The following is a 144,179-nucleotide window of genomic DNA, read 5'->3' on the forward strand; positions in this document are numbered from 1 at the left end:
TTAACGTGTTACAAATTTTTCACTCAATCGAAATTAATAGTTCTTCCCCTTTCAGAAGTCATGAAGGGTTCTACTGTTTCACAGCTCTTATTTCTAAGCTCATTTGTTTTCTTTCCTTTTTGTATTTAATATTTCTCAATGCAGCATCTCTTGTAGTTTTATGAATTGAAAGAATTTTTCTCACTTCTCATTTTTTATATATATAATATGAACTGCCTTTTTTAAATTTTTTTTGTCAGTTTTAGTAGATATTATGCTTTTGGTAATTAATTTCTGTCCATTCTGTTTAAATATTCAAACGGCCTCCCAGCAGGATGCCAAAATCAGATTTTACTTAAGTTGGGAAAATGGCGGAAGTTGCAGTGACCCAGTTAGATTATTTCTCCCTTGCCCGTTCATTCCTTCAGCAGTTACCGACGTTTCTTCAGGGTTTTTTTTTTCCCCCATTTCACTGTTCAAAAATCTTCAGTGCCCCATTCTCCTCTCATCAACCCCTCGTCGCCTCCTGTTGACCTCGAACGACCTCGATGTGTCGACGAAGACTGTCGGCCCCTGGTTCATCCGCTTGGAGATTTTAGCTACGATGTCTGAACTGAACTGTCTGCCAGTTTTAGGTTTGTAACCATTTACACAGTTCTTATAACACTTAGGTGAAACTTTCCTCTGCATCTCTTTTTGATGAGTTACGTCGTAGCTCTCAATACACGGCATTTGTTGGGAGTAGTTCAGTGAGTGGAGCGGAAGACGCATGGTATTGAAAATTTTGTGACCATGATCTTGGATGGCGCGGAAAGAAGTTCGCAAAGCCAAAGGGAAATTTTTATAGTATAACTGTTTGGTGAATTTTATCAATATTGGCAGTATTTTAGTAAAATTCCTTGTCGAAAATCAGGTGCAAAACCAGGGTTTATCTTTTTATAAAGTTTTTTTTTTTTTTTTCGCTTTCATCGGAGACACTTTTAAATAAAATTATTTACCATTTATTTTGTTTTCATGATAAATATGAATTGAATAAGAAACCCGGGATATAAATTTGTTTTCTACTGTTTTAAAAATTTAAGTTACAGGATTAGAAACATCTTGCAACCTGCGTGCTTTATATTGCGTGTTGTGTTCTTTGCATATTTTACAAACTCGGATAAGGAAGTTTCATGCTGATCATAATTAAATAGTTAATATCAGTTCTTCTGGATAATTCGTCGGTATAAGTACGTTCAGATCAAACTGAAAGTTGCTTTGATGTGCAGGAACAAACACTGCCTTTCGCTCTGCCCAATGGAATGATTCACAAGTCGACGTAGCTACTCCGGCAATGAAGTCTAGCGGCGGGTGCGGAAACTATGTGTGTGTCGCGTCAAGAAATGTATTTGAAAAAAAAATTTCGTATATTTATCATTCTCGGAATTATTTTAAAGAATTCTACGTTAAATTTCGTGTCCGAGTTCCGTGTTGTAAGTGCCCTTGCAACATGAGAACACACGAATTTTCTCGTTATATGTCACACATCTCTGGCAAGTACTAAACGACTCGCTCGCGGTTTTATTTTTTAGTTTTCTTAAGAGCACTAAAGACTAAAGGAGACCTCGCTCATCTCTTCTAAGTGCGAAATTCACTTACTAAAAAAAAAAGGGACGAATGCATCCGTCTACTGTCTTCATCCTCTGGGGGTTTTTTTGTTTGTTTTTTTATGCGGCGTTATCGTGGTCATCTCCGATGCTCCGGCGGGGCGAGAGGGGTAAAGGGGGGGTGAGGGGGAGTTCATCCCACGGACTTTTAGATACGGTCATTTCGCGAACTGTCCCCTCAGTAAGAAAAAGGTCCATCTTGGTTGATGACCTCCCAGGCAGAGCAGCGTTTTGCCTCGGAGACTTCTCTTAACCTGATTGAAATCGTGGAAGGACACTCGGACACCCGTCTATGGCGTCGCTTGTTTTTTTTTTTTTCATTTACCGTGGTTCAATTTTTTTTTTTGCCCCGGCGGCCTTATCCCTTCTCCCTCCTTCGCGACGCGTTTTTCTTTCTTTATTTCCCCCCTTTCTGACCCCTTGCACACGCGATTTACCGCCCAATGAACTAGGTAGGAACCAGCCCGTGTATAGTACGGGGGACGGAGGTTCCCCCCTTCCACTATTAAAAGTCATAGCACATGGGCTGATACTGAAGACCGGCCGCCATTATCATCGCGGGCCATCAAACCAGCCGTGGCCGGCACGCTCTCTCTCTCTCTCTCTCTCTCTCTCTCTCTCTCTCTCTCTCTCTGCCGCGATGCTCTTCTGTTTCCCGAACCATCCCCTCCCTTGGGAAATCCATCCCGTGATGAGGATGACCGGTTCTCCGGCCAGCGCTGATGCTGGTTCTCTCCTCCTCTCTCGCGTTTGTTTCGTCGGCCATTGTGTGCGTTTCATCTCTGTTCCCCCCGTCCCTCCTTTCACCCCCCCACCAACTCCATCCACGAACCAGCAGGAAGGTCCTGTCAGGCCGGATCATTTCCTTTAACGAAGTCCATTCGCCAACGCTCCTGGACCGGACAGGATGCTGTGGAGAGGGGCGTGGGAGGCTCTTAACGCACCGGGATTGCTTATTCCATCACCGCCGATAACGCGAGACGCAATATCTCTCTCTCCCTCCCTCGCTCTCGGTCACGTGAAAAAAAATATATATATACCGCGAGCGAGTCTTTAAGCACTCGCCGGTGATGCACAACATCTCTACCTCGTTGACGAGCAAACAACACACATGTGTGTGTTCTCGTGTTGCAAGTAACTCGGGCCTTGGAATTCTTCAAAATGATGCCGAGCGTGATAAATATACGCAAATTGTGTTGTTTTTTTGTTTTTTTTCAACTACATCTCTAGACGCGAATCCCACTTAGTCTCCAAAACCCACCGCTAGAATTCGCTGCCTGGAGAAGCTACGTCGACTATTGAATCATTCGATTAGCAGAATCGAAATGTTAAACTCCATAATAAAACGGCTCAGATAAAAGAGAAAAAGAATTTTTAAAAACCTAAAGTTTCCCTTTTGCTTTGTGAACTATATATATTACAGTTGGAATATCATTTATTTTATATCATGAAATTGATATTGAAATTGCATTTGCAAATTTTACTGCAAATCGTCTATTTGTAAGATAATTAAAACATATATATATATATATATATATATATATATATATATATATATATATATATATATATATATACACACACACATAATACTGTGTGTGTTAAAGACGATCTTGCTGATTGAAAACTACGTGGTTTTTCAGAAAGAAACGTCTAAATAGTTTTGTGGTCAATAGTTTGTGACTAAAATTTAAATGTCAAAAATACTTCAAGAAAATATATACCGATAAATGATTGAACACACAACATCGGTATACAACAACTCACTGACTGATACACACTTAATTCAAATATTTTATGTACAAAAGCAAAGTTTTTTTAAATGTTTGTTTGAGCTTTATTTATAACATGTTGGAATGATAATGCTACAGTTACTAAAAACTAAAACGCTACAAAACTAAAAAAAAAATATTTTTGCAAAACTCCGTTCCCCCGGAGAAACCCTCGGAATGGCCACCGCATGGGGAGCCCGTTGCTTTTCTTGGGCTCCCCATTTGGAAGACACCTGGAAGGTTTTTTTCTGTTCCACCCACCGTTTCTTTGGTAGCCTGACTTATTACAAGGGATTGTATTCCTACCAGAGAAAATGCCACCATTTTGTCTGGGCAATCCGCCTTGGAGGAGCCGGGGCGCGAACCCGGGTCCTATGTCACAAGGCAGGCGCTCTACCCCAGAACCAGAGTGGTAGAGCGGATACTTGAAGTCTTCTTAACACTGACATGATGTTATTCCACGAGTTTACTGTAGTTTCGTGTATCATTAACACGTGCAGTACGTGCAGTAACATCTAACCTCGGTAACGAACAAACTTATGCGTGGTCTTATGTTCTTCGTTCAGCATTAATTATGTAATTTCATAACAGTGAAATATAATTTGTATAACTAGTCTGGCAATTTTTAGTTGATTTTCTGCAAACAAACTTACTGTCCCGCTGTACAATAATTGTATAGAAATATAGACTAGTAAAAACATATGTAAGAGCTTGCACTGTCTATGGTAAAGTTATTTTTAAATAAATGTTAGATATTAAAAGAGCGTGTTCAGTTAAAATATGTATGAAGTTATTGTATTATATTTTATTTATTTGGTTTTAAAGCTACGGAAAAGTAAACTTTTTTATATTACTTTTGGCTTTCTTTTGTTTTACCGTGCTTAACATGCGCAGCTAATACTGGAAAGCTATTCAAACAACTGTTTGCAAATAGGCATTTTCAAAATCTTAAAATAAGTACTAAATCAATGATAGTGTTGGTGATGTCAAATTAAAAGATACATTTCATACTGACATCGCCGGAATTTTCGGTAATTATACTACTGACCTTAAATCGATCAGTTTCTGAAGACTTAGAATTTAGATGACACTAGTTTTGTGAGATTTGCTTACTTATTGAGAAATATTCACATTATTTGAATACAACTTTATTTTATTGGAACTTACAGTACTCCTGAGTACAAAATTCTTGGTAATAGCTTACATCAAAGTTAAGCAGGAGCATAAATGTTTTATTTCATACAATGAAACCCTCAGAAACTTAATTAAATCATCGGGGTTTTTAAACATGAACTTCTTTGAGTACACAATTACAGAAAGTTTTTAATTAATATTTGTGCACATCGCAGTGTGTAATTTTAATTGTTTTTATTTTGGATGGGTAATATTTCTACGTGTAATAGTATAAAACATGTATTATGTTTTAACTGTTACAGTATCAACAGTTCATTTATTTTCGTCAAAAAATTGTGTACAAAAAATATACTACAACAAGAGATTTCACTATTCTTATAATTTTGTTGTTTTAAATTAAGTATTATGTTCGAACCTTTCCTTCAGTTCAACAACTAAAGTAGATATAATAATTTCGTTATGAAATTAAATTCTCCATACATAGCTACTACACCTGATATCTTGAGATTATTAAAAAATAATATATAATTTTATTTTAAATACATTTTTTTTTAACTTACGGGTTTCAAATACCAAATAAATACTTTATTTTTCTTTTTTTAATGGTTCTTGCAATTGGGGATATTTATTATAGGTATCTATAATTTAGAACATACACCATTGTTGATTATAATATAATGTATGTCATAAGAAACCCAAATAACAGACAATAAATATAAATGTGCAAAAATGTGCAAACATACAGAAAACAAACGAAACTCAGGGAAAATCAAAACATTTAAAACATAGACAGAAAATTACATAGCAAGAATTGGTAAAAAAATTATGTCAGCCCAGACGGACACAGTGAGCTAACAGCGATGAGACATTAGCAACAAGAACAGGAAATAAAGACGAAAAATACTTTGGACAACTCACAGAATTGATTTTTCAGTACTTTTACAAAAGATTCTATTGGAAAACAGTTGACAAGGAAAAGTTTACAATACTAAAAGAAATATATTATAACTTTGTACACCACACCACATAGCTTTGGCTATTTTTGCACATCTGAAATACAGTTTATCGAGGTATAACTGATTATTTCTTACAAAAATTGGCTAATACTTTTATACTTCAATTGATGTGCACAATCGGCATTTTTTTTTAAACCATGGAAAATATAATTGATCAAATATTCAACAATTTGGATTTTTTGTTTTACCGTGCTTAATATGCGCATTTAATACTGGAAAGCTATTCAAACAAGAGTTTACAAATAAATTTTAAATATTGTAGGTACTTGGGTAACACAAAACATAATTGGTAACACCATTTTGTAGTGATACAGTTATTTTCATGTAAATGTACAACTTAACAAATATCTAAGTTTATATGATTATTTCTGTTCCATTTACAAAGAAAATTTACGGTGCACAACGGCAAACAGAATAACCCAACAATGAAACTTAACAGATAAAAAATTAAAAAAAAAACGGATAAGTATACAGAGATGCCAGGTGAACCCAGCGATGTTACAAAACAGCGACGACATCACAGACGAACACCGAAAGCAACAGTTGAGCGACAAAACAGATATTTTAACCACAACGATGGTACCACAGAATAACAAAGTATGTTTTTCCCAAGACAACAGTTGCGACGTTTCGGGAGAGAGATGAGAGATCTATTCCCTTCTTAAGGCACAAACAGACTGAGGTTTCTCATGGCATACAGTTTAATGAGTAATAGTGTATGTCCGAAACTATATCCTGAATTCATTTACCTATTATTTAAAATTTTGTTTGTCTATTGAAATTTTATTCAATCAACTATGCTGTTTTTCAAATTTACTTAGATACTGACTTTCTTTAAACAGATTTGTATTTTGATTTGTTTTATGTGTATATTTGGTTACACTTCTATTAACAAGGCACAGGTATAAGTGCAGCGAAGAACCTAGTAAAAAAAGAGAAGGGGGTGTAGGATGGCCAGATTTGTTTAGACAGAAAAAAATATTTTACAAAATTTACAATGGCAGGAGTTTCAAAAGCACTTAAGGGATCGTCAAATAGCCTAAAAATGTATTTTAAAGCATAATCTTTGTAAAAGAGTTTCCGGAGGAGTGACTGGTTTCTGTCCTCCCCTTCCACATACTGTTTACATCCATGGTAAATGTGTAAACAAAATCACATGTAGTTACACACACTACTATACGATATACTCAAAAGACGTGAATTAAAAATTTCGTGACTGCAATTTATGATAGTTGTACTTATAATATTAGATGTCAATAATTTTTCAAGACATGTGATGATAGCCTACATGAAGTAGGTACTATAGTCTGAAACTATGTATTTGTAATGTTATGCAATAATTATCGTACACTCACGCCTGTAGCATGAGGCATCACTACAAGGCAATCTGAAGATGAGAGAAGATACATTATCGAAGTTTATGGACCGAGTCGTAAGACACTAGATTAGTATCCCCGGCTGGCCATTATCATATCGTTTTGACGTGAAGCGTCTTAAAAATCACAGCGAAACATATGGGTAACAGAACAGACGAAAAGGTCTGTATCATCTTTCTTTAACATTTTCCTAACTATATAGGCTTCGGCCTAAGACGCATTTAAGAGTCTTCTCTACCTAGACCTACCAAATAGGTACCGTACACTTAGTTTTAATTTGGGTTAGGAAAAAAATTCTGTTCAGTGTAGCTCACGACTCAGACGTGATAGCGCGGTGATTCGTGCCCATACAGCACACAATGTTTCAGTAACATGTCTGTAATATTGCAGTAACATTACTATGTTTCGAATAGATTACATTTCATCTGTCATGTTTCTGGAATATTTCATAAACATTTCATTGGACACATAGTACTCATGTCTATAAATGAAGTTTCAGATACATTTCAGCAAGATTCCTTTGGCAATATTACATTGTGGTTGATTCTGAAATGTATCTGAGACATTATGTTGAAACTTCCCATCATGCTTGTTGGCACTGAAGTTTAGAAATCTTTGTCTTTGTGTATCATTTTTTGTTTTGGCGCAGTATTTTGGTACTTGGTTTTTTATATGTGGTGAATAAATTGTAAGTTTGTACATTATTTATTTCATGTTAGTTTACTATTTTTTGTTTTTACTTTCGCACTTAAGCAAGTACCGGTATAGAAACAATCTTTTATGCGTCTTCGAAATGTGTAAAGCTGTAGGTTAAGGAATGTCGGTATGCTTATTATGCTCAAATATTCCCGTGCCATATTTATATGTGCGCTGTTTTCAGTCTGATTTTTAATTTATGTGATGCATTAACAGGATATTCGCGATTTAATAAAATTGCTAAAGCATCTAACAAGTTTTCTACTTACTGTAGCTATGCCGCTATATGGTCGTTGACTGTAGAACACGAATGCTAATGTATGGGTTAGTCCCTTTAATGTTATCTTTAGTTAAAAATCACAAATATAGGCTTATAGGTTCCTAAATATTTTGGTTTTAATAGCATTTGATTAAACCAATTTATTTTATTCAGTTATCACCTTCGGGCTTTTATAATATACTTAAGTAAATATATTTCATAACCTATATGTAGTTAAGGGTAATTTATGTTTATTTACTGTGCACAACACATAAATTAATTATGTTGTGTTTATTTTAATATAAATATTGAAGTGTTTAATTTGAAATAATTTACAATTTATTCTACTGGTTAAGTAATTATTTTTATTATGTTCCGCACTCTGTAGTACTTACATCGTATGTTGTAGGCCTACGTATTACTATTAACGGAAATTTAATAAAGCCTGCAATTATATCTGGCTTGTCATAAATGTAATCTATTGTAAGTGAATGCACTAGGCCTACACATATAATTAGACAGCGGTTTCATTAATTGCCATTTCGCTTAACAAAGTTATTTCTGCAATCTTGGCCTTCATTTTATTGGTGGGCTGGAATTGCAGCGCAAAATAATTGAAATAAATTTTGTCCTTTACCGCAGAGAAGTTACAAGTCTTCGAGTTGTGTTGTACTAAGCATAAGCATCATTGGTATTTCTATTTAAATTAGTTTTTCTTATGCTAAATTATGGTAGTAACCAAGTATGTTTGATTTGGAGAGTTTGACAAAACTTAATTCCATCCATTATATGACAATAAAGGAAACACATTTAATGATGATTTATTAGATTATGTACATGTGTATAGTTATGTAGTGGTAGCAATTTAAATAATGAAAATAAACATTAAATGTGCACTACAAAGGATAATATTGAGAATCTGCTCAAAAAATTACTAGAAATTTTAGAGTATTATTGCACAAAAATATGGGCTGAATTGTAATGATGTAACATCACAGGCACTGTTCACACAGACACTTATTAGGAAATCATTAGGATTTAAATTTAAGTTTTCTTTTAAAACTTTGCTTAAAATGTGTTATTATATAATGTCATGGGCCTCTTTGCATTAACCAGACACCATTAAATTGATTATTAGGAATGTAAATAGCATGTTAAGAAATTCCCAGTGAAGAAGTATTCCTGCTTAATAAGTTTGAAAAAAAATGCATAGGTTGCAATACCAATTTGTCCCTTTTAAGATGCTTTCAGTTTTGAAATTTATCATTGGCATCAGAAACTTTTTTTCTTCTGTTTGCATGGTAATTTAAAAATAATGTAACAACTTAGTGTCTACATGTTTAAAAATCTCACATACATGTCATAATTGACCTGAAACAAGTTAAAAATAATTTTTTTTTCTTCTCTTTTTTTTCAGCAAAAATCTCCAAGAACATCTGCATAGAGAGTCAGTTAAAAATTTCATGTATTGTATATATAATATATATATAGTTTTTTTTATTAAAGTCTACTTCTCAGACTACGTTGTTATTTGTTATTGAAAATACCCCTTTTCATCTTTGCCTCTATTGTTAAGTATTCAAATGGAAAGAACCTGGTTTGACCTGGTGTGGCTTTCTGATTATGGTTATACATGGTTCTTAACTTACTTCAGGTGCATTCTTGGCTGGTTTCATAACATAGATCATAGAAGTTACAATCCAAAACCCTATTGTCTGTTTGAATAAGTTTCTCTATCTCTAATGACTTCATTGTTGACGAGTTAGGCCAAACTAGCTACCTTCTATTTTGTACAAAGTATAACTCGCCATGCATATTATTTTAAAATTTTGTACTGCATATTACAAAATTATTTATATTATTTGTTTACAATAAATTTGTGATCTAATTTGAATATAGTTTGTGTGGAAGTACTGTTGTGTTAATATTATTTCGTGTATTTACTTTGAAAATTTGGATTTTAGAGATCCTCTATATACTATTGCCATATTGTATTTTTTTTTATCCTTAGGCTATTTAGTCAATTTGGTAGTATTAAAATACAAATATAAAACCTAGCTTAATCCACGAACTTTAGGTAGATTAACATGCTTTCTATAGAAAACATTAAGGAAACCAGATTTTTTATGGACTGCCACTATTGTATCTTCAGCAAGTCACTGGCCACTCAATGTTAGGGAAGTTGGATCAATTTGAGCTCTTGTCTGATACAATAAGTCTTTCAATTAGGGAAAGTGACATTGCAATGTTAAAGAGTATTTCTCATTGCACATTTGTTTCATTCCCATTTATATTCCACTACTACACCACCATCTCACTTCATTTAGGTTGGTCAGACAAGTTTTTCGTTTAGTGAGGACAGCCGATTCCAGTCCAGTCTCATTTATGTTGAGCTTGTGTGAAATGGAAAACAATATGTCGATTATAAAGCTATATGATGAATTTGTATTAAGACTGCATTGTTTCATATTTAGACCCTCTGTAAATTAGTATATGTGTGTTTAAGAAGAAAAAGACATTAATTATTACATAAAATTGTTACATGTCTTTTGAGGGTTTTCAAGCACACATTTTTTTCTTGCAAATGTCCAAATCACAAGCACCAGCCATATATACTTACTATAGCATTAAATAAGGAGAAAAGTACATCACAATACGAGCACAGGTCAAGTCTCATGGCTGTTCATTATGTTAATACCGGTTTCCTGTGCAACATACAAGTAGGAATTTTCTATTATAATATGTTAGTGTATTGTATATAGGTATATTAGTGATGTAGATGCATGTCTGCCTGCCACTATATCACATTCAAATTCCCCATTAAAATAAAATGCAATGGACAGGAACCATGGACACCAGTGCTGGGCTTCCTATGACATTCATGTAAGTTTCATTCACTTTGCAAGCATACTGAAGACTTATTTAAATTTTACTTTCATGACCATAATTTGTTTTTAGAATAATAAAATAGTTTATAAAATTAATGTTAGGCAAGTCTGGTACGCTGACCTGGGAACACATCTGATGTCTAATTAGATTAATTAAATTATTTCTTTAACTTGGTTCATATATATATATCAATTTAGCTCAGTAGGGTGGAGAATATGGTTTCATTAATTTACATAAATTGTTGGATTTTGTCGGCAGGCCTTTTTAATCTTACATTAGAAATTATAAGTAGATTTTTAATTGGTTTTTTAGCAATTGTACAAGCCAAATTATTAAGTAATATAATCAATTATCATTACATTAAACACGACAAAAATTTACATTCTATGCCCTACCAGAGCACATCTTTAAAATAATTTCAAACAAAATAATATTACAATATCTATTTTTTTATATAATCAAAAAATGACACATTACTAAGGACAAGCAAAACTTGACGAAAACAAGATACGAACAAGATCATATCAATCCACCGATTAACACTTTCTAAGGGAGTGGTAAAGGGGCATTATGCAAAAAGTGATCAAGAGGAAGTGTACGAGGGCATGCAGTGATGAATTGGAACACAGTCACTGCACTTCACTGCAACTAGCTGACCAATGCAGCTGTAACATTATGGTATCTGTTAAAGTGCAATACTCTTTTAAATTATAAATATACCCTCAGTCGTCCTAATTTCCAGAGGTATTTTAGGTCACATGATACATTTTATACCGTACGTATTTCAGAACATTTATGGAAATATTTCGGTTAAATGTTTCAGAAATATTGATGGGACATTAGTGGAAACATTTCAGAAACATTACCATTTGATGTTGCAGGGAGGTTTCATTGAAATATTTCACAGGGCGGACATTTTGACGTTTCTGAAATAGTTCCGAGATGTTTCAGGTAGGTTGCGAAATGTTTCAAACATGTTACAATGTTTCAAAAGTTATATTTCTGAAACATATCTGTAACATTTTGTGCTGTATGGGTGTGTTTGTGTATAGAGAACCGACAACACTGGGCAATACTTACAGATTGTACGTTCACCAAAAAACATTAACTTTGATATTATGCCTTCGGTATCTCATATTTATCATATCACAGGCCAATATTAAAAATTTTCGTTGAATATTAATTGAAATGAATAGTAAGCTACCATTTAGTGTATGTTATGAATTAATTTTTTTAGTACGTAGTCAATTTCTCATTTTTATTGTTTTTATTTTAAACTATTACACTCAAAACGACTCGCTGACATAGAATTTTCACGTGAAACCAACGGCCGTGAGTCTCGATACAGCCCCACCGATTTTTTCTAGAAAATTGGTAGGATGGTTCCTTACTGTAGGTCATGGCTAATTCCTTTCAAATTGTCGCTCTACTGTGGCGTTGTGTTTTGTCGTCTGCATTGACCTCGCTATTAATATGTTTACAGACATATTCTCCTGGTAAACAAATATTTAATTTATTGATTTCAAGGCTTTCATAAATTAATATTCTGAAATGATTTCGTTGTCATTGACGCAGTTAAAATATAGGCCTAATGTCACAACTACTTAATCAATAAAACTTAAACAGCAAACATGAATCGCTCTCACTATTCCGTATTCACATTTGTGATTGTTTTGATCTATTCTTAATGGCAATTGTTTTTCTCTGCATTTATAGGTATATTAAAATACTTTTTTAATGGTTTTCACAGCACATGCTAAAAACATAATGCTGGAATCACAATACCCTGTAACAGCACCGAGATGACAAAAACAACACCACAGCCATCAAGAAGTAAGGTCGTAGTGAAGTCAGCCCACGAAAAGTGAACCCCAACAGCCCATCAGAAACATAATTTGGGTATTATTAAAGATGTAGTAACGTAAACATTTTTTTGTGAAATATTTCATGCTTAAGTTTAGTTTATTGTTCTTTTGATAGATGTGACGTAAAATAAACTCAATTGAATTGCCACCTCAGTACTAAAGATGACTATATAGGTACACCTGATGATGATAATCTGTCGTGCCATTTCAAACATATGATATAAATCATGCAATATTTTACTTACTTAACTGTCGGTTGTCAGGTAATTGTGATTTTCGGTCACTAGATTGCATTTAATTTCAACTAATGACCTGGAATTAAAACATTAATTATAATCACAACACTTTGTATGCTACTTTTACAAATTATTTCTAAGATAATGGACATAATTTTTTTAAATCATGTCGTTCGAGTGTTAGGACTGTATGGTCGCGTTTTAACTTATGATAGTTTTACATTATGGCACTTTTCCGTCGCCCCCCGGCGGAATTCCTAGATTATGGTAGTCTTCCAGTATGGCAGTCTTCCAGTCTTCCTTTATGACAGTCTTCCGTCGACCCCCGTCAAAACAGAATGAAATGTGCCATAATGGAAAACTACCATATTTTTATTTTTTACAGATCGTAGTTATAAGTATACTATAACCCATTTTTGGAAACATTTGTTTTTATTAGTGTGCGATCTGTTGAGTTAATTTATGGCTGGATCTACAGAAAGTCACCATCAGAAGCGCTATCTGTAACCTTTTAAGTTAACCTAAGAAACAACTAGGGGGTTAACAGCGCTACCTAGCGATGTATTCTTCACACTACTTCGAGAGAGCAGCTGTATAAGCTGTATAAGAAAATATGGCAGAATTCCGCCTCATCCTTTAAAATTATGGCAGTTTTCCGTTATGGTATTTTCCCGCCTTTTTCGAAGAGGCCAGGCGGAATACTTTTATTATGGTAGTTTTCCCGTATGGTAGTTTTCCGTCGCCCCTTAGCGTCATACTGGCGAAGGAATGAAATGTGGGAAGGTCCTTTGCAGCGTGGTGAGGGGTGTGTGGTTCCTCAAATCTAAACGTTCCTACAAAAAAGAGCTATTCGTATAATGACACATGACAAAATGTCAGCTCACTGTAAACAAAAATTCAGAAAACTTAAAATCTTAACAGTCATAAACGAGTATATACTAAGAATACTATTATTCATACATAAGGAGAAACGCTATTTACAAAAAAAATCTAGATATTCATTTATACAACACAAGAAACTCCAATAAATTGAGAATAACAGGTCATAATACCAGTCAGTATGAAAGGGGCACAAATTACATAGGCATAAAAATTTACAACTTATTACCACAAAATGTCACAAATATAACCGATTTAACTATATTCAAAAGAACAATCAAACAAGTTCTGTTAGAACATCCTTCCTACTCTCTGATAGAATTCTTTGACCTAATAACAGATAAGAAAACTAAACTCTGGTAAATTTTATTTAAAAACATCAGAAAACGAGAAAAATATTGAGTTTTGTAAACTAGGTAACTCTTCACTCTGAGGTTTAGACTTCAGTTTATACAATTTCTTGTGTACCCATGTTCTTTTTTATGTATCCATGTTTTTTTTTGTTTTTTTTTAAATCTCTTTCTTACGTTTGAAATGTAAAAAGTACTGTGTAATATTTAATTTTTTGTGGTTGTACAGTTTGTTTGTATATATGTATATATTTGTATTAATTGACTTGTTCTATATCCCGGAGTCCTTACCTCCATATGGGATCTACAGAACAAAAATTGAATAAATAAATAAATAAAATAAATACTTTTAGAACGACGCTCGTAAAATAAGCCAACATGGGGAAGTTAACAGCACAACAGATGGCGTAACTATAACTACACCGTTGATGTCCGTGGCGAATTCGATCAGATGGGGGCCCTCCTTTCAATGCAAATAAATCCCGACCAATGTTGCAGTTTCTTTTTAATAAACCACTACGTGAAGTACAAACTCTATCATAATTATTGTGTTCATTTGTTGTTGATTTCCTAGTAATTTTCAATTTAAAGAGCGTATTGGATTGAAATAGCATTTTTATTTTTTAGACAAATTTTTAATTATTAAAATTCTTTTCTTTTTTTTCTCGGTATTCTGTTCAGCAAAAGTGGTGACAACAAAAAAATTCAAATTTCGGGCCACGGAATGTTTGATGGATGGAATGGCTAATATAATAGGTATAATAAGGGGCGGCTCATGGATTAATTTAAGGGTAGGCCCAGACTGTACCACAGGGGCGTATGCATAGTTATGGGAGCCCGGACTCTATGGGGGAAGTGGGGAGGGAGGGAGAGTTTGGCCCCCATATCAGAAGGTGGTCCGGGGAATTTTTAAAATTCAGATGCCAAATGGGAAGTTTTGTGGCTTTCTGGGGAAATTTATTTCTGTCTTAAGTCCAAGATATATAATATTTTAATAAAAAGAATTATTATAAACGTATAACTGCATGTCAAAAACACAATTTAATACCTACAAAAATCACAAAATTAATTGTTGGGATTAAACTTGTGTTAGTATAAGGCGAATGTATGGTTTCATTTCATAGCAAACTGGCCTCCTCAGAAGGGCAGGTGATTACTTACAGATTCTTATCAAAGTAAGATTTACTTTTCTTATAGTTATCAAATTAAATTTAATGTTTAATATGAATAGCGTATTTTTATAAAAGTACTATTTACAAATTTAAATTTTTGAAAATGTTGGGTAGGCCCGGGCCTACCTGCTAGAGCCACCTCCAATAAAAAAAAATCCCAGTTCTTGCCTGGACTGATTTTGAAAAACCATATAAAATGAAATCAGGATTGCTGGTGTGGTATTTTTAACCCAGGTTCTCAGAAATAAGAGTCCAGTGTCTTACGGCTATGCCACCTAGTTCCCTAGTAGGAATCCATCCGTAAGGCGCAAGGGCCCACACAGAATCAGACAAGACGCAACACAACACCATATGATGCCTCGCGACAGATTCACACTGTATTTTCATTACCCGATACGGTGTAAACAAGTGCAGGAAATGGCATTTCTAGATGATGATGGTAATGGTGTGCTTTTGTGGAGTGTTTTTTTCTATTGTGGAAGATGAGAAAAACTAACAACATTTTTTGATATATCAACTGGAATTAAAAATGTTTTGTAAGTAGGCTCATGAAATAATAATAAATGTTTAGAGAATTTACTGAATGGCAATTAATACTTTTGATTATCTTCTCCGGTACTTTCCTGTACTAAACATACTAAAAAAAACTTCATCCAGCTCCATACTGAGAAAAAGTCAACAAAAATAATTTATAAAAGTGGATATTAACTAAAAAAAAAAAATGAAAAAGACTTTTAATTAGTCTGTTTTAAACATACTACAGCATGCTATGGTTTACGTGTGCTAAGAACATTGCAGTCATCAGACCGTCTGCTTGCTACTATGTTGTCGGTTTGTGTCTCAACTAAACAGTTTTTAGCATGATCCTGTGTGTATTGCTTTTGTATAAATACACTGAAGTCAACAACTATAAAATAAAATGTTGTGTCATGTTGTGCCCCATTCTGTGTGTGCCCGGCCTAAAACTTCATTAACTGGACATTGTAGGTACGTTTGGATAAATAAAATGAAAATCACTTTTTTTTTTTAAATATTACAATATTATAAAATCTATACATTTAGCTGTTGATGGTACAAAATATCTGTTTGCAGTACATACAATAATTTAATAACACAATAATTTTTTTTTTAATTATCACATTACAATCTCACAATGCAAACACTACCATAATGTATGTACATACCTATATTTATTCAGTCTGGTATTTACGCAACACAGAATCGCATGTGTGCTGAGAAATGAAGGATTAATACTGAGAACTTATTTTCTCTTAACTTTACATCATGCATCCAACATCATACAATCACTTTTCTTGTGGCTCAAAGTACACACTCAAGTGAAATTATTCCATCATATATTTAAACATGATCACAAGCACTGAAACAAAATACTAGCAAATTTAAGATCAACCAATCAACCGTTCATAAAATACATTCCACTAAGAATCATAAAAAAATTAGAAGAAAAGTTCTTTGAGCTGCTAAAATAATATGTGCTGGACATCACAAAATAACAATTGCCATATTACCACGGCTCACATAAATTCATATTACTAAGACATAATCATAGGTTCTATATTTTCAAGTTACAGCCGATTTCATATTATGAACAAAGGACTTATCTAGACTGGTGGAACTACTAGAGGGAGACAAGAACGTAATCAGGGCACATGAAGGGCCGTGCCAGCTGGGCAACTGCCCATGGCCGTGCACTTGGCACGGCCTCATATCATTTTATTTTATTATCTATGCACCTGTAGTAACATGTCTTAGGACATAGCAGCAGAACTAAGGTTGAAATTTAAGTTTCAATTTTGCCTAAAAATGTTTTTTTTAAAGAGTTTAATTTTCAAAAATTTTTTGAGGGAGGACGGGTGGGTGGGGGAGCCAAACTCCAAGGGCTATTCCATAAACCCTACCCCACCCATCCCTCAGCCCCCAGTAAGGCCTCTCAGCAAAATTAAAAAGGACCTTGCAAAAAAAGTAAACAGCCCAAGGCACAGCAAATTTCAAGGGCCACCACTAAACGTACGTAATATCTAGGCTAGAAAAAAAAATGTTAAACTCCAATTTGAGAGGTCACAGTTTTTCTAAACCTATTACTGGGTGTGATGGGTCAGCAGCAGATTAGTTCTTGGAAGAATTTTAAAGTTGCCTTGTAATAAATGTTATTTTTTTCAAGTCAATTCCTTCAATTTTATTTTTTTTAACTCCGGTTGGTAAAAATGTTGAAAAAAAATATATTAAATTCAGTTACAGTTTAAGACGAAATTCTTCATCTTCACCATCAAATGTTTAATCCCCACCTTCTGAAAAATTCATCAATGAACAAATCTATGAAAGGAAGAAAGAATGGACAATAAAAAAAATGAATGATGAATAGACATATGCAAAATTCGCGGATTCATTTCGCGATAGGCTAGCATCAAAACAACTATACCTTCGTACAACTTCTGCGATTGGCCCACATTTTATCCGGGGAACTGTGAGCCAATGGGAAACACTAAACCAAGAAAGTGCCGAATTACGGACAGCCTAGTTGAGACGTCTCACACGTCAGTAGCCAATGAACAGGTGTCATTTCCGCGAGTATTTAAAGGACTGTGGAGTCTATTTTAGAGGTCAATGAATCCGCAAATTTTGCAGGTCTCTAATGATGAAGAATAAATGAATGTATGTACTGACCTTAACATCTCGTCGACACTAAAGACATTGGAGATGATGAGTTGAGAAGTGATGACATGAGAATGGAACACTGACAATGCTTGGGTGGGGGGAACGGACAGTACCCTGAGAAAACCCACCCCGTTCACGGCAACGTATGTCATATTTTCCACTTGCAAAATATTACGGATTCGACCTCACCGGGAACCTATCTCAGATCGCCTCGGTCTTATGCGAGAGAAATTACCACTTGTCAAAAATTAATTAAAACTTTGCTTAACCTACCACAATATTAATTAAATACAGTGAACAGTTGGTAACATGGATGAAAACAAGTGATGAAAATATTACATTTAATTACTTACTAGTAGATTTTTTTTAGAAGTTATACTTCTTTAGGCGTGTTATGAAAAAAAATGGAGAGTGAATTTTTACAATGTGCGCACGCCATGAAATGAAATTTTCACAGGATGGAAAATTATATATGTACAGTACTTTTAAATTTAATCCTTTAGTGATTGATATTGAATACTGGTTCATATCATTTAAAACATTTATTTATTGTGAATATTAGTGATTAGAAATTGTGTTTATGTACCTTTTCAAGGATATGTTCGAGTGTATTTATATAAATGAAGTTAGGTTATACTTCTTTGGACAAGTTATGAAAAAAATTATGAGAATTACTTTCTTCGATGCATGCTACGCATGCAACAAAAATAGACAGGATGTAAAAGGCTATGTAAAAATTTTAATGTGCTTTTAAAACATATATGTATATACTATACTTTATTGATTAATATTGAATACACATCCATATAATTAAAAACATTTATTTATTGTAAATATAAGTGATAGAAATTGTGTTTATAAACTGTTTCAAATGTATTTATACATGTAAAGTTAGGTTTCAGTATGTATAGTTTATTTGCATTATAAATTATCATATCTTTTAATTACTTAACAAATACATAAAATTTATTATTTTAAAAATTTTTCCACCATATTTATTGATTTTCATTATTAATTAAAATTAATCTTGATTATTTTACTAAATTAAATAATTAATTTTGTACACATGTTTATATTTATATTGAATATTGAGTATTTATTTATATGTATTTTTTAATTATATAGAATTTATACTTTACCAACTGTATTTATTATATCACTTAAATCCTTACATTATTTTATTTTTATTAATTATTTGCATGCAAAATTTAATTAGTTTTTTTTTTATTATGACAAGTAAGTATAACTTCTAACGTGTGTACGTAAGTACATGCATACATTTTATTTTTACTTACTTTGTTGCTAGAAATCTACAGTAGGAACCCAAAGCAATGTATTGACAACTATATGTAGCTTTCAGATAAATGACAAGCTTATGGCAGCTAACTTATTAGGTTTTCTCTCTTAGTAAAGAGTTGCAATGTAACCTGCATAATCAGCAACGAGATTTAATAAAACATAATACTTGGAAAAAGAAATATACAAAATTTTATAAAAGAACAGATTTTAAATTTTGAAAGAAAAAAATAATAATAATAATTTAAGTATTGCAATTGTTTGGATAAGAATGTTTTCAAATATGTACTTATTAATTATATTTCTCTCACAAGCTAGCTAAATTGTTTTTGTCTAATACACAAGGATAATGTCTCATTATGTTCTAAGAATATCAAAATATTACAGAAGTACGTACCTATTTTCTTCTATCATTTACCATAATATCTCATTGTCATTATTTAGAAGCTACAACAATAATAACAGTTTTTTTAAGTTTTTTTTTATTTAAAACTTCACAAATACGTAGAGAACTATAATGTCATTTAGAATGATATTATAAAGCTTATTTTTACTCTCATCCTACATACAGCACACATTTAAAGGCAATTTGAAACAAATATAGCTTGTAGCTTTAATACTTTCGGACTTTTAAGCAGCAAACTTTATAATAGTAAAAGAAAATAATATTTGCAGGTTGTTTTGTGGAAATGTACTTTTATCTTAGCTATTACTTGCTAGGCCTAATAGAAATACTAAACCTTAAATGTTTTGGAAAATATTTCATACTATCAGTAAAAACCTTTAACGTGTGCTGCACAAGTTTAAATTGAAGTAAAGTTGTTTTAACTGATGAAAGCATTAAATCTCTCTTAAATAATATGCAATCAAATGATATTAGATGCATCAAAACCAGGGAAACATCTTAAAGGAGTTCAATTATATGTAATTATATGTAATGCACAAAATTATTCATGCTTATTAACTGTTGGAACGTAACACCAAACTTCTAAAGAGTGTATTGCTGTACCATACTAAAAAATACTGTACTCAAGGATCATTTTAAAATTTAATTAATTTTGTGTACCTCCAAGCATTTAAATGCCATCGCTGCGCGTGAATACGTTTTAAGCCAGTCCCGACGAATCACCCGCTCTTCTCTTGCAGAAGCTCTTCCCTGTCCATCGGCATGGAGAGTAGGGACTGCACGGGAATGGCGAGTTCCGAGCCCGCGGTTTCCTGCACCGCCATCGTCGCGGCGGGGACGAACGAAGACCCGCCCCCCACCACGCCCTCCAGCACGTACTGCGCGCCGGACTGCAAGTGCTCCAGGGAGGAGTCCTGGGTGGTCACCGTCGCCAGGTACTGCCCGCAGTGGCTGGCCAGCAGGATGGACCCGGCCTGGTGCAGCGACGCCAGGACCTCCGCGCTGCCCCGCAGGCTCTCGCCGTCCTCGTCGTTCGCCGCGCCCGGGTTCTGAACGTACAGCAGCACCGGCTGGAACTGGGGCAGGCTCGACGACAGGCCCAGCACCATCTCCCCCGCCTCCGGGGGCTTCCCCTCGTCGCCGCCGCCGGTCGCCTCCCGGTCCCCCCCCTGTCCCGCGTCGCCGCCCCGCTCGGACACGTCGCCGCCGACCGTCACCACGAACGAGTCCGAAGGAACGTCGACTCCCTCCTCCTCCTCGCAATCGATCTTCGAGTCCGCGGCGGCCCGGTTCAAGATGTCGACGGCCCCGCAGTCGGCGGCGCACGCCCTGTTCTCGGCGTCGTGCTGGCGAACGTGACTCCGCAGCGAGTCCTCCCGCACGAACGACGCGTCGCAGGTCGCGCAGCGGTGGGACTTGACCAGGAACGGCTTCGAGTACGGCTCGGACTTCATCGCAGCGCAGTTGCGGGGCTGCGAGGCCGAGGAAGACACCGGAACTGCGCCGCATGCCGGGTCTTTGGAACAGCTTCTCACCTTCCTGCCGATTTTCACATCGGGGTGTTTCTTTTTCACGTGAACTTTCATGTAGCCTGAAATCACATATCATCATCATTAACTCTGCACTGCAATGCCACAACTGAAACAAGTGACCCTGAAAATTATGTACAGCTTTGTACAGCTTTGTACAGCTTTTTTCCAACCTTACACGGATCACAGCATCCTGAACCACAAATGTAATAAGGAAATTAGCAGCACTCAAATATATTTTACGCCATTTATTTCACACATTACAATGTATTTAGTAAAAGTTCTATATGATGTATCCAATTTTTTTCCCTGGATTCAGATGACTAGATCATGTATACATTGATCCTGTGGTAGATTATGCTTCCTGTTTCAAATTCAGTACATCAAATGATCCTGGACGCAACAAAAACTTGTGATATGACAATGTTTTATGATCATAAGTTGAATACGAAAGAAAAAAATTTCACATGACCTGACATAATTTGTTTGTGCTGTGATATATTAAAGTTTTTGCTTAGCCAGGATACTTCGACGAACATACTAAGTTAAAACAGCTAGTATCATGTACCACATGATCAATATACACATCATGCTATCAGGATCAAGGGATGTACATACTTGGATACATGAAAAAAAGCAATTACCTAATTTTCTCATTTTTATATATATGGTATTCACTAAAATCTTGCAGCACACCAACAGTAGTGTTACAGCACACATGCATTCAGTGGCAAAGTGGTTGGAGAAAAACTTTTAGTAAGTGAGTTGATACTACAATCATTGAATCAGGTTTCAGTAAGACAAATTATGTCATATTGAATGTTTATTAGATTCAAAATATTCTGTAGATTTGGTTATTGTTCTCACCTGATTCTCACCTGATCACAAAAAATTACCATAAGTAAATTTCTTAAGAACTGAATTACAGTACTACTTACCGTGTCTCCGGCACGTATAAGGGCAGTATTTACACACAAGCGGTTTTTCCTGAGGATGCACTTTCAATATATGATTTTTCATACTTCCTGAGGTTATACATGTATAGGAACAAATGCCACACTTCAAAATTTCATCTGCAACAAAAATGTATAGAATGCATACTTGTAAATAATATAACATTCCTTGCCTTCTTTGTGGTGACTTAAAACACAATAAGATTTTTAAAAAAAATCATTTTACTCCTGATTTTTAAAATATTTAGTTACACTTTTGAGATTAACATTATTTCAATCAGCTAATTTAATGAAACTATAATACAATTTTACAGTTTAGAAAAAAAATGGAAGAAAGAAATCAAATAATTATCAAGATATCGCAGACATGGTTTAAGTAGCTTAACTGTTTCAAAGGAATAAAATTTGTACATAATTCTATGGAAAAAAAACCTTATAAGGAAAAATAGGCTTCCTGAACAATTAAATGTTGCCAAATTTCATGAGTTTCTTTGTATAAATCCTGAAAACTATGCTAATAACACAAAATGCTAGACAGATAAAACAAAATGTAGCTGCTGATAATCTGATAAATAATTATTTATATTGATTTAAAATCAGCAAGTAAAAAAATGTGAATTCCTGAAGAAGAAAAAATGTTTTGCAAAATCAAAACAATAACTGATGAGAAAAATTTTTTTAATTAAAAAAAAATGTAGTAGTTAATTCTTTATTGCAGTATTTTGAATTTCACCATAGTATTGAATGAAAGCTCAAAATGATGTTTTATTGTTATTTTTTGTCCCAACATCTGTACAACTTAATATTTATGGTAATACACACTAATACAAGGTCATCACTAGGCCATATTTTGTATTTTGTCGAAAATTATTATTTTACCGATTGCCCTAGGTAGGAATAATAAAATTTAAAAAAAAATTCATATTCAAATCGGTTACTTCTAAGTCAAGGACAGGCAAGAATCATCTGCGAAGCTCACTAGAAACCCGATAAAACAAATCTTTTGATCCAAAAAGGTTGTTTCACACATACCTGCATGAATTTTCTCATGCTCTTTGGCTTCTCGTTTTGAAGATGCAGCAAAATCACAAGACGAACATAAAATTGTTTTACTCTCCGAGTGGTTTAAACGTATGTGAACTCGAAGATTCGCTACAAAAGACAAAAACAAAATTCACAGCATAGAACACAGATTACGTTTACAAGACTATAATTTTCCACAAATGTAACATATTAAAAACCTTTTGTGAATATAATGTCAAAAATTGATCTTGGTAAATATAAATACCATTGTGAATTTATACATTACATATAATTATTTACCACCTTCCAAATTTTAACCAAAAATATTTTCATGTTTTAACATACTCTTAAATTCACAAAGCAAGTATGTACTGGTGAATAAGTTCTTAAAAACAAAGTATCTTCAAACTCAGTTACAAATATAATTTTTGAAGTTCATGATGCAAACTAACACTTACCAACTACATATGCACTAGGTTTGCAGATTTTTCATCTTGAATCACAGCATAAAATGATCCGTCATGTCAATAAATCACAAAACATTAAAAAAAACAATGAACGTCAAAAATTATTTTCATGTTTGTGGTTTATGGAAGTAAAAAATGGCACGGTTATCCATAAACCGGATAATCGGGAGTCTATTGTAAAAGATAGTTGATGCTATTTTAGTATTTAAGGATTTTATTTATCAAATCATACTAATTTTGCATTTTACCTTTAATGACACATTCCCGTCAAGACTTACATTTTATGGCACAGTGGTAACTGCAAAATTCACAGGAAAATGGCTTTTCTCCAGTGTGCATGCGAATGTGCCTCTTAAGATCCGAGCTTGTTTTGAACGCTGACGGGCAGTTCTCGTAACTACAGACAAAAGGGTTGTCTCCTGCAAAAAAAAAATTTAATATAATATAAAAATTAACCAAATTTTCAAGGCTTATTATATGCAATTCACACACTGCTCACAAACAACAAAAGCATAAAGGTTCATATTTGACATTAGCAAAAATAAATACGGGCATATTCTGTGCTGGTAACAAAGTCATATTTCATTAAGTATACAAAAAAGAATGTAAATTTTCATAGTATCAACTGTAAGTATTATAAAGTGTTGGTTCAATGTCAAAATTAAAGAGCAACTCAAACAGTTTTAAATAAGCGCATGCATGAGTACTGCTTTGTTGTTTTCTCGCTTGCAGCGCCACCTACGCAAAATGGCAACTCCTGAGAGTAAAATGTTTTGTGTTCTGCAATTTGCTAAGAGTAAATCTGTAATTTTGGTTCAATATGCATTCCCCATTGGATTCTCTTTGTAAGAGAGTGGTTGAACGTCGAAATCCCTGGCCGTTGGATTGGTCGTAATGGACGAGACAGAGCTCTTTATCGTTTGCCTCCATGTTCACCTGACATGACGCCATGCAATTTTTTTCCTTTGAGGCTTTATAAAATATTGTGTCTATGTTCCGCCGCTACCTAATGATGTGCCAGAGTTGAAACACAGAACTGAAGAGGACATTGCTTCCATTGCTCTGGATTTGTTAACCAAAAAGTGGGAAGAATTTGACTTTAGGTTAACAAAAACTAGGTTAGTTTACCTTCAATTTGATTTATGATTTGTGGTAAATAGTCTAAACTTAAATGTTACACTATAAAATTGAAACTGGAACATTATTTTATGGAGACACTTTATTATAGACATATCCTAAGGTACAGTACAGTAAAAGAAATACAATTGAAGTATACACTGAATGTCTGTCAGAATGGAAAATTACATTGCAGTCATAAGACCTTACTGGACTTGCATTAGAGAATCCAAGTTCAAATCCCAGTCCTACCAACCTGATTTTGGTTTTTCATTGTTGCTCGAAATCTCTCTGGCCAAATACAGGTATGGTTCCCTACAATATGAAATGGGCTGGCAGATTCCTTAAAATTCCTGAATTGAGTCGAATGCTACCATTCCTAACAACCTCGCTGTCTACAAGATTATAAGCACAAATTAAAATTAAAAAAAATTAAAAATTTAGTACATATGTACCATATTTACCCAAACATAATGTGACTCTGAATACATATAATGTGACCCCAAATGTTTTGATTATGAGTTTTTGAAAAAGACTTTATGGATTGGAAATCACAATTCAAGTACATAGCACTTGAAAATTATTTTAATTATTAAATTTATTCCATATTTACTAGACCCTTTTTGGTGCCATTTTTGTCAGTAGAGTGATTTACATTGTGATTTATGACTGTAGTTCAAAAATAGCACGACTGTTCAGAAAGCAAAGAATGATGAATGTGGTGATATACGATGGACATCTCGGAAAGTGAAAGAGGTGGTGGTGGTGATTGGAGGGGTGGGGTGGGGGTGGGGGGGGGGGGCATCCCAGCAGCCACAGTGAAGAAAATCAGAAACAATCCTGTGACAAACTCCATCGGCATCCATCTCCTTCATCCTGCATTTCTCATTTGCCATGCCTGTACAAAGGTTCAGAAAGCACCAGACTACAATTGCTTTAAGTGATGCAGTTTACAGGCAGTGTGTGTAGTTTTTCAACTAAGTGGAGGTTCCGGAAGGTGATATTTAACAGCGGTAGTGACAAATATAGCTGTTCCCAATGGCAAGATACAAGTTTGTGATCATAATAGAACCCCCAAATTTTATTTTTTTCCCATAGTTTTGATCAAAATCATATCATTATATTAATGTAAATATGTTAATATAACAAATTCACTTTGCCACTAATCATTTTAAATAAATAACACTTACCAGGCATTCATCAAAATCTTAAAACTCAGTTTTACTTTCTTTACACAGCCCTTGTGCTTAGCCGCACAAACATATAACAGCAGGTTAAAACAAAATTATAAGCACAATGCCACTATTCTCAACATTTTGTAATCTATTCTTGTCAAGTCACCTCCAGGGGTTGGGTTGGAACCACTAAGTACTGCCTTTCCACGCGAGAGTGACTTCTACAGAGGACCCTCATGGTGAAGAAGATCAAACAAGCTGCCGAGACAAATATTGTGTTTACTGAAATAAGCAGCACACAATTTATCGTGAAATGTGTGCTGATAAACCTCTGTGCTCGGCTTATCTGAGACATGGTCGGATAACTTTTAGCTGCGCCGACCTGATTCGTTACAAAATAACTGGCAGACAGCAGCAGTACCAACAATGCTATAAGTTTCACAGAAGAAAAAAAAAGTTTATAATTTTCTATAATTTATTCCAGAATATATGCTTAGTAGAAACTTTAAAATATTGTTAAAGTTCTGTTTTGAGACTTATTCTAAACAACAAATATTTTTTGCTTATGATCTGAATGTAAAAGGTGCAAGGCTTGTTTTATAGTGCAACTCATTTGAGAAAATACCGAAGCCATGCTGTATTTATTACCTGTGTGCGTTCTCAGATGAACTGTGAGCTGGGACGAGTCCCTGGAACGATATGGACATATCTGACACCTGCGACAAGGAACATCGAGTCAAACTATGATTCCCAGCCGAAGATCAAACACTTGTATATAGCATATTTGTACGAATGTCAACATCTCCACAAGGAACGTTTACTTCTACATCGGAAAAACTCCTTTACGACATAAACTCTAAACTTAAGATTTTTTAATGTTAATTAAAGAGTTTTATTTATGTAGAATCTCATCCAAATCAAATGCATTACCAATTTACTTACATATACAAACAGTAAAAGTTAAAATAAAAAGATCATTATTAAATTATGATAAAATTTACACTGTTATCCTTAATGACAATGTGCATCAATATGTACTTTGTCCTCAAAGTTTTTATTTCCACTCTTAGCCAAAATTCCAAAAAAATGCAGAAGCAAATTAATTTGCAACTCACTTGTAAGGCCTCTCGTCGCTATGTATTCGCATGTGCTTCCGCAGACTCCCGCTGTCATTGGTCGCATACTCGCACAGCTTGCAGCGATGCGGCTTCTCGCCAGAGTGGATGCGCATGTGCACTTGCAACTTGTCCCCCCGGCTGTAGGAACGGCTGCAGATGGCGCAGTGGAATGGACGCTCACCTTAAAACATTAAGATACACAATATAAAAGTAACACAATGATACCTTAAAACATTAAGGTACACAATATAAAAGTAACACAATGATACCTTAAAACATTAAGGTACACAATATAAAAGTAACACAATGATTAACATCATTATGAAATACTTCCTAATGCTATCATCACGAAACAGTATTTCTTTTTAAGTGAGATATAAGCTGCATTTTTTAAAGTAAAATATTTATTATATAAATTTCTAAGACAAAATTAGTAAAAAAAATTTATCAGCAAGCACTTGTAATGTGGAAAGAAGGTAATATGTACAATGTGTATTATCAATCTAGAAACATGATTAATTTTCAAAATCCATTTGGTACTACCTTTCTGTTACAAACAACATATTAAAAACAATGGCAGCATATTAAAAATGGTTTAAAATAAATACGATTATACTTATATTAAATGTTCACTGGGAAAATTAGATTGATATTCAATAATCCAATAAAATCACTAATACAGCCAGGCAGTGGTCCATAATGAGGTGGACCAAAGAGACTTTACTGCCGAGTCGTATAAGTCTCGTCACCTTAAGACTCTTTGCATAATTGTGTGATATATTACGGGGCACACCAGGACGTGGCTGTTTCTGCATTAGCGAGGAGGGGTGATAACTGCGATGCTAGCTGGTGCTTCTAGCGCAGTATCACCTCTTCCCGTCATGCACAGGACAACTATGATACTTGAGGCGTAACCGTAACATTGTATGGCAGAGAAATGAAGATAAACATGTCATGCAAGGTCCTGGAGTGCTTTCAAGAATCTGCAGTGGGTTTTTTCATGTCCAAAAAAAAAAATGTTCTGAAAGCATTTTTCACTTTTCTAAAATATATAGTTAGAAAATGAAATAAGAAACCCGAACTACTCATCCGCCCTCAGCATATTCTTAAATGTTTTTTTCATAAAAAGACACCATTCGGATTTCTCTAGCAGTTACTTTTTTTTTCCAAGTTACGTGGCTTTATCTGAAGCTCTGCTCTCTGTACACACGGAGCAACACTCACCGGCAGTAGCGGATCCCGAGGGGGGGCTAAGGGGATCAAGCCCCCTCCAAAAGCATCTGGGTCCACTATTGTTTTAGTGTTTGCCCTGATAAAGCCTTGCCTCAGCTGGGTCAAGCCCCTCCCAAACCAAAATCCTGGATCCACCACTGCTCACCGGTGTGTTTCCTCATGTGGCGTATCAGGTCCTTGTAGTACAGGCTGGTGAAGTCGCAGTCGTCGACGGCGCAGTTGTGCCGCCTCTTGGGGCGCCCGGCCTGGGGCAGGAAGACGATCCCCGCGTCGCCGGGGGACACGCAGCCCCCGCCCGCCCCCGGGTCCCGCTCCTGCTTCCCGGGCCAGCCGTCGCCCTCCCCCTCCCCCGGGTCCCTCTTGACCTCGCCCTGCTCGGCCAAGACCATGTCCTCCGGCGCGTGGCTCAGCTCCAGCAACGCTGCGTCACAAGCCACGCTCAATCAACCAGCAATCACAGTCTCAAACATTCATCACATAGATAACAACCAAACAGTACGGATGTGCCAAATAAAATCCTCCAATACAATCAAATCTTCAGTATTCCAAATATTTGAAATAGAAGGAAACAAATAAAAAAAAAAAATATATTGGTGAAAATGTGGTAAATTTAAAAATTTTCCCAAGTATTACCAAGTCCTATTTCCATCACCCAATATATTTTATACTTTTGGTATGCAACCGTAAATAATATTACACTATATTTTGATTCTGGAAAATTAGTTTGTAAAATGAACATTAACTTATTTTTTTTTTTTGCCTTAAGGGTCCGGCCTAGTCAAGCCTGTATCGGTGTCAGTGAGGCCAGATTATAAGTGAGAACTCGCTGGTGCTTCTAGCGCGGTCTCTCCTCTAAGCACAAGACTCTGAGCTGGTGCGCATTCTTCTCATAGTGCATAGGACAACTGTGAGAGTTGAGTGGAAAACATAAAATTATATGGCTGAGAAATGTGGATAAATGTGTCTTGCAAGTCCCTTGAGTGTTTTCAAAAAAATTCTCTACAAGACTTTTCATGTCTCAAAATTATCCGGAAAACAGACGTTTTAGCCCTTTTCACTGTAATAAAATTACAGTTCAAAAACAAAATAGAGAAACAGTAGTACTCATTCACCCTCAACGCATTTATAATATATATATATTTTTTTAAATTGACAAAATTCTTATTTGGGCAGTTTTCAAATCGTGTGGGGTCCTTAAAGACCTAGATTCAGAGTCAAGGGAGAGATTCAAGGCACAATTTGTAATATGAATTCAAGATTTGGAGGAGACAAAAATTGAATTTGATCCATTTATATAAAATTGTGAATCACAATAATTATAAATAGTAAAAATCTAAAATAAAATAACTCCTTGAATCTAGATAGGTTAACCAATTACAAATCATATCAGAGTTTTAACTATTTTACTCAAATGTTCCTGATTGCTGCAAAGTTCTTTAATTCTAAAAAATTCTAAGTTAAGTTATAAATGACTTATGTAATCTGAATACTAAGAAATAAAAACTCTTTCCCCCCCTTCCCCTTTCCAACCCTATTGATCAAAACCTTGCAGATAAAATTTTACACTTACCTAGGCCTACATCACGGCTGCATACATTAGCAACATTTTTTTTCCTTCCTTTTTTAATATTACTTTTCAGAGTAACTAAGTAGTGATTTTATTTCATTTTCTTATAAAGATTACAAATTTAAGAAATTGAATTTGGTTCCTCATTGTATAACTGTGTCTATCTAATATTCCAAGTTTTAATTTAAACAGAACAATGGAAACTAATGCAGAGTAACTATTTATAAAATTATGTATATATCTGTATAAAGAAACAAGTTGTTGGCTAATTAATTATTTGTAAAATAAAATAAGAACATGAAAAATTACACATAAGCCCCATACAAAATGAACCAGCACTAAAATACAGGCAAATATTAACACTTCAAACAATTGATAAAAAATATCTTTAGATACCACAGTAGAATGGTATGAAATGAAAGAAAATATAAACTCTATATACCTAAAAATAAATATTTGTTTGTTTGTCCCATATGCATTCTTAAACCATTCATCCGATTGCAATGAAACTTTGCACACTGGACCTTCGAAAAATGAGGACCGTCACTACTCACTGTCTAGTTAAGGTTTCGATAAATCACCTTTATCCCTCGTTTCCACCCCTTACAAAAGAGCTTTCACACTACTTGATGAAATTTTGTTAACTTGGTATTCAAAATAAGGGGAAAATTACTGTCTATAATTGATTTCTAAAGAGGAGGCGGGTCACTGTCTACATGATATTAAAAAAAACACCCCCAATACCCTTTCCCAGTCCCTAAAACAGAGTTTTTGTTTTGTAATTTGTTATGAAGTTTAGTACACTTTGCATTCATAAAAAATAGGTGGAGAATGTCAAAAAACTACCCCCATCCCCATTTCCCAACCTTGGTATGTACTGCTAGATAAAAATGTGCTCACATTACATTCCAAATAAGAATAAAATTACTGTTCAACATATACTTAATTTAGAAAAAAATTGTAGAATTGTATCTCCCCATTTCTCTCTCTTCCCCCTCCATGAAAGTATTAGACAGTAACAGAAACGTTAAACGCGAGAACCTTGTATAAGAAGTGTAACTTCAAAAAAGTATAGTTATTCAAACAAAGAATAGTAAAATAGAAAAACGAAAACCTACCCAACAACAAAAGAAAAGAAAGTTGACCACTAAAGCAAAGAATTGAAAATGTAAAGAACTCAAGAGTCTGTTTGACAGCTGTAAGCTCCTTGGAAAACAATTTTATTTTAAAACATGGTAGTAACTTGGGAAACTTCGTCATATACCTGTATTATTCCTTAAATGTGGGCTGACATCCAGCTGCCTGATACACAAAAAATAAATCTATCAGTATTAGTAGACCTAAGCATGCTAAATAGTCTAACTCAAACCTCTAGATGGTGATGAACAAGATTGATGTGCCAGGTTATCATCTTCATTTGACAAATGGTTAGCTAACAACGTTGCAACATCTTCTTCATCCGATTGGAACTCTCTTCTCGATTGTTCCTCTCGGGCGTCACCACCACCATGAGGTTCCAGGATGATTTCTTCTGACGGGCCTATAGTTACCTGCGACACAGAGTTAGTGCCAAGCAGTCTCGTCCTCAGAATACTTTTCACGCTGCTGCCTTCGTACCGTATGCTGTCGCAAATCTGTTCGGTGCTGGCGGACGTCCTGTTGATGATCACGCCGTAAACCGGTGAACTGACGGAGGACAGCTGGGCGACTGCGGCAGCGGACGAGTTGACGACATATTGGACCGGCAGTTGCGACACGGCGTTCGACAGCTGTGTTATCTGTTTGTACGAACTGGAACACTGCGATATTTTGTGCTGAACGAACAACTCGATGTCTGAGAATGTTTCCTTGCAGCTACCGCAGATGTGCACATCTGCGGTGTTGGCCGGCAAACAGGTTTCTTGGGTACCATCAGACGGGACAGCTAAAAAAATATATATACATGTATAGGCCCAGTTATAACTGGCTGAAGTAAAGTATAATTAATAAAATTTAAAATAATTAATTAGTAAATGTTATCAACTACATACTACCTGAAATTATTTGGCAAAGTAATTTTCCTGCAAACAGTCATGCTACAATATAACAGTAATATAACTCTGAAGTCCAATGAAACAAGTTCAATACACACGTCTGACAGATCTGTGTAGTTCGTAATTTCAAAATGCACATTGCGTGTGTAAACATGAATGGGAGGCCCTAACTACGCACAAGATGGAAATGTCTCGCTAAAATCCTTCCTTAAAGACAATTTAAAAGCCAAACGATACCAAATTATTGATTTACCATATTCTGATGAATCTCTCAAGGGATCCACACCACTCATAGCTCATATATTTAACAGCAATAATTAAGAAACGACATTATTTTATACGTATGCCTACTTCTCCTCGCTCAGCTGATCACGAAAGCAATTATTTCTTTCAAAACAAAAGCAAAGCGTATAATAAATGCGGTTTCAAAATGGCTGTGGTCGGTTGTTTGAGCCGCTTGTTTCAAGCCGTACCACATAACTATGGACATTTTAAACAAAGGTATAATGTAGACGTATAATATGTTTAATATATCTTTAAGAAATATTTAAGATAAATTACTTTTTTTTAGGGTAATCATAAAGTCATGAAATTCTAACCTCAATTTGCCATTCTAACCTTAATACTGCTTTGTTCATTAAGTACACCGTAAATTTTAGTTAAAGGTAACAGAAAGTCAGTCCACTACCAGGCCGTGGTAACGTGACATATGTGGGTGAGTGCCCGATGTATGTCTGCAGAAAAAAAAAGCATGATAACTTAAACAAAGGCTAGATGGAGTGGTCGTTTGGAATGAGCTTGAACTTGAACTTGCAATCGGGCTTCCACCCGGTAACAAGGAGTCTTCCCCGTAATTTCCTCACCCTTTCTTTACAGCCTTCCCTTAAGATACTTTGAATCTTTTGCAAAATTTTTATTTCAAGCCCATTCCACTCCCTCCTTGTTCCTCATCAGGAATGAGTGTCTCCCCTCTTTATTTTCGCTGCCGTTCCCTCCTGAGTTTCCTCTCCTGATCTCTCTTTCTTATGTACCCGCCTCTGTGCACTCTAGTTCCCAGCTGTCCCCTGCCCCACCCCCTCTCTTTTACCAACCTTTCCACCCTCCTCATCCCCAGTAACTTTTCTCACCCTGGTTCCCTTATCATCTCAGATGGTCTATCCATCTCACCCTCTTGCCCCTTCCTTCTCCTCCATGGGGGTGACCTTACAGAAACCCTGGGATGGGGAAGCAGGTACAGTGGGCGGGAGGGGGCTGGGGCTGATTGCCAGGACATTGAAGGGAACAGAAAGAAAGGTAACAGCTCCGTGTGGGTGAGGCCGATGATGGTAGTATGCGGAGGCAATTGGGGACCCGTACCCCTGGTGACAGAGATGCGAGAGCTGGAGAAGGTACAGCCCAAAGATATGAGAGGGAATGAGTGTGTGGTGGAGAAGGGGAAGGGGGGGAGAGAGACACTCAGAGGATAAGTAATATTCAAGGAGCTGAGGTGAGAAACTTTACAGGGGAGTAGGTGGGTAGGAAGGCTGTTCAAAGTGATCAAGGTGGTGGGAGGGGGGGGGGGGAAGCTGAGAGCTGAGTTGCACAGAGAAAGAGGGAAGCACTAATTCCGGGTGAGGAAAGAGTGGGAGTGGAATGGACTTGAGGGAGAAGTATCAGAAGTGGGGGGTGTGAAGGACCTACGGAGAAAGATGTAAGGAATGGGAGAGTTTAGTAGGGGAAGGACCCCGTTTAAATGGATGAAAGCCCAATTGCAGGTGTATATTTTATCTTAAACTTAGCTGGACACTTTTTTGATTGCAGGCCGTTTGCAAGAGAAGCCATTGCAATTTTTTGGCTGGGCCATTCAGAACACGATTGCTTCTGCACTGGATGTAAATGACTGTGGAGTACTGACAGTAGAGGTGTGCCTGAAATAAACCCAACCAACCACAAAGCTGGTCTGTAAACCTTTTCATGAAAAATATATTGCCCTATTGAGTGATATACCCTTCAGCATTTGTTTGACTCCCCGATACTAGTTATCAGACTCACGTGAGATTGATACGCCCCTCTCTTAGACAGTTAACTTAGACAATAAAGGTTGTTGGTGGAGGGAATTGCAGTTACAACATTTGGGGGGGAGGGGGTGATTTCGAGGAAACCATGCAAAAAAAAAAAGAGTGACTGGACCAAGTTTAGAACTCTGGTGTGCCAATATAAAATGCTCATGTTTTATCACAGTCATCATGCTCTTGTTAAAACTAAGATGTTGCATAGCTAGTAACCTGTGAACCAATACCAAACTGTTTTTTTTTTTTTTCCTCCAGTGTCACAGGCAACTTCACACAGACCAGATGGAAGAAACAGCAGAACAGGCCACGACTTCGCCAACCATCTTGGTTTCTGAAGAAAGAGCGTGTTGTGAGTACTACTTCAAAACATGGCCAAAATTATTTCTATTCCCGCTTTTTTTAGTAAGTTAAGCGCTGTTGTAGCTGTTGCAAAAAAAATATTCTGTATCTGCTGTTTGCCCTTGCATTAAAACTAAAATGTTTGATAGTGTATTGACGTGCAATTATTTTTAACATTAATATGTACCATTAATGTAACATTAATGTGTATTGTTATCTCATTCATTTCAGCTTTCTTTTATTGATAGCAAATAGTTATTTTTCATTGTCTCTCCTTAGTTGTTCACGTTTTGCTAGTTGTAGGCTATCATTAGACAAAAATAAATAAAACATCTTAATATTGTTTTTTTATAGCTTTAATTGTTATTAAGGGGCCCGCCTACCTGGGCACACATACGGTTTGCAGAGCTTCAGGAAAAACAACGCGATTTCAAAACTACTCAAGATATCCGAGTGGAGCCTATTTACGAATAGCATTTAAGAGTTCGCTGAGGACCGAAAAGTACTTTTAATTTCGGATTAAGTTTTTAGACTGTATTTTTAGAAGCGTTAAAATGCCTAAAACGCGTGTTTTCAGAGTAATTTTTAGGCATAAAACTATCAGTACAGATTCTTGAAAGCACTTAAGAGGCTTGCATAACACCTTTATCTTCATTTCTCCGCCATATAATGTTACGGTCACCGCTCAAATTTCACAGTTATCCTGTGACGACGAGACGAATGCGCGCCAGTTCAGAGACTTGCACTTAGAGGTGATACCGTGCTGGAAGCACCAGCGAGCGTCACGCTTATCATCCCGCCTTACTAACACACATACACCCCTGACGAGGCGGGCCCCTTAACAGTATAGTATTTGTGTTAAAGGTAGGATTTTTCTAACAGATACAAATCAGTTTATGGTACATTCACCGTAATAACCTGTGTTTTAATCACATGTGTATGCCATAGATTTATATTTTTGCAAGTTAAAGTTAATTCATTAAGGGAGGGGGGAAAAGTCAGTAAGTTTAGAGCTTCCATTACCTAATAAATATGTCTCAAAATGTTTGAGTTAATGAAGATGAGATATTTGCTCTGCCATCAAAGGAAGTTTTTGTAACTTCTCTTGAAGTTTGATTTTAATTAGGTAATTTTTTAGACTAGATGTATAATTGCAGTATTTAGATTTTTTTTTTTTTTTCATAGTGCACTCAGTATTTTGTTGGTTTGCTGAAAAAAGTTTGTAACTAACAGAAATAGGTAAATGTATTTTGCAGTTGAGACAAAACTATAACCTACATACCAAAAATAAATAAATAAATGTTTTTAAGTCAGAAACACTAAATGGTGATAAGCTCCACACATCCTTGCAGCTTCCAAAATCAGAAACCGTTCACTAAACTTTAGATAGGCTCGTAGATTTTGTACCTGGCTCTTGAACTTTAAAAGATTTTGTGGGTACCTGGTGTACGCGTATATGTACCTACATACTAACATTTTCTGTCTCCCGGAGCACTCGACTCCATATGTGATACACAGAAAGAAAGAAAAAATGAATAATTTTTTTTTTTTAAATTATACATTAAGGAGTGTTTGAAAAAATGATGAGAGTGAATTTTTACAATGCAACAAAATTTTCATAGGTTGAAAAAAAAAAAAAAAAAAAAAAAGGCTACGTACAAAAAAAATTATATATGTGCAATGAGTGCAAATAAAAGTAAATTTATCAATTAAATTGTAGATTTCATTTCACTCCTTCTTTGTGTCCATACAAAATAGTGATAATTCAATAAAAATGATTCAATTTTATTCATACAAGTATGCAATCATTTCATCAATGTTTTGTTATGACGTCACATTAAAACTATCGTCCGTAAACCGACTTCACAGACAACCAATTTTTTTTCCCCCAGCAATACAACGAGAACCTGACGCCGGAGAACAAGCTGTTCGTGAAGGAGATAGTGGAGGAGAGGTTCGGGCCGGCGGCGGTGGTCGGCGGGGTGAGCACCTACCAGCAGAGCCCGCTGAGGAACCCGCCCCTGGGGAGGGGCACGTGGGCCCCGGGGCTCCGGAGGACGGGCGTCATCGCCCGCAAGATCGGCGTCTACCCCATGTGGACGAGCAACGGCTCCAAGATCCTCTCCACCCTGCTGCAGGTGCGCAGTTCTTGTGGTCCGGGTTTCACGCAGCGGCAGTCTGATAGGACTCCTCTCAGTAACCCTCCAGAACTATAAAAAAATAATTTTTTTGATGAAAATAAATTACACCAGGCTTGTTTGAAAATTAATTTTTTTTTGTAAAGATATGCGTTATCTTATAGTGGAAGTTCTTCGATCCGGCCGTCTATGGTTCGACACTTCATGTAATCTCAAAACCACCGCTTGTGTTTAGTTTTTTTCTATATAGATTCCTGCGGTTGACTTTGCCCGCACTACAGCATTTTTAGTCCGCTCAGAATTTATTGCTACTGTCTGTTTTGTTTTTTTTTTCATTTCAGTATGTGCCAGTGTTTCCTGTTTCACCTTTTTCACATAGGGTTGTTCAGTTGAAACAATATTGATCTTTGATAATCTGGCAAAATTGCTACTCCAGCATGGCCATTGTCCTGAGTGTGCCAGATCAAAGATTCATAGTATTTTACATGTTTAATTCTATTGTACAACAGTGTATAATTTATTTTTATTTTTTTATATTAGTACAAAAAAAATTATATTAAACCATAGTTTTGATTATGGCTTTTCAAAAATCAGAAATGCATTATAATAACCCTTTCAGGAGCTTTTATTTTTCAAAATTTATAAATCCCTACCTAATTAAGAGGTATTATGTTCCACCCAATATTTCCACAGTCGTACATGCCCTTTTTAAAATTTGGGGCAGGGTATGTCACTGTTGTTACGTCATACAGTTACGTGCAAGGGCCTCGAAGCAACGGGACCTACAAGGTTATAGTGGACTTCGAACCACTTGTATGCCAACTTGTAAGTTTGAGCTTTACCATGTTGTTTTGATCAATCCCCATGATCTTTGTAACATGAGCATGGAGCATTAGTGGCTATATTCACCAAAAAGCCTCCCGAGCACTAGAGTTGTTTGATATGTCGATGTATCTATCACCACACGTGTAGTACTTTTCGGGTATCGCAAATCTCATGCGGTGAAAGGAAGATGAATATTGTCATCATTATGTGTGTGATATTAATGTTTGCTTACTGTGTTTTCATGCTACTTCTGCCGAATCCATTCTTTCACTTTACTTAGGGACACAGCGAGCCTGACTCAGTCCCCGGCTTACTCGTGTGAACACTCCATTCCAAGTAAAGACACGACAGACAGAATAAAGCTGACCTTCGTTACTGTGCTTCCGTTCTTGTTGTAAAGTCACAAATGACTTCTATTATGCACACGTCAATTCTATGCGGGCCTTTTCCAGTATGTTGGTAATCAACCGATTTTTGAAAACATTTTTCTAGTGGTGGTGAAAGACAAAGAGACAGTGTATCTCATTAATAAAAATGACTGTTTGTCCATATTTAGATAGGTTTGTATTTGTTATATTATTAAATGATTTGGAAAAAAAACTACTTATTAGTCTATTTATTTATATTTCACAGTGTATGATATTGCAATTTTTTTTTCTTTACTATTTAGTTAGAACCTATGTACGTACAATAGGCCAGTAGCCATGTGATGGTTGACTTGTATATGACAAACATCTAGTTTACCGGTGCATGACCTCGCCTTTTAGGGTTTTGGTGGGAGGGTTGCTCATTCGAGTCAGGTACTGTGCCAGATGCGATGATCACTAGTGTATAGAATGCAGTAGTATTGCCTCTTGTGTGTAAGGCTCTTAAGTGGCATGCGGCCATGCTTTCGACAAGCACACCTCCAGATAGAAGGCCCCTTAATGTGTTACTTGGTTCAAATCATTAAAGCAATTTCAAGCAAGTAAAGTTTTCGACACTGAGCTCAAAATAAAAGCTTGTATGCAAACAATTAGCGAAGGGGTCAGCATAAAATAGCTACAGAATTTCACTGCTTTTACCACATGTAGGTAGTTTGTTTTTACAAAAAAAAAAATCAAGAAATGTTAGTTTTGAATTTTCACTGGATTAGTTCCAACACAACCCTTATGAAAAATGATAACAGAATGAGTTAAGGGTTAAGGATTAGAATGCAGCCACCCTGTGTTGGTGATGCGGTGTTCGCAACATCTCCTATAGGATCATCAGCAGACACACACAAAATGATGTTACATTAAAAAAAAAAAAGACTGGTGTGGTAATGTTGATTCTAGCGGGAAACTGCTTACTGTGAGGGAGTAAGCTCTGTATACAATATCTCTGTCTCGTTTCTGTTCAGGTTGTGGACAACCACGTAGTTCGGTACATCCCGCCTGACCAGTACGACCCGCCACGCAAGCCCAGGAAGAGACTACGTTTCGAAAACAGGCTGGGCTGCCTGGTTGTCGGAGCAGAGAGCGAAGACCCTCAGGTCGTAAGTGCCTTGTACCTAACTGTTTCCATTAACAAGACAAATATTGTATGCATAGATGTGTTACCACTGTAAAACAAAACAAACAGTATGAATGTACCAATTGTTTTTTTTTTTTTAATCAAGCTCCAGAATGATTATATAATGTACAGTACAGTCAAGATCAGGAATAAAGTATGTGAATATCTGATACTGTGTGTCCAACCTTACAACTGTACTTAAATTACTATTAATGAAATGCACATTTGTAATATAAGTTGGAGCAGCATCAACAGATTTAAAAAAAAAAGATGCATGGCACATTATGCTCTTTTGTTGCACTCTGAAGATGTCACAAGTTCACCTCAGTATTCTGATTCATGTATGTATTTCAATTATACTTCAGCGGTAGCTTTTCCTATCGATCTATGTTAAAAGTACTCTTGTTGTCTAAAAAAAAAATATAAGAATCTTAAAAATTTGTTACGGTTAATGATCTGCTGCACAATTTCTTTCAATATAAGCGAGGTAGAGAACTGAAATATTGATGCCTTGTACGTGTGTGTGTGTGTGTGCGCTGGATTTTAAAGCGGATATGATACCTGTTTAGGGTTACTTACTTGGTGCTTTATTTACACATTATGTAGTTGTTGTGGTAATTGATCTGGATGCATCTGATGTTTCTTGGGTATTTTACAGTTCACGAAAGAGTACTGCGGGCTGTTCTCCGACTCTGGAGTGATGCCCAAAAAAATCCTGGGCAAATTCTTGGTCTCGCCAGAGGCTGTGGTCCAGCCGGGAACGCCTCTGTATGCATCCCACTTCAAAGTTGGACAGTACGTCGACATACGTGGCAAAACGTGAGTGCCGTCTCAAGTTATGGTATGAATATACAATACATACTTATTTTACAGTGTTACAGATCAACCTTCCTTGTTTTCTTTCCTGCTCCAATGTTCTACTGTTAATTTTTTAATTTTTATAAAAATGCAATCAAATTTGGAAATGAGTCTAGTACCTCATATAGGAAACATAATCCCTGATCGAGACATAGCAGGGTCCAGATGCTGGCTTCTTGCATGGTGGCCCCCATTCCAACCTAGTTGCAGATGCACTCCCTCGCTAAACCCCTCCCAGTTCAAACTGTTGAATATTATTAGCAAATAATCCATAGCCTATATTTTGCCACAAAAATTGCAACATTTGCTTATTATGTAAAACACTAGTAAAACATTGTCCTTAAAAGAAATTCATGACATGAGAATGCAGTTGTGGTGCATGTCAAATGTCTTGGAAAGTTCAGCTCTACAGTTTGATGGAAACGTGTTGCTCGGAACGGACCGGCAGATCTAAATATTAGGCAGAACCGTATGGAACCAAATAGCGCTGTCTGTGCACAGTTACATATCAACTGTTCTAAAAACATCCAACTAATGATGACTCTTCTGCGTGTATCTTCATACAGTAAGAGTACATATATATTAATTTTACTATGAGCCCATTAACTCTCCACTTTGAAACTTTGTAGACAATTTAATATTTGTACAAAAAATTTTATAGAATTTTTTGAAAAAATTAAAAAGGAACTTTTTTTCAAAATTTTAAATTTAAATTTTAAAAATTATTTTTTTTCTAGACATTATTGTGTTACATATCACATGAAAGGCCATACGAAATGCTGCAAAATGACACCTGTCTCACCTTTCTGACTTATTTTGGATAAGAGTTATGGTAATTTTAAAATATGCCTGTCGTGCGATTTTGAGTGTTTTTTTAGAAAATTTACAATATTTTCAAAACGGATGGATATATCATTCTAAAATTTTATATTTGTGTTAGTCTGTATGGAGGTAACATCTGTGCATAATTTCATCAAAATCTGAGATGGTGAGGTAAATATTTTATTAAAAGTGTGTTGATTTGACATGGAATGACCCAGCACTCTAAGAATGCATAAATTTTTCAACCTCCTGGGCTGTGCCCCACTAATATACACTTCCTCTTCCGTCCCACTTGCCTCTTCTCCGTGCTGAGATCTTGCGGGACTTGTGGCACGCCCGACGTTGCGGGCGAAGCCAAGTCTCTCGAGCGGGAGCGCGCGGTGTGATTGCAGGGTGGACCGCGGCTTCCAAGGCGTGATGAAGCGGTGGGGGTTCAAGGGGATGCCCGCGTCGCACGGAGTCACCAAGACCCACCGGCGGCCGGGCAACATCGGCGGCGGCGGGGAGAAGGCCCGGGTGTGGCCGGGGACGAAGCTGCCGGGCCACATGGGCAACAAGCACAAGATACTGCGCGGCGTCAAGGTAGGTCCTCGTTTTCACGCTCCGTCGAGATGCATTTCCGTGCGTGTTCTTGCAGTTGAATGTTTGTCTTTTGTACATACTACGTACGTATTTGATTAATTTGTTTGTACACGTTGCTGTCATTAGAATAAAATCGGTATACAAGTTATAAAAAATGTGACATGCATAATAAACTTAGATTTGTTTTCTGCAACATTATACATCATTGTTTCTACCTGAATCAGTTAGATCAACAAAACATATTCAAACTTAAAATTTTATTAATATTAGGAAATGCATTGCCAGTTATTATTTTTTATTTTTTTTGTTAGTTTTATACACCTCTCTATTATGGCTCCATATAGTTTTCTCTCTCTTTTTAATTTTGCTGTATTTTAAATCAATTTTTCTTGGGCTCCTGTAAAATGTGGGGAAAAAAAAAAAAATATTTTGAAATTCGATTTGAAAAATATTTGATATTAAAATCGAATAAAAAAAACAGTATTCACAGGAGTTTTATATATAGGAACATAGTGTAAAATTCAGGGAAATGTTTGGTTTCTGTGTTTCTTTTTGATAGTACTTGAAATGCAGTACTAAAACTTGCTGTGTTAACTGTTTCCAGATTCTCAGAATAAACACCAAATACAACGTTATATGGGTCAAAGGGCCTGCAGTAGCCGGTGAAACTAACAGCGTTTGTTACATCTATGACACTTTCCTACCTTTGAAGTAAGTATCGTGTAAATTTCACTGCAAGTCGGGATCCCACACACTAGAGCTGTACCGATACAGAAATTTTTTCTAATTGGCCGATACAACTGTTACCGACTCACCAATTCCGAACCAATACCAAGGAACAGACATTTTGGTTAAAAAAAATTTATAAATGTACTAAATTACCCAAAATGAATCATTCTAAAAAAAAAGCATGCAATGCAAATTCACATGTATTTTAGTTTGCATAGACAAATATTTATCAAAAAGAATCCCTAAGATGAACTGGCTAAGATTTCTATTTTTTTTAACCACCAGTAATATCAATACAAAAGCAAGTGAGTGTTGCCCAAAGTTCGCTGACATTAATAATTTTACAATAAACTATTCAACACAATTTACATTGGCTGACATAGAAAACATTTAACTAAACTCGCACCAATTACAGATTTCCTATTAAGAAACGTTCTTAGTTTTTAAATGAATGTCTTTTAGTGCCATAGAAAATTGCACATCCCCTAAAAGGTATTTCAGATGCAACAATAGTAACATGTGTCACACAGGTACTTGGCAGCAGAAAGACATAATTTCTGTTGTACAGAAATGTATTATTTATTTACTTGCATTAACTTTTCTAAAATTGGTATTCGAAACTGCATAATTGTTTTAGTCCAGTCACAAAACAAACATTGTTCGTGTTCGTTTATAAACATAAAATAACTTTTTTTTTTAACTGGTAATTATTAGCGTATATTCATTGGTTTGTTACTAATGCAAGCTGGAAAATTTAATTATTTAACATGTAATTGTATAATATCTGATAATTTAATAATAGGTACATCTGAAATATATTGAATTATGAAATACAAGTTTAAAAAAATTAAATTGTGCCAAATTGCAAAACTTTGTATATGTTTACAATTCAAGAACGGGAATCCCAATACCAAATTCATGGTCCCAACATTTATATGGAAATGCATTTCATATGATTGCTTTGTACTGGAAACTTAAAGTAATTTACGTTATGCGAAGCCCTACAGTATGGCATTATTTTTTCAAATTCAATTTTTTAAATTTTATTTTAGTTGACTAAAAAATTCATGGTTGCTACAGAAATAGAATCTTAGAATTCCCTGACTTTTCCCTGTTTTCCAGAAATTTAAGAGAAAAATTCCCTGACTTTCTTATGAAGTACATACCATAAATATTAACGTGCATATGATTAAATGTAATATAAAAATTTCAACATGAGGTAAAATAAGGTTTTTTTATTGTTATTTTGACGGCAGAATTGCGAATGTGTTTTTTTCCTTCGACATGGCTGGTGAGAGCTCTTCGGCCCAAATTGCTGAGTTGAATACTTTTGTAGCACAAAGTGCAGTACGCAGAATTTATGTTTTTAGCAGAGGGTTTGATACGCTGAAACTGTGACTCCTTGAGCCAACTCTCCTTAAAAGTAGTTTTCTTCGACATCTCTAAGCTAAAAAAAAGTACATATTAATATTTTCAGGTTAGGTTAAAAAATTATTGTTTATGAATTCTTAAAAAAATATTACTACACAAATACAAAAACTATTACAAATGCACACCTAGCAATATAACGGGCCTAATTAGAGAATTACAATGGCATCATTACAACATGCAATACTCTTACATTCTTACAATGTTAACTAACGATTCTGGGGGAAAACATGTTCAGTTATGCATATTTTTTATACGCAATGTAAATGTCACTCAACAAAACTCACGGATTATAACGGTTGAAAAAAAAGTAATTAAAAAAATAGTTAGAAAAAATACAAAAACATAACCGCACACAAAAGCCACGTGTTTTCGTATCAGCTTGGTAGTTTTCAAAATGAGAATTGGTATTGCTTCTTTATCAAAATGCACTTTATTTTCTTATGATCGCATCAAAAACTAACTTCACTAAATTCACGTAATAAACTTTGTACTCATATTATTCCACGTGAAAATAGCCTTCAAAAGATAAACGACGCCATGCCCGTTATGTAGTTCACTGCATGGAACGGAACAAAACACAAAGTCTCAAGGGCAAATTAAAAAGGATCAAAACACGAACAAATGAAGGCCGGGTTCGCTAGTGAAAAAACGAGTGCCTGGATTGGCCAGAAGTTATGGTGGGTGGTTGTAACAGCCTATTGCAATGGACAAACGTAGACCAAGTAAAAAGAAAGTTGCAGTTGCCGTGTGCTTTAACCAGCAGCCTTTTAGCGTAGTCGTTCGGTAGCGGTACGAGCGCATCAAAACAAAGTTTTGTTTGAATTATAAGCAACTTTAAAGTTTCCAGAATTCGTAGAATTTTCCCTGACATTTCCCGGAATTCCCTGACCATTTTAATTTCCCTGACATTTCCCGGTTTTCTAGTCCTGTAGCAACCATGAAATTTCTCCGTCATGAGATTTCAAATATTTCATTTGCAGATCAAGCAGTTGAATTTTCTGTTCATTTATTTAGAGCATGCCATTTCAAACAAGTTTGTGTTGTGTTGTGACCTACTTTACCGTATGACAGGCACTTATTTTTTCAGTAATATCGGCCGAAAATTAATATGCATGTTGTAAATTGGCAGAAACGCTGGTTCAACTAAATATCGGCAAAATCAGCTATCAAAATGAACAATGGAACACTTTGTTTTAAATTTATAGTACCGTATTTACTCGTGTATAGCGCGCCCTCGTGTATAGCGCGCACCACGATTTTTGCAACTAATTCCAAAGAAAAAAAAAATTGAAATTTTTTTTCCCCCATAAATAAATTTTACTAACATTTTGTGGTACCTGATTATTTAAATTGATGTGTGGTGATGCGTCAGGAAAATACATAAACTCTGCTGTCTAAACGGAAGATAATGAAGCGCTATATCGTCACAACTGGTACGTGGAAGGAAGGAAGGGAGGGAGGCGTGCCGCGCTACGTTGCTAAGCTGGCGCGGAGAACTTGATGACTCACCGGTGAGGAATGGAGGAAGCGAAGAAGTTGCCGGGGGGGGGGGGGGGGGGAACTGGTGACAACATTCTCTCTTTCTCTCTCTCTCTTTTTACTAGCTTCTGAGCTGGCTTTCTGTAAAGGGGGGAGGTCTAAAAATAAACAAGAGACCATGATGTGCGAGCTTGCGCGCGCGCGCGTGTGTGTGTGTGTGTGTGTGTGAAACAGAGGCCTTGTTGCTTGTGCGTATGTGTGGGGGCTGGCCAGAAACGTCACCCGTCAGTTAACGACTTCCACTCCTCCCCGCCTCCCCCCCCCAAAAATTTTTTTTCCCGTGTATAGCGCGCATCCTTATTATTTTCCTTTACTTGAGGGGAAAAAAGGGCGCGCTATACACGAGTATATACGGTATTATTGACGAATTAAAGACAGACGTACGTGCCTTTTATGTGTAAGTTTACATGCATGCTGGCAGGCTAAAGTATCTAAGCTTGCATCTGTGTGTTCATTTCAAATTATTTTCACATACTGCGCGCATGCTAAGACGTATGACTGTACTAGAGAAAAACATGTGCTGAACTCACGGAAGTGATACTAGTACACTGTGTCATGAAACTTGTTAGTTCTCCAAAGTATTATGTATCAATGATCTACATATCCTTCTGCTACTGTTGTTCTGTTAACAGTGTTCGTAAATGAACATCATGTCTTGCCTTACAAGTGACAGTCGGGAAATGGGTGCCACGAGTACTACTACCGAGAACCTGACACAGACTTGACAGTTGCACGTTCTAGCTAGCACATCGCACCATCGCCGTATGCCTGGCATGCCATCAGAGATGATGTGCTGACAAAAGTTGCATGTTACACCAGCAGTGTTCTTAATTTTGATGTGAATCACTTATGCTAATTATCAACATTTCTTTTCCAGGAAATTGGAGGAAGCGCCTTATTTTCCAACATTTTATCCAGAGGACTTGGAGGAGCCTTTGCCAGATGAAATGTACTCTGAAGATATTCATCCGTTCTCAACGCCAACCATAACTTTCCAGGATACTAAGTGAACATAAAAATAAAGTGTTTGATTTGTAATTTAAAACAAAAGAACTCTAACAGACTTGTCTTACTGCAAATCTTTTTTTGCTGAATTCACGGATTTAGCACACTATTTTCAGTGAAACGTTCTATTGTACAGATTATGGTTTGCAAGTAAACAAAAAAAAAAAGACAGTACAGTATGCAGAAAGTTTAAATTAAATGAGTTTTTATTTACAAGATATTTATAAATAGTATTTGAACATAAAATTATTTTTAAATTGATACCAAATTTATATCTAACTATTAAACAGTACAACATGATTTTATACAGTAAAACACTCTTTAAGATAATATGTATTTGGATAAACCGTGCTTCTTAAGCAGGAAAATTTATTTAAAGGATAAATTTTAAAAAGTCTGATCTTCATGAGTTAAAATAGTTATAATGTTAAAAAAATAGATGGTAATAAATTTTACATGAAATTACAGTTTCTTTATAGCATTTTACTTATGAAAAAAATTCATTGAACCTTTTGTGCTTTGAGCTTTTTTTTTTTTTACACAAATTGGAGGTGAACTTCTGTAGCTCCCACAGGTTCCTCATGACTGACTCAGGAACATCAGGTGTTCCTTCAAGAAAGATGTTGAAATAGTTTTAAGAACTGCATGGCTTCGCGGCATGTTGGGATAGGCTTGCATTCATCTGCAGAAGATTCATCCTCTTCCTTCGTCTAGATCTCGCTCTCCACAGGGTGGTAGGACATCATCTGCTGTGGCAAATTCGTCAAAACTGGTGGTAATGGAAAATTTGTCTCCTGAAGTCTTGGCCATGCGTCAACATCCTGCTCACATGATGTTGATGCAGTTGCAAATCCAGCCTTCTTGAAACAATTGGTAATTGTTTCAGCGTAATTTATTCTGCCTTTTTAAAATTGGGCCATCAACAGGAATGGTAAGGGCACGTTTTTGTCTAAACAATTCCATTAGCGCACACTCAACTTTTTTGTATTTTGCAGTTTTGATTTTTTTTTTTTGCTGCCTACCTGCTCAGTGACAAGTGCTGAAGAAAGGTGGTTTCACTGTGGGGGAAAAAAAAAAGTGTTTAGAGTTGAAACTGGAATACCATACTGAGCTGCAATTTGTGTGCACGGAACTTAGGATTACTTTCGATTTTGTGAATGATGTCAAATTTATGCTCCAAAGAAAGGGCTTACATTTGATTTTAATCTTTGAAGTAGACGGGTCTGACATGATTAGCTTTAAAACATTGTCACAAATCCACAAAACATATTTACGCCTAACAATCAAAACCCGCTCTGAAAATAACCTCATGCTTCTTATTTCCTCCAAACAATGACAAAAAATAATTTCGGGTAACAATCGATACTGCTCCAAAAAATAAACTTGAGTGTTTTTTTCTCTCCAAATGAATTGTTTGTCAACTGTTTTGATGTTAACTAAAGTTGCAAATGATTTAAAGGTTTACTTTAAATAGATTTTATTTTGCATTCTAGAAACTTAATTTCCGGTCAGTTGGGAAATATAACTTATAATTCCAACTTCATTTTAAAAGTTTTTAACGTAATTAAAATAGTTTTACGAATCAGTTACGATGGGGGAATTTCGTACAGAAGTTAAGTTGGTACCACTACCAATATGGCAGAAGCTAATGTTCAGGGCTAAAACTCCATACCGAAATTAAAATATTTATTTAAATTTCATAACAGTTCTAACATATGTGATTATTAAGATATTAGTGACGTACTAAAAGTAAAAACACAATGTGTATTTTATTGTGTGATCATTGAAGTGATAAATACGTAGTAAATTCTTATTTTCTTTTAAATTTGAATAGCTTACACGTAGAGTTTATCACAAAATAGGTTAAGGTTAACTGTATGGGAAACATTTTGTGCAATATTATCCTGAAGTTTTATAGGCAGGAAAACGTCTTGAGCAGTAACGCCTTAAACGGGTTTGACTGTGTAACCAAATTAAATTTTACACCTGAAATTAATTGTTCTTAGTTATATTTAAAAACATGTACTACAGTATCACTTCGAGCTGACTTTACTGAATTTTTAAGTCATGTCAGGGTGATAGTAAGGAACAATCCCAGCACTTTTCTGGATTATTTAGTGAAACTGGGAAACATAAATCGGGATGACCCAGGTACTTCAGAAGGATAATCCAAAATTCAACTGTCACACCACCTTGCTCAGCATCAAACATGTCTTGATTAAATAATTGTACTGAGGAACGTAACATAAATAGGAATTGCGTCTGTGGCACTCAAATGTCACTGCAGCACCGCGTTCAAATGGCACTGCAGTATCTACAACTTGGACGCTTCATCATACTGCCAGCGGCCGTCTTGGTTCAGCTTTGCCTTCCTCTCTTTTTGGAGCTTGCAAAGGTGATGGTTGACATTGTAAGCCGCTGCCTGGTGAAGATGTTTCGGAGTTTCCTGCAAACAACCAATTCCCATTAACTTTCATTTAATAACATCTCAGTCACCTATTTAGGAACCTTCATATTTGCACTATATTATTTAAAATGGAAGTTTTTCTTTGCCTAAAATTAGGCAAAAGATAAATAAGTTGTAATAGGACAACACAAACAAAATTAACAAATACAGGGCAAAACAAAAAAAAAATCCCTTTTGGCACAGCCTACAAGTGAAGGTAGATTTAAAAGTACTTATTTCCTCTAGAAATATTTTGGAAACTACTGGAACGTTTAAGAACTTAATGTAGCCTACATAACATCCCCTATGTTTGCCAATATTCAAAACAGATTGATTTAAAATTTCAATTATTTTTGATCTTTAAACACTATTTTTCATCCTTTGCACTAATACATGGTCATATAAATTGTATGGACAAATGTTCAAGGTAACATTAAGATGATTATTAATAAAGTCCAAAGGTTTTAGATAAAGTTTAGGCAATTTACAATAAATTATAATGGATTTGATAGAATATATATCTATTTAAAAGTAATGACATTTTATCTTTCTACCCTTGTTATTTCCACCCCTTGAAGTAATGGTTTGTATTATCAAAAATTGGATTAGCATCAAGAAATACATTAGACATATCAAGGTTGAGATTAAAATTGCAAAGAGATATGTGTCTAAATAATAATTAAGATTTTTGTCATTATTTTGGAGTAGCATTAATGTTGGTTTGCAACCCATTATCTTGACTGCATCACGATTGGGATTTAACGTAACATTGCCAAAAGACCACACATTCTGAAAGGAAAACGGTGTGTCACGGTGTTAATGTGGTGTTCATTTATTTATTTTTTTTAAAAAAAGGAGTAAATATTAAAGCATTAATTAAAGACATACAAACTGACACGACCAACTGAATTTTCGAGGTTAAACTATTTCTTGCTATGTATGATTTAATGCCATTTTCAATGACTCATAATAACCTTGAGTGCAAATACACGTACCAAAAGATACTTTTGAATGTGCAATTCTTATTAAAAAGCCAAAATACATATACAAGACATTTATTTTGTGTCTCAATAGCAACTATTTGCTTTTAACACTTGCCATGATGCGAAATGTATTACTGTACGTGCTAAATTTTCTTGATGTAAATAGGAACTTACTTAATAAGTTGTACCCTCTTAAATGAATAATCTGTTCCTAGGATGGTGTAAAAAAAACCAACTAGTGATATGTATATCATTTGACACAGCAGAACTTAAATCACCTGCATAAAAAATTATTTGAAAGACATTGAAGTAGCTTTAAAACTTACTTTGTAAACATTTTCAACTATGTCCATTTCCGTAAATCCCTTTGTGCTTTCCTCCCTCAAAAACTGCAGGATTTGGTCTTCTCGTTGATTTCTGTGATCTATATAAAATTTCACCTTTGGTACAGGATCCTGAAAAAAGTTGTAATCAAATTATTAGTAATGAATATAAAAAAACTCAGTAAGGATGTAACTAATTGCATGTTATAAATGTACTAGGTCAAATTACACTTGGTAATGGTCAGTAGCACCATTAGAGTTCAAGGATGATCTCATTTCATGAACTGGGTTTCATCATGGTTCAACTACATTTTTTGCTATACCATTGTTTTTTGAGCACTGGATCATTGGGAACTTTGAGTTGAAACAGTGGCAGTCATGGAAGCGCTAGCAGACATGACTAAAAATTTTATGGACTTATTATTAGAGAATGAATACTTAATTTAAGATCATACATAACCAACACATACATGAAAAAAAATTCCTGCTTTTTTAACATTACAACTATACATTCCACATGCAATAAATACCCTTATTATAAGAGTTTGTAGTACAAAGGCTTTCATTACAATTACTTTTATATTAAATATAAGCTTTTTCTTAGCAACACCTATTTGTATCTCACAACTTTTTTGTTCTGCAATAGCTTTTAAATATAAGTATGTGTTTTTCAGTCGTAACTAACAATCACAAGATGAAGTGACCACATGAGCTGCTATCTTCTGGCGACTCCAGCCCACCAACAGAAATGCACCAAGCATTTCTTAGACACTTCTGACACCTGTTGCTGCAGATTGAAAACTTAACGAATTTTGGTTCACACAAGCGAAGATCTTGTAGTTCTCAGAATGTGTTAGCGTGAATTTCTGAGGAATGATATAGTAAGATAATTCCTGGGCAAAAGTCAGAATGGTGCAACTGATCATCACAGTTTCATGCAATTTAGGGCTACGGTCGTTGACTGGTCAGAACAACTACATGCCAGCAAGGCAATTCGGGCTTGACTCGGCAGTCACACGCTTTTTTTTTTAAATTTATTTATTACCTTTTACATATGCTTTTAACTAGGCTTCTACCTGGTGGCAAGGAGTCCTCCCCCCATTTTTCAAAAAATCTGGAAACATGGCAGACGATTTCTGTGGGCAGATGGGTTTTCTCGGGGCATGCCCATGTTTCCCACATTTCATTCCTTGATTGCTCCGTTCTCACCTCTCGGCCTACCAAGTCTCTAATGACCTCTATATCGACAACACCTTAAGCCCTACTTACGTCATGCACGTTAAAACTTATGGTTACCATTACTGTGGGGCCATGGCCAGGGTATATGCAGCTTGGTTTCAGCTCCAGAATTTTATTCAAAGACTGCATATAATCATGCAAGTCTTCGAACACCGCTGTGCCTTCACCAAGTATGCAATCTCCACTGAAGAGTGAGTCCTCTTCCAGTAGCGACAGAGCTACGTGATCAGTTGAGTGTCCTGGAGTATGAACAACCCTGGAAGAAAAATAAAGAAGATTAAATTTTTTTTTTGTAGCAGAGTCGTTCACTGTTAACTGCCTTCCAGCAGTACCACAAAATATATTATTTTAAAAATGTAGACTATTATTCACTTTCATTGCAAGTCTTATCACGTGTAGTATATCAACCTTAAAATCTTTTAGTGTTACCAGTAACCATTGTGAACACAATAACTGATACTTTTTTTTTCTTTCTTTGATGTGCAATGAATTACAAATTATCTCATTTTAGTGTATTTTTTTTACAGATTTTACATGTAGTGCTAGACATATAAAATTTATATCACATTTTATGACTCCTAACAGGTCACTTTTAAAACTAAATGTCACTTTTTTTTAATATTAAATCACTAAAAGTCACTTTATCATATCACATAATATTAACTAGGTTTTTTTTTTTGTAAATGATTGCATTAATTTTGGTCTTGGGAAATTTTGTTTAGGTAGTAGTTTCCCATGGGGTTCATATAAAACACACGTGAAGGACTCTTAACACAGGCTGTTGCAGGATCTTACAGGTGTATGGGGTAAAGTATACTCCATCAGAGTATGCACAGAATTGAGTGAACATTACAAACAAATCTCAATACGATACCTCCTAAATTAAAAAAATTAAAAATAATAACTATGCGAAAAAATTATCAGTCTTAAAACTTTTTAAATAGTGCTACATTTATGATATGTGTGAAAATTATAGAGTGATTTATTCAAAAGTGTTCTACCACACAAAATTTGTCGAGTCTTGAGCTAAGTTGAGAACTGTTACAAATGAACATCCACCAAGAACATACCTCAGTGTGGCCCCTTCTGTGGAGACTTCTTGTCCATCGGTTAAGGAATTGAGGACAATACCGTCAGGAAGGGTATCAAGGCTGCCACGCTTGTATTTCCATACTTTACAACCTGTTCAAAAAATAACAACACATAAAAGTTAACAACTGAATAATAACTTAAAACAGTTAGATTTGGCCAAAAAGTTAGTTGTACGGTCATCGGTCATTAAATAGGTATGTAGGCTACGGTATGCAATTTTCTGACAGTGTTAATACTCTGGACGTTACAATCTTTCCTAGTACTATACTCGAGTTGGTTGTATAAAAGCTAATGATCGAAGTCGTCCGGTGGAGTCGCGTCATTACGTAAGACAATAAAAAAGTTTAAAGGTTTTTGAAAATAATAAATCATGAAAGCAAATGAAATCTAAAAAAATGTTGACCAGCACTTTAAATCATATGCTAATAACAATTAATTGAATACTCCCTTTTTCTAATGTCCATATTTTACACAGTAAACTCGATGAGGTAAAATAAAAAATGAAAAGGCCAGGACGGGGCCCGGCTAGTCGTCCAACTCCCCTGACGCTGGAGCCACCCCTGCTTTTTTATATTTCAAGATGTCTATAGGTCTCGGAGAATCCCAACTGTAACGAAAAATAATTTAACTGAAGGACTGGTCTTGGAAAAGTTCTTAAATGCACAACAATGGGGCTGGAATTCAAGTAACTTCAATTTCCAGCACGCTTTTGCTAACTCACTTTTTTTTAGGCCTCTTTTCAGTTTATATAAATAGGTAGGTAGTTACAAACTGCTGGATCACTGGAAATTATCTCTGAAAAGGATTTTCAGCTCTCTCCCTTAAAAATCTGTATGCTCATGCAAATTGAAGGAAATTTTTTTATAATATTTGCTCTTGTTTAATTTTAGTTTCATACATCTACTATTATTATAAAAAGAACCTGAAAAAATTGAAGGGGAAAAAGTCATCAAATTGGTTCACCAAAAAATAACCTAAATTAACTATGTAGGTAAGAATATCAACCTATGAACACATTTCAAAATATATTTATTTTTTTTTAGTGTATATTACCTTTATGTGACATGTCATAAACATTCTTCAATCCTCCAATGTGATCGTGATGCCAGTGAGTCACTATAACATGCTCCAAAGTAGCATTTTCCTGTTGCAAAACACTCGTCAGTGTATTTATGTATTCTGGAATATTGTCATCTCCAGTGTCTATTAAAACTCTTCTGTAAACAAAAAAAAATAAGGCATAGTTACTTGATATGAACAGTTTATAGCAATATACTATATAAATTTAGGACTAACTGTCGAAAGTGTTAATTTTGAATGAAGCTACTTATTGAAGCTAACTGGGATAAATATATTAAATAAATGTTATCAGCATCAATGATATATACTACTTTTCTGCTGGACAGGGCATTAAAATATTAACAGTGGTTGTTTACCTGTGAAGGATTGTTTATTGCTTGCTTTGTTTAAGTACATATTTTCAATGCAAACACCAAAAGTGACTTTTTTTTTTGCATTCTCAACTAAAATCAAGTTAAAATATTTATTGATTAAATTGAAAATATAATTATTATTTATGTTTTTGTTTAGACTTTTTCTGTTATCTATTTTGTGTTTTTTTTTGTATTTTTTAAAGTGCAAAATTTTAAAACTATGGACATATTGATTATTTGATATATTAGTATGGTTTGTTGATTTCAGTTGTTAAAAGATTCTATTCAATCTGATCATATTTAGACATAGGCATAGTGGAGATATGTGGAAGAGAGGGGCTAAAGGAAGCTATAAGAATAAATTTTTGATAAAGGGCCTCTATCCAGGGGTCTGAAGGGTCGAGGAGCAGAATGGAATACATCTCGGATAAAAAGTCCTCCCTAGGAACATTTTTAAAAAATATGTTGAGAAAACTAAATTAGTGCACAGAATTTATTTTCGGGATCATGTTTCATACTAGAATAATTAGGGTTTAAGTATATTTTAGGATACCTAGGAAGTTTAATCATAGTAAAAAACAATAAACAAAGTATGTAAATGTGGTATTGCAATATATACTAAACTGGTTGGGTCTGTAGTATACAATATTATACAGTAAATATTAAATGAACGGTATCATGTTCAGAATTAGAATAGGTAGGGCTATAGTATAATTTACGATACTCGGGACATTGCAATCAATTTGAAAATGATTAAATTATAAAACGAGGTATCACAAAATACAATATACTAAAACGAGCAGGTTTATAATATACAATATGATACCACTGGAAATCTATCTTCTGTATTATGTTCTGTACTTGTATCGGTAGGGCTGTAGTACAGTACATGATACCCAAAAGTTGGTTTAATTATTTTTATTTTTATTTTTTTTTTTTTGGTTAACGGCTTTCGCCCACAACCAGAACTATACTCGCACGTGGTCAACACGTCTTATGGTCCCTCACAACCAGATGTCTTCAATATCACGCTGCAAAAAACCACCTCTTCTAGAGATCAACACCAGCGGGATCCAACTGAAATATATACCAGGCGGAGCGCACGTAGGCGGAGGGGCATAGTAGGAATACCTAGCAGGAACTATTCATTGCTAACTATCTTCTCGGTCGAGGCCCATCGACCAATGGAAAGAAGGCCATGGAATAAGGTCAAATGTCAATATAATACACCGGTCACCAAGGACAGGGGACCCAAGGACGTTACCATTAACTCATATGTGGATGTCATTCTCGAATAGGAAATGGGACAGCACGATACAGACCTCACAAGTAGACGTAAACAACAAGGAAGGGTACGCCATGGGCAAAGGCAAATTAAGACTCTTAAGTTGAGCATAGAGGTTATCCCGCGAACGGACACAACGACATTCAAAAAGTAAATGATTAACATCCGCCAGGACAGCACCACATGTGCAGTCAGAATTGTCTTGAATACCGAGTTTATGCAAATGGGCAGGGGCAGCAGTATGATTGGATCGGAGTCGAAATGATAAGACAGCGAGGTGACGCGGCTGATTATCAAAGACGATATCCGTGCTGACCGGTCTATGTCGATATAAGGACGCGTAAACGGTTGCGTTATCCCTGGCATAGCGTCGCCATACGGCATCCCACTCCTCCATAATGAGCCGGTCGAGGTAAGGGAGAAGGACATTATATGATACCGCCGGAACCGTACTACCACAGCATCGAGCCAAATTGGCCAGGCGGTCTACCATTTCATTCCCGTGAATCCCGATATGACTAGGTATCCAGAAAAATTGTACACTGATGTTAAGTCTACACAAGGTGAGTGTAAGTTCCTTAATAAGCCAGACCACAGGTTCTCGAGGAAGAGGGGTGGAATTGAGAGACTGAATTAAACTATATGAATCTGTCACAATAATAGATTGGTGAATTTTTTTTCGGAGCACATATTGCAATGCCTTATATACCGCATACGCCTCAGCATAGTAAATGGTAGTTATAGGGGGCAGTTTATATAAGCCAGTAGTTTTAGTGTGACTATCGTAATAGGCAGCTCCTACCCCTGTGTCGGTTTTGGAAGCATCTGTATATATAGTTCGATGCAAATGCACATGATTCACGCTTTCATAGAACTCCTGAGCGGTTAGATATGACGGTTGTCCCTTACTACCTATGACCTGAGTTCGCAGCGGTTGAAACGTAATATCATATGTTAAAGTATATTTGTTTAAACAGGGCGTAGAAACAATATGGGACTCTGCTCGTTTAAGAGCGTCCGGAATATCCAAATCCAGTTTGTCCACCGCCCGCATATAACCGGCAACATGAGATGCCCTTGAGCGTATCCAAAGTTTCCCCAGGAAGCACTTTCTATGGAGGGTTAGTGGCAAAAGTCCCCGTTCGAATTGCATACATGAGATAGGCGTCGAAGGGAAGGCACCTAAAATGATCCGCATACTAACGTTCTGTATCTTCTCCAGTTCATAACTCCTGGTGGGAGAGAGGTTGTAAAGAACACAACAGCCATAATCGAGCACCGACCGAATAGTGGTAACATAAAATAGTTTTAATAATTTTACCTCCGCACCCCACGTGCGGTGTGTTAGAGCTTTTAACAGATCAATGCGCTTCCGACATTTATGCGTTAGATATTTAATGTGGGCTTTACCCGTCAAACGATGATCAAATACCACACCTAGGTATTTAATTTCTGTCGCAATCGGTAAGGGTTGACCCAGCAGTTGGAAGGGTGGAAAATTGTGCGGTTTATATTTCCTCGTAAAAAACACGACCTTACTTTTCGTTGGGGATATTTCTAATCCATTGCTATCAGTCCATGCCTGAAGCCTGTGGAGAGTGTCACACAGCGTGTCCTGAGCTCCCTGATATGTTGTATTATAGGCCCATATCACGATATCATCTGCATAAGTAATGTTATAGGAAGTACGCCCAATGTGATAAACTAAGTCTTGGGTATACAAAAGAAACAGGAGTGGGCTCAATGTACTGCCTTGTGAAAGGCCAGTATAGACGATGCGTGCAGACGATGGAGTCTGTGACGTGATTGGGTAATAGTGTCGGACAGAAAAAAGAGCGTGTACACATTTAATAATTTGAGTGGGAATTCCAATATGGCACAACTTCTCATACAATACAGTCAAGTTAACATTATCGAAAGCGGATACCAGGTCGACAAAGAGCGCGGTACATATTTTCTTTAGCTTGAAGGCAACATGAATTTTGGACAATAAGGATAGAATGGCCTCGTGTGATCCAATACCTGGCCGAAATCCAAACTGCTCAGGCCGGATGAGCTTATTCTTTTCCAACCACCACTGTAACCGATTTTTCAATAGTTTTTCAAAAACCTTTGCAAGACATGAGCGGAGTGCAATGGGCCGGTAAGAAGTAGGGGCTAATAGCGGTTTATTCTGCTTCTTAATAGGAAGTACGATGAACTCCCGCCAGGCTAACGGAGTTACACCATGAACGAAAATGTGATTATATAGTTGTAATAAGTATGAAGTACAGTTCTCAGGGAGATTCCGGATCATCACATATGGGATTTTATCAAGTCCCGGCGCCGTGTTAGGAGTATGACGTATACAAGTTTGTAGTTCCTGCTGCGTAAAAGGCATAATTAAGGCAGTATGATCTATATACCTATTCAGGGGCGGCTTAGGCGGAGTGAAATGTATATCTGCATTGGGAACATAATCCGGGGCAATATGCCGCATAAAGGCCGGTACTATGACATCAGGGATAGGAGTCACATAAGAGAAATCTTTGCTAGACCGAAATTGTTGAAACTTCCTCCATAATTGTGGCAGGGGAGTAGACCGCGAAAACGATGTGCAGAAGGCGTGCCACTTTTCCTTTTTCACCCCCTTCCATGTCCGTTTCGCCACCGCCTGTGCTTTCTGTAATGCGATGTAGTTACTGAGAGTGGAGCAGTGTTTATAAGTTTTAAGGGCCATAAGGCGTGCAGTATTTGTAGTCTGACATTTATCATCCCACCAAGTGGGTTTACGTTTACGACAAGCGGTCTGGCACGTTATAGGGATGGCTTGATGAGCGGCATGCAAGATTTGCGTGTAGAAATAGTCGTAACATGCATTTACCGTTCCTGGGCCTATGACCGCAAAAGGGGCGATATCGGCCAGAAGGCCGCGGAATTTACTCCAGTCAGCTTGACGGGTACGAAACTGGGCTGTTGCTGGAGACTGTTGAGGAGGTAAAGGTTGGCAGACCTGCGTAGTCAACAATATGGGAAAATGATCACTCCCCCAATTGTCCTCTAAGACAGTCCAGGTAAGTTGCCCCGCGAGATCTGTAGAAATGAGAGTTAGGTCTATAGCAGTAGATTGTTGTTGGTAGCAACCTAACCGAGTGTGGCGTTTGTCATTCATGACCATATAGCTCGAGGTATGAAGAAATTCAAGCAACGTCCGGCCTGCTGCATCACAAAAAGCATTACCCCAAGAGGAATGGTGGCTATTAAAATCCCCACCTATCACTACAGGGGTGGGAAATTGGCGGAAGAAAAGGTCCCATGTATCAGCATCAATGGAGGAGTTGGGGTGGACATAGAGCGACACTATGGCCCATACGAAGTGTCGGTGATAAATCTGAATAGCGACAGCATCAATATTGTCAGCACGGGGTGGATATTGAATCGATATTTCCGCTACACTAAAATTTTTATTCACGAAAATAGCAGTACCCCGGTCAGGTTTGTGAGATCTGTATAGGTGATATCCTGGTATCCTGACTGTATATTTGTCCGTAAGTCTGGTTTCACATAGCAATATAATATCAACGTTGTGTAGGTGTAGATAGTGTTCCATGGGATATCGATTAGCGATCAATGACCTAGCGTTCCATTGTAGTATCTTAAGGTTGAAAGGAAGTGAGATGGTACAAGAAGATTAAATTATAGGTTCAAAATGCGGAGGAGAACCTCCATCAAGGTATCCTTGTTGACGGCGAACGTATGATCTGTCTTTGCAGTGCTGACCAAGCCCTCAATCATATCGACGATATTCTGGACTTTCTCATTAGGAACAGTGTGCTCGGTGCCTGTAGGGGTAGATGGCGGTTGTTCAAGGTTGTGTTCACCTGCGTGTGGATTGTGTACTGGTCCGATAGTGATGTCTGGCACTTCAGGACGGAACTGCGCGTAATATTGGCGAATGTCGCCATTTGTGTGGGAGTCCAGCGGAATGACGGGTGGGATCGCCTTGTAACAAGTGGTATAGCCATCGGGCCGTGTAGGCACAGTCTTACGCCGCATGGTGCTTTGGGTCACGTGAGCAAACGTCGGCTGTGGTGCGGGAACCTCTGCAGGTGTACTGTTGTAGGTGGAAACTGTATGTGGGAGATGGGGTTGCAGAACAGGGAACCCTATTATAGGATAATGGACCTGTTGTTCCGGTACACACAGACTGGGTGGTAACTTCTTTGTCGCATCTGCATACGAAAGATTATGATAAGCCATTAGCCGTTTGATTTCACGTTCACGTTCCCACATGGGGCAGAGCTTTTTATTGAGTGCCGAGTGTGGTCCCCGGCAGTTAACACATTGTGGTGTACCAACTGTCGGGCAGGCCTGTCCATGGACAAGAAGGCAGGTAGCACACCGAGGCGTCGTGGAACGACAGTTTTTGGCAGTGTGACCAAATCGGTGGCACTGATAACACATGGTAACGCTCTGGACTTTAGGGGTCACTTTGTATATTTCTTTAAAAATACTAATATATGGAGGCAGCGTTTGCCCTTCAAAGGTGAGACTGAGGAGCTTGATGGGTACCCGAAGATCCTGCCCATCGCGTTGGATATGCTTGGTGAGACGTTCCGCATGCAGGAGTTTATGGGTAGCGCTTTCATATCCGTCGAGGACCTCTTCCATACTAACATCCAAAGGAACACCATATATGATACCCTGTTTCCTCGTCAGACCCATGGGGATGCTCGCTCGCAGGTTCATCTTGCCTGGAGTATCAGAGTCCAGAAATTGATTGGCAGCTGTCGCCGTACTAAAGTACATTTTCAGCCGTTTTGGACCTGCTTGTTGGATTTGCAATATATAACGATTAGGGTGCAATCTTTTACCTAAAGAAATCGGGTGCAAGTTTCCAATATTACTATCAAGGGATTCCACTACTACAATGAAAGGACCGCTACAGGTATCAGGGTAACGTGCGCTCCCACCTGGTACATACCCACTTCCACGTTGTTGATCGGCCACCCGGCCTCGTCCGTCGCCGGACATGTCTTCGCCCAAGGAATTACTTAAACGGACGTCACGCTTGCATGATTTGTTGGTTCGTTCAATCAGATCACTGGTTTCACTTATGCTTTTCCGCTTTACATCATTGCGCGACACTACCTCCATACGATCATAATCAATGTCTTCCGCTAATACTGCATTTAACGAGTTGTCCAACTTAACCGCGAGTAAGCGCAGGAACGTCCGTCATCACTCGCAGTCAAAACCGAACTCCTTGGTTTAATAAAGAAACATACTTTGGGCAAAACAAGCACATGAATGCTCTACACCCAAAATTCCATATTCCCGCGCTTTTCACGTAAGAATGTTTGTACGGGTGGTAGTGACGTCATCAATATTGTTTTGGTATCGGGAACTAAAGTGAACCAAGCTGCTGCAGGTTTATAAAAAATTTCAGTTGTAAAATAACATACCTTTCTCCCGTTCCTACTAAATATGTGTTGGTCCCTTGCAGTGTCATAGGCCCAGGGTTACAGCCCAAAATTCTTACAACTCGTGAAGATAACCGGGATATTTTCGGTACGACTGCGGCCATGTTTATGTTGATTTTAATTTGAAGCTGAGAGCCGATATCAAACCGACATCATGTCCCTCATTGTTAATGTTCTATGGCCGAAACTTCGATGGTGGAGTTATCGGTTATTTATCCTTTATCTATGGTGTAACTCAACGGTTGTACTGTATAAAAATGGCGGAAAATGTGGAAGTTGTGTGTGTGGAAAATCCACTTCTTGAGGAAAAGGTAGATCAGGAAGAAAGTGTTCACAATACTTTGGAAAGCTTTACAGGATTTGTTCAGAAACGCGTATTAAGTAGTAATAGTGACAGGAAAACCGTTTGTTTGGAGGGCACGTTTGATGAAAAAACTGGAAGTGCTATCGTTGTTTTGGAAAAAGAACCTTTTGATGTTGACAATTTACAATTGTTTTTGGACAGTGAAAGTGTGTTGAAAAAGGTTTTCAGCAACGACATTTACGGGAATTACGAATACTTTCCAAGGCAGCAATATAACAGTAAGTTAGGGGTATAGTAGAGAGGTATGTTAAGGTTGTGAGGGTGGTAGAGTGGATTGCTTTTTAAATTCCTCTTTTCATAAAACCCGGCGGATATAAATTACAAATACTTAGGAGATATCGCCGTTCTTATTTTGCAATACAAGACCTGTGCAATCATTGGATCTTCAGCATTTTTTATTTTGCCGTGTGTTCATGAATGCATAATTAATTAAAATGGTCGATTAGGTCAGGTCAGTTACATTATAAATACTTTTGGTAAATATTTACAATCGCGGTAGATGCCAAAAAAAATGCTAAAAATCTGAAAATACTTTTATTCTGTGCCCTTTCACTTCCTCTTTTCAAAACAACCGGCGGAGGTAAGAAATTCCAAATACTTTAGGAGATATCGAATTTTTTAATTTCATCATATGTAGAGTCGCGGTATATGCCAAAAAAATGCTAAACATCTGAAAATACCTTTATTATATGCTCTTCAACTTCCTCTTTTCATTAAAAGCGGCGGAGATTAGAAATTCCAAATACTTTAGGAGATATCGAATTTTTAAATTTCAGCACAAAACCAGCGCATTCCTGTGGCGTGCGTGCACCATTGTTTCTTGTTTACGTACGAGTATCTATTTTTTTATTGGATAATGATGTCACGTGATTGTTCGTGATAGGCCAGAATTCAAATGAACTAATACGTGATTATTTAGTTCAATTATTGTTTAAAACGCTGTTTAATTACCGCCTCCAACTTACGTGAGTTTTTAACGTTTCTAATTTTAAAGTCTTATTTGTTATTTTGATATTGTTGCGCAAGTAATAAGTAACAAAAAAAATTACGTGAGTTGTTACTGTACATCCTTTGTTACGGGTTTGTTAGGTAAGGTCAGTTACATTATAAATAATTTAAAACTAAAGAATAATTAAAATTAATTCACATTATTTTTAATATCACCTTAGTTTTAAAGTATTTATAATGTAACTGACCTGACATAATCGACCATTTTAGTTTACTGTTCACCCTCTGTCCGGGTTTGTTTGGTCAGGTCAGTTACATTATAAATATTTTAAAACTAAACAGCCATTAAAATTAATTCACAAAATAATTTTTAATGTCGGCTTAGTTTGAAAGTATTAATAATGTAACTGACCTGACCTAATCAACCATTTTATTAATTACGCATTCACGATTCACGTATTCACGAACACGGCAAAATAACAAAAATGGCGCCGCTTGAATGGTTCCACAGGTCTTGTATTGCAAAATTTAAAAATTCGATATCTCCTAAAGTATTTGGAATTTATTATCTCCGCCGCTTTTAATGAAAAGAGGAAGTTGAAGAGCATATGATAAAGGTATTTTAGGATTTTTTACATTTTTTTTGGCATCTACCGCGACTCTACATATCATGAAACTAAAAAATTCGATATCTCCTAAAGTATTTGGAATTTATTATCTCCGCCGGTTGATTTGAAATGAGGAAGTGAAAGTGCATAGAATAAAAGTATTTTCGGATTTTTAGCATTATTTTTGGCATCTACCGCGATTGTAAATATTTACCATACTTTTAAACTAAGCGGACATTAAAAATAATTTGAATTAATTTTAATGGTTGTTTAGTTTTAAAGTATTTATAATGTAACTGACCTGACCTAACAAACCGGGACAAAGGATGAACAGTAGGAACTCACGTAATTTTTTTTTTACTTATTACTTGCGCAACAATATCCAAATAACAAATAAAACATTAAAATCTGAAACGTTAAAAACTCACCAAAGTTAGAGGCGGGTACAATTCCTTTGACATTAGTAGAAAATAATGTTGTTCACCTACGTCGCGATATCTCCGACGGAACATGAATTCCGCAAGGTACCTGACGTAGTGGTCAACTTGTGGACCATATCGAGGTACTGTTGTTACCAAACGACGTGAGGGCTGGCCTTCCTAGTCCTCGTTTCCCCCCACTCCGTGCTCTACCCCCAGGTCAGGCTTTCCGCTTCTCCCCTCCCTCCAGAAGTTCAACAGCTGTACATTCTGCTTTACTTCCCGCCAAAGTGTGTGTATTCTTTGGGTGTTCGCCAGTGTTTCGGGATCAACAAAGTTCATACTATGATTTACCTTCAGGTGAAGTTAATCATGCTGGGAAAGACAATTATAAGCACGCCAACAGTCGCTTATAATTGTTGTTCCAGGTGAAATGTACTTTTTGATCATGCGCAGGAGCGTTCTGCTAGCACGATCTTTGACAGGAATGAGAAAAATGTTATTACCATTTCTCTCGATTCCGCCAAAAACCCACTGATCCTGGATGACTCGCCTCTTATTATTCTTACGCTTACCAATGTTAGGCTCATCAATTTTGACAACTTTCCCCGGCCCACCCAATTTCCCTTCATTAAAAAATTTGATATCTCCTAAAGTATTTGGAATTTCTTATCCCGCCGGGTTTAATGAAAAGAAGTTAAAGAGCATAGAATTAAAGTATTTTCGAATTAAAAAATTTATTTTAAACACATATCGCCCAACTACATATTTACGGATTGCAGATTTTCTTACTTACAGAAAACATATGGTACGCAATAAAGAGGAAGGTAACGAGGGATGTGTGTAACTAAAAGGGGCAGGAGATAAAGGAAACCGATGAGTATAAGCACCTAGTGGTGACCCTGCAAAATAATCTGGAATGGGCAAAACAGGTTCAGTAATTATCGTAGGTACGTCGCGGCTTTTTAGAATAGAAAGAAAAATTCGGAAAACATAGTTTCGTTTTCACAAATCACACACGTCCCTAAATTTACCCTGTAGGGGTGGTTTTCTTAATTTATAGGCCTATACTGGTTTGTGAAAAATAATAGTTTATAGCTTACATTACTATACCAGTATACCTGTGTTTTCACACTGCCCCCGCCAATTATTGTTGATCCGCGATAGTATATGTCTGTTTAGCACAAGTGTTGCCAAGAATGGAGAATTTAAAATATGCTAGTACTTCTGTTTCCTATTGAAGTTTATCTGTGGATCCTGAAGGCTGGATCCTGTGGTATATGATGCTTGATGTTTTAATTCAGTATGTCAAAATATCCTGATGGCATTAACCTGTTGGCTTGATCCTGTGATACGTGATGCTTGCTGTTTCAGTTCAGTATTTAGAAAGATCCTGTACTTTAAAAAAAATTATAGGTAAACATGTAGTGTAGCGGTATTTGCGGAAAAAAAATGCTAAAAATCCGAAAATACTTTTATTATATGCTCTTTAACTTCCTCTTTTCATTAAACTCGGCGGAGATAATAAATTCCAAATACTTTAGGAGATATCAAATTTTTTAATTTTCATAGTTGGGCGATAATTGTTAAAAAAAAAAAATTAAAAATTCCGAAAATACTTTTATTCTATGTTTTTTAGCGTCCTCTTTTCATTAAACCCGGCGGAGATAATAAATTCCAAATACTTTAGGAGATAACAAATTTTTAAATTTTCATCACAATACCTGTGAATTCATGCAGCTTTCACCATTACGTCTTGTTTACGAGTATGAATTTTTTTTTTTCGCGACGTAGATGAACAACTACATTATTTTCTACTAATGGCAAAGGAATTGTACCCGCCTCTAACTAGGTGAGTTTTTAATGTTTCAAATTTCAATGTTTTATTTGTTAGTTGGATGTTGTTGCGCAAGTAATAAGTAAAAAAAAAATACGTGAGTTCCTACTGTTCATCCTTTGTCCCGGTTTGTTTGGTCAGTTTTCATTTCATTTCATTTATTAGCATCCTATATTTGACAGTACATATGTCCAGTTTTTGTCAGTAACATTATAAATAAAATACAACATCATAATACACTAACAAAACAATATAAAAAAATACATTATAACACAATAATATATGATACAATAAAAAATGATAATAAAAAACAATGCAGCAATTTATGTAGATGCACTGAGGAATTCATTAACAGAGTATGGAGCTATTCGTAGTAGGTAATCTTTGAGATGTCGTTTAAATATGGTATGTGATTGGGATGCTGTATTTAACAGGGATATCGGTAGAACATTTATTAGTTTAAGGCCCATGTAAAAAGGGTTCAATTCGTATTTTTTTGTTGAATGAAAAGGAATATGATTCTTATAAATGGATCTGGTAAAGTGATTATGTATTTCATTATTCTTTACATACTTAATATTTTGAATTACATAAATGACAACCGAATATATATAAATGGCTGGAAATGTTAAGAGTTTGTTATTCAAGAAAATAGGCCTACAAGAATCTGTCTTACTAAGATTATAAATAATTCTAATAACCCGTTTTTGAAGCTTAAATATCTTTAGCCAATTTAAGGAATTTCCCCAAAAAATAACACCATATCTCATTATTGAATATATGTTTGCATAATACATAGCCATTACTGCTTTATGTGAAGTTACAGTATTAATAGTTTTTATGGCAAAACAAAGTTATATAAATACTTAAAACTAAACAATCATTAAAATTAATTCACATTATATTTGATGTCTGCTTAGTTTGAAAGTATTTATAATGTAACTGACCTGACCTAATCGACCATATTAATTGATTAGGCATTCACGAACACACGAAAAATAAAAAAAATTCTGCGGTCGAATGATAGCACAGGTTTTGTATTGCAAAACAAGAACGGCGATATATCCTAAAGTATTAGTAATTCTTATCTCCGCCGGGTTTAATGAAAAGAGGAAGTGAAAGAGCATATAATAAAAGTATTTTCGGATTTTTAACTTTTTTTTTTTCCGCAATTACCGCTACACTACATATTTACGAAATCATATAATAATGAATTATGATCATAAGTCGAATGAACACGATTTTTTTTCAAACTACACTCTGAATTTCTAGAGAGACTTTGTCGCTGTCATGTTGGTATGCATTGTGAATCTGTGTTTAGGGATCGTCCATTAATCACGTGAGGCTCGATGAAAAAGGGGGGGGGGGGAAAGGGGGGAGGGAGGGTGTAGAGAGATATCACGTGTATTTATTTTTTCGTGCAATTTCTACAAAACCGAAAAGCGACGCGTGACCTGACTCGCCGTAGCCAGGCAACAATATCCCCGCCCACCGCAACATGAACCACCCGGCTCGGCTTGCCAGTCGCCAGTAAGACTGTGATTTTGGCGCCGAATACATGCGTAAATCACATATAAGCCTTTCCTTTATTATTTTTATGCCAGTGAGAATAAACCTGCAACCTTAATGTGTGTCTGGACATTTTTATCACTGTGCTTAATTTTCCAGAATTGAATTAGATTATACCTATATTTAAAGATAAATTTCTGAAATTTTTAAAAATATTTTGTGCCAAAAAAAATACACTTGATTTATTGGGGTGGTGGGGGGGGGGGGGGGGTTAGTCTGAAACCTCACCACAAATCACTAGGGGTGAGGGGGAGTTAAAAATTTGCTAAAAAAAAAATCACCTGATTAATGGACGACCCCTTAGAGAAAGGTATTGACAGAATTAATTTTAACTGTTTTTTTTTTTTAATGAAACCATGAAAAGTTCCTGAAATACTCAATTCCATTTATTATGTTTTCAAATCCATTATTGTGTGTACTTTTATAGCAATCAAAACTACAATAATACATCCAGCCACAGAGCATCATTTGAAGAAGTACGAATGGCAGCCTTTTCATTTTATTGAAGAAACAGCTGACCTTTACGAATCTGTAACATTGCCATATTTGGAAAAGGAGCAGTTTAACATTCAGGTATGAATATATGTATGTATGTATGTGGGTCATTCCATGTAATAGGGCAAATATATATTGTGAGACAGTTGTAAAAAAAAATTTTTTGAAAATGGTTTTTATTTAGTCAAAGTGAACCATAAGACCTCAGTAACTGAATACTTATATGGGCAGTGAACAATATTGAATTTCAACACATTTATAAATAAAATATTTCTCTCTGATGTGAGGGAATGATGGGTGAGGGAATGACGTGTGAGGGAATGATAAATGTAGAATGAGGGAATGATTCGGTTCTGATATTCTGGTTTCCTTGGCAACATGTTTGTTTCTTAACCAAAGTTACATAATTTTCAATTGAATAATGTACAACTTTCAATATTAAAATACTAATTTAAGCATAATCAGTTGCTAAAACAGCATGTAATCAGTCTCGTGAGTTTGCTATGCCAAGTTTAAATTACAATTTGAATCTAGTTTTACAAACTACGTACACTATATTTATCTTACCACAAATTACAATATCTGAAGGGAAAATAAAGCCTTGGCATGTCATTAGAAGACTCGAATTGGGTCTTTAAATTTATAAAAAATCCTACACCCTTTGTTAATAACAATAGGAGTTGTGACAGTGGCAACAATTTGTTTAACAGATACAAAACATACATCATTTTCATCTACATAAAATAATGTATTGTCCCCACAAGAATTTTTCAAAACTTCGATTTCATTGTTTTGCACACAACTTTGGATAATTCCCAGGAACTGGCAAATTTTTTGTTGTGTTCTTTTTCTTCTTGTCACTGCTAAAACGAACTAGGACAAAACTTCCGAGTGGAAGAGAGTTTTTGGTCCCTAGATTATCATCTTCATCCGATGATGAATAGACATCTTCATATCGGAGGTTTTTCTTTGAGCCTAACAAAACAGATTTGTCAGTCTCTGTAGGTAGAAAAAGTATAGTACCTTTATTGGGGTTTCTGGAAGAAGGACCAGATGTTTTGCTTTCTGGTTTGTCTTGCATTACATTACTGGTAGCTGCAGATGTTTCAAGTTGAAAACCTTTGCCCAAGTGGAAGTGAGAGCATTCACTTTTGCATTCAAAACAACTTAAACTTCTGAAATGTAGAACTGGAAAAGCCGAATTGAACATAACCTGATGCACTTTCAATGTGCCGGCGAAACACTTAACATTTCCTGCATGTTTGGCTAGATCTTCCATTGCACTAATGTCTTTGTGTTGAATTTCAAAAATCTTCACACCTGGATAATGCTGTTTTTGTAAGGCACTCAAAATTTTCAACATATTTGCCTTGCGCAACTATGCGGTCAGCAGTTCATTTCAACGTTCCCCCAATACCATCAGGACCACCTTTGCCGTGCCCTGACTCGGTGTAGTTCCAAGTAAAAATTGAAATGTTGGGAAATACATGACTTAGTTTTTTTTAGTTTTTTTTATATGCAGAACATTGTTTTATTCCTATACTGTGTAACAACTCACATCACTCTGTATGTGTATGTTTGTCAAGTTGATATTTTGTTGGGATGCCCACTCGAAAACAGGCTTAAGATGAGCCCAAACCGAAAATGCATCATGTCTCAATGACTTGCTCAATGAATAAAATGTATGTGCCTTGACACAGGACGAAAGTTTGCCTTCAATTTTCTTGTTTAAGATAAAGTACACCAGTGTGAAGGGTAATTTGTTCCCTTCCTCCACCAAAATGAACAGCCTGTATTTCTTCACTGAATTTGCAATTATAGTTCTCACTAAAGTATATATGAATAAATGCAGAACTTTCATCCAACCGATTTTTTGCTGCATTTAGAGTCTTGTACTGGTGTGCAATATTTCCTATATGGAGATGGTATCTAGGAAAGATAGTTTCCAGCTCAGTTACCAATGATCTTACATCAATAATAAACTCTTCTTTTAATGGTTTACTTACCTTCTTTTTTTGGCCTTTAACCTCTATCCATTGCACTTTTACCATACACTTTTTTACTTTGACTTCTTGCTCAGGATCTCGATTTCATAGTAAATAGTCTTGCTCTTGCAAGCATTGCATTTTCTCTGAAGACAAGCTAAATTGTCTTTGCAACAACAAAGCTCTCTTACCAAGTCTGATGGTTTCTTGTGTACATTGGACATCATTCCCTCACAACACTTATCATTCCCTCATAGTGAGGGAATGATGGTGAGGGAATGATGAAATTGTAGTTAGCTGTTCCTCAAACACAGCAGGTTGAACTTGTTAAACTTTTCCTTACAGTTTGGGGAAATACCCATTTATTGTTACGTAAAACTATTAAAACTAAATTTTTTACTTTACTTACAGCTGATTAATGATTTGTGAGGGAATGATGTGTAGAAAAAATACTCATGAAATTTCAAAACTTATTGAATTTATAAAAAATTAATAATCACCATTGAGCCTGAAACTATCACAGCTTCACATCAACAACTAAGATAGCTATCTACTGACTCACTAGCAATGGCCTTCATAGGCATCTACTGACCAAAAAATTAGTTAACATCGAGATGTGAGGGAATGATACCCGAACATGGGGACATAATTTAACTTTTTTTATTTTTAAGACGATAGGTAGGAAAAATGAAATGTACACATTTTCTAAAACTTTTAATTGTTTGGATTAACCCTAATAATTATGAAATCTCATTGCTCATAACTTTCAAAAAGAAATTGTGTCACAACATGTTAACTGTGGTTGGGGAACAGTGAGGGAATGATATTTCCAGGCTAAACTATTTTTTTAAATACATTTTTTTAAAATTATCTGACATTTCAAGTTTACTGTCTTTTAAAACAATTTATAGTACATTATTAAAAAAATTGTCACGTTTATTGCACAATATTTTATTTAAGAAATGAGGCTGGGATATGAAATTTCCCCTTTTGCGTGGAATGACCCATGTATGTTCTGTACTGCAACATGTTTGTTTTGACAGTTTAATTATTTATTATTATTTATGATTTATTTTATTTTGTTTGCTCTATGTATAATATTATTTATTTTCAGAAACGGCAATATTTTGTTATGTATGTCTATGGAAAAGTGATTCTTTGGATTTTTACCGGACTATTTGAACTATATATTGTTGATACCCCTCTAAGGACTAATGGACTTGGAATCTGTAAACGGTAAAATTAACGCCGTTTATTTATAATGTAAATTATTATTTTGGAATTTGTTTATTTAAAATGTAAGTGAAATTTTGTTATCCGCGCAATTGTTGCGTTCGGAGTTCACGTTTTCGGTAAGAAATTAAGTAACTGATGTGGTTCTTTTGGCCAATCACGGGCCACCATTTAAAAGTTGAGTTGGTTTATTTGAGAAACTAGTAAGAAAGAGAGTTCTTAATGGCCAGCTGAATGAGCGGCAACTTCGTGACGTCGGCGATTTTAAATCCTGAAAATTAGCTATTTAGCATCAGGCATCCTGGATAGAGGATGATAATTATGAACCATTAGGGAGTTCAGAATACTGAAATAGGATTTATCTAAAAAGATAAATAATATAGGAGTGAATAACATGAGTAATAAAAGTGCTCAGATTTTTTTGTGTCTCCTAATCTTATGCACGAATCACGCAACTCCCGTTTATATGTCGCATCGTCGCCGAAACTTAATATAAACTTTGATTTCATGAATTAAATTGACTTTATAGATGATTTAAATAATACTTGGAGATAAATTTTACGAATTTATACACTAATTAACAGACTCAGTGGTCCTATAGATGAGAGGCTCTGAGCTCTGCCGATGATTTTTGAACCTAACTAGCCGAGGTAAATTGATTTTAAGTTCCCTAAAAACATTAATTAAAAACTGTGTAGTGTCAACGAACCCAAATAAAGACTTTTGAAAAATATTTAAATGTGCGCAACATAACTCCTGGTAATTGAACTTTTATTGAATTCCTATGATGTCAATGTTAAGTTAGGTTGTTGTTTGAATATGAAGAGCAATTAAATTAAATATATTAATAAGATTGAAATCTTTTAAATCGTTTTGCATTGGGAATAAAATAATTCTATATTTTATATTCAAAGTGTTGTGTTATGTCATTTGTAATTTCACCTACCCAGTGTGTATTTATGTATGTTCCTAACCAATCAAGTAACACCTAACTGTGACCTACATGACATCAACACTACCAGGGGAGACCCACACAATTAAGAAATAAAATTTATTACACAGTTTTTTTTAAATTCAGCCCAACGTTTTAGTGTGTGGGGCCTCAAGTAGTAAGGAAGTTTCCCCACATATTTAATTGGCACTCCAAGTGGGGCCTAAACTCCTACAGTAGCTCTACAGTATGTATGTGGAGACAATCCTTACTCGTACATAAACAAAAACATGTAATATTCCCAGTATTTGTTAAGTTTCAAGCTTACTTTTATTAATGTCTTCAGGTCATGAAAGGCAGGGAAAAATAAAAAACTGAAGGACTGGTCACAAAAGTCACTAAATGAACAGTAACGTTGCAGAAAGTCATGAAAATTTTGCAGACTATCTACTTACAACAGAACCCTTTTATAAAATTTTTCAAGGAGGCAAAAGTAAATATACATTATAAGCAGGAAAATGTTTTAGCAGAAAATATCAATTTAGCACTTGCCAGTGTTTGAAATTTTTACCGCTGGGACTCGAGCTATGTAAACAAATTTAATGGTACTACCACTCATGGGTACAGTCGATGCTCGAATTTGCTTAGCCAGCCAACAATTTCTCATCAACTTAGTTGAGCTTCCAGCTTCTGTTTTTCATGAAAAGTAGAGTGTAAATGCGTATGTCTAATTCCTTCGCCGCATAAACATGTGTTTTTTGGGATTCCTACCTATGAATGAAATAAATTAAACTTTTATAGTGTTCCAATGCACTTCCAAATTGTATTTTTGCCTACAATCCTACATTATAAGCAGGAAATGCACCATTCGTGAAAATTTTATACATAGAAAATAAATACATTGTCCTTATGGGGAATATGTCAGGACTTAAAAAAGTATGATTTTTAAGCAGAGACATAACAGGGTTCTACTGTAAATCATTTGTTAATTATGTCTGAAAAGGTTTTAGTTTTCTAATCCAAAAATTGACACGTTCCTGTTTCGTATTATTTATTTTGCATGTTTATATGCCTAAATAAAAATTCTTTGTTATAAAAACTGAAGGAGAAATGAAATTGGTTCATCAGGTTAGTTAAACCATACTGTACTGCGCTGTCTGTTTCAGTGGGTCTACAACATCTTGAACCACGAGTCGGAAGTGGAACGCATCGTCTTCGAAGACCCAGATCCAGAGAATGGGTTTATTTTGCTGCCCGACTTGAAGTGGGACACAAAATTGATTGAGAACCTGTACTTAGTCGCCATCGTGCACAAGAAAGGGTTAAAATCGCTGCGGGATCTCACAGGCGATCACTTAAGTCTCCTGGAAAACATTCTTAACAAAGGATGTGTAAGTATCTTCACTTGAACTACGTCAGCATTGTGGTTGAGTGGTGGTAAGGCCATCCGGGTTCTGTTACCGACTGAGTGAAACCTGGTTTTTTCGTGCAAGTGGTTGGATGGAAAACGTGGTGCATGTTTTAGTGGGTTGGTGGGTTTCATCAGGATGGTGCCGTATTCTTCACCCCTTAATTCTGTCAGTGCTCCATTCTTGTCTCGGCATCCATCACAGTCTAGCATGGCCCAGATGCAAAGGGGAAGAGATTTAAAAATTGCCATGTTTGTTTCAGCAGCTATCATGCCATAAAAATTTTGTAATGTTTGATTTTGACAATTGGCCTTCATTAAGGCAGTCACACTTTAGGAGATTTTCAAAAGTGTTTGTTTACTCGTGTTGGCTTCTAAGTGGAGGCTATGGTTGACATTTCTGCATGCCCTGTTGCAATGTTTTTAAAGGGTGGAAGGTCATTCAAGAAAATTTACCATCTCTAATGCCCTTTCTATTGACAATAGGCCTGTGCGACGCTACAACTAAGCAATTCAGTCAAAGTTATTTTTAATAATCAATTTGATTCGTCAGGAAAATTTTTCATTGTATATGTTTTACTTGAATGAAGTTGATTAATCACAAAATTCAAAAGGTGGCACTCTTTTAATTTTTATGGAATTATGTTATACATAGGGCCCAATCACTTAATCAGATCAAACATTACAAATCTTAAAAAAATATTTTTTTTTTTAACTTTAATATTGTAGGTAGTTTACAAAAATTAGTGTAATACAGCATTTCCGAGAACTATCATCACAATTTATTTTGACTGTGCGATAATTAACATTTGATTTGATATTCGTTTCGCATCAAAAAACAAGGTTTCATATAGGCCTGATTGATGAGATGCTAAAACCAAATAAAACAAAATTAATAACCTAAAATGTAGTTAGTTTCAATGCCACAAGAAGTAGGGAAGTTGGTTTTTGCGGATCTGGTATTGTATGTTAATAGTTGAAGTCTAAATAACAACAATCTCCCACCCATCTTTCCTATCCATATGTAATGAGTAGTTATGAACTTTAGAAGTGAGACTTCTTTGCTGGGAGGGGCTACAATTTTTGAGTGTTACGAAAATTCCGATACCGGTACAGGAAGGGAATTGTTAAAGGAGGAAATGGCAGAGGATAGATAGAAATGATGCAATATACTTGCACAATTACTTACTTGTGCAATAGCATAATTTAGCACTCAAGAATTGCATTTTATTTTATCTTCGACCACAGCCAAAGAAAATTGTGTTCCTATATCTAACAGTGTGATAAACAACAAGTTTCACTTCTGCTGCATGTGGACTCAGCGCTCATATTTATAAGTTGATTAGTTTTTATATTATTTGTTTCTTTGTTGGTCTTGAATACACTTCATATTAATTTCTCTGTATTCACTCTATTCCAGGAGGTCATAGAAGACAAGTACCAGTTACCGCGATCACAGCTACGAGTTTACGTACATTACCAACCATCGTATTACCATTTCCACGTTCACTTCACGAACCTGAGATACGATGCACCAGGTATGTGCATACAGTATAACCCCTGTTCTACGCTGTTCATGGGACACAGGAGAGAGAAAAAAATCACGTGATTAAGAAAAATGCCACGTGTAAGCAAAGAGAAACAGTAAATGTGATGTAATTCAGAATGGAAGTATTAATTAATATATTCTAAGTAAAAAATTTGGAACTGTATTTCATGTAAATAATTTTCATTACAGTCAAACCTCTATCTATCGAACTCGCATGTATCGATTGTCCGTGTTTATCGTATACTTTCTACGGTCCCGCCAAAATTGCCATACAACTAAGGTTAAAAAAGTCCGCTTGTACCGATGTTCGAATTATCGTTTTATCCGCATTGATCGTACAAAATATGTGGTCCCGTCACTATAAATTATAATAAATGATCGTTTAACCATAAATATTTTGCAGAAATAACCATTACTTAGACAGAAACCGTCATAAAAACAGTAACGATTGTATAAGTAAAAATCACCTTAAATTTGCAGCCGAGTAATGGAGCACGTAAACACGAAGAAAAGACAAATGAACAACTTACGAAGAAATATGGATGATGTACCATAACTACAGTACAAACCCAATTGTTATCTTATGATAATTACCATAAAAAGAACTACAGATTCTTTGTTGATACCATAATACTACAGAAGCACGATAGCTACCACATTTGCACTATAGTTACCGTAACAACCGAGATGTATATTTACCGTGATGGTAATGTACGTATTTATTTAAGACATATTAAAATTAAAGAACATTACTGAAAAAAAAGCATGTTAAATTTTTATATGTACGGTTAGCACATGTTGCGAAGAAATAATGCGATCTGAAAGAATGCAGTACTACTACGAAAAGTGAAAAGGGTACTCGTGGATTTTTAGGTTATGGCAGTCTCTCACGTCTCACGTTTTTTCAGTAATATCGGCCGAAAATTAACAAGCGTATCGGAAGTAGGCAGAAATGCCGATTCAACTAAATATTGGCAAAATCGGCTTCTTCAGTACACATCTATATTTGATGGCATGAGTAAACATTTCAGACTTCAGGATATTGAAAAAGACTTTAATTTCCATGTATATGGTTTATTGTGCGTATGTTTTTTTTTTTGCAAGTGTAAATTGAATTAAGTAAAATGCTTCCATTTTTATTTTTTTTCAAATGATTAAACTTTAATGACAAGTAACTGATATATTTCTGACACTAATTTTGAGGTTGAAATATTTTTTTCAAAATCTAAGAGTGAAGTCCACATCTATTGAATGTCCGCATCTACTGAATTTTTTTGTTGGTCCCCTGAAAAACGATAGATAGAGGTTTGACTGTATTTGGTGTTCGGATCGCTCTTCCCGCACCGGGGCAACCTTTGTTCCGCTCCCAGTGGGCTAGAGCCCACAACCTTTCCCAAGTGGCTGGCGTGGTGTACGTTTACGTTGTGCCACAGTGGGTTTCCCCTTTGACCCATTCATTTAGTCAGCCACTGCTCTGTTATGTCATCAGCATTTCAATGACCTCTATGTCTTTGAAATGTCAGCTCTCGCCCATTCGTTGGCCACGTGCCAGTGCCGTTCATAGAGGCTGGAGTCTAGTGTAGAAATTTAAATTAAGATAGATTAATAAATGGGATATATGTGATGGATCAATCCCCAAATTTTCGTGAATGCAAATCTCAAATTTGAATTACTCAACTGTCAAAAATAAAAAAAAATATATTGTCTATAGTGTTGCAGCATGTCTCATCCTTAGTTTTTCTGTGTTCATTGTAATGGGGATTTACTCACTCTTTTGTAATGTGTGATTAATGCCACTAGTGCTGTTCTTGTTTCAGTGTGCTTTGTTGCCAGATACAGGTCATAGAACACAAAAGTTTTAGATACAACTTTGTAATGTAATGTAATGTAATGGAAATTCTTTGAACTGTGCCGTAAACATGTGAATGGAAATTTAAAATGAGAAGTATGGAAATACTCCTTCTTTATGTAGGTATTTCATTAAGACTTATCATTTAATTGCATTTTTTTTACTACTAAGGAAATTGCCATCTTGGTTTCAACCTTTTGCATAATTTTTGGTCATCATTACTATAAAAAAAATTGTGTTTGAACTTACCACATTATTTAATATACTGCCTTGTAAGTAATAGTGACTGATTGCCACAAATATTTTCTCCTGTAAAATAATTTGTGTTTAGTATTAAATTATTTTTTTTTCTTTCAGAATGATAACTATAATAATACTTTTAATAGACACTGTTTTATATTCTAAGAAAAATTAACAAATAGTAGAATTTAAAAAAAAAAAAATACATATTTAAAATTATTATAAATAACAATAGTAAACAAAATAAGATTTTTAAAAAGCAGAGTAGTATCAACGTAGTAACATTGGGTGCCATTTACTCTGTACTGCAAACTAAGCGTGAGAAACAACATAGAACATTTAACCCTTTAAATTTAGGTTTCACAAACCGAGTTTCCATAATAAATATACAGTATTTAATCACATAATGTCCGCACATTTCTTTTTAAATACTTGAAATAGAATTTTTTAATCCGCATAAAGTCCGCACCAGACAAAGCAACCTTGGCCACCCCTGAAAGGCACGGTAACGGGATGGAAATTTATGACCTTGAGTTGTTCATTTCTCCGGAGCGGTCGCTGAGAGGGTTTGTAGCGTGGTGAAACCGTCCGGACTCAGAAACTCGTACTCTACTGCGCAGCTGCCTGCAACGTCATGCGAGTTGCAAGGGGATGGGCTATATATAGCACAAGCCAGTACACATCCCACGCGCAGACGCACGGACAAAACAGCTGCAACTCGCACTACGTCACAAAGTAGAGGAGGTAGCGGAGAAGTGGTGGGTATACATGTGCACTGTTTCACCTTCTCAATACTCCCAGGAGGGGACTGGCATGCACAGACGTCTGCCGGTAACTTTTTTTATACACACAGTGGGCAAGGGACAGGGAGGGAGGCTCGCCGGCGCCGGCTAATGCAGACATTAGACATCTGCCCCGTGCCGTTAGTTGCCATCTCAATCAAAGATAAAAAAAAATATCTTTTAACGCAAAGCGTTTATTTTGTGTAGGCTGGCTGCGGCTTCTGAACATAGGAGCGCACACGCGAATGAGAGAAGAAATAAATGGGTGCGTGTACTTAGCTACGCACGTGAGAAGTTATACTTCTTTGGCATCATTAAAAAATAGTTTTTAATGAAACTTTGTAATGTGGAAATGAAAATAGGAAGGGGTAGAAATTGATTTTTAGTGAAATCATATTGTATCAAATCAAACTAAAAAAATAAAGGAAATAAATTTGTAACGATTCATTGATTGATTTTCAGAGAGAGAGAGGGACACCTATTGAATGTTTATAAAACTAACTTTTTTATAAGAGCAGATTTTCATGAAATATATCATGTAATCATTCGACAACAAAAGCTGTTTATTTAACTAAGCGGACGGGTTCGTCCCAAGGAGAAAATTGACGCGGCGAGACCTCGTGGACATAGAGAAATGACACACAGTCACTATTTATGTGTCTATGAAAAATGATTTTTTTTTCTGCAATTTAAATTGTAATATACAAAAAGGGTATTGAAAATTGAAACAAATATGGCGACACTTCAAACTGTCAGGATCTTTATTTTTTTCTTACTCTCTACTTAGTTCCTTACAATAGCAAAACTTAATGGCTGCTTAGAATGATTATATTGTATGTCATAAAATTAAGATTTCTTTTCTTTCCTTGAGCCGATTTTGATGAAATAAAGCTTATATTTCTTTCTCTGCTACGCTCAAGTTAACTTGAAAACCCCATTAAAATTCGTATAGTAGTTTTGTAGAACACCGCATACAAGCAGACAGTGCTTTCATACTCCCTCCATGGTAGCGTTAAACATTTAACGTAACCTTGTTGGAAGTCGCATTAGAAGTATAACTTAAAAAAATTAGTGGCGTCTTCCACTAATCGCCGGTACCCAATTATCTCGACACCTGTCACATTTCTCACGTCCGCTGCGGAGGGTCGCCAGTCACCAGCGCTCTGCGAAGTAGTGTGCCGCCGTTAATATCTTTCAACTGTGCCGAGGGAAGGGTGCCAATTTTACGAAGAAGCGATTTTACTAATGCAATCCGCGGAACTGTGAGCATACGTAAAATCAGGGTACTAGTAAACTAATTATGAGAGAACAATTTTTTTACTCTACACAAAACATGTAAAATTTTGAGGAAAAAAATTTTTTTTCCGGACTTTACCTCATAATGTCAGCACCCCATTTTTTTTTTGTAGAAACTGTAGCCAAATTACTGCTGACATTATGCGAGTAAATACGGTATTTTGTAATTTTATATAGAAGTGTTTAAGAATTGTTTGTGTTCTTATTTATTTGCTAATTTGCCTTGAAATAATCATTAGGCCATCTGTATATTCAGCATTTATTCTCGGAGGTCTACATGCCTTTGCAATATTAGGAAACCTATTTCAATTATTGGGGTGGATTATTTTTGTGTATACTGTACAAGATTATTCTTTTGAAATGTTGATTGTTAATTTTATTTCCACCTAAAACTAGTATATGGTGTGAGTTTCAGGTACATTCGTGGGAAGGGCTCACCTGTTGTCAGTTGTGATAAGCAACGTGAAGATCTTGTCCAACTACTACCAGAAAGCAGTGCTGCCGTTCATTCTCAAAGAAAGCAGCACCTTGTTTGCCAGATACGAAGAGATTGGGCTGGTTAAGAAGATTCCTGAAGTTAGCAATGAACCTTCAGGTGGTGAAGCCAGTAACCAACCTGAAGTCACAGAAGTTACCAATAAGCCACCAAATGCTGAAGGTTGCGTTAAGCCTTCAGATTCTGGTGAACAATGATTCTGTGTGTCATAGTGGAAATGAGACCTCGAATTCGAGTTTGCAATGTTTTTGTGGTCTCAAAATCAAATCTGACAGGAAAGGCACATTTTAAAGTGTCAATTAAATCGCATAGCATTTGTGTATCGTGGACAGCAAATGAAAGTGAAATTGACCAGACATTTGTGTTACCAGATATGAGATTAATACCGAAAAGCTTGTCTGGTTTGCAAGTGCGAGGGAATTCGCTTAGTTTCCGAGTGCAGACTGAGCCACTGACAAACACTTCGGGTTCTTTCGCTGCTGAAATTATTCCTTTACTCCGTAATTTATCTTTTGAGCAAAATGCATCCATATATGTTCCTGGGATTGTGCCAAATGTCGCACACACTTTGCTGTGTAGGTGTTGCGGCAACAAGTTGTCCCTCACCGATATCACGGTGAAGAGAGTCCTACCACTCCCGACAGACTCGACTAGTCAGTTCGAGTGGTTTTGCCACAACCACGGCGGTTCCGGCTCCGACGACGTCTGTGATGTGGCTGCCTCGGACGTGAAGAAGACTGATTGTTTGTACGGAATGTACTTTGTCCTTCTAAGCACGGCCTGGTTGCAAATGGAAGCAAGCGAGGTACTCTCGTGCGCAAGGTGTTTCTCGTGGCTGGGCACATGCAAGGGTTCCACCGCTAAGCTCTGGCGGTGCACCACGACCTGGGGCGACGACAACGCGCCACAGATGGCTTTGGGCGATTTCCTCGCCGTCATCGGAGAAGCCGTCCGTGGCACGATGGGAATGTTGTGCAAGATCGTACTGGAAACAAAACTTTCTCCAATAGAGACGCAGTACATCCTCCTCTGGGTGATCGACAAAGAGCTGCAGGTACTCGCGTACGTGAACGATGCGGACCAGATCCCCCAGCTAAGTGGTGGACTCGAGACTGAAACTGTGTTGGCCCCGAAGAAAACCATGAAAGTTCTGTACAGCCACCACGTGTCCCGCGATGACGAGGTGAAGTCGTGGCAGAACGACGTGAACGTTCAGGGCGTTGACATCGCGAAGCAGATGTTTGTCGAAGGTCTGCAGTATCTCGCGAAGGTTACCAATTACTTGCCTGCGGCGCACCGAATGTCTGGTGGCTTCTATGTGTGTCACTTGGGACTCTGAATTGCCTTGGGAAATGTTGGCAAGAATTTCTTTTTATTATTCTTCATTCTCTGTTAAAGTTTTTAAAGAAACATATTTCGAGCATAGTTGTGAATTCCTGATTTAGGTTGTACAATTCTGTTTTCTGAACCAAATTTTGTATACGTACGTGAAGATTTTTTGATGGTAATCTTAATATGGGTTTTTTTATGATGATTTTGAATTGTAGGTGTTTCTACTTATCTTAATGTGAGTGGATTGTAAAGGTGAGTTAACGATTAGTAAAGCTATGTATACAAAGGTAGTGGTTTATGATTGTTGTATGGGTATCATAAAGGATCATGTGTGAATCAGCAGTTGGCTTAAGAATTAACAGAAATGGTTATATTTTATATTTTTCCTTAAGAATTATGGAAATCACAAATCAGAGTCCATTGGTATGATTTTTTGGTGCGAATAATGTTTGTTTAGGAAGGACTAGGAAATAAAATATATATTATTTCTGTCAAAAGAGGATAATATTACTTAAAAGAAAGTTTCACAATATAATTTTAAAAAAATTATTGGAATTTTTATTTTGTTATATATTTCAGGAATTTATTATTCTGATGTTTTCCTGGTTAGTTTTAGCTATAATTCGAGTCTATAAAATTGTTTCAACAATTCAGGAATGCAACTTTTTACTGTACAGTCATTTTATGTTGGCTCGAATAGATATTAACATTTCATTAAATAGTATTTATATATTAAAGTTAAACATTTGATTCTGATTTCTGTGCAAATTCTAGGTTATGAGCTAAAATGTTGCTATTTTTAGGTTCAATCATGATTAATGTGTGTGGTATATTAAGTAGGTACGTAACCAATGTCACCATGAATAAAAATGATACATTGAACAAATTATCAGTCTGCAATGATTCCTAGCTGAAGTTCACTTCAAAAAGCAGATGATACCTACAAATACAAAAATTCAGCTTATATAACATGGATGCACTATCACCTGTTTCCATAAGCATTTCTTTTGTTTTTATTTTATTCTGATTTTTTTTCTCTTCATTTTCATTTAAGTTCTTAAAGTTAAGTGTTTTTAGCATAGTTTGTAAATTCCTTGTTGTTGACATCTGAACTGAATTTTGTACTTGTATTTTAAAGATTTTTTAATAATAATTTTAATTTAGGGTAATATATGATGATTTTGCATTGTTAGTGTTTACACCAGTGTCAGTGATAGTGGATTGTTATTGAGAGAATCTGTCAAGACAGCCATTTCTTAGCGATAGTTAATGATCCCTCTTCTTTTGATTAGTGTAGATGCATTGCCCTTCAATTCCAGCAAAACTATTGGTTATATTTATAACTTATTTCTGTTAGTGTTGCCACCAGACAGCTTCCTTGAGAAATTTCAAACTGCCAATCAACCTCTGTGTTTACCTTGAATTTGATCATCATTGAAAAGAACTTAATGGATTTAAAAGTAGCTTATTGTCATTGTTAAAGTGGTACGGAAAGTTACAGCAGTACATTACTGTGATTTGTCGGGCGACTCTGTATCAGCTTGAAAATTAATTAATTATTTGTATTGTGGTATGTCGTTACCAACTAATCATAAATGTTTCTACATCACTTACTAAAGGTTTTATGCCAAAATTCCTTCAGAATGCATGCTTTAAAATTTATTTCATTCTAAAAGAAAAGCTGGGTAAGTTTAATTCTCCTTTTAATTGTAACTAAAACATGCCAAGCTATCAAACTGGTAGGTAAGTAGACTTTAAAACCTGATTTGAGAAAACCAAAAACTATTGTCTATTGTGTTTCCAATAGCTTTAAGCAAATTCGTAATACTTGTCTGATTGTTTAATTATCTTTTGAAATTTGGTCTGTGAAAACTGTTTATGGTAAGTTGTCTGGTGATCAATGTTGTCTGACATATGAGCCTATCTTGTGTTTCAGAAGCATTATTTATGTTACCAATGATAATCATAGCCTAGTTCTACCACTTTCGTTGGCATACTATATTCCATTGTCATGTGGACTGTTTAAAAAAATGTAATGACACTGATGTTCAGTCTTCTGTGTAACACTCTGCGAAATGAACCTGGTGTATAGGTTTTTTCTTGAATAAATAACAAAATTTAAATATATACATATATATATATTTTTTTTTTTCTTGCTCTTAGTGTTTTGTATTCTTACTTTAAAAGCAATTGTTCTGCTGATAGATCACAAACCTTTAACAAAAATCAGTGTGAGATAAATGGCAACATTTGTTTTGTGCACACACAACCTCTCACCCTGAACGCATACACCCTCTCCGTTCCGTCGTGGGTAAGAATAACATCTCTGAAACCTTATATATCTATGTTATGTGGCGTGTGTTGCTCTATGCATATATAGCAGCAGTGCTTCACTGCTGTCTTTGGGATATAACTTTATGTGGTAATAAAAATGATTGTACAGTGTATACCTTTTTACCCTCAGTTTAAATGACAGTGATGCTCAGAGGTGACAAATAGATGTAGGTTATATTGATTTGAGGTTAGAGAATTGTTTCGACTTAAAAACATACACTGTAATGATGTAATATGTGCAGGAATAAAAAGCACAAAATAGTGGGTGGTCAGGGTAATAAAAAATAAGTAAACAAATGCCAAAAACAATTAAATAATAAAATTTATGTCTGCGTTAGCTGAGGTGACAGAAAGCTTATAAGTTTTGTTAACATACATTATGCTTGTATGCATACACTGTGTTACAAATCGTACAGTAAAAATAAATATATTACATAAACTAAAATTAGTAAGGCTGTTCAGGCGTTAACTTGATAATCATCTGGAAATTTACGTAGCGCATATTTAACTATCATATGTTCTGTATATGGTTGGCACAATGCTCACTGACTTTAAAATCTATGTCATAAAAATAAATGTCTTTTCTGAGCTATAGCACTGTTGTATCTATGTTAGGATTTTTACAAGTATTTAAGTTTACTTTCTATTTGTCATGCTAGAAAACTCAGTGTAGGCACAAGTCTCGGTATCCCTGGACCACTGGGGGATAGAAACAAAATTAACTTTAGATACGCCTTACAGGCCGCTAATAAAATGTTCTCAAAAACAAGATCTGACGGATGCCGAAGAATGGATAGTAATAGGCACTTATGTTGTTGATTCCAACGTAAAAATGTGAATTATGTTACAATTTCACATCAGGATAATAAATTAACGTTTTTAAAACACAGTATTATGAAGACTATGTTGACTGAAAGTTTATCAAACTCACTGCGTTTCAAGTATGTAGGTCACTCCTATTTCATAACCCTTTTTTAGGGTTACCCTAGCACTTTTCACTGTACTATTTATCTATTTATGTAGAATAACTTAATGAGCTAATTTAAGTAGGTACTTGTTCATAAACAAACTGGATTACACACGATATCACAGTTGAGTCATTGTGTGTGTGTAGAATGGCGTCACTTTTCCACCTATTCCCAATCTGAATCAAAGATTATACACATCTGAATCATTCAAAGATGTGCCAGAATTAAATTAAGCATCCTGATTGGCCGTCTGGGGCCCAAGCCAACAGACGCCAAATACGTAAAACCTTAAATTTAGACGTGAATTAACACCAAAAATACAATAGATGAATCCAAATTTCAAAACAAAAAATAGTTAGAAACAATACAACAATCAAAATAAATGTTTGTTAAAATAACATAAAATAAATACTGCCTAAAGAATGCGGTCTATTGTTGCGTGGCATCACTGGTGCCATAGAGTAAAGCAGTTCGCAGAGCGGTACTATTTCAAAATTCTTAATATAAAGGTATGAAAATCTCTGCAAACATAAATAGATAGTAAAATAAACAGTTTTGAATTGACCCCTGTGACTCGTTTCGTCACAGTTGCTATATTATTTTCTTATTGTCTTCGGTAGTTTTATTTTTTAAAATTCTGAAAGGGAGGGATCCGCACCCGAAGGAAATTCCCCCCCCCCCCCCCCCCTCCTATCCAGTTCTACGTCCCTGCACACAGTTATCCTTGCAAACTTACGGTCCTGACCTACTCCAGCAAGCAACCATTTACAAGGAGACTGCTGCAAGGACACATTTGTTTAGCATAGTAACTGTTGCATAGATTACGTCGTAAATGTCGCGTGTAACGTCAATGTAAAGTGTAGGTACTCTCGTAAAAAATAAAAAAACATACAAGTGATTCGTGAGTATTTCTTCATAACTTCACGTGCTGAGATTTCCTAGAATAGTGTTATTTAAAAATGATGACGATGAACAACAAGATGTAGAGTTCAACAGTGGATGCAGTGTCAAATGTGTTTCGTTTAGGCCCACGAACTCTGAGCTGTAATTGAACATATAAGTATTTCTTTAATTTGCGAAAATTGCAAGTAGGCAAGTGTTTTAACTTGCAAATCTTGTTTGTTTTGTGATTTTGTAAAAAAAAAAAAAAAAATAGTATACCTAAATTAACATTTTGAACTTTCAAACTTCTTCCATAGCTTTATAGACAGGCTTTTTTTTAGAAAGTTATTTTGGTAAATATTGTACATTTTCTGTTACTTTTCTATGAATAAAATACATTATTTTATAATTTTAAACCGTTTTTTATCACTTTTTTTTTTACTTTGAAGTTAAGTGACCACTTTGCCCGACCATGACTTTTCAGGTACTTAACGTAGTTCTAAGTTGATTGGAAAATTATGTTATGTACTAGGATAGTTGAAGTATAGTAACCACTCATAGCAATGTCTTTACGTAGATTTCAAGTCAGTTTAAAAACCAGCAAACCTTATCTTGGACATTTTGCCCGTCTCCATGTCCATTAAAACTCGTAGTCATCACTGTTTAAATTAAATGTTTTTTTTTTTCAGTAACTTAAAATGTGTTGTCTATAATAGACCCGCCTGGATATGTTCCTGCAGCGGTGAAAGTAACATTTGGCGTCGGTTGCAAAACTCTGTTGTCGCCGCAGGTCGTTGACGGAAACACAAGCCTGTTTGCAATCGACTGTCAACCCTTTCCGCAGACAACGCTGATAAAATTTCGTACCACGCCAAATGTCACCGGCACATGAGGTCGTGTATGACTTGTCCCACTGTCGTCGCCGGGTCGTCAAGAGTACATGTGCACTTTCCTGTGCGACGTGAGGCTGTGATCGCGCGGTGGTTTGCCAATGCCGTCCGCGGTGTGGTGGGGAAGGGAGACAACGCCACATCGCCACCAGTGTGGAAGGAACATTTCTACAAATTAAAAAAAAAAAAAAAAAACAACTAATGTACAAGATTGCAGGCGCTCGCGACCGTCGGCTAATAAACGATCTTGACTTTTCGAGGTTGAACCAGGTCTAAGTGGTAGGTCGTACCGTACGTTTCACCCTTCGTAGCAGCAGCAGGCATCTTCAGTAGTTTTCAGGCGTGCTGTAAAAATTCCCCCTTTTGCGTTTTCGACGCTGCTGGAGGCCCTGCTGCAACGCAGAGCGGAACGTCGGTAAAATGATGATGCCTAACGCGATGCAGAGCGAAACGTCGGTAAGTTATATGTGCCATCTCGACGCGGCTCAACCTCGAAAGCTAAGATAGTTTATAAGTGAAAAATTATAGACTTAGCCAGGGAATCGAACCCAGTTTCTTCTTGCTCTGCAGACAGAAAATCTAATCAATAGTTTATATAGGCCTATACAGTTTTTAAAGTGAAATATTTTACTCGTTTGTAAAGAAAATTGTCTTATTTTTTTCTATTAACTTATTTACTAATATTATCTTTTGACTAGTGACATATATTAAACATTACGAACTTTACACCCACGCTCTATCCTGGACTCGAACCGGAACCCCTGGCTCAGAAAGCCGGTTTAAATCTAGCAGCTCTAAGAACGGTGCGATTAATGGAGATGTAGCGTAAATGGCGTTGCGTCTAATACATATTGTTTTCGCGTGTGATTTTAAATAAATTGATATAACCATAATTCATTTTTTATAAAAAATTCTGGCAATAAGTCTTTTTTTTTAATTTTAACGTAAAGGCAATTTTTTATATGTCATTCCTAGCATGTACTGAAAGCATGAAATAATGTGGTATTCAGTTTATACAGTCTTCGTCTTCAAACACTTTATTTTTGGTAGTTCATGAAATAAAAAATAAATAACCAATGAAACCCGAGTTTTTCAGTATTTCTGAATAATGTATTAAAAATTAAGTGTTTGAAGACGCAAGTTACATAGCCTACGAACGGTTAACCCAACCAACACTGTAAGTATGCCACAGTATTTCAAGCTTTCAGTACATGCAGGAACAGGCTTAAATATTTGCCTTTAAGTCCATAAAAAAAATATTTACGTAAGATCTTATTTAGCACAGAAAAACCTTTTCTAAACATCGAAATATTGTTATGTTATGAATTAATTTAAAATCATGTGCAAAAAACACAAAATGTTAGAAGCAAAATAATTTAGGCTATACATACATACTTCACCCTCGACGATTTTAAAATGAATACAGATGCAGGGATGTGATTAGGGCGAGGCACGTCTATAGACGCGGTGACGCGAGAACTCATGACCGTAGGCTGGATCGTGGAGGGTAAAGGGGGAAAAGGGGAGCAGGGGGTGTATGAGTAAGGGGTCGTGTAAAGGGTATGTTTGCACAGCTCCTGGACGGTTTGATATACGGCGAGCGCCGGGAGTGGGACGTTGGGATTGTGGAGAGGGAGAGTTGGCAGCCCTGCAGGAACACCCCCCGATCGTAAATAAACCCTCCCAGGCGTTGGAGGGGCGGTAACTCACGCCGGGGGGGGGGGGGGGGTTATAAGGGGACTACAACTCTTGCACTTGCTTGAAGTAGCTTGTTCTCCACTGCTAGTGGGGATCAGTCTTACTAATTAATTTTTTTTGCACGTGATTTTAAATAAGTTGATGTTATAACCATAATTATTATTTTTATAAAAAGTTTCCTTTTTGGTAAACAAAGTCCTTATTTAAGGGTTTTTTTTTTTTAAGTGAAAACTACCTTAGCTGCGTTGAGCGATTTTTGGTAGGGGCAAAACTGATGGGTTCGCGTCACCGACATGCCAGTGACGTGTTGCGTCAGACTGGCGACACTCAGAGGCCTGTGAACGTGTATACGCATATAGACACTTATACTGCTACATGTGCGTGTTGGATTCTTTTTGAATGGGTAAAATCTTGTGAGTTCGCGTCACCGACATGCTGTAGTAGCAGTAAGTGAAGTTAATTTGACCACGTGAATACATGACCTAGGCCTGACATCACTGGGGTAAGTCATAGCTAGGTAATGGATTTTCACGTAATTTTGACATACCACTGACATCTGCTGTGACTAAAAAATATCAGGATAAATGATATCATGCTGACATCATACTGATATGATACCAAAATCATTTTCTTACGTACATTTGGCGTAGAAATGATGTCATATTACACATTTAAAAACAAAGTTTTAAGTTTTCACTTCTGTTGAAAGTCCCCATGACTGGCTATTTGTTTTTTTTTTTTTTTTTTTTTAAGTTATACATCTATAGGCCGTTATGAAACAAATTTTACCGTGAATATTTTACAATGCGCGCACACCATGCAACGAAATTTTCACAGGATGAAAAAAAAGCTACATACAAATAAAAATTATATATGTTTTTAAATCTTGTACTTTTGTTATTGATATTGAATACTGGTTCATATCATTTAAAACATTTATATATTAGTGATAAAATTCTGATTATAAACCATTTCGAGTGTATTTGCATAAGTGAGATTGTGTTCCCGTATTATTAAATTAATATTTAGTAAATAATTAAATTTATAAATTAGAAATAATTCATTAAAAGTTTTAATGTATCTCGATTATTTTACTAAATTATTGAATTTTATTGAATTTATACTTTACCTACCGTATTTATAATATCACTTCAGTCCTTTTAATATTTTATTTATATTTTTAATTACATGTAATAAGTACATAAATACACGCACCAATTTTTTTTAATGAACTTAAAGACAGTTTTTTTTTTATGTCAGACCTAGCATGTACAGAAAACAAATAAATCATGTAGTATACAAGTTTGGGTTAACCGTTCGTATATAGCCTTCATCCTCAAACATTTTTTTTTTTTTTTAAATCAGGTCCAAAACCGGGGGTTTAGTTGTTTTTTTTTTTTTAAGTCTGTTACCGGAGCAATGCTGCTATCGTTGGTGGCAAGTAACGTTTTCTTTTCAGGCGGCAAATTCTAGCGTCGGGTGCAGAAAGTAAGAATGTGATTCGCGTCTCGAAATTTTGTGTGTGTAATTGGAAAGCAAATAATTCATTGATCAGTATATTTATCACGCTCGGCAATATTTTAAAGAATTCTACTTTAAATTTCGTGTCGGAGTTTCGTGTTATGAGTTTATTTGCGACACGAAACAACATGAGAACATTTGAATTTGTTCGTTGCCGATGTACTGAAAGAGTACCGAAAGATGAGGTCACAGTTTAGTTTTTCTCATCTCAACTAAGCGTCACGGGAGGAGCGAGTGTATATTGGCACCTTACCAAAAAAAAAAATAGTTCTAGTCAGATCATTAAATCTTTTGATCGAAGAAATGCCTTGAAAATGCATTAAAAAAACCTGCATAACCAAGCTAACCAACGATAACGAGGACGAGTTATACAACTTCAGAGAAGTGCAAAAAAGGTGCGATATGTAGCCTATTAAGATCAAGTTCGTGAAAGTGTGTACGAGGTAAATGCTGCTGACGCTAACAGCAATTCTTTAGATCTCATCAATCAATTGAAATTGAAAGCTCGTGAAAGTTTTTTTTTTTTGTGGAGAAATTAAGAATAAAGTACAGTTTCTCTAGGAAGATGGGAAAAAAAAAAACCTAAATAAAATATTGATTTTTATAGATTTGTAGTGAGATTTTGCACATTCACTAAATAAACTGTGAAAGATGACTCTTTTTTTTTTTTTTTTTGCCTCTTCTGACTTCTCCTGCGTCCTCCTTATGTCTTGCTTCCTCTCTCGTTTCGCTTGCGCGCGAACATCTCTGGTTCACGGAGCCGCAACTCGGGACAAGCGGGTGTTATTGACAGAGAGCCGAGGAGGGTTCAGTAGCTACGAACTGGAGGGTCGCAACCCTTCTTCCCCCCTCCCCCACCCCCTCTTCCACTTGCCAGACACCCTTCACCCCAACCTGACCCGACCCACTCGCCCCCTGGGACACCTTTTCTCTTCCTGCCACCCCCCACCCCCCCCCCCCCAAATCCCTTCTCCTTTTCCTCTTCTTCACACGCAGCCAATGGTATCGACAGTCTCTTCCTGAGGGGCACCGAATGGCGAGGGAAACACAATTCAGTGGTTGAGCAAAAAAAAAAAAAAAAAAAGGAAGAGGTGTTTCACGTGGAGTTATTTCGCGACACGTGGCTGTAATGTTGCAGTGATATCACAGCGATATTAACTCTTCAGGTCTATATTCGTGGACACCAGGGTTTATCAAACCTTGAGTGTGTGGGTTAAGGTATACCCTACATTCTAGTGGATAAATTATTTTATGGCAATGAAATAAATACGTTTTATTTAACTTTTATTAAGTGATTATAAAATAATTATTGTACATTAATAATAGAATATTATAGCGTAAGATTATTACACACAAAAAATATCAAAAAATAGGCCATTTTCAATAAAAAAATTAGTTATAACTGAGGCCTATTAAAAAAAGTTAACTTTTTAATAATTTAGTATGTAGTTATTAGAATATTCTATCCACATTTTGGTTATTTTTTATAAAAAAAGTTTTAAATTATATGCATCCCTTAGACCGTCAGGATATCTATAAAGTATATGACATGTAAAATGCAAATTATGTTTTGAAGAATTCACAGATAAAAACTTCAGTGAAAATACGTTATAATAATGATGGGTAGTTTCACCAATTACTGTGGGTCCTTGAGCAACGCCTCAGCATTGCCTCAGCAGGATGATGCCACAATGGTTTCACATTGCCTCGAGCGGGCGAAGTTGGAAATCAACGCCTAAACCTGAACCCGAGGAGGTCTGGACCCTTGTCCCGCCAGGCAGATAAGTTAGCCACCAGACCAAGTGGACTGGGTTCGAGTCCCGGGTAAGACATGGATGTGATTTTTTGTTGTCCTAATTCGTATATCTTTAGCGCCTACCCATCGGTACACCAACAACTACAATTACACAACGACTCGGGGTTACATAAATAAATACAACATTAAGGGAGGAGGGGGGGGGGGGTAAGATGACTGGCACAATAGTGACTTTATAACTTTCCAGTGTGCCACTCATCTTTTTTGACGTGACAACGTCTAATAAATCGATGAACGCCGGCTGCACGCACGAAAAAGTGTCCCGTTACGCACATTGTTCCGTTACGCTATGTCCCGTTACGCTCATTGTACGCTTGCGCCGCACCGACAGAAGTGAAAACTTAAAACTTTGTTTATAAATGTGTAATATGAAATAATTCCTACGTCAAATGTACGTAAGAAAATGAATCTGATTACTAGTACAATTTCAAGTATTTATTCTTTTATTATTAAAAACAGTAGCATCTGTCGGCGAGTGCAGTAATAATAGGTTATGTTACAATTGACTAAAAAAATATGGTGATTCATATAATTGATGATAGATATTTGATTACAGTTTATTTATATGGAAACTTGTTCATAATTATATTTAAACTTTCTAGCTAAACGCCAGTTTTTAAAATTAATTACAAGTCATCTACATGTGAACTGTTTCGTCGACTGTTTATAAAGTGAAGTGAAAAGTTAATGTAGTTTTCATTGCTTATTACAACAATTTCATCAATAAAGGATAATTATTCTTGCATTTTAAAAATCTGATTACTAGTATAATTTCAAGTATTTATTCTTTTATTATTAAAATAAAAATGATTTTATTTTATTCATTAAAGTATGCAATGATTTAATCAATGTTTTGTTATGACGTCACGTTAAACTATCGTCCGTAAACCGACTTTACAGACAACCAATTTTTTTTTAATAAGTGGGCAGACAATATTGACTAATTATATAAAAATGAACAAATCATACCGAAAGTTATAACAAAATAAAAAAGAGCCTATCTTCACCTGGCACCTATATTTTTTTTGTTCGATGATAAATAGATAATATTTTAAAAAAAGAGAGGATGTAGTAAGATATTTTGTGTGCGATACTAGGCCGCGTGATCCCAGAAAGTGAACCAACTTCTAGCAATTTACTACTTTGTAAATAGTCAGGGGAAAACGTTGGTTGTTTATATTTTGCCGCGTTTTATCACTAATTTTTGCTTCTATAATTGTTTCTGTTTTTTTTTTTTGTTGTATACTTAATGTTACTAACTAGCCTATATTTAAAACCGGTTAACTTAAAATTCCATGCCCTCAATTCATGCTGGGATTGACTCATAAGATTTATCAAAATCGTAAAATGTGCATTTATTTATATTATAAAGCTATTTAGTAAACCATTATAATTGCATTATTGATTCAATTTACATCACCGGAATAAAATACATAGAAGCAAAATAATTTTGGAAACTACCCCTATAAGGTGGTCGCCTGGCTGGGCATAGTTACAGGTATTAACGCGTCATTTACAAACCGCTCGACATTTTATTAAAAGTGTCTGATTACAAATAGAATTTAAGAACCACTGCACTTGTCTCTATGCAGGATTGTTCCACGGTTTACCTCTATATAACGTGTGTTTTTTTACGGACGGTTTTTAGGTGTGAAAATTTCAACACACACAGTATTGTAAGTGGTGTAGGGACGTGTAGGGACGCCTTCATCTTTAATATTCCAGCATGAAGAGATAGGGTCGCCTCTACAAGTCTCACAGAGGGGCGCGTCACCCATCATGTGAAGACCGCACGCCTGTAGAGGCGAAGATGTGTGTGATGAGCGAGCCAGTATCGCCCTTGGCGCCCTCCGGCGCTTTTAGAGCTCTTTCACCGTAAACCATTTCCGCACTTCTGTTTGTAAGTAAGCATTTTTTGACATGACAACGTCTAATAAATCGATGAACGCCGGCTGCACGCACGAAAAAGTGTCCCGTTACGCACATTGTTCCTTTACGCTGTGTCCCGTTACGCTCATTGTACGCTTGCGCCGCATCTATCTCTCTTCCACTCGACTGTTTATAGAGTGAAGTGAAAAGTTAATGTGGCTTTCATTGCATATTACGACAACAATTTCGGCAATAAAAATGCATTTTAAAAATCTGATTACTAGTATAATTTCAAGATTTTTGTCTTTTATTATTAAAATAAAAATGATTCAATTTTATTCATAAAAGTATGCAATCATTTCATCAATGATTTATTATGACGTTGTCACGTTAAACTATCGTCCGTAAACCGACTTTACAGACAACCAATTTTTTTTATGGAATCTGGTTCACTTGAATTCTCTCCGTCGTAGGAAGTTTGAACCGACATGTGTGTATGTATATTTGTGTGTGTGTATATATATATATATATATATATATATATATATAATCTCTTAACATGACTATTAGTGTTCGGAAACGGAATGTGTTAAAAAAAATATTATGTTCGAGATACGACTATGTTAGTCAAGAAGGATTTTGCTTCGATTAGTATTTAAAGTACTGTTGAAAATATGTAACGAAAACTAGCGACGTAAAATTACATCGTTTAAAGACTCAGGGTCAGGGTACAGTTGCTGACGTCACCCCCGCGCGTTTGACTATCAACTCGAGTAATGTGGCGAAGACTGCCCGGGCTATGAACTTTTCTTAACGGCCAATTTAATGCTAACATTTGTTTGTAATATTTTTTTATATCGCAGTATTTAAGATTGTATATCAGATCTAGTCATTATTTTTAACGATTTATGTGTTAGCCTCTTTTAGTATAGTATAAAGCAAGCACGAATATATGTTTTGGAAAGTTTTGTTAAATAGTTTTAAGCGAGTATATTTTTTAGCTGCTTTATTTGGTAAAGGACTGAAACGATAAATACGCACGGTATTATCTCGTGCGTAAAATCCTGCATGCAGCTTTTTGGGATAACTTATTCGTATATAGTTTTTAAATTATTTTTATTTGAGAGCCTTGTTGTACTACAAGGTCAATATGTTTTTCTAACACATCTTGATAGGAAACATTTTTTAAGTTGAAACTGGCTAAGAATAAGAATACTTAATAAAGACAAGCAAAAGCTGAACCTAAAAAATAAAAAAAAGTTTGAATTATGTAGCTATAAGGTGGTAGTGATGGTGGCATGAAATTCACTCCATTGAAAATATTGTGTGTTTAACGTGCATGGTTTGAGATGAACTACTTAAGGATGCATAAAGTTGCGACGAGTTTTTTTTCCTGATACTAAGGAATCCTTGAACTTACTTGATGAAGTCATAGTTCTTAAAAATTATAAGACTATCTTAAAGTTTACAGAACAACACAATTAACAGAGAGATAAAGTTGTGTTTATTATCCACATCATATTTAAATTACACAAAGTTTGAGTGAAATTACAGTTCTTTTTCTTAAAAAATAAAACAATGCGAATATATACTTTAGATTAAATATGAAGACATAAAAGGTTTGTTTTATTATTAACAAATTGTTCAAACTTTTGTTGAACAAATTACTCCCAAAAATACTTTTGGCGCTTGAAGTATCGAAGTCCGACGCTTAATATTAAATAAGATTCATTTTTAGAGTATATCACTTATGAATGAGTACAAAACTGGTACACTCTGTATAATATAGCTTACGTTTTCCATAGCCGAGTTTGAATACCCCATATTATGTGATTTTTTTGTGCTAGATTACAATACTATAATATATGTTATTAATTTGAAACAAAAAAAACAGTTCTTCTAGTTTTTTGAGCTGGTAAAGAAACAATATAAAATATTTTGTGTGAGTTTCGTAACATATAAATGAAATTACAGGTTGGAAAATCGTTATTAATTTTAACATTAGTTTGAAACGCTTTTTTTCCGAATCATGACAACCAGGAAAACAAAAGCAAATACAAAAAAAAAAAACACCGTACTCCTCCAAAGCTGAGGTCAAAATTTCAAATACCACGAACTAACTCCGGCAGTTGTTCAATTAAATGCCATTTACGCTAGATTCTTACAGAATTTGATCTCTTCCACAGTACGATTGTACTATGTGTGGATGGCTTAAGGCTGCATTAGCAGTGTTTGAAACACATATATTTAAAAAATAATATTGACCACTAAACCACACTCAGTTTAATTTAGACACTCCAAAGTGGTTAAAGAAATCAGCATCAATTACGAATATATATATATATATATATATATATATATAAATTAAATGCAAAATTGCTGGTGAACACAGTTTTTTTTTAAAATGGACTTGGTGTGCTTGTGAGTTTTTTCGTCGAGTTTTTCGTTCGCGGAATGCACAGATGTTGCGGTCGGCACTGCAGTGGCCCTCGTCAGAATAAAAGGAGCAGGGGAACTGTATCTTTGAAGATGATAGCAATTTCGATCGAAACATTGGTCTGTTCCTCACTTTCCTACGCAGTTGCAAACTCACAAGCTTAGTAAGACCTCGCATTTGAACCCTTTAAAGTTACAAAAAAAAAAAAAAGTATATTCTGTGTGATTTTATGAATATAACATTAGTGTAAGAATTGGTGGCATTTCAGGGATCCTCTTGTTCGATGAATGTACAACCCCATTAGCCCATGGTAATGACGGTGATGGAGGAGGGAAAAGGAGGTGGGGGGGGGGGGCAGAATATTAAACTTGCCAGGGACTTCTTAACATTTAACAAAAACAAGAAGTAACACTGACAATTCAGCACATACAAAAAAAAGTAGACTGTACTTTGCTTATGCATGTGTCGCATAATATTAACTTGCGAACTGTAAAGATGAACTGTTAAAACTCATGCGAATTGTGAGGTGATGGTGATGCCATTATATACTTTTTTGAGGTATTAAAATAAATAAATATTTCGTTGATAAATGTGAAACTAAGGGTTAAATTCTTGTATCAGTTGACAATAAATATAGTTTTTTTAATGTTTTACCCCTTGCTTTATCTCAACATTAAAACTATTCCCCCCAAAAACGTGTCACTGAGCTTTGTTTTTTGGTCACTCGGAAAGTGAGGAATTATTCGAAGTTACTAGCGAAGGTAAATTACTGCCTGCAAAAGTTTCCAGTCGCTCAAACATTCGGGCATGTCTCTAATGACCTCAGTTTTGAAGAGACGCACAGCCTTATGGAAACCAGCTTTTAATTTAACATCTAGCCTCATACGGTCCACTTTAAATTCATGTTGGTTTTAACTTTTAACTATTAAAATTTAAGAATCATAATTTATATTTTAGAGCAATTGACAGTTTAATGTACCAATAACGAACAATCAGTAAAATTTTACCTGCGAACGGTTAAAATAAAAGCTGTAATGTTTCGTAACAATGTGTCAATCACCTTGTATCTTGACCAAGTACTTCAAGTAGTTCTTTTATCACATAAGATGTTCAATATTGGGGAGATATTGTTTTATAAGCAAATGGAATGCGCTCTCCACCTCACATTTAATGAACGATTTAGCCCCCAGTCCTAAGGGAGTGTAACTTCTTCTAGCCATCAGTTGACAACAGTGAAATAAATTGTCACAATAACGGTCGAATATTTTATCCCATATTTAATAAATAGTATCATTGTTCATTTAACATAAATATTTTTTCCTGTGTTAACTTGAACTGTCTTTTATATATATATATATATATATATATATATATATATATATATTTGCATGATTTGGTTGATAGCAGTGATTGTCCTGACGGAAATATCATCCTCTACTGCTGGGGAAAATATGTCGTTACAAACCATATTCGTTGTAGGGAGAGCGAACATATCGTTTTAAACATACTCGTTATACCGGGAGTCAGTGTGTCGTTATAACGGGAGTTAATATAAAGTATAACGGGAGTCAATATGTTGTCATAAACGGAGTCAGTGTGTCGTAATGGGAGTCAATAAGTCGTTATAACGGGTGTCAGTATGCCGTTATAACGGGAGTCAGTGTCGTTATAAAGATAGTCAGATTGTTGTTATATCCGGGATAAGTGTTTATTTATAACGGACGTCTATATAACGGTATAACGGGAGTCAATAAGTCATTACAACGGGAGTCAATAATTCGTTATAACGGATGTCAGTATGATGTTATAACGGGAGTCAGTGTCGTTATAAAGAGAGTCAGATTGTTGTTATATCCGGGATAAGTGTTTATTTATAACGGACGTCTATATAACGGTATAACGGGAGTCAATAAGTCATTACAACGGGAGTCAATAATTCGTTATAACGGATGTCAGTATGATGTTATAACGGGAGTCAGTGTCGTTATAAAGAGAGTCAGATTGTTGTTATATCCGGGATCAGTGTTTATTTATAACGGACGTCTATATAACGGTATAACGGGAGTCAATAAGTCATTACAACAGGAGTCAATAATTTGTTATAACGGATGTCAGTATGATGATAACGGGAGTCAGTGTCGTTATAAAGAGAGTCAGATTGTTGTTATATCCGGGATCAGTGTTTATTCATAACGGACGTCTATATAACGGTATAACGGGAGTCAATAAGTCATTACAACGGGAGTCAATAATTCGTTATAACGGATGTCAGTATGATGTTATAACGGGAGTCAGTGTCGTTATAAAGAGAGTCAGATTGTTGTTATATCCGGGATCAGTGTTTATTTATAACGGACGTCTATATAACGGTATAACGGGAGTCAATAAGTCATTACAACAGGAGTCAATAATTTGTTATAACGGATGTCAGTATGATGATAACGGGAGTCAGTGTCGTTATAAAGAGAGTCAGATTGTTGTTATATCCGGGATCAGTGTTTATTCATAACGGACGTCTATATAACGGTTTAACGGGAGTCAATAATTCGTTATAACGGGTGTCAGTATGCCGTTATAATGGGAGTCAGTGTCGTTATAAAGAGAGTCAGATTGTTGTTATACTTATCCTGGATCAGTGTTTATTCATAACGGACGTCTATATAACGGTATAACGGGAGTCAACGTGCTCGCGACAGCGAGGTTTCCAAATGTTTCTCGACTGCGGCGCTCCTCCGGCGGACTGACGTCGCACGGGGGAAGAGAGGAGGACGTCATCACAGCTCCGTCTCGCGCTCGGCCCCGTCCACGTCGAAGCTGCACCCGGGTCGCTGGTCGGCGGCCGGCTCGGGCATCAGCTCCTCCGAGGGCAGCGCGCCGGCCCGGCGCAGCGAGTCCCGCACCTGCGACCGTCCAGCAACTACAACTGCAACTGCAACTGCAACTAGAGGTGGGTTGCAGAGTATCATTCTGCTACTTTGTAACTGATACACGCCTGTCCACAAGTACTGCAAACGAGTACACTATTCAAGTATCAAGTACTTTAGTATCAGTTTAGAATTCGCCTGGAACAACACCAAGGCCAATGTGCGCAGAACCCGATCGCAGATGACGGTCACTTGGGCGGAGCTTGTGAAAGGGGAGGGAGCGGCACGACGAATAAGGGATAAAGAAGGGAAATAATGTAGAGGAGGGGGAAGCCTAAGATTTACATTTTTTTCCCCTAACCTAACTAAAACTAAGTGTATTTTGGAGGGGTCCGGGTTAGGGAGGGACCTAGGTGCGTCTCAGGCCGAAGCCTATACGCCTAGTCATGCTGGGGTTAGCCGTGCAGGGAGAGGGTCGCATGCATCATGTGCTAGGAGGGGATTGGCCAGCCATGGCAGCGATTGGCGCCATGACTAACTCCCCTCACTCTTAAATCTAGACTATAACTAGAGATAGGTTGGGCCCAGATGAAACCTGCATAGACACAGGGAAAACCCTGGGCAAATTCATGCGGAATACAAATTGGCATGCATTACGTGTAGGAATTTACAGGAGACAGAGGATGGTCTGGATGAAGTGTTGGACAGAGTAGAAAAGAGTCTACCTTGCGGGGGTTGGGCACTTGGACTCGTGGTCCGCTTTGCTATTTGTCCAGTACTGGATAAGATGTACATCAAGCTCTGTCCCTGCCCGAACACGCCCGAACAATTCACCTTCGGCCAACCTCCGGTTTATTTATACATATATATTTATATTTCTCTGTTTATTTTAACGTAGCTGTACTAACCTAACCAACCGTCCATGGTGTTTTTAAAGTGTTTTCAATGTATCTAACCTAAACCGACCACTTTTAATATTTGAATTTACATTTTTTCCTGCGCAAAAATAAAAAAAAAAACAAATCCCGAGGTTGGCCGAAGGTGAAGAATATTCGGGCGTGTTCGGGCAGGGACAGAACTTGATGTAAATCTTAGGCTTCTCGGCGCCGCAGTATCCACTCTTGACTGCACCTGGTCTTGTGAAGCTAGTTATTTATTTTTTACTTTTTATGTGCAACATCTTGGCTCTCGGTACACGGCGTTTTTGTGGCAGTCATTTCGTCAACGCGAATGAAAGTCAAAGGGACGGAAATGTGTAAAAATAAACCACGGTGCTGCCATCTGTGGCGGATGGCGCGAACAAAAGTTCACAAAGCCAAAGGGAAACTTTGTGGTTTTAACTGTTTGATAATTTTTTAACAAGATGAGATGTCCAAAAATTAAAAAAAAATGAATAGAAATTTAAAAGGGTATTTTAACGCATGTCTGACGTCTTGGAAAAAAAATGTTTTAAGTACAGTAGGTATCACTAAAAAAATTAATAAATACATATTTTTACGAAATAACAAGTAATGTGTATCATTTAACTCATAACATACATGAACACAACACATATTTTAATGAACTTATAAAATTATTGAATTTATATTATATATTATTACTATTTTACAACGTATTTATAACATATTATAAAAGCCACAAGGAATTGTGTAGCGTTGTTCAAGACTGCTGTTAGCGGAACGAACGGTAAACCGCTGCGTTTTCTTTCTCTTCCTCTCTCTCTCTCTCTCTCTCTCTCTCTCTCTCTCTCTCTCTCTCTCTCTCTCTCGTCATACGCAACGGAATTGTTTGCGCACGCCGACACGCTGCTGCAAGAGCGCTAGCTGTACCTATGTCGCACCGCGCGCTTCTACCTGCTTCCTGTTACGCATTTCCGTCCTCCAGATGCCATACACCGAGAGCAAAGATGTTACACATAAAAAAAAAAAAAGAGTAGCGATGTCTGGTTGACCATGGGGGAGAAACGTATCTGCCGAAACTGACACCTAGTGTTTTTTAAGCAGGCCTACTAACTTTTGTACCCAACCACTAGATAGTACCTTTCATAATATATTACTAACATAGCTACATCGATTGTGAGAAGGAATGCACAAGCTTTTATCAGGCAAAGAAAACCAGTGAAAATTAATTCACTTCATCTTCGTGGTGTGGCATACCAGAGGAAATTTTTCATCTCCTACTCGTTTGTATACAACATGTTTTATATTTCAAAATAGATTTAAGTGTTTTTTTTCTTCACACAACTGAATTATCTTTTACTAATCAATTATTGGTCAAGTGGTAAATATATAATTTTAAAACTAGCATTCCAGCCTGAGGTGTTTTTTTTTTTTCTTTTTTGCTAGTAGTCATGGGCCCACCCAACAGACAGCGTCACACGCCGCGCAAAAAAAAAAAAAATGGTTTCAGGTACGTCCTTTAAATGATTCATGCAAAGAGGGAAATTTTGATTAGACAAAATTTCTTGGACATGCGCCATTGCAGTTTTGCACTGTTTTCCTGTGTCCTACGACGGGAACAGATGCAAGTTCAACGAAACGTCGCAAATTATTCGTCGTAGGAAACCTATACTGTGTGAGTCAGCGTTGTCCAAAAAATATCCGTTCATCTTCAACGCAGTGTTCGTATATTTGCTGCTTTGCTCAGGTTTTGTTGTCTGCCTGCGTTGTGTCGTCGTCGTCGTTACTCCACTGTGTTCGTCCGTGCTGTTATTATTTATTTATTTTTGACGTGACAACGTATAATATATCGATGAACGCCGGCTGCACGCACGAAAAAGTGTCCTGTTACGCAAATTGTCCCGTTACGCACATAGTCCCGTTACGCACATAGTCCCGTTTCGCACATAGTCCCGTTACGCATATTGTCCCGTTACGCTCATTGTACGCTTGCGCCGCATCTATCTCTCTTCCACTCGATTGGAACAATCATCGATTTGACTTTTTCGAGGCACATCAAACTTGAAACACTCCCATTCGTTTTCTACTTTTCCTATCATCGTCCTATCCTTAACAGAATAACACAGATTGGAAGAAGTTAAATAGCAAACACGTATAAAAGTTATAGTTAAAATAATCTGTTCGTTAAAAAATAAAAATATTTGAATTAATGAGTGTCAATAAAAGTGAATTTATCAATTAAATTGTAGATTTCATTTCACTCCTTCTTTGTATACATACAAAATAGTGATAATTCAATAAAAATGATTCAATTTTATTGATAAAAGTATGCAATCATTTCACCAATGTTTTGTTATGACGTTGTCATGTTAAACTATCGTCTATAAACCGACTTTACAGTAAACCAATTTTTTTTCCTCTATGAATAAATTCCTTCCGCAGAATTCTTGTGCTGTCTGATAAATTTCAAGTTTTAATGTATTCGTCTGCGCTGTCGTCGTTTTGTTGTCCATAGTACCTGTTTGGGTTCAATCGTTGGGTTTATCTGTTTGACATCAGCTGATTTAGGCTTGCTTTGTGTGGGTTTGCGTTTCCTCGAGAGAAAAAAAAATGGGGTGTGTCTGTGTCATGGACACGGCCGTGTGTTATACGTGAATACGTGTACGTAACAGGTAAATATTTTCTATACAAAACATAAAAGACGCTATTTTTTATTTTGACACCTGTACATTCACTGTAACTATTTCACACTAATGTTTTACACATGCAATGGATAGCTTTTGACGAGAGCTGACGATCGAAATTCAAAAGAACGTCGTAGCTTCTCCGAGTCAAAAGTTATACTTAAATGGAAATCTCTAAACGCAGTAAAAAAAAAAAACACCTCAAAACGGCGGCGCTTCCCCCCTCCACCGCGCGCGATGCGTCACAGCCCTCACTTGGCGTTCACGAATTCCTTTGATCCTTTAGCTATCCAGTTGGCGTGATTAAATTTTCGGATGGAGATAATTAGATATGTAGCAGCAACACCAAACATTGTATTCCCCCCACCCGATTTTTATCATTCTTTTATTATTTTTTTAATTTCCTCCCACTATGGAAGTAATTATAGCACTAATGGTGTTGGTAAGCAATGTCCGTTCGGCACCAGCGTGGGGGATTTTCTATCAATTGACATTGCATTGCGCTTTCCTCTTGATCATTTAGCCTTTAGCCTTTAACCTTTAGATTTTAGCTTTTAGCTTTTAGCCTTTAGCCTTTAGCCAATGGCGGCTTCAGGATGACTTTTCGGGAGGGACTATCGCACAAAGAAAGGTCGTAGTTGCAATAAAATGAAAGTGGTCAGATGTTGGCCTTGGAATATTATTTACAAATTACAGGTTTCAAATACAGAACCTTAGTAGCTCCATGCAACTTTTGATGAGATAAAAAGTTTAAAATATGAAATTAAATAATTAAGTAAACATGAATATACACACTAATCAATAAAAATTGGTCTCGGGAGAGGTTATCGACCCCAACGCCCCCCCCCCCCCTTTCTGGAGCCGCGCTTATGCCTTTAGCCTTTAGCCATTCCAGCTGCTGTAGTTCTCGTATTGGCCTTACTTGGTATTTCCATCTTCTCGTACCATTGCCTGCTCCATTAAATGCTGCCATTAAAACAACGGTGCAGACCTTGCAATGGCGCGTGTCCGAGGGGGGGGGGGGGGAAGTGTGCCGAAGCATGGTCTCGGGTTCAGGGGCGTAGCCGGGGGGGGGGAGGGTTAGGGGTTCAACCCCCCCCCCCCCCTTAGCAACAAATCTTTAATTAATTTCTTATTCATCACTCAAACAAATTTCATATTAAAATTAATAAAAAATTTTACCATTACAATATTAAAATTTAAGTACCGAAAACTGCTAAAATAGCACTATTTTACACCTTAAAATCCAAATTTTCCCGGGGGAGGACACCCGGACCACACCCGCTTTCATACTGGGGGGGGGGGGGGGCATGCTTCTTAACACCCCCCATACACAAATCCTGGCTACGCCACTGCTCGGGTTCCCTGTCTATCTGTGTGTGTGTGTTAGGGGGTAGGGGTAGGAGGTGCAGGAGGGGCCTACCTGCTCCACGCCGGCGAACACGCGCAGCACGTTGAGCCCCGCCACCTTCTTGAGGTCGTCCACGGTCCAGTTGCCGGAGCGCAGCAGCTCCGCGAACAACTCCGGGTACATGGACACGTCCTCCAGCCCCCGCGGCGTCCTCGACAGCCAGACAAGGAACAACACCCGCTGTGTATGTCTCTCTCGCAGGTCCGCGCCCCTTCCTTCGAAACCACTCGTGCCAATTTGAGGGGGAGATTTTTAGATTCAACGCAATTTCTTGCAGTTCTGCACTGTTCGTCGTGGAGAAAATATTCACAAACGCAAAATAAGAAAAAAAGAGAAGAAAAAAAAAATATGTGGTTGTCTGTAAAGTCGGTTTACGGACGATAGTTTAACGTGACGACGTCATAACAAAAACAAAACATTGGTGAAATGATTGCATACTTTTTTTATGAAATAAAATTGAATCATTTTCATTTTAATAATAAAAGAATAGGTAAATACTTGAAATTATACTAGTAATTAAGATTTTTAAAAATGCAAGAATAATCAACCTTTATTGCCGAAATTGTTGTTGTAATAAGCAATGAAAACCACATTGACTGTTCGCTTCACTTTGTAACCAGTCGACGGAACATTTCACGTGTAGATGTAAGTTGTGTGCTGCCGCCGTCTTTCTTCTCCTCGGACGCAAAAGCAAATCGAGTGGCAGAGAGATAGATGCGGCGCAAGCGTACAATGAGCTTAACGACAGCATATGTCAAACAGACAAACCAAACGATGAATCTAAACATGGGCTACGGACAAACACACAATGACGACAGCACATAGGGAACACATTCAAACTTAAAATATCAAACAGAAAAAAAATAATTCTATTTGATTTAGGCTTTTTTTTTTTGCATTTATGAATTTTTCTCATTTAAAAAAAAGCAGAAAATGCAATGGCGTAATTCCGAGAAATTGCATTAAAATCTGTCAGTACGTTGGCAGTCGCGAGGCGAGACGGGATTAGGAACGAGACGGTGTTAGAAGGAGCAGGAGTGCAGGACTTGAATTCGAGCGTTGGAGGATCAGTAATGAAGATGGTAGTGTAGGGTCATGTCCGAAGAATGTGGAAATGATGAAGTCGAAGTACGCAGGATGAAGGCCACGAGGAAGACCAAGGGTGGCGGAGGGAATAGCAGACAGTTAAAGGAGTGCATGAGATAGAAGAGAAGAATTCAATAGACTGAAAGGAGGAAGATGCAGGCATTTTACTTTGCTGACCCGTCCACAGGCTGTAAGCAGTTGATGATGATGATGATGATGATGATGATGATGTTGATAGATGTGTCCTCTGTGCAGTTACAATGAATATAACAGCAGTATTACAAAAATAATTTCTGTATTAATACAGAAATTCTGCTTTGGTCAATGGACTTGAGAAGTTGTGCCCACTCCCGATAGATGGCGCCAAATGTCAAGTAAGTTCCAGAGAATATCTTATTGAAATTTGTCATGCTTGTCGTCATTTAAATCAAGCGTGTAGTTCTGGGGTACTGGTGTAGCCACCTATTGGATAGCTTGATGACATTACGAAGTAAGGCAGCATCTCACCTATTGATTCCATCGAAGTCTCCTCCAACTCCGATGTGGTCCACTCCTATTAAGTTTCGAATGTAGGTGATGTGATCTGGAGAGGTAAATACACACCACAACTATATTAATCTTAGACCTAATGATTTGAACACTGTAGTCATAAAGATCGTATGTAGGTGCTAGTTAAGTTATTTTGTTAACTTGTTTTGTGTTAAAAAGATTTCAGATAAAACGTTTGATGGTTCAGGAAAACTAACTATATTTCATAATTACATTAATTATCGATATTAACTTTTATTTCACGTCACAAATAAATATTTTTTTTTGTTAAATAAACAGCATTTATTCTTACACTAAGCTAACTTGTGACTTGCTAACGTCGAGAAATAACAATAATCGTTATTTATCACTGGTTAAAACTAGAGGCGTATTACTGAAGCGTGACAAGCCGCCAATCAGATGGCCCGGAAAAATTACATCCTTCTGTCAAAAGCTTGGAAAAACTTACAGTTTTGACGGACGGATGAAATATATCTACTGTATGGTTGGTTGTACCAGTCAGTTGTTATCGACTGCAAGAAATGTTGGAGTAATTTTTTTTTAGTTTGTACTCTCAGAACCCCCCCCCCCCCAAACACCCCTCTGCCATTTCCTTTGGGGTATTCCATAAACATTCTACCCCCTCCCCTAAAGATCTCCTAGAAACGGGCCTATCCAAAGCTGAAGTACCCGGTGTTGCCCGGGCTTTACGCATCGTGAAGAGTTTATTATTTATATATAAAATAGGATGTTGGCATGAATGTATGACGTTGATAAACTCCGACACCGTTTAACCGATCGCCATGAAAGTTGGCACATCGAAGTGTTTTTTTTTCAAGGAGAAGTTTTTTATGCTATCCATAATTTTTTTTTAACTCGCCGCTAGATGTCGCTGCAGCGGATCAACTTCTATACCGTTCAACCGATCGCCTGGGTAAAAAGAAAATCATATTACATAGGCATATAAACAGCAAATTTGTGTTATTCCTCTATGTCCACCACAATGTCATATAGCGTTATCCGTTTTGCTCGCGGACAATATATCACCTTGTGTTCAGCCCGGGCAACTCCGGGTATTGTAGCTAGTATTATGTATAAGTTTATTTATATATAACCTGTCTTATATAATAATATCATCCGAAAGTGAATAAAGCATTAACAATGTAATAGCCGTTGTCAAGAGCTGGATAAAGCATTCAATAGGCGTTGCCTAGAGATGAAGATAACATCAACAGTCCAAAGCTTTTATCAAGAAATTCAAGGAATTGGAGAAGCCTACAGTTCACAGGAATGAAAGGCTCACCCGAACAGTACCGAAGTTCTCCGAAGTTAGCCGGTTGCGCGTGAAAAAAAAAAATTACATATTGAAAGGATTTATATATTTTTACCGGCCATAGAATATTTTAAATTACGCTAACCTAACCTAAATAACATTTAATTTTAGTTAAGATAATCTAACCTATCCTAATTTACACTTCCAAAAAATAAAGAACTATTATTATTATTATTTTTATCATACTTACCTAACCTAACTTAACCTTCTTCAGTAAACTACGGAACTGTTCGTGTTGTGGTTGTGGCTTACATCCCTGTGAATTTTAGGCTACCGAAGAAGTTGGGCGTGGTTTTCCGAAATCTCACGAAGACCTCCCTATTGTTTCAAAAGTTAAAGCATGCGAAATGTCATCCGAGATCGGAATATATTCGTATGAGACCCGTTCTACAGCGGCACGGAAACGGAGACGGATCACGTAAGCGGAGACGCATCTCACGGGACAGGGTTCCGTGCAGACGGAGACCGATTGGCTCCGTGCGATCAATAGAAGCCGAGTTTGTTTTTGCTTATAAATACGTTAAATTTTGATTCAAGTAAAAGGATAAAGTTGTCGTCTATTTTTATTGTGCATGTACATTCTGCCCGTGCTAAGATCTCAAAAGCATAACGTATTCTATAGTTGAATCAATATTTCGTAACCTTGAAATGCAATCTCATGGGTTTGCCAATTGTTGCGTTCGGTTCGCGTGCAATTTGGAAGCAGCGGGAAGCCTAAGATGTACATCAAGTTCTATCCCTGTCCGAACACGCCCAAAAAATTCACCTTCGGCCAACCTCGGGTTTATTTACATATATTTATATTTCTCTGTTTATTTTAATGTAGCTATACTAACCTAACTAACCGTCCATAGTGTTTTAAAGTGTTTTAATTTAGCTAACCTAACCGAACCACTTTTAATATTTGAATTCATTTTTTCCTGCGCGCAAAATAAAACAAATCCCGAGGTTGGCCGAAGGTGAATTGTTCGGGCGTGTTCGGGCAGGGACAGAACTTGATGGACATCTTAGGCCCGTTCCACAATGACACGGAAACGGAGACGGAACACGGAAACGAAGACGGATTTCACGGAACAGAGCTTCTACAATAGCACGCAAACGGAGACGGACCCGTACGGACCTGCTCAGCAGTGCTGAAGTCTTCCGTTTACGTTATTCCGTTAGACCAATATGAGCACGTTATTTATTCACTGCAGTTGTCAAGCTACAGTTGCGCGTGCATGTTAATTAAGATATTAATTTTGACTAATGTTGTTTTTCGTATTTCTCGACTACCTTTTTTTATGCGTGAACAACAAAACAAGATTTGTATTGAAATTTGAATTGTGCACGTGGGTTTCATCATGACGAATTTTGATGAACTTTTAATTTTCATTGTTAAAGATATACCTGTTATATATGACAAGACGGAGGAGGACTACTTTACCACCGCCACAACGCAAAAAAAAAAAAAACAAATCGACTTACTACATCACCAAGTTAACAACCATACATTTCGATTTAACAGGTAGTTCACTTGATACTCGTAGTTTTCAGTTACGTCACGCTCGCTCTTTCTTATTGGCCAAGATTTCTTACGGGTCCGTGAATTGTAGAACGAGAAAAATACGGACGGAACGGAACAATACTCCGTTTTCGTCTCCGTTTCCGTCTGTTCCGTTTCCGTGTCATTGTGGAACAGGCCTTAGGCTTCTCGGAAGCAGCAGCGGACGCGATGGCGGAATGTTCCGGGAGAGAACGTCTCCGTTTCAGTGCCGCTTGCAGGACGGGCCTGAAGAAGCAGAGACAAGCGAGGGGAACATGTTCCTCCGGTCCTGTCCCCACCCTTTCGCAAGGCAGCTTACGTCACTCACCCGCGACGTCGGCGACTGTGGCCGACGGCCCGCACTTCACGAAGAAGTTGTAGAACGTGACCATCACCAGTCCCCCGTTCACGGCCTGGAACAACCCCCGAGGGGCGAGTGACACACACACACACACAGGGCCGGATTCAGGGGAGGGCAACTGGGGCGAAAGCCCCGGGGCCTTCACAAATTCCGACAAGTAAACACTAGTAAACATCTTTTCCCTTTGATATTATTTTTTTCGCTGTTTTACCTTTACCTGCAGTACTTTGTACATACGTGATTGTATTATTGTTAAATATTAACAGAAATATCCATTAACACTAAAATTTAATTTCATTTAATTCTTGTCTCCGATTATATTTATGTATGTTTTTTAAATACTTAGAGAATCTACTTGATTTCACAATAAATTATTTATTGGAAAACTCGACTGAAAAAAAATTGTTCATTTTATTTGGAAAATAATTCGGGGCCAGGGGGCCTCCGCTCCTCTGTTGCCCCGAGGCCTCCAGAACTATAAATCCGGCCCTGCACACACACCTACACACACACACACACACGCGCGCGTCATTCAGCGAGGAAAATGTTCAAGTCACAGGCATTGCAATTTTGACGTGAATACGTCTTTAAAATTGCTTCCATATTGGGAGGCAATTCGAAAAAACGAATGATAACAAAATCGGGGGATACAGTCTGGTGTTGCAGCTACACATCTATCATCTCCATCCGAAAATTAATTATACCAACTGGATAGCTAAAGGAACAAAGAATTTCGTTACGCTAAGTGAGGACTGTGACGAATCGCGTGCGGTGGAGGGGAGAAGCGCCGCCATTTTGAGATCATTTTGCTGCGTTTCGAGACTTCCATTTAGTATAACCTTTGACTCTAAGAAGCTACGACGTTCGTTTGGGTTTCAATCGCCAGCTCTCGTCAAAATCTATCGATTGCACATATAAAACATTAGTGTCAAATGGTTACAGTGAATATCTATGGGGTTAAAATAAATTATAGCGTATTTTATATTTTGTATAGAAAATATTACCTGTTACGTAAACGTATTCGCGTACAACACACGGCCGTGTCCATGATACAGCCACACCATTTTTTTTTATTTTAAGTTGACACATCAAGGCTACGCATCAGCAATATCGGGGACGTCAATATTCAGCTTCATTTTATGGGAAGGCAGGTAACCCCTAGGCAAGATGTGATGGATGCACCAAACGATAGCGCGGTACAAATTGCGGCTTCGTGACGTTAATCCTCGTTCCAAGGGCAATAGACCCATTTCGGTACATTGACACTAAAATGTTAAGGTATTCATTTTTATTACAACTATATTGTGTATTTACCCCCACCCCTTTCAAATTTAGTAAAATAAAAAACAATGTTATGATTGGATGATTTAATTGATGATGAAATTTCTCTTCTATTTCAGTATAGTTTATTCCTCGCTGGTAGCATTAGTTGATTTATTTAAGGCCCCATTGATTGCACAATCACAATTTCCCGTTTTTAAGTCCTACAGACTTAATAATGAAACTAATTTTTTTCAAATGTACTACAAAAATTTTATTTTGTTAATGAATATTTGGAATACAGAGTGCAGGAGATTGGAGTTGAGCAGATGACAGATGTGTCCTAGCTCAGTCGAGTCCAAATAATAATAAAAGTTTACATTGCCTGACTTTTGACAAGTATATGATAGCTTGTTGATGAAAGTAATAATAAAAAATTAACAAAATAAATAAATAAAATTTGATGAAAAAAATGGTTGAAACCAAGATGGCGTTTTTCAGTCATGTTTCATAAGCAAGAATGGAAATGATCAGATGATGCTCTTGGCGAAATACGACAAGAAAATGTATTTCCGAAATTCTCATTCCAAGTTATATTTAACAAAATATAAATTTTGAACTATGACGAAGAAAACGTGTCGTTACATTATGAAGTTGTGTGTGAAACTTTTGTGATCTATGGTGTATATCTGGCGAAAGAACACACTGAAACAAGAACAACGTTAATGCCAGATATCGTGCATTGGGAAGAGAGAATGCGCACTGCCAACTAAAAGCGCGGTTAACATGGGACTCCGAACTACTTGAGGTAAACATGTTCGACTTTTGCATGCGGTCACGCACAGCCTGAACATGATTTTTTCGTTCGTGGCCATTTCTCATTCAACCTAAACAGGTTCGCAAAGGTAGTTCAGAACATCTCTTCTACGCAAGCCTCTGATCGGCTATTGAGTTTCGAGAGTATAAACAGTCATTTGCGAAAAAACGCAAGATGAAGATAGTTCCTGGCACAAGTTCGTGTATTATTTTACTGACTGCAATAATAAAAAAAAATTGGTTGTCTATGAAGTCGGTTTACGGACGATAGTTTAATGTGACAACGTGATAACAAAACATTGATGCAATGATTGCATACTTTTATGGAAAAAAAATTTATAATTTTTATTGAATTATAACTATTTTGTATGGATACAAAGAAGGAGTGAAATGAAATCTACAATTTAATTGATAAATTTATTTTTATTTGCACTCATTAATTCAAATATGTTTATTACTTTAACGAACAGATTATTTTTACTATAACTTTTTGAATGAAATTGATTGTTTAATTGGAATGTTCAATTGGCTCCATAAAATAATATATTCCCTTGCACGTCGGTTAGGCGGTTCAACTAGATATTAAAATTTCTAAATATTTTTTTTAAATTCTCTTTTGTGTTCCTTTTTGTTTATTGCTCTTTATTTTGGAAAAATGGAAAAATAACCAAAAAAATTAATTAATAAAAAAGAGTTTAGTTAAAGTACTAAATTTAAAATCTACTTCTGAAAAGCCCGCCTTAACCTATTTAATGTAATCGTAGATTCATAGGCCAATCGAGTGGAAGATAGATGCGGCGCAAGCGTACAATGAGCGTAACGGGACAATGAGTAATCCTTTTTCGTGCGTGCAGCCGGCGTTCATCGATTTATTAGATGTTGTCACGTCAAAAAGGATCAACACGTAAATATTCTGCTGTTTCGAAACTGATCCTGACGGCATGCCTCTGGCAGAGGCACACTTGCTCAAATAAATAGGAACGACAACACATTAAACGGTTTTTGGAGTCGAACACACTTCACACCAACTCTGCTGTGTGTCAGCGTACACTTTCGCGTTTGTAAACATGTTTACTTTTGTTCACCTGTAAGTGGTTCGGCGCTCCGTATAACGGCGCCCTAAGACGTCAGAAAGTCATGGGGCCCCCACAAGGGTGGGGCTGGGTGGACCCCTGGGGCCTAGAGGGGCCCGGGTCCCAACCCTGATTATTTTTCAATGTCTAACTATTACAAGTTTTTACAAACTAGAAAAACGTGTTGAATATTTTATAAATAAATATTAGTTTGGCCTTATAAAAAATAGTAACCATAATTTTACCCTGTATTTTCAGGTTTTGATTACATTCTTAAAAAAGAGTGTAGGTAAGAAATAACCATGCAATTGGACGGTCTCCGGGTAAAAGGTAACAAGTCACATTTTGGTGATTTTTAGTCAACAAGTCACTTAAACTCTTAAGTATATTTAGAATATGTAATGCATTTTTAAAACATTGGCAACCATGTTGGTAAATATGTTGGTAAATAAAAGAATAATGCAAGAAAAATTTAAGTATTTAAATTTAATTTTTATCTAAGAGTTTTTTTGTTTCTCCTGCAAAAAGTGAATTCTTGACTTGTTAACTTTTACCCGGAGACTGTCCAATTATAATGTAGCATGTGACTGTAAGATTTGGGGGGGGGGAGGGGGGGGGGTTTGCCCGTCTCCGATCCTGGGTCCAGGGCCCGTGATCGAACGTGCCATGCAGGCTAGTGGATCCCGCGTGGAAGCAGATAGTGGTCTCGGGAATGCAAGCAGAGTGGGAGAGGGTGGGGGGCATGCAGGCAGTGGATCCCACGTGGAAGCAGATAGTGGTCTCGGGAATGCAAGCAGAGTGGGAGAGGGTGGGGGGCATGCAGGCAGTGGATCCCACGTGGAAGCAGGTAGTGGTCTCGGGAATGCGAGCAGTGGTTGTAGCAGATAGTGGTCTCGGGAATGCAAGCAGAGGTGGTAGCAGATAGTGGTCTCGGGAATGCAAGCAGAGTGGGAGAGGGTGGGGGGCATGCAGGCAGTGGATCCCACGTGGAAGCAGATAGTGGTCTCGGGAATGCAAGCAGAGTGGGAGAGGGTGGGGGGCATGCAGGCAGTGGATCCCACGTGGAAGCAGGTAGTGGTCTCGGGAATGCGAGCAGTGGTTGTAGCAGATAGTGGTCTCGGGAATGCAAGCAGAGGTGGTAGCAGATAGTGGTCTCGGGAATTGCAAGCAGAGATGGTAGCAGATAGTGGTCTCGAGAATGCAAGCAGAGGTGGTAGCAGATAGTGGTCTCGGTAATTGCAAGCAGAGAGGGAGAGGGTGGGGGGCATGCAGGCAGTGGATCCCGCGTGGTAGCAGATAGTGGTCTCGGGAATGCAAGCAGAGGTGGTAGCAGATAGTGGTCTCGGGAATTGCAAGCAGAGAGGGAGGGGGAGAGATGTCTTGGGGCATCACCCACCAGGTCCTTGAGGATGTCGTCGGGCACGTTCCTGGAGGAGTTGCAGAGCGCGAAGGCGGACGAGTGCGAGAAGATGACGGGCGCCTTGCTGACGGCGAGCGCGCGCCTCATGGTGCGCACGGAGGCGTGGGACAGGTCCACCATCATGCCCAGCCGGTTCATCTCTCCCACCACCGCCTGCGACAGACAACCACAAGCAACACTGACTCGTCCGCGCCGAGGGCCGGATTCAGGGGGAGGGCAACCGGGGCCCCCCCACAAACGGAGCGTTCTTAAAATCAATAAGTATTTTAAACCATTCGTTTATTACCAAAATATTATCATTTAAATATACTAATAGTCTTTAAATTTTGGTGGGAGCTGCATTCATATTTTATATTATATAGGTAGGCCTAATATAACCGGTAACCACAGTGCCGGATTTAGGGGAGGGCAACCGGGGCGAAAGCCTCCACAAATGGAGGGCCCCCACAATAGCGACTTCGGAAAAAAAAGTATTTAAAATTCCGACAAGTAAACACTAGTAAACATCTTTTTTTCCTTTGATATTCTTTTTTTCGCTGTTTTACCTTCACCTACAGTACTTTGTACATACATGATTATATGGACAGTCTCCGGGTAAAAGGTAACAAGTCAAGAATTCAATTTTTGCAGGAGAAACAAAAAACTCTTAGATAAAAATTGAATTTAAATAAATAAATTCTTCTTGCATTATTCTTTTATTTACCAACATATTTACCAACATAGTTGCCAATGATAAAAAATGCATTACATATTCTAAGTATACTTAAGAGTTTAAGTGACTTGTTCTCTAAAAATCACCAAAATGTGACTTGTTACCTTTTACCCGGAGACCGTCCATTTTATTTTTAAATATTAACAGAAATATTCATTAACATTAAAATTTAATTTCATATAATTCTTGTCTCAGATTATATTTATGTATGTTTTTTTTTAAAATACTAAGAGAATCTACTTGATTTCACAATAAATTATTTATTGGAAAACTCGACTGAAAAAAATGTTCATTTTATTTGGAAAATAATTTGGGGCCAGGGGGCCTCCGCTCCTCTGTTGCCCCGAGGCCTCCAGACCTCTAAATACGGCCCTGCATCCGCACCACTGGCGCACCACTTATCTCTGCACTCCATTATTATTTTTTATATAAATGAAAAAAAATATTGATGTAAAATACAGATATTTGTAAATATTTGTGCATTTACATTGAACCAGTGTGTTCGCATTACTATGCATTATATGCACCTCCAATACTTGCAAGTTATTTGTAAACCGTTCCTTGTGACTAGATTTCCAGTATTAACTGCGCACGTAATAAGTATTTATGATAAAACAAAATAAAAAGTCAATTTGTTGAATATTATATTATCTTCAAGAGCGTTAAAAAAATTGTGAATGAAACATCAATTTTTGTAAGAAATACTCAGTTTTATCTTTTAAAAAAAGTGTTTCAATAATTGTGCGAAAATAGCCTTGTGCGTGTGTTGTACAAATTTACAACCATCTTTTTTTGAAGTATTGCAAACCTTTTCCAAAGGAATATTTTTGCAAAAGTACAAAAAAATTTTTTCTGTGTTTATGAATTCGCATTACTGCTCATAATGCTAAATTAATTTTCAATTTAACAATGGATATAATGGTTTTAACAACTGAAAGAGTGTTCATTTAATGGTTTTAGGAAACTTGAAATTTATATTTATAATACAATCCTAGGATGAACAAAGAGCATGTTAAAGTGTAGAGTACGCTTATTAATTGAAGGTTTGCATGTGGACTAAGTCGAAAAAAATATTATTTCTAAGGTATCATTCATTAAGTAATAAAAAATTTGTTTAAAAACTCGTGTGATTTATAAGAGTTTTGGGAAAAACGCATTTGTTTTCTTATTTATGGAGGTTAATTTAAAAATAATAAAACTTAACTGCAAAGGCTAGGTACAAACGGTTTTTTTTCGCAATTGCATACAATGCAATTGCATGCTTTTCAGTCATGCTAGGGTTTTAATTTAAATTGGCTTCTAAGATTTTTTCAACCATTAAATAGTCCTTATTGAAGTAACTATCAACAGTAACTATCAACAGTAATTAAATTATTGATTTAATTTAAATCATTGGAGAATATAAACAAATCATAATTTACAATACTTTAGGCTTACCTTGCCGAACACAGTGAGGCCATTATTCTCTGGGTGCTTTGTGTTGTGTTCCATCGAGGAAGAATCTGCCCTGTAATAAAACCCAAAACGAGTTAACGATGAACAGAAACCTTAACGAACGAATTCCGAGTGGACAAATGAAACAGCGTGTCTGTTTTACATATGTAACATCATACGTTCAAATACCAGCGACATTCGTGGTTGTATACCGTTTTGTTGAAAGAATGTTTTTTTTTATTCGAGTGCAGAAATAAAAAAAAAAACATTCAATAAGTGCACACATCAATTCAATACTGTAGTGTCTAGAAATGTGAAGATAGATACATTTTTTTTTCCACTTAAGTTTCTCATTTAAGTAAATTTATTCATAAACTTTAACATAATTTTCTTAGTTTAGTTTTGCGTGATTCGGGACTGAACTACGAAATATGCAATTTCTATCTAATTTTAAATGATTCTCTGAGCTTTTTTCCAGTACGTAAATTAAAACCGATGGCTTTTGTGGATCTCACAGAAGTTTTACGAATGTTAGAACTTTTAATTATTTTTCTTAGTTATGCCATCTTGTGACTTAAAATCAATCGTAGCAGGTCTACAGGAAAATTAATTTTTCACAATGGTAGCTTCAAAGTTTGTCCACGGGACGTTTTGGTGGGTGGTCTCGATCTACTGTGGTTATACGAGGGACTTTCGGAAAGTAGGTTTTTGTCTTTATTTTTTTTTTCAGAGGAAAGCTTTATTGCAAACAGAAATATTCAACGTAATAAAAAAAGCACAATTGTTTGGCTATTTTTCCACATACATAGTCGCCATCAACATGGACACGTTTGTCGTATCGTGAAATTAATTTCAAGAAACTCTTCCGATGAAATACCATTGCCCAAATCAGGAAGTTCGTCACAGCTTGTGATGGCGCCTCTTCTTCTGAAAAAAACTAGACCCATGCGCCCATTCATAGCGCACATACATTTGTGACTACGCTTCCAGCACACGTGTTTAATTCATACCGGTTTGCACTCGACTGAGCTAGGGGACTCTGCATTCCAAATATTCATTAACAAAATAACATTTTTGCAGTACATTAAAAAAAATAGTTACATTATAAAGTCTGTATGACTTAAAAACGGGAAATTTTTGATTTTAAGGTCCTATTGATTGCACAATCTCGGAGCATCAAGGCTCATCAGACAAACCGGGACGCCAATCTTCAGCTTCATTTTGTGGGAAGGCAGGTAACCCCTATAGGCAAGATGTGTCGGAAGCACCAAACGATAGCGCGTTACACATTCAAGGCAACGCCATATATTGACGAAGTTCTAAACAAAACGGTAAATAGCGTCTTAAGTTTGCTAGCAGCCACGAGCTTCACTGAGAGGACGGATTTCGCCAAGGAGAAGGATAGGAAGTTGCCTATACCTTAGTATATGACCGTGTGGCGGACATAGATAAATGACAAAAACTCACTGTTTGTTTATATGACCCACCCCCTAGGATGTTCTATTATAAGGCTGAATTTTAATCCTTTTTCATTCCCTTATGGATGGAATTTCATACCTATATGTAGTATATATCACTATCTGGCCCATAAACTTTCTGTATGAAAAAAAAAAAATGTGGATCAATTGCTCCGTTTCTGAGTGAAAAATAAAATTGCCAAACAGACGTACGAGGGACGTTCCGAAAGTAGGTTTCATATTTTACTTTCCCGCGCAGAAACTTTATTGCCAAAAATAAATACACCATGGCATTCATGAACTATACAGCTTGCACTATTTTTCGACATAGTCGCCACCGACATTGGGACATTATTTTGTAGCGTGCAATCAGTTTGAAAGAAACCGCTCTGGCGAAAACTCTGTGCCTTGCGACGCAAGGAATTGTCGCTCATCCTGCCTCCACCTCAGCATTTTCTTGGAAATGACGTCCTTAGAGTGCGGGCTTTCAGCGCAGGGACAACATGTCGCTAAGGTTCACACCTCATAAAATTCACCAATACTCCCCCAGGCATATGATCCCGCTAGGGTGTGGTCCTGGTTAGGAGAAATATGGGTCTTTCACATGCTTGACACTGTTACCAGTGCCAAAAATGGGTTCCGAGAACCGGGAAATAGATTCGCCATTTCCAATCGCGGCATGTTACTGGTGAGCGCACGGCTAGGTCGAGAGGTTGAGGAGACAACAGCACGCACTTCCACTGACGAGCACACGATTGTCAGTAAACGTCTGTCTTGCCATCGTGAAATCGGAAAAGGGCACCTTTCCAGTGTCTACCCAGCTACACGAAAAGTTTGAAAGGTACCCTCGGTACCGTCGGGAGGAGGGAGCAGGTGCGGACTCACCAGGGCGTGTTGCAGGTGTGGGTGAGCGTCATGTAGCGCACCCCCAGGTCGTACAGCACACGGAGCACCGCCAGCGAGTTGCCGATGCTGTGGCCGCCCTCCACGCCGATCAGGCTGGCTATCCTGCTGGACTTGTGCGCCTGCAGGATGTCTGGCGGGAGAACACGTTACACCCGGGCGGCGCTTCAGAACCCTCACAGAGAAAAAAGGTTTGTTTTAATCAAACAAATATTTGTTTATTACATGGCGAAACAAATATTTACTTGGTGGAACAAAATATTTTGCTAGTTTAACCAAACTCGGTAAGTAACAACAAAAATAATTTGTTACACCTAACCAAATATACATTTGAGTTGACAAAAAAATTTTTGTTGGGTCAACAAGATCTTTCCTGCCACAAAATATTTGTTTGAATTAACAAAATATATTTATTTCGCCATATATAAACAAATATTTTGTTGAGACAAACAAACCTTTCTCTCAGTTCTCTGTCCACAAGGCAGCTATGTCCAAACCTCTTGGTACCATACCATCCCCCACGTGGGCGCCCTTTAAAGGGGGTGCCTCCCATTTCAGGTCGAGATTTCATATATCTACAGTAATCACAGATAAACTTGTAGACTTTTTGACGTGACAACGTCTAATAAATCGATGAACGCCGGCTGCAAAACACGAAAAAGTGTCCCGTTACGCACATTGTCCCGTTACGCTCATTGTACGCTTGCGCCGCATCTATCTCTCTTCCACTCGATTGGAACAACCATCGATTTGACTTTTTCGAGGCACATTAAACTTGAAACACTCCCATTCGTTTCCTACTTTTCCCATCATCGTCCTAACCTTAACAGAATAACACAGATTGTAAGAAGTTAAATAGCAAACATGTATAAAAGTTATAGTTAAAATAATCTCTTCGTTAAAGTTATGAACATATATGAATTAATGAGTGCAAATAAAAGTAAATTTATCAATTAAATTGTAGATTTCATTTCACTCCTTCTTTGTATCCATACAAAATAGTGATAATTCAATAAAAATGATTCCATTTTATTCATAAAAGTATGCAATCATTTCATCAATGATTTGTTATGACTTTGTCACTTTAAAATATCGTCCGTAAACCGACTTTACAGACAACCAGTTTTTTTTCAATTGTTTAACTTTCACGAAATGAAAAAATATATATGCAGCGCATACTTTTTGCATGATTAGCCGCCAAAGTTTCATTTTTTAATGTTTTTGGGTTGTACAAACAAGGATAATTTAATTTATTGCAGAACTGAATCTTTTTAGGTTTAACTGCAATGCCACTGGCTACTTCAAGAAATGTTTTTTGAATTTTTTTTTCCAGATAATATTAATTAAGTTTACCTGGCATTTCAAAATTCTCATATTTGTTACGATTTTGACAGCCAAGAAACATGAAATGAGTTTTTTTGTGATAGAAATGCAAACCATATCATGAAGCAGCCAGTGGCATTGCAGCCAAACCTAAAAAAGTTTCAGTTCTGCAATAAATTAAATTCTCTCCTTATTTGTACAACCCAAAAAAAACGTTTAAAAAAATGTAACTTTGGCAGCTAGTTATGCAAAACGTGTGCACTGTATCTATTCGTGAAAGTTAAACAAGTGAAAAAGTCTAAAAGTTGACCCCTGATTAATATAAATTTAAAATAATGACCTGAAATGGGAGGCACCCCCTGAAGGGTAGAATGGGAGTGGCTTACAGATCCTCTTATTAATTCCATAGCAAGTAAAAATTACGACAGAGCTGTTAGGGGATCACTCCCCTCTTTTTTTTTGATCAGGAAGGTGTTAGAGCCTCAGGTTGACCGAAGTCATCACCTGAGCCCGCTGCCTCACTCAGCTGACCAGACAATTGGCTGTGTCCTGAGCCCTCAGACTTTCCCTCTAACAAGCAGTCCGAACATGTGGGCGGTCCGCGTCCTTTTTCCGACGTGAATGACGTCACATTGTCTGCAACTGCGATGTCCTATGTCCGAATGCACTGATTTATAAAGCAGTCACCAGTGCGCAATAACTACTTAGCACCAAAATAAATGCTTTTATTTCTGTTTTAATGCATTGTTAATCAGTATGCTGCTAAATTTTGAATATTCAATCAGCTTGCAAAAGTCGTAGGAAGTAAGCAATATTTATTTATCCTGTAAGGCAAAAGTAAGTGCTGATAAACGAATTCCAAGCCCTCTGCGAAAGTGAATTCGTGTGTTCGGCCTTTGAAAAGCGCCGGTCTCAAGTAGTCAGCACTAAACAAAATTTCGGTCCTGGTGTTCTTGGCTTCACGCCACACTGTCCGTTATTTTCTGTTTAACTTTTGAAACGGGAACCGGGAATAGTAAATATCACGAGTGTTCTTCTTCTTCTTTGCCACTAAAGGACACAGGTTGGCAAAAATAAATAGTTCAAATTGACCAATGTATTCGGAACAGGGAGATTCGTACAATCGCCCACACCACCCACGATGTCAGAGGCTCACGTGAACCAATCAACGATCAGTGTTCTTCGGACACAATTTAGGACATTGCAGATGTAGACGGGCCATGAGGGACGGATCAGTTTATCCGTCAGTTCAACTGAACTGTGATCGGATAAATGCACTGAAATATTTAAAAATTTATACTTGTTAACCGTTATTGCTTTCCTTGTTTTCCTTCAAGAGAGAGATATTGGTATCTAAATACAACATTTTTTATACCATAGCAATTTTTATCGTTTAGTATTGAAAATTTGCCTTTTTTAAAGCAGGATCACACATTCAGAGATTTACAAAGAATATAACATGGTGAGTATTTATAGTATTATTACAACATTTCTTATTCATGAAAAAGAATGCAATACTGAAAGCCAATGACGAATCAGAGAAGATTATCTGAAGTAGCCAGACAGTGTCAACTTCAATTTAATTGTAAACTATGCTTCTAACGAAGCCCAATGTTTAAAATAAGCATTAAAAATTGTTATGTGAATGAAAAAAAAAATCTCTAAAACCAAGATGGGGTCTTTTTATTCCATTCTCTTCCTTTAAAAATTAATTTTAATTTTTTTATATATTTGCCGCCATGATTTGGCTAGGGGAAAAAAAGTTTCGTATTTAAAACCGGTGGAAAATAAAAAGTACATAATGACATCAGTTATTTAATTGTTGTTATTTCAGACATAAAGTAGTAAATGAATAATAAGAAAATAAGACACCGTTATTGTTCTCTTTTTTTTAATTTCGTGGTAAAGGTGAAGATAAGTAGGTTTAGAATAAATAACGCTGTTTATGTACATTAAAGTTTTGTTACATTATTTACACTTCATTCACTTGTGTTTGTAAAGATAATTTTTTTTTTTTCAATAGCATAATTTATTATACTTGTAAATTTTGAGTTATTTACGTTGGGTTAGTGGGATTTTGATGTCAATTAATTATTGCTTATTTTTGTCACTATTTTTTGAAGATACGCCCTTTAATCACCCATTACCTTCTCGACTTTGTCCACATGGCTTCTTCACACTGAGAGAAAAAAAAAAAACGAAGTTCCCACCTTTAGACGATGTTGCAAACTGCAGTTGCTGGCTGTACTTCTCAATCAGTCTCTTGATCAGGTCTATCTGCTCCAGCGTCAGTTGAACTGCGTTCAAATTCTGCGACTCGCAAGGCACGTACGCCACCCAGAACTGAAACGAAACGACCGCTCGTAAGCACTTACGAACCCGTTCCACTAAAACGCAGAAACGTAAAAAATTGGTTGTCTGTAAAGTCGGTTGACGGACGATAGTTTAACGTGACAACGTCATAACAAAACATTGATGAAATGATTGCATACTTTATGAATAAATTTGAATCATATTTATTTTAATAATAAAATAATAAATACTTGAAATTATACTAGTAATCAGATTTTTAAAATGCAAGAATAATTAACCTTTATTGCCGAAATTGTTGTTGTAATAAGCAAAAAAACCACATTAACTTTTCACTTCACTTTATAAACAGTCGAGTGGAAGAGAGATAGATGCGGCGCAAGCGTACAATGAGCGTAACGGGACACAGCGTAACGGAACAATGTGCGTAACGGGACACTTTTTCGTGCGTGCAGCCGGCGTTCATCGATTTAATAGACGTCACGTCAAAAAAAAACGGAAACAGTTCCTGACCCAAAAGATATTCATTCATGTTTCACCATTCGTATGTCGCTTCCACAATTCCCGGAAACCTAACAAATGGCAACCAATGAAATTAATTGAATTTCACGACTAGCGAAAAAAATTAATTCAAGCACCTAAAACACGGTCAGGATTTACATACACAGTACTACAACGGATGTTCTTGAAATTGAAACCATTTTTTCAAGTATTTAAAACGTAGGCTAAACAAAAATGGCTGCCACCACACAGCTTCCTAGATGATAGGTTTTTATTCTGGGTGTTCACAACTGATAAAACTGTGTAATTTTAATGCGAAAGGGGATGAGAAGTCATCGCAGGATCCATCCTGGTCAATAGGCCTCCGAGTTTATCAAACCACTAGCGCACTGAAGTTTCGCCACGGGAAAAAAATTTTGTAAATATTCTATACACAAGGCCAAATATAGTTTGGTGACAAAATAATTCTGTAATATCCTCAGATGAATTATGTAGTTTACTAATAAATGGTTGTGAACGGGAAACTAAGAATTTATTTTTTTTTATCGCAAGATATTTGACAAGGTAGATCGTTACCAAATATTCTGTGGTGACCATAAAGCAGGGGCGTAGCCAGGGGGGTGGGGTTAGGGTTTTAAACCCCCCCTTAGCACCAAATCTTTAATTAATTTCTTATCATCACTCAAACAAATTTCATATTAAAATTAATAAAAATTTTACCATTACAATATTCAAATTTAAGTACCGAAAACTGCTAAAATAGCACTATTTTACACCTTCAAATCCAAATTTTCCCGAGGGAGGACCCCGGACCCCCCGCTTTAATACGGGGGGGGGGGGGACATGCTTCTTAACACCCCCCATACACAAATCCTGGCTACGCCACTGCCATAAAGTACCTCCTCGGTGAAAATTTTACGAGCGCGGAAGAAACACTATAACACAACCACAAAGCTTCTATTGGTCGTACTGAGCAAAGTAAACGTAAGAACTCAGTATGGTGAGCTGATACGTACGGATCCGTGACCTCATGCGTGCCATCGTAGATACGCCGTTCCGTGAGATCCGCCTCCGTTTTCGTTGATTCGTCTACGTTTCCGTGTCGCAGTATAACGGGCCTGAAATGTTTTTTTTTTTTTTTTTTTTTTTTTTCAGCACACTACTGGGATCAGCCAGGTGCGTGGATCTGCTGTTGCAGAACACAGTCAGGGCTTAGTCATGATGTTGGAATCACGATGCGATGAAACGGGCGCGAATATTTTTGACGTGATAACGTCTTACAAATCAATGAACGCCGGCTGCACGCACGAAAAAAGCATGACTCATCGTCACGTTCCGCCTGAGCCGAGCGTGCGTGCGAGCGAAAGCGCGGAACAAGCGATAGAGACAGGGGCGTAGCCAGGGGGAGGTTTTAGGGGTTCAAACCCCCCCCCCCCTTGGCACCAATTATTTAATTAATTTCTTATTCATCACTCAAACAAATTTCATATTAAAATTAATAAAAATTTTACCATTACAATATTTAAATTTAAGTACCGAAAACTGCTAAAATAGCACTATTTTACACATTAAAATCCAAATTTTCCCGGGGGAGGACCCCCGGACCCCCTACTTTAATACGGGGGGGGGGGGGGCGTGCTTCTTAACACCCCTCATACACAAATCCTGGCTACGCCACTGGATAGAGAGGCACGATCGGCCTAATACTTAGTTCGGTTTGTGACGCATCTATCTCTCTTCCACTCCACGTTATCACGTAAAATTATCGTCACGCAACCGACATTACAGACAAAAAACCCCTTTTTTTCCCCCAACCAATCATGTGCGACCCATCTGTGATATTTCAACGCCACAAAAAAAAGTTTGGTGGACGTGACAAAATTTTGCGATGAGAAAGCTTTTTTCTTTTTTTTTTTCCCTTTTTACGTGAATTCGATGAACATCTTATGTTTTCACACACACACGGCGGGTAGTTGGGAAGGAAGGGGGGGGGGGGGAGCGCGCATGACAGAATCTTGGCGACACGGAAAGATAGGAATACTTTGAAACACGCCCCACTACGGCCAAACTTGTTAAAAAGACACACTTCGGAATGGGGGGTGTGCTGCGTTCCGAAAAATAAAAACCGAACGTGCTTGGCACTAGTTCTAAGTGTGCTGGAGGAGAAATACATAAACTTGTTGGGGGAGGGTGGTGGTGGTAAGTGAGGATTGACAATGTTTGAATTGTAATTATAACCAGAGGAACGTGACGACGCGGGCAGGAGGTGGAAGGGGGTGTTGGTCACCTGTCCCCCCACCATGCCGCGCCGCAGCCGCTTGAGGTCTGTGTGCGACCACGCGCTCTTGGACCACGGAGTCACTGACCGCAGGTCGGCGGCGAAGTTGAACTCCCGCAGCTGGTTGTGCACGAACTTGCGGATGTTCCACGGCAGGTCGTTGTGGCTGCAACAACGCGACGGCAACACAACAACACCGTCAGCGCAGCTCCTCTTTCCCCCCCCCCCCCCGCCCTCCGGTTCCCACAGCACCGACTGCCCGCTCGGCCGGAACTGACGGGTCAGTCTTCGTCAGTCTTCTTCTGCACGCCTGTTGCTATCTTTCGGATGTATCGTTTCATCAGAACATTTGGAACAAAAACTTTGGATGTTGCATATTAAGTTAGGAGAAAGGGGGGAAAAAAATATATATCTATATATACTAGCTGCCCGACCCGGATTCGCACGGTTGTATTAATTGGGGGGGGGGGGGGAAATGAGAGACCAAATCTCTTATTTACAGTTATAATAAATGAAATAAAATAAAAGTTAATTTATTTTAAAAAAAAACTTAATACAATGCTTTGTAATGTACCGAAGAAAAAACGAATAGCACCGATGGTTTCCCGACTCTCGAGCACGCAACGTTGTCATGGAGACGAAGTGCCCACTGTTTCCCGGGCTTAAACACCAATCAACATTGATGATCAGTTTATTATTAATTATAAATTATTAAGACCATTAATCGAAATAAAAATCATCCTAGCTCTCAAGTTGGAAAAAATTTACACATAAATGCCAATTTTCATCTAAATCGGTTGACTTGGTGAAGATTTCACTGGCAACAAACATCAGGACACTGGATATATATATATATATATATATATATATATATATATATATATATATATATATATATATATATTAAGATAAGATAGCACAAGCAACCATAAAGTATACAAAGATGTCTGCCAGGACACTCATCTGACGAACTGATTTTTTTTTGGACTGACAGTTTGGACTGAACTGAAAACCCTCCCCCTTTCACGGTCAGTCTTTCTGCCCGCTGTTGCTTTTTTTTTCGGATGTCTCGTTTCATCAGAGAATACGGAAGAAAACTTTGGATGTTGCATTTTTAGTTAGAAGAAGTAAATATATATATATATATATATATACCAAAAGCAACCAAAAAAGTATACAGATATGTCTGCCAGGACATACTCAGCTGATGGACTTGATGTTTGGACTGACGGTTTGTACCGGCGCGAGACGTTGTTCCCACACACGGCAGTTCGGACTGATGGCTCTCGAACCCGCAGCCCGATTTGATGGAAATCCAACTGATAAGTCCGAACTGACATTTCGGACTAATTGTGGTTTGGGGAGTGGGGGGAGGGGCTGCGGCTTTAAGAATCTCAGTACGTTCAAGGACTTTCCAACCATGACCACCTGGCGGGGCGGGCTCGCTATAAGGACTATGTTTGCTCACGCAGCGCACGCCCGACAGCCTCTACGCGATAGTCTCACCGTCGGTGTCTCACCTCTCTGGGACTCTTCAAGCGGCATGCTACAATTTTATGCTTGAATATCAAAGAAAAAGGCTCCTGGCACTACCTTATACCTTATACTTTTTACAATACTAGGTTTAGAAATTTTCATCCCTTAAACCGTACGTGAAAACGCCCATTTTAGCATTTTTAACTGTCCAAAACATACATGTTACAGACGAAATCGTGGAACATAACTTGTGTAGACAAGTTGAATGGCTCTTAACCTTTTCAGTCACCCTTTGTCAATTCCTGAGTTGTACCTAATTTTTTTTTACTGTATCTAAACATTTATATATAGTGTGTGGTAATGATCTAACACTATAATAATTAAATTAATGTACAATCATTTTATTGTAATTAATAAAAGTAAAATATTATGTATTTATTTCGTAGCCATAAATAATGTCCACCAGAATGTATGTACACAACCCACACATTCCAGGTTTGATAAACTCCAGGTATCATTGAGTTATTAATTGTCCATTCCAGTGGATGAATATAATGGAAGGATTATATGCTATTCGGAATCTCACACTATCTATAAATAATATTTAATGGGTTGTAATCGGTGCGTTAAAACTCTGAGCTCTCCATGCCATTGGGTGGCAGAGCCAGGCGGCCAACCTTGTCTTTGTCTCACACGCTATATTAATTTTTTTTCGGTTTTCCTTTCATTATTTATTTTATTTAAGAGTAATTTATAAAATTTTTAACTCGACACCTCCCTTGCATTTGTTATTCTGCCACAACAATTTTGAACAGATATTCACTTTTCTAATGTCATGGGTGTAAAAATTAGTGCAAGTGATATATCCAAGGATCTTCGTAACATTTAGGGATATATTCTTTGAATTACGAATGCTGGGTTTTTCTTACTTTGAACTGAATATGTAACATTCGTTATGGATAGTTGTTTTTAATAACTACAGAAACTTTGGTTATGTCTATAGCAGAACTGCACTTCATTTCACGCGCTTGTTTTTAAAGTGCAAACGTCTTTAGCCGCGTTGAGCGATTTTTGGTAGAGGCAAAAACTTATGGTTTCGCGTCACCGACATGCTAGCGATATAATACCAAAAATCATTTTCTTACGTACATTTGACGTAGAAATGATGTCATATTACACATTTAAAAACAAAGTTTTAAGTTTTCACTTTTGTCAACAGTCCCCATAACTGCCTTTTCGTCTGTTTTTTTTTTTGTGTTTACAATGAAACAAAAAAAAAACTCGGGTTTTAGAAAATGGCGTAGTTTCTACGAAGATCCTATTATCCGGATTCATACGTAATATGTACACTAAGGTTTAAGCTTATCTTTAAAATATAATTTTTGGTTTTGCAGTCAAAGAACAAGAATAAACTAAATTTAGTGGAATTAATAATTCGAGAACATGCTACATATAGCTAGCTGTCCGTGGGGGAAACAACTTTCACTCAACAACTTACTTTTAAAACACAGACCTAAAAACACAATGACTATAATTATTGCATGGAATGTATTCATCAAACGTACAAGTCAGTCGTCATTATGTATATTATTTTACTTTACAATTAACATAGAATAATGCTATTTGCTACGTTATTTTGGTGTATAATTAACACACCTTTAGAACAGTTTAAGACATTACAGCAAAATAAAGACTCGGTGAACACTGGGCTTGCTGGCTATAACCTGTGTAATAGGAGTGAAACTTTTACAGCTAGAGAGATACGGAATTTGTGGGCGTACGAATATTTGAAAGCGCAAGTACAAGTATGCAAGTATGCGAGCATGGAATTATGCGAACAGGTATGCGAGCGTATGAGAATGCAGGCGAGCATCCAAGTGTGGAAGTATGCGAGTGAGCAGGCACGCAAAATTGATCTTTTTCATTGCTTAGTGCGAGTAAAAAAAAAAAAGGAAATAAATATCTAATTAGAGTACAACAAGAATAAATAAAAACACACAGGAGGTAACAAAATAAAACAACAATAATTTAAAAAAAATACACAAGATGTAGCAAAACACAACACAGATCTATATAGGAATTCAGCAGAAAAACATAGCATTAAAATAGGTACCCATCTTAAGGAAAAAATTGAATAAATGAACACTAAAGCACAAAAAAAAGGATACATTCGCATCGCAGATAACACACATAAGGGCTATAGATCATTTTCAATGAAACACAATGAAAAGCGACATGTTACAACCCAACATTTGGTGTTCCAGGAACAGTCTTATGGTACCAACAACCCGTCTGGTGACTCTGCATTAAGGCTCGGCTCCACCCTCGTTTTGAGTTAAGGCGTTTATGCTATTATTTGTTTTACCTAGTTTGATTTCTATGGATGTTCTTTCATACAAGTGTCCCATTTTGTGTTCTGAATTAAATATTTTTGCTAGATATACGCTAGATATTATCTGATGTTTGTAAAAAAAAAGGTCAGGCAATATTTGTAATGAATGTTTTGTCTAACAGAGTTGTGATCACTTACTGAAAGTAGTTTTATAAGTTTCAAGAGCAATTCATTGTCCACAGATTTTCTTCTTTAGTCCCAAATGTGATAATCCTTCTAAAATTCAGAGGGGGGGGGGGGAGCGAAGCGGAAAGGGGGAACACAAAAAAATATCAACTTGGGGAGTGATGCAGAGACTTAAGTATCTTTAGCAGTTTTTGAAAATAACTATGCGACTTTCATTGATGAAAAATTACCCAAGGAAATCTTTAACACGCAAGTTATATTTAGTGAGAAAATATTCGTGAAAAGGATGATTGAAATCTAAAACCTGGTGTGTGTTTAGAATATTCACAAAATGATATCATTTTTTTTAACGATTCTCCCTAGCGAGTTATTTTCAAGTTAATAAACAAATTAATAGCATATTATCTTTTATATAGCAACGGTTTGTTTTTATATCCCATTACTAACTAGGTCTTCCACTTTATAACAGACATCCATCCACTCCATAGACTTATACCTGCATGGGTTCAACTATCGACTGTCGTCACACTTCTAAGACAGGGAGCGCTACAAACATCCCAAAGGCCCTAAGGAGGCATGACAGGTTACGAGCGACTCTTCCTTCAACGAAAGGTCTGTAAAGGTCGTCGGCACTATTCGGAAGGTCAACAGAGAAATGGCAGACAGGACCCTATAATAAGGGTACATATATGGAAACAGCATTCGTGTTGTATGTGTCAATTACATGGCTTCCATACTCTTAACCATAGAAAATTTCCCTGTTTTTTTTCCCTTCCCAAACAAATGTTACCGTTTCCGGTAACTTTCTTTGCGATTTAGTTGGCTCTTACTTTTTTTCTTCTAAGAAGCGTTGGTTGGTTATTTAAATATTTTTTTTGTAATTAATAATTTATTTATTGGTTTTGTTATTGTTATTTAATTATTCATAGTTATGTTTATTAGGTTTTTCCTTTTTTTAAATTAAAAATTGCATTAGGAGGACACTAAGAAAATGAAACCGTTTGCTCAACGGCCACCTAGTGATGTATGGGTTTGGTTGTTACGAGCGTACCCGTGAGTCAATAAATATGTTACACTAAAAATGTTTATCGTATCACTTTTCAACCACACGTAATATAATATGTCAAATTGACCATCAAATCTCTTCCCAACACACAGTTTGCACTGTCGTCATTTTTATCAATACTTTGCAACCAACGCTGCTAGTCGGCAATCAAAAACCAGTTCAATTCATAAATTTTTAAAACAAAACATAATATATATTGTGTCCAGGTGAAAAAACTATTGACATTTATTTTTGATCGTGCTCCGAACATTAAATCAATGCACAGTTCATCAACTGGTCGATCTTTCGTTTGATTGAAGATGATAACATAAGGTTTCTCAATTGTTTTAAGACATGAAATATACGATATTGTTAAAAAAAAAAATGGGGTGTGGCCTTGTGTTGTACGTGAATACGTGTACGTTACAGGTAATATTTTCTATACAAAATATAAAATACTCTATATTATGAATGTTATAATTATGTTGGAACACTAAGAAGTCGCGTATAGACAGACATTATATATTTTTGATTATTTTTTAAATAATTTAACACTATTTATATTCATCGTAACTATTTTACACTAATGTTTTATGCATGCAATCGATATATTTAGACGAGAACGACGATTTAAACCTAAACGAACGTCGTAGCTTCTCCGAGTCGAAAGTTATACTAAATGGAAAACTAGAAACGCAGCAAAATGACCTCAAAATGGCGGCGCTTCCCCCCTCCTCCGCGAGCGATGCGTCACAGTCATCACTTGGCGTAACGAATTCTTTGATCCTTTAGCTATCCAGTGGTATGATTAAATTTTTGGATGGAGATGGTAGATATGTAGCTGCAACACCAAACTGTATACCCCGATTTTGTTATCATTCGTTTTTTTGAAATGAATTCCACTATGGAAGCAATTTTAAAGACGTATTCACGCCAAAAAAATTTGTAATCCAGATTGGTAATTAAACTTTTGTTTTGTTTTGTTTCGTTTTCCCTTTGTGTTGTCCGGGTTCACGGAGAAACCGTTTTCGATTCCCTTTTGTCCACGTCTGCGGTGACCCACGGCGATGTTTGGTTCGCAAGACCGCGAGCGGACGAGCTGCCTCGTGCACTTCTGCGGCCCGACGCGTTATTTAGTCACGAGCCCGGCTCGTGGAGCGGGGCCCGGTGAAAAGATCGCGTAGTCTGCGCGGGAACAGGCGGGAACAGGCGGGAACAGGCGGGAACAGGCGGGCCAGGCCCCGGGTGAATTATTGAACACAGGCTGGCGGGCAGCGCCACGTCAGCTGGGTTCGTTGCTGGGGCATTCGGAGGTGCAGTCCGCCGACCCAATTCTATCGCAAGGAAAAAAAATAAAAAGGAAGGGGGGGTTGGAGTATGACTTTCACTCCCACATCAAGATATCCACATGTTTCTAAAAACTACAGTAAATTTAAGGACTTTACAACAAAGAAAGCATCAACAAATATTATAACATAATAAATATGTTTTTTTCTTACTTTTAGCATATTAGATAACGAAAAGAAATTAACGTTAAAAAATATATTTTTTGTCTTATTTTTAAACTGTGCAGATGCTATCGACTTTGGCATTCAAATATTATTTATGCAGAATCAGTCTGAATTAGGACCAACAAAAAAAAACCGGCTGCAGGTTTATCAGGCAAAAAAAAAAAAGTAAAAACAAATCATGTGTAAACGAAATATGGTCTAAAGCGCTTCCCAAGACTGTACAAATGAAGCATGCGTGCGGAAATGAAAAAAAAATTATGTACAATTTTAAGGAGAAAAAACTGAAATTTAAAATGAACAAGAAATTAATAAAGACACGACATAGGATTTTCTATGCCTTTCAGAAATTTTTTTCCGGTTATAATGTCATCCGGCCGTCGGAAAGTTAAATCTTTGGCAAGGTCTTGACGGACGGGCCATCTGATTGGCTGTATGTCACGTGATTGGCGGGCGGACGGAGGAGACAGATCATTGTTAAGTGGAGTCCAGCTTCAGTGAGGTGGGACACTGGGTGAAGAAGTGTTCTCGAGAACGGAGCGGAAGAACACGTCGACCCGAACCAAAAGGAGATGAAGCAACAGTTAAGAGATAGCCTGGATGGACTGAAGGTAAAAATTCCAGTTTTCCCCCTTCGCCTATTTTAGGCTATCTCCTTCGTTGGGAAAAAAAAAGAGTTCGTATATTTAACTGTAAGTTGTAACAAACCCGACAGCGTGCTAACGTCCGAGCTATTGCCGGCATACGGGTCGCCTCTTATGCCGTTCAGGGACAGGCAGGGGCGCAACAACTAAATTTCCAAAAGGGGGGGGGGGGGCAATATACCTTTTTATAAATAATCATCGATCCCCTCCTATTGAAGTGGTGGTCCGGGGGTCCTCCCCCGGGAAAATTTGGATTTCAAGGTGGAAAATGGTGCTATTTAAGCAGTTTTATTTTCTAAAAATTGATTACACAGCACTTTCTTTGCCCCCGTTTGCCCCTACTTCAAGGTTTTAGAGGGGGGTAAAATACCCTTGCCTCCCCCCCCCCCTGTTGCTGCACCCCTGGGGACAGGCGAGGGTGAATTAGCAGCCTCGTCGATAATACTCGCGCCTCGTACTTCATAACCAGGGCCTCATTACGATATTGGAGGGGCGTAACTGGGGGAAGCACGGCCCGCAAACGCAATAATCCCCCCCCTTAAATACACTGTAATTTTTTTGTAAATTTAACAGAAATATTCATGTCTTTACAGATATTTGTAAATTTGAACATTTACATGAGTACAACTGCATCACTACAAAATAGTGTTCCCCGGGCATTTTTGCTTTGTACCTACCTCCAACAATTAAAATTATTTGTAAACCGTTACCTGAATAACTTTCCAGTATTAACTGCGCACATTAATAACCATATTTAAAAAAAATTAAGTCAATTTTTTTTTTAATTTTCGATTGTCTTTTCCATTGTTTTTTTTTTTTAAATATGCTTGAATGAAACTTCAATTAAGATAAAAAAAATATGCGCCGATTTTCGTAAGAAGTAGGCCTACCTCAGTATTATCTCGAAAAACGTATTTCATACGTACAAAAATTACCTTGGCCATGTTTTGTACAAAGTTACATTATCTCTCTTGTAGTAATACAAACTATTTATTGGCAACTGGTTCCCAGAGGAACTTTTTGTAAATGTACAGAACTTTTTTTTCTGTACAGTTATCCAGCTCCCGTAACTTCGAGCCAGTATAGGCTTTCGGGGACAGATAATACAATACTTCGCGAAAAAAAATTGGTTGTCTGTAAAGTCGGTTTACGGACGATAGTTTAACGTGACGTCATAACAAAACATTGATGAAATGATTGCATACTTTTATGAATAAAATTGAATAATTTTTATTGAATTATCACTATTTTGTATGGATACAAAGAAGGAGTGAAATGAAATCTGCAATTTAATTGATAAATTTACTTTTATTTGCACTCATTAATTCAAATATGTTTATTACTTTAACGAAGAGATTATTTTAAATATAACTTTTATACATGTTTGCTATTTAACTTTCTCCAATCTGTGTTATTCTGTTAAGGATAGGACGATGATAAGAAAAGTAGGAAACGAATGGGAGTGTTTCAAGTTTAATGTGCCTCGAAAAAGTCAAATCGATGGTTGTTCCAATCGAGTGGAAGAGAGATAGATGCGGCGTAAGCGTACAATGAGCGTGACGGGACACAGCGTAACGGGATAATGTGCGTAACGGGACAATGAGTCATCCTTTTTCGTGCGTGCAGCCGGCGTTCATCGATTTATTAGACGTTGTCACGTTAAAAAATTAAACATGGTAGCGTGACCGCCACGCCCGTTAGAAGGGAAACTTTACAGCTAAGAAAGACAGGACATTTTTAGGAGACACTAATATTTTTGATTCACGTGTAACCAAGAGTTGAAAACTACCTTTAATAAACTAGTGTCTATCCATGTATTCAATGGAATCTAAGAATGAATTAGTGGGTTTACGATAACTTGATGTAAGCTTTTGGACATACGCCATTGCTAAGCACATGCATATGTCTGTAGAAGAAAACTACAAATAACCCAAAAAAACAAAAAACACAAATGAAGCAAAAAATTGTGGTGTTTATATCCTGTTGACAACAATTTTTTTTGCTTAATTTGTGTTTTTGTCTTTTGGGTTTTTTGTAGTTTTCTTCTTCAGACATATACATGGGCTTAGCAATGGCGTGTGTCCAAAAGCTTAAATCAAGTCATGCACTCCCATTGAACAAATCTTTAAAATATAATAGGGTTTACGATATCCAAAATATTATGCATAACCATATTGGAAATGTCCATACAAAATGTCACAATTCTTATGCTAGCACCGGATCCGACCTCAAGAGTCGAGAGTTTATAGTCGCGAAAGAATGCAAACGTATGAGAAGGCATGTAAACGTTTACAAAAGTATTGGGAAGTATTCGAAATCGTGCGCTACTACTTGTTGTCATCTGTAACCAGTTGAAAAGATGTTTAAATTCAAAACATTTCCCCCCTCCCTTCTTTAAACCCCGCGCCACAAAGCAACAGTCGTTACATGCGTTAAATACCTCTTTAACTCCATTACCTACTCATTTCCGTTACCCCGTGATTCTGATATCACTCTATCGGCTGTAAAAAAAAATTTCACTTAAAAATTTTTTTTTTATCTCGCTACACCTTGCGGACTCGAGCGAACTTAACTCGCTGGAAGAAGGAATTTTTTTTTCTCGTTCCTTCTTTTCATACTTGGGGAGCTTTTGTGACTTCGTTACAGAATTCTTCCCCAACTTTGTATCAAAAAAAAAAACTTCTTGCATGATACCTTCGCATAAAAAGATTCATCACAGTTTCATGGAGATATAAAAGCTTTTTTTTTTCCATAATATCTCGGGCAACATCCACTTCTAGAAGCTATTCCCTAGACCAAGTCACTTTTATTTTCTCTTAGAGGAGTGAGTGTCTTGACACTTCGGTGAAATACCGCCCATTCCACGAGTGTTCTGTGTGCGGAGTCAAAAAACACGCACCGTGTTTCTCTCGTCGGACTTGAAACAAATCGTGTCGTACACGCACAGACTTGACAACGCAAGTTAATAATTATGTTTTCCTTCCATCACTATATTTTTCCCCACCACGTAGGGCCCAAAATGAAAACTTAATTTTAAAATTTCTACCGTGAAAGTTTGCGTGGTGAATCTCATAATGACTTCATGTAAATGAGCTAGCTGCCAACTTTATTATTTTACCTAAGATTAAATTATTTATCATAATATCTAACTCGTAATAAAACATTACAGAATTTTGTATGGGGAATCAATGTTGATATGACTCTAATATTACTATCCAGTGCCTTTTAAAATATAATTTACCGAACTGACGTGTAAATAATGTTACAAAATTTTAATTTCCGCGTGGGATAACTCGTCTGGATGTCTTATTAGATGGGATCCATGACTGCAGATCTCAGGGTATATTTTCCATAAGTAGTTTTTTTCCATCGCCGTTGCAGTTTAATGGTGGTCAATTTTGTTTTAATCTGCACAATCGAGGCGGATGGTACGCCTCATGACTTGTGTTTTGTCTATATATATATTTTTTTTTTAATCTTATATTTTCACTTCAAGGTCTACTAGTTTTGGCACGTTGTATTTTTAGTAATTTAATTTTTTTTTTCAATGATTGAACTTTTCTTATTTCCTTCTCAAAAAATATTGTCATTTTTTAACGAAAATATTTTTTTAGGTTTATTATATATTTTTTATAAAATAGATCAGGGGTGACACCAACTCAGGAATATGGCGTACCTGAAGTGTACGAGAAGTGTGTGTGTGGGTGTTCCAACAACCTGCGCTGTGACTCATACCAGAATTCCGGTGTTTGTTTGTTTTTTTGTGGAGAAGGTGGGGGGGGGGGGGAGGGTGCGCGATTGGCGCGTTCTGGGCATGCGCGGCGCCCGAGTGTCGGAGCCGTAAGAGAGTCTGCTTCGTGACGCCCGGTGGTGTGCACATGTCGGAGAGAGTGGGGCGCTCAACGCCATCGTGGGCCGGAACTTCTAGTGCGGCCAGAGCCACGAGTACCGCATGGACTCTGGGCTGCAACAACTCTTCAACTGCCAAGGTAAGATCCGCCCGGTGTTTTGGACTTAACGGTGACGGTACAGTTTCCAGAATTTAATTATTTTTTTTTGGAAGAAGTGCCTTTATAGTTTGCCAGTGACTTTGTTTGATGCGGCACTTTTTTGGGGTTGGGGGGGGGGGGGGGGGAGAAACTATCTTAGGACGATTTTGCCAGTTTTTCACGGCCCCGCAACTACTTCATTTTTAGTTTCGGAACTAGTGCTGAAGCGTGACGTCCATTACGTTTCCGCGCTCCTCCGACATGAAGCTATTTCACGGCAAGCTGTGCGCTGAGAGCACGCGTCCAAGGTAATCAAGCCGCGCGCACAAGGACTGCGAGCGCTTGCAGTGTAATCCATCCTTGCGGTAGCCACCTGCGTGTCTGGAGCGCGAGGGAGGTGGGCGTTGCGGGAGTGACAGGCTCGCTACACTAGGCCTGCGCTACCTGAACAGTTGCGAAAATCAGTTTTGAAAGTTCCATTTTTTTTTCTGCATAATACTACGAGTACGCTACTAACTGTTGCTACGGTTTTCAATCCTGGACCTGTCTGCGCAAATCATTTAAGTTTTTTTTGTAGCCATCTTCAATAAACTTGCCATCACATTTTTTTTTTTTTAGTTCACGAGTCGTACAGAGACGCGATCGCACATCGAGACCAGCGCTAGACTGGTGACGTACCCAAATCATAGACTTAACAGAGACTAAATTTAGTGCTATTTTAGTATTAATTTTTGTAGTTTTAACATTTATATACACGCATAAGTAAAGGTTTTTCTCTACGACTAAATACGTCAATAAGTTCAGTAAGAAGTCAAAACAGATTATTGCATGGTTTTAACTTTTCCCTATGTTACTATTTGTCCCCCTATTCACTCCACAGTTTCCTACACCTTTTTTGTATTTAACTGGATTTAACGTTTTAGACGTTAGTTAACTTTTTTTTGTTGTAACCCCAGAAAGAAGGAAGGGGCGAGGAGGTTACACAATTTTCAATTCTCTGGCCATTATAATTGTTTTTTTTTTTTCAGTAATTGCCTTTAGGCCCCCACCTGCGGAACATAATGAGTATTTTCATTCCATCTGCAAGGGTTGTTAATTTTACTTCGTCCTTAAAAAATCATTATTTAAAATGGTTTACCTACAGCTATTTAATTATGACGTGTATAGGGAATATGTCTCTTCAAGCCACTGAATTACCACAACATAATTATGTTGACAAGCGACACTGACTCCCCTGGCCTGTTTATCTGCAATCGGATATCCGCTTGTTGGTTTTAGAGTAAAACTTGGAAAAAAAACTTCATACATATAACGATTTTATTATGAACATTATTTTAATTTTTTTCAAGTAAAATTTTTTTTTTAAAAGCCGTATAACTTTTTTATGTGTAAGAAACCCTTTGAGGTTTAAGTGAATTAGAAATAAAGTAAAATTCCTGAGAATTCACTGAAATATATTACATTAAAATTAATGTTTTATTTGTTTCGCACTCCACTTCTACTCGGTTTTATGGTTTCTTTGAGAACATACAATCTAGAGCCATAGTGGGCATGAAGACTTGGCCTGCCCTTAAATTCCCGGCTTGGAATGTACACTCAGTGACACATCAGCTCTCCGCGTGTCTGGGATTGATTTGTCTCGGACTGTACTTGCAGTGATCAAGTGCCAGCCTATTATAGGACTGATACATAATTATAAATGTCTAGAACACACTGTTGAAAGTATGTGGAAGGGTAAACAAAATTTGTATTTTATATTGTTACTTAACTGAAGCATGCTGGTGTTCGAACTAAGCGGCGTTTTGATTAGGCAGATTTTGGATTAAGATTTCGGTTGAATAGCGTTTGTGAATTCGCTCGTCACGAACATGCTCTGCATTGCATTAAGTTTAGTTGGAAGCTCTGTGTCAGTATATCTCCACATTTCTCTGTTAATCTGACATCATATTAAGTTTTATAATATTACAGCGTTGATCTTATCGACTGATGTATTTACAGTTAGAAACATTATTAAAATTTTTAAAACTTGGCTTGAAAAGGTTTTTGTAAATGTCTATGCATGTTTGAAAACAAAAGTAAACAACAGCATACCATTTTACGATGATGTTTGGAGAGGTTTATTCTCCTCAAGCTTCATTACTTAATACCCTACATATAAAAAAGCATAAAAGAGTTTAAATTTAGTCGTATTGTCAATATGAATAATAATTTACACCTTAATTATTATTTTTATTTATTTACGGTCTTAATTAATAGAGTTTAAAGAAGACAAAACTCCACATATAGCGTCGTTAAATTATCTGCTGTTAACAGTAAGTATTTTAAACTTTTGTTTCAAGCCTGCCGTGTCTCTGATGAAACCTTTCAATCCGACATTGAAGAGTCACAATTATGTGCCTACGTGTAAACTCATCAGTCAATGACATCAACTTCCTAAAGTTATCAAACTTCGATTTGCAGTCAGAGTTCACTAAAAAAAAAAAAAAAACTGGCCATAGTTTGCAGGAAAAAAATTCAATTTTTTAAAAAATTAAATGGCTTGACAAATCACAGACCTGACTTTGCACCCTTGTTGAAGGTAACATCCGTACTCTCGAATAACTATTACGTCAGCAGCTGCTGTCTCCTGAAACATGCTTGGACTTGTTCAATACCAAACTATAACGCGTTAAAAGGTTTTGGCAAAATATCCTGTACGCTTTTTCATTCCGATTATAGAGATAAATGCACTTCTAAATTGTTAGATCTAATATTTCGGGGTATGTTGTCCCGTTAATTGCGCAGAGAAATCGTGCGCGCATACCGAAACGGAACAAAGTTTCGTGTGGTCTTCTTTGGTCGTCAGATCATTGCGTTCATGTAGATGAAACGGATCCGTATCCTTTCATATAAAATTCCTGACTGTAACCCAAGAAACTAGAAGGAGAATTTTCCAAAACTTTATTTTTTCCCTGTGGCGAGTAAAACGGCGAACGGAGATGTTGCAGTATTCTACCCAGTTTCTTGGCCATCGTAATCCCGCTAATTCCTTGCCTCTTTCCATTCGTTCCCGTGGAGATTTTTTTATTCCCCTACTACGAGCTTATGGAACTAAAAAAAAAATACTGGTCGTATGGCGGGAGAGAGGGGTTTGGCCGGCTACAATGGGACACAGTTTCAAAAAAAACGTTAGCCATTTAGAGCCCCGTCTTCCCCAGGGCACACATGCGGTATGCATGGCTTAAGAAAATATAATATGCGAAATTAAACCTACTCAATATTTCCGAGTGGGGTATGTCTGCGAAAAAAAAATTAAGGATACTTTGAGGTTTGATTGGTAGTTCTATTACTGGATTTAGATTTAAAAAAAAACTGTATTTTCATGAGAGTGTAAAATGGTTTAAATGTATGTTTTCATATTAAAATTTAGGCATGAAAGTCTTGGTAATTTATTACTCTTGGAAGCGCTTTAGCTACGTGCATTACAGTCTTATCTTCATTTATATTCCGTGGAATGTTAAGGTCTCATATCTTCCCTAAGCGCGACGTGCCAGTTTCCAGCCTCGAGATTAAGAGGCTGTACCACGGTGGAAGCAACATCGCCTCGCAAGCACACACACACTCTCTCTCTCTAACTCACACACACTCTCTCTAACACACACTCTCTCTAACACACACACTCTCTCTCTAACACACACTCTATCTAACACACACTCTCTATCTAACACACACTCTCTAACACACACTCTCTATCTAACACACACTCTATCTCTCTAAAACACACTCTCTCTCTCTAACACACACACTCTTTCTCTAACACACACTCTTTCTCTAACACACACTCTCTCTTTAACACACAATCTCTCTAAAACACACACTCTCTCTAAATCACACTCTCTCTCTAACACACACACTCTCTCTAAAACACACTCTCTCTCTAACACACACACACTCTTTCTCTAACACACACACACACTCTATCTCTAACACACACTCTCTCTCAAACACACACTCTCTCTCTAACTCACTCTCTCTCTCTAACACACACTCTCTATCTAACACACACTCTCTATCTAACACACACTCTCTATCTAACACACACACTCTATCTAACACACACTCTATCTCTCTAAAACACACTCTCTCTCTCTAACACACACACTCTTTCTCTAACACACACTCTTTCTCTAACACACACTCTCTCTTTAACACACAATCTCTCTAAAACACACACTCTCTCTAAATCACACTCTCTCTCTAACACACTCACTCTCTCTAAAACACACTCTCTCTCTAACACACACACACTCTTTCTCTAACACACACACACACTCTATCTCTAACACACACACTCTATCTCTAACACACACTCTCTCTCAAACACACACTCTCTCTCTAACTCACTCTCTCTCTCTAACACACACTCTCTCTAACACACTCTCTAACACACACTCTCTCTCACTAACACATACTCTCTCTCTCTAACACACACCTACTCTAACACACACTCTCTCTAACACACACTTCTCTCTAACACACACTCTCTCTAACACACACACACCTGACTAGCTGGACCCATTAAGGAAGACTCTTGACCTTTTTTTTAACGAGTTGGATGATCTGCCTGGTCGGACTTGCGAGATGAGCGACCATCCACACGAACTGCGCGAAATCGGTTCACAGCTCACGGACTTTGAAACTCTTCAGCGGTTCGCGGTTCGATGCCTGTAATCCCGGTCAGACGGCGACCCCTGCAGCTGCCGTGGATGGAGGCAGCCCATCTCGCGGCTCGCCCTGTCGCGGTGTCGGCCAGGACAAGCGACTGTGGTCCGAGCAGGATTGCGGGGGCATTCTCTCTCTCCCTCTCTCTCCCTCTCTCTCCCTCTCTCTCCCTCTCTCTCCCTCCCTCTCTCTCCCTCTCCCTCTCTCCCTCTCTCTCCCTCTCTCTCCCTCTCTCTCTCCCTCTCCCTCTCTCCCTCTCTCTCCCTCTCTCTCTCCCTCTCTCTCCCTCTCTCTCTCCCTCTCTCTCCCTCTCTCTCCCTCTCTATCCCTCTCTCTCCCTCGCTCTCCCTCTCTCTCCCTCGCTCTCCCTCTCTCTCCCTCTCTCTCTCCCTCTCTCTCCCTCTCTCTCTCCCTCTCTCCCTCTCTCCCTCTCTCTCTCCCTCTCTCTCTCCCTCTCTCTCCCTCTCTCTTCCTCTCTCTCCCTCTCTCTCCCTCTCTCTCCCTCTCTCTCTCCCTCTCTCTCTCTCTCTCCCTCTCTCTCCCTCTCTCTCCCTCTCTCTCTCTCTTCCTCTCTCTCCCTCTCTCTCCCTCGCTCTCCCTCTCTCTCCCTCGCTCTCCCTCTCTCTCCCTCTCTATCCCTCTCTCTCCCTCTCTCTCTCCCTCTCTCTCCCTCTCTCTCCCTCTCTCTCCCTCGCTCTCTCTCTCTCCCTCTCTCTTCCTCTCTCTCCCTCTCTCTCCCTCTCTCCCTCTCTCTCCCTCTCTCTCTCCCTCTCTCTCCCTCTCTCTCTCCCTCTCTCTCCCTCTCTCTCCCTCTCTCTCCCTCTCTCTCCCTCTCTCTCCCTCTCTCTCCCTCGCTCTCCCTCTCTCCCTCTCTCCCTCTCTCTCCCTATCTCTCTCCCTCTCTCTCTTTCTCTCTTCCTCTCTCTCCCTCTCTCTCCCTCTCGCTCCCTCTCTCTCTCCCTCTCCCTCTCTCCCTCTCTCTCCCTCTCTCTCTCTCTCTCCCTCTCTCTTCCTCTCTCTCCCTCTCTCTCTCCCTCTCTCCCCCTCTCTCCCTCTCTCCATCCCTCTCTCTCCCTCTCTATCCCTCTCTCTCCCTCTCTATCCCTCTCTCTCCCTCTCACTCTCCCTCTCTCTCCCGCTCTCTCTCCCTCTCCCTCTCTCTCCCTCTCTATCCCTCTCTCCCTCTCTCTCTCCCTCTCTCTCTCCCTCTCCCTCTCTCCCTCTCTCTCCCTCTCTCTCCCTCTCTCTCCCTCTCTCTCCCTCTCTCTCCCTCTCTCTCTCCCTCTCCCTCTCTCCCTCTCTCTCCCTCTCTCTTCCTCTCTCTCCCTCTCTCTCCCTCTCTCTCCCTCCCTCTCCCTCTCTCCCTCTCTCTCCCTCTCTCTCTCCCTCGCTCTCCCTCTCTCTCCCTCTCTCTCTCCCTCTCTCTCCCTCTCTCTCTCCCTCTCCCTCTCTTCCTCTCTCTCCCTCTCTCTCCCTCTCTCTCCCTCTCTCTCCCTCTCTCTCCCTCTCTCTCCCTCTCTCTCCCTCTCTCTCCCTCGCTCTCCCTCTCTCTCCCTCTCTCTCCCTCACTCTCCCTCACTCTCCCTCTCTCTCCCTCTCTCTCCCTCTCTATCCCTCTCTCTCCCTCTTTCTCCCGAGTATTTGCGTGTTCACTGCCGCCGCAGCCTCGGTTGGGTCGGACGAGTTTGCCAGTCCGAGGCTAGAGATTATATCGCAGAGACCGATGTGATTTGGCGTGATTGGCCAGGACAAAAATCTCTTTCTCTCTTTCTCGCTCCCTTACGAATTTTTTTTAATTTTCTTTTTCTCTCTCTTTCTCCACACTTCTCTCATTTTCTTTCTATTCCTCTCTATTTCTCTCGATCACATTCTCTTTCTTTTATCTTTACGTATCTACCTATCTTTTTCCATCTTTCTTCCTCTTTATCTTTACCTTTCTAATTGTTTCTCTCATTTCTTCTCCCTTTATCTCTCTAGCTCTTTGCTTATTTATATATCTATCTCGCTATCTCTCCTGGCTTTAACGCTAGAATGACAATGGTATGATGGCCACAAAGACATGGACACGATGTGACAACAAATAAATATCACGTTGCTGTGAACATGCCTTTTTCCCACCCGAGGAGACAAAAAAAAAAAGCAAACGATTATAAATGAAAATTTTCTAGTCATTACGCACACACGACATCCATCAAAGTTAAGAAGTTGCCCTTAATATACATGTTTCTAAATTTAACGTTCGTTAGGAAAAATCACCGTGCGAAAACACATTTCAAAGATACGTTCTTTAAATTATTCATTCTATGGGAAATTTTTATTTGATACAATTTCTTGGACATACGCCATTGAAGTTTTGCACTGTTTGTAATGGGAAAAAAACTCAATAAAGCAAAAAAAAATATTATAACATAAACTCAAAGAGAACAAGCCTACATCAACTATGTCAAGCAGATAAACCAAACGATGAACCTAAATAGGTATTATATAGACAACACAATGACTACCGCACAGACAATCACATTTAAACTTAAATATCAAACAGCACAAGAATTCCGTGGAAGAAATTTAGTCACGAAAAAAAAATAACAACAGCACAGACGAACACAGCTGGTTAACAATGACGAGACAGTTTCAACAGTAAATGCAGGCACACAACAAAACATGGACAACGCAGCAAATATACAAAACACAACGAAAAAGATAAACAGATATTCAGGACAACACATCGACGACAACATCGATGAACACATTATTAGGTTTCTAATGACAAAACAGTTGCGACTTTTCCCGTCATCATGCACAAACAGACTAAAACTGAACTAAATTTGCGTTCTTGAAGTTTTTCCACAACAAAAAAACCGTGCAAAACTTGAATGGTGTTATGTCCAAGAAATTGATTTTAATCAAAATTTCAAAGATGTTGCAGATAAATTTAGTTACCAAAAATTTTTAAAGTTCAATTAATAATATAACTAGTGCACCAGTTTAAACAACACTCAAAAACTAATATAGCCACGGTTTTCGGGTAACGTGAAGCCCACGAAGCTATGTAAATATTAAGATTTTCTAATCGGCAAGTCTGCCGTGCAACCGCGCGAATTTCGTCGCATTGACATTAAAGACGTGTGTTGAACGTGAGATTGCCCAAAAAAAAATTATTTGATTTGCAAACGCGTTGATTGTTCGCGATATCCATGATTCCAGCATAGCAGAGGTAAAACATAAATAAATAGTATTTCAGAAGCTAGCTTTTTTTCTCTCCTTCCTTTAACCTCCCCTCCCAGTCGTAATCCCTCGGTTCCTTCTGCTTCGCTGTCCTTCTTTTACTCTTCTTCCTTTTGTATCCTCGGCGCGCTTCGGTACATATTTTTTGCGCGCGGTAACAGCCTCCCTAGAGAAAGCATACTTTCGCTACCCGCATCCCTTTGTGCGGGTAAAACATTGCTTTTTTTTTTTCTCTCTTTTTTTTTTCTTTTGTGAGCCACCCCTTTATCATATCTCCCCACCTCCCTCCTCCCCCACCCCCTGGTTGTTCTAAAACCACGGCCGGGCTAAGGAACTTCGCGTGCTCACAACGGATAAGTCTCTTCTCGGGGCATCCTGCGATGGCCGATATCTTTCATCTTCCTTGGTGGTGGGATAAGAAGGAAAGGTCAACCGCTGTGCGGACTCTCTCAGTTAAGCCGCTCTTTTATCCTGAAGACAGCTGAAGTTTATCTGAGAAACTTGAAAGACTGTGGCCGCTTTGCCGAATGGCTTTTATACACACACACACACACACACACACACGCGCGCGCGCGCGTACACACGTACACATACATACACACATACACATAAACTAGACGTGTACCCGAAGGGAAAGTATTTGATCCTTTTTTTTTATGAATCACCAAAAAAAACGCTGATACAACTGGCTTTCATTTATAAGCAGAAGCCTTTAACACCAGTTTCAATATTTATAACTTCTAAACTGACATTCTTTCATGAAAACTTTGATCCGCTATCAAAACCCGTTAGAGGATGAATTTTCAAAAATTATTTCTTGGTGCTCACCTACGTTACGTATATAAGGAACTACTACGCAAAATTTTTTGCTTCTAGGCCCCACCGGTTTAAGCTGTGTGTTTTATATCGTTCAGTCAATGTTAGTTTTATTATATAAAATATATAATATATTCGCTTGCGTCTAGTATTGTTTGAATTCATTGTAGGAAAAAAACTTTTTTAGAAGGTTTGTTGTTATTCTATGTCCGTCTCCTCAAGGGAAAATAACGAGCAGGTAAAGCCAAGACAATTACGAGGAGTTTTTTGTTTTGACGTCTTATGGTCCTTTGTCGTGTTTTTTCTCCCTAGCCACTGCATTCAAACCAACCTGAGAACATGCAGCAATTCTTCCGTATCAGTGACATGTTTACGCGCGCAAACAATGTATTCGAGTACACTTATGATCTGAATATATGATCGTTCGTAATTTTCAATTAAATAAAGACAAAAAATTATCTCATCAATAAAATAGTTTTTAAAAACCTTCTAAATAAAATTCTAAAAAAAAAACTATAAATATTAAGTTCTCTGGCTTACTAGTTTTTTTTTTTTGTTGATTAAAATTTTTTCTCCACAACAATTTCAACTCTATTTACAGTTGCGAGAAGTTCTTTAACAACAAATATTACTTTTCTTTGGTATAGTAAAACTTATACCAATTAATTACTGATTTACATGCTGTATGTTAATGTTTGCATCAGATATTGTTATTGTATTAAAATTTTAAAGGTTACTAAGGGAAAATAAATGAAAGATTTTCTAGTGTTAATTATTCATGAATGTGCTAAGAAGTTTGACTAAGACAGAGTGAGATTTATGTTACTATACGATATGTGTTTAACATTCAAACTTTAAGAATTATTCTCTATAATAAAGAAAAAAAAATTAATGGTTCACTGAGAAATTAAGACCTTTGGACTAACATTTCTACACTTAACAAAGTATATCGCAATTTTTCCCCTTGCAGTTTAAAAATAACATTCTAAAATTTTGATATTATTAAAAATAATAATAGTTACAACATGCAAACATAGTTCATAGGCTTTAAATTAATCCATAGTGGTAAGTCAAAATGTCTTGCAGTCCTGTAAATGACGAAACTACTTATTACGAGGGTTATTTTTTTTTCAACCTCCGAACGGCTGTAATAAAAAAACGAGAATGAATTGGGAAATTATTTTAATGTCAAAAGAAACGTATATCTTTACTCTATTTTTCCACATAATCACCGTGCAGATTGAGGCATTTGTCGTACCGAAACACCAGCTTTCCAATACCCTCTGCATAAAATGATGCCTTCTGCCTATTCAGCCACGTTTTAACAGTGCCCTGCAGTGTGATTACAGTTTCATTTCTCCATGGCATGCCTATTAATCGATACCCTAATCGCTCGTACATATATATAGCGCACATGGTATTGATTACGAACTATTGCGAGTTCTTTTACATCCATTATATTACACTTAGTGAATAAATGAAAAATCGAAATCGACACGTAGTTTCCCGCCTGAGGCAGGGTCTGCATGGATGGACTGGGCTGACTCTCTTAGGAGCCGGGTGCTCTCCTAATGGGACAGACCTGTCGTTCCAGCCAGCCTGGAGGATGCGTGAGGTGAGATTGCACGAGGTGTGGAGCAGCGACGGAATGAACTGTTGGGGGGAAACGGGAGTACCCCGAGGAAACCCACGAGCCTACGGCAACGTCCGCCACGTTTTACCACTAGTGGCAAATCCGGGTTATGACCCCGCCGAGTATCGGGAGGCGAGTGTTCCAACCACTTAACCACCGTTTATTTCTACACCTATTGAATATCTATTGTAAACTTTTGTGGCAGAAAAACGAATGTAAGAGAGGTATCGTGTTTTAAAATTTACAGAAAAGACCTTAAAACTATTAATGACAGAAAAAAAACGTGGCGTGTGAGTCCAAGCCTTTGAACACTGGACTCGAAACATACAGAGACTCGAGTTTCAAGTCCGGTTAGGCCGTTTGAACTTGATTTTTCCATGGTTCTCGGAAAATCACTCCTGAACATGGCCATCGAGAGAAACGCAAGAGCTCAGGAGGAAAAAAATAAATTTTTTGCTCCCGTCAAAATCCATATTATTCAACGTACAAATATTTAAAACCACAAATTAAAAAAAAGAAAGGAAAAAACCGGCGTAAAGACTGTAAACTTTACTGTGACCATTTTCCTTGGGATTCTTGGGAGCCCATATTAGATAAATATCCTAACTCAAATTGTAATCGCATCGTGCCCATTCCCCGGAGAATAATTCCCCCCCCCCCCAAATCACAATCTCTATCAAAGTCACTGTTCTTGGCAGATGCAGGTGTGTGTTA

At 37.1% G+C, this 144,179-nt stretch overlaps 6 protein-coding genes and 1 long non-coding RNA gene across 9 annotated transcripts in view; 4 read left to right on the top strand and 3 right to left on the bottom strand.

The window, feature by feature from the left end:
* The first annotated feature begins 12,208 nt into the window (after positions 1-12,208).
* LOC134538672 (uncharacterized) lies at positions 12,209-15,998 on the top strand. Its single transcript, XR_010076198.1, has 2 exons — positions 12,209-12,263; positions 12,518-15,998. It is a non-coding gene; the product is annotated as an uncharacterized LOC134538672 (long non-coding RNA).
* Positions 15,999-19,014: 3,016 nt separating this feature from the next.
* Positions 19,015-32,240, bottom strand: LOC134539006 (zinc finger protein 37-like). Its single transcript, XM_063380670.1, has 9 exons — positions 32,115-32,240; positions 31,198-31,752; positions 28,407-28,682; positions 27,026-27,209; positions 26,559-26,626; positions 23,898-24,038; positions 23,162-23,281; positions 22,115-22,249; positions 19,015-21,238 (listed from the first exon to the last, which is right to left on the bottom strand). The coding sequence occupies exons 1-9, from the start codon at positions 32,152-32,154 to the stop codon at positions 20,367-20,369; spliced, it is 2,391 nt and encodes a 796-aa protein (XP_063236740.1). The 5' UTR covers positions 32,155-32,240; the 3' UTR covers positions 19,015-20,366.
* Positions 32,241-32,264: 24 nt separating this feature from the next.
* Positions 32,265-45,907, top strand: LOC134538674 (large ribosomal subunit protein uL3m). Its single transcript, XM_063380091.1, has 8 exons — positions 32,265-32,362; positions 34,168-34,261; positions 36,144-36,389; positions 38,596-38,730; positions 39,406-39,566; positions 40,820-41,009; positions 41,614-41,720; positions 45,586-45,907. Exons 1-8 carry the CDS (start codon positions 32,292-32,294, stop codon positions 45,716-45,718), a joined length of 1,137 nt encoding a protein of 378 aa, XP_063236161.1. The 5' UTR covers positions 32,265-32,291; the 3' UTR covers positions 45,719-45,907.
* A 1,904-nt stretch (positions 45,908-47,811) lies between these two features.
* On the bottom strand, positions 47,812-75,960 carry LOC134538676 (beta-lactamase-like protein 2 homolog). 3 transcript variants are annotated; one of them, XM_063380095.1, is made up of 6 exons: positions 75,940-75,960; positions 52,850-53,013; positions 51,775-51,886; positions 50,762-50,960; positions 49,469-49,597; positions 47,812-48,159 (listed from the first exon to the last, which is right to left on the bottom strand). In XM_063380095.1, exons 1-6 carry the CDS (start codon positions 75,951-75,953, stop codon positions 48,028-48,030), a joined length of 750 nt encoding a protein of 249 aa, XP_063236165.1. In that variant the 5' UTR covers positions 75,954-75,960; the 3' UTR covers positions 47,812-48,027. The 3 variants fall into 3 exon arrangements, with proteins under 3 accessions (XP_063236165.1, XP_063236164.1, XP_063236163.1); XM_063380094.1 differs by lacking the exon at positions 75,940-75,960 and adding an exon at positions 59,959-60,155; XM_063380093.1 differs by lacking the exon at positions 75,940-75,960 and adding an exon at positions 59,478-59,888.
* Positions 60,159-81,444, top strand: LOC134538673 (m7GpppX diphosphatase). The gene is made up of 5 exons (XM_063380090.1): positions 60,159-60,558; positions 66,149-66,294; positions 71,532-71,756; positions 73,194-73,311; positions 77,905-81,444. Exons 1-5 carry the CDS (start codon positions 60,234-60,236, stop codon positions 78,180-78,182), a joined length of 1,092 nt encoding a protein of 363 aa, XP_063236160.1. The 5' UTR covers positions 60,159-60,233; the 3' UTR covers positions 78,183-81,444.
* LOC134538675 (uncharacterized) lies at positions 78,203-81,444 on the top strand. Its single transcript, XM_063380092.1, has one exon. It carries the CDS (start codon positions 78,203-78,205, stop codon positions 79,322-79,324), a length of 1,122 nt encoding a protein of 373 aa, XP_063236162.1. The 3' UTR covers positions 79,325-81,444.
* Positions 81,445-96,506: 15,062 nt separating this feature from the next.
* LOC134539007 (dipeptidase 1-like) overlaps positions 96,507-144,179 on the bottom strand; it is a 48,216-nt gene continuing 543 nt past the window's right edge. Inside the window, exons 3-11 of the mRNA XM_063380671.1 lie at positions 121,920-122,076; positions 119,032-119,164; positions 115,481-115,631; positions 113,142-113,211; positions 110,969-111,145; positions 106,391-106,475; positions 103,184-103,259; positions 101,603-101,741; positions 96,507-96,632 (exon numbers count right to left, since the gene is read on the bottom strand). Coding sequence (XP_063236741.1) covers positions 96,507-96,632; positions 101,603-101,741; positions 103,184-103,259; positions 106,391-106,475; positions 110,969-111,145; positions 113,142-113,211; positions 115,481-115,631; positions 119,032-119,164; positions 121,920-122,076 — 1,114 coding nt within the window. The remainder of the gene's footprint in view (positions 96,633-101,602; positions 101,742-103,183; positions 103,260-106,390; positions 106,476-110,968; positions 111,146-113,141; positions 113,212-115,480; positions 115,632-119,031; positions 119,165-121,919; positions 122,077-144,179) is intronic.

The sequence above is a fragment of the Bacillus rossius genome, chromosome 14 (genome assembly GCF_032445375.1).
Source record: "Bacillus rossius redtenbacheri isolate Brsri chromosome 14, Brsri_v3, whole genome shotgun sequence".
Classification (NCBI taxonomy): Eukaryota; Metazoa; Arthropoda; class Insecta; order Phasmatodea; family Bacillidae; genus Bacillus; species Bacillus rossius.

What these genes read in the sequence shown, in the direction of transcription:
- LOC134539006 (XM_063380670.1), bottom strand. Translation starts at nt 32,154, where the DNA reads ATGAGTGGTGTGGATCCCTTGAGAGATTCATCAGAATATG. An exon ending in CCACATGAGGAAACACACCG is followed by an intron (nt 27,210 to 28,406) that starts GTGAGCAGTGGT and finishes TAATGTTTTAAG; the next exon opens with GTGAGCGTCCATTCCACTGC. An exon ending in AGCGACGAGAGGCCTTACAA is followed by an intron (nt 26,627 to 27,025) that starts GTGAGTTGCAAA and finishes TCCTTGTCGCAG; the next exon opens with GTGTCAGATATGTCCATATC.
- LOC134538674 (XM_063380091.1), top strand. Translation starts at nt 32,292, where the DNA reads ATGGCTGTGGTCGGTTGTTTGAGCCGCTTGTTTCAAGCCGTACCACAT. An exon ending in TCCTCTCCACCCTGCTGCAG is followed by an intron (nt 36,390 to 38,595) that starts GTGCGCAGTTCT and finishes GTTTCTGTTCAG; the next exon opens with GTTGTGGACAACCACGTAGT. An exon ending in AGATACTGCGCGGCGTCAAG is followed by an intron (nt 41,010 to 41,613) that starts GTAGGTCCTCGT and finishes AACTGTTTCCAG; the next exon opens with ATTCTCAGAATAAACACCAA.
- LOC134538676 (XM_063380093.1), bottom strand. Translation starts at nt 59,650, where the DNA reads ATGGAGGTAGTGTCGCGCAATGATGTAAAGCGGAAAAGCATAAGTGAA. An exon ending in GATCAACAACGTGGAAGTGG is followed by an intron (nt 53,014 to 59,477) that starts GTATGTACCAGG and finishes TTTTGTTTACAG; the next exon opens with AAGAGTTTTAATAGACACTG. An exon ending in ACAGAAGGGGCCACACTGAG is followed by an intron (nt 50,961 to 51,774) that starts GTATGTTCTTGG and finishes TTTTTCTTCCAG; the next exon opens with GGTTGTTCATACTCCAGGAC.
- LOC134538673 (XM_063380090.1), top strand. Translation starts at nt 60,234, where the DNA reads ATGGCGGAAAATGTGGAAGTTGTGTGTGTGGAAAATCCACTTCTTGAG. An exon ending in TCCAAGGCAGCAATATAACA is followed by an intron (nt 60,559 to 66,148) that starts GTAAGTTAGGGG and finishes GTACTTTTATAG; the next exon opens with CAATCAAAACTACAATAATA. An exon ending in CCTGAGATACGATGCACCAG is followed by an intron (nt 73,312 to 77,904) that starts GTATGTGCATAC and finishes TGTGAGTTTCAG; the next exon opens with GTACATTCGTGGGAAGGGCT.
- LOC134538675 (XM_063380092.1), top strand. Translation starts at nt 78,203, where the DNA reads ATGAGACCTCGAATTCGAGTTTGCAATGTTTTTGTGGTCTCAAAATCA.